Source organism: Arachis hypogaea, chromosome 6 (assembly GCF_003086295.3).
Source record: "Arachis hypogaea cultivar Tifrunner chromosome 6, arahy.Tifrunner.gnm2.J5K5, whole genome shotgun sequence".
NCBI classification, from domain to species: domain Eukaryota; kingdom Viridiplantae; phylum Streptophyta; class Magnoliopsida; order Fabales; family Fabaceae; genus Arachis; species Arachis hypogaea.
This window is the reverse complement of record NC_092041.1, coordinates 1472417-1586809: the sequence shown is the minus strand read 5'-3', so window position 1 is coordinate 1586809 and position 114393 is coordinate 1472417. Positions and strand designations below refer to the sequence as shown.

Sequence of the window (114393 nt, the reverse complement as noted above, 5' to 3'; positions counted from 1 at the left end):
ATCTTCTAAAAATAATTTATGAAAGATGGGTATGCTAGATTGTTTCAAAAAATAAAAACCAATGAGAAGTTTATACTATAGTTCAAAGACATGAAGTTACTTTTCTATAATTTGTTTTATAGAAAAAGAAATATTATTGGTAATTCTAAATTTTAGACTATCACATCAATCAACTTTATGCCTAATAATTCAATACTTTTTGTATTTACTTTAATAGTACTATAAAATACACAAATAATAATTATAATAATGTTAGATAAAATTATAACTTATGTTTTGTCTTTGTAAGGTTTACTTTTAAATTGATTCAAGTTTAAAAATAGCGAATTTGAGTCTTTTTATTTTTGGTAAAAAAAATAATTAAATTCACTCTTTAGTCTCCAAAAAAAGAAATAATTAAATTCACTCTTTAGTATAAAAAAAGAAATATTATTGGTAATTCTAAATTTTAGACTACCACATCAATCAACTTTATGTCTAATAATTCAATATTTTTTGTATTTACTTTAATAGTATTATAAAATACACAAATAATAACTATAATAATGTTACATAAAATTATAATTTATGTTTTGTCTTTGCAAAGTTTACTTTTAAATTGATTCAAGTTTAAAGATAACGAGTTTGAGTCTTTTTATTTTTGATAAAAAAAAAATAATTAAATTCACTCTTTACTCTTTAGTCTCCAATGATTCATATGTTATTATCTTATCGTTTTGTAGCTCACTTTGACATTCATTTTCCCTGGTGGTGTAAAAGAGGGCTTGTCAACACTCAACATCAACAATCAACATGTTACGGCTTTACAACAATTACCTTCCCTTGACGGTGGTAATTTTGTACCCAATGTTTCGTTCGCCAAATAGCTCAATCATCACAAGACGACGAAAAAAGAAAAAAGAAAGAAAAATGTGGGTCTCAACTCTTCCTGTGCTTTTGAGCATCTGAACAGTTCAGATTGAGGAATCGATCTTTCGTTCCACTTTCAGACTTGCTGTGGTCTGTGATCTTTTCATTTATCCAATTTCTCAAACCTCAACTTAAAGGTATTGTTAATTGATTCTCATAACCCTTGATATTATCTCTTCACATAGAATTAGAGCTGTTTGGAACAGTTGTTGTTGTTGTTCTTCTGGAGTATGGAGAAACAGAACAGTTTTCGGGCATCTACAATGGAAAAACAGCAGAGTTTTCGGCGGGTGATGGAGAAACAGAAAAGCTTTCGCGGATTTATGGAAAAACAGAAGAGTTTCCGGATTGTGATGGAGAAGCAGCTGAGCTTCATCGGCAGTGAGAGAAAAAAGAGCAAGGAGTCACCTGGGAAACGTGGTGACTTGCCAATTCATTTAGCAGCCCGGGGAGGGAACTTGAGCAGAGTGAAAGACATAATTGAAAACTCTGCTAATTCTGATGTGAAGGATTTCTTATCTAAGCAGAACTTTGAAGGGGAGACCCCTCTTTATGTTGCCGCAGAAAATGGACATGCTTCCGTTGTTAGTGAGATACTTAAGTTCTTGGATCTACAAACTGCTTCTATTGTCGCCAGAAATGGCTATGATCCTTTTCACGTCGCAGCAAAGCAGGGTCATCTTGGTAAGATCAACATGGCCTTATTTCAATGATTTGTTTGGCAACAAAATTAGGAATGGTAGAAGGACGCTTATGTTAATTGTGGCTTATTGAATTGGCATGTAGCACTAATCGTTAAAAGTGATAATTTTTCACTAGACAAATAAAAATATGGCTTCAGTGGTTTTAACTGCGTTGTGTTGTTTGAACGTAGCATGTCTGTTATTAAATGTCTTTGGCCATAGGTCTGACTTAGAGTAGAAGAATATTGCAGAGGTGCTGAGAGAACTGCTGCACTTCTTTCCCAACTTGGCCATGACTACAGATTTGTCCAATTCAACTGCTTTACACACAGCTGCAACTCAAGGTCATATTGATGTGGTTAACCTCCTCTTGGAGTCAGATTCAAACCTTGCGAAAATAGCCAGGAACAATGGTAAGACTGTCCTTCACTCAGCTGCTAGAATGGGGCATTTGGAAGTTGTGAAAGCCTTATTGAACAAGGATCCAAGCACTGGATTTAGGACTGATAAGAAAGGTCAAACTGCACTACACATGGCTGTGAAGGGGCAAAATCAAGAAATTCTGCTGGAATTGGTAAAACCCGACCAATCAGTTTTAAGTCTAGAAGATAATAAAGGAAATACAGCCTTGCATATTGCCACAAAGAAGGGCCGTATTCAGGTATTCCCTTATTCTTTTCTAATTCACTCTACATCAGCCTTTAAAAACTAATTAGTATTTAGAAAGCAAGTCTTTGTTTCTAAGCCCAAAAATAGTCATGTTATCATACATTTGGTAACACTGTGTTCTTGTTTGCGCCAAGGTACACAGTGTACTAGGATCAAGGTAGCTACCTCACTTAATGGGCAGAGCCATGAATTCAACTTCATATATATATATATATATATATATATATATATATACTTTAATGTGAACAATACGTCGTAGCTACTATAGCATAGGCATACTAGAATCCACCATATATATATGACAATCTGTAAAGGAGAGTGTTGAGATTACCTCCTCCACACACAACCCTCCTTCTAACAAGAAATAAAATAAAATAAAATATTTGCTCGCTTTATCTATAAAGCTTTGACTCTTTTTTTTTTCTTTGTATAAATACATTCGGAAATGCATTTAATTGAAGTTGGGAAGTCAAATTTTGTTGCCTCTGTTATTTATGTTCTTTGTGATACTTCAGTTGTACTATTTTAGTATTTTTGTTATGCTCCATGACAAAACCTGCTTTGCACTAGAGCAATGGAACATCTTTTTGTAAATTATGCTGAGCTTAGTTGCATGGTTTCAAACACCGGGGTTTTCTTCAGTGCTCTAAGCATTAATTATAAAGAAAAGAACTTCCCGTGATTTAATTATAAAAGGAGGGAACTGTAAGGGTATTATAGAAGAACTATTACCAGCTATCCTAACTCATAGTTCATAAATTTGGTGACAAGGTATGCATCCGTTTTGGAAATAGGCTTGGGGCTTGTAGTTGCTTAGTGCTGCTCCTTGTTCTTTCATTTTCTGTTCATTTCACACTGTTCCTTCTTTTCCTAAGCTGATATCACACTGATATTTGCCTGTGGTGTGAAATATTATACCCTGCACTTCTTATTTGCCTATCTTTGTGTGGTTTCTGACTTTCTGTCAAAAAACTAGTATCCCATCAAGTTGTTAAAACTGAAAAAATATTGTCGTGAAACCAATTGTCTCAAAAACTTAAGCTGATAGGAGGAGACGCATAAATGGTTATATTTCTAACAAAAAAACCTCATTTGGCATGGCAAATTCATATTTATGATGCAATTATGAAATGTTGATTTCTCCTTTTGATGCATGCCTTACAATAGAGTCAAGTTGAGTTCTGCATTCTGCTTGAATTGCTGGTAATTGTAAATTAAGCATTTTTCTAGGTTAGCATGAAGAATAACTCAACATATACTTCACACCCCACCACCAACCCTCTCAAGGAATGAAAGCATCTGTAATATAATTTTATATCCATTATGTAGAATTGAATGCTGAAACAATTCCATACAGCTGATACTAAAGTAATGAAGGTAATCGATTTTGATATCTATTCTAAAGTGGCTGTTACTTCGTGCAGAATGTTCGCTGCTTGTTATCTATGGAGGGTATCAACATCAATGCTACTAATAAAGCTGGAGAGACTCCTCTAGATATTGCAGAGAAATTTGGAACTCCAGAACTTGCCTCCCTTTTGAGGGATGCTGGGGCTGCCAATTCCACCCACACTGGGAAGCCAAATGCATCAAAGCATCTTAAGCAGACTGTCAGTGACATAAAGCATGATGTTCACTCCCAACTTCAACAGACTCGTCAGACTGGAGTGAGGGTCCAAAAAATTGCAAAGAAGCTGAAAAAACTCCACATTAGTGGCCTGAACAATGCAATAAATTCCGCTACTGTTGTTGCTGTTCTCATTGCTACAGTTGCTTTTGCAGCCATTTTCACAGTTCCGGGTCAATATGACGAGACGAAAACCCCCGGCTTTTCACTTGGACAGGCAAATATTGCAAAAAATGCAGCTTTCTTAACCTTTTTTGTGTTTGATAGCCTGGCTTTATTCATCTCTCTGGCAGTTGTGGTGGTTCAAACTTCGGTAGTCGTGATTGAGCAGAAGGCGAAGAAGCAGCTTGTTTTTGTCATAAACAAGCTCATGTGGTTGGCTTGCCTTTTCATTTCCATTGCCTTCATTTCTCTCACATATGTAGTGGTGGGATCACACTCCAGATGGCTTGCTATATACGCAACAGTTATTGGAAGCTTGATAATGCTCTCTACCATTGGCTCCATGTGTTATTGTGTCATTTTGCACAGGATGGAGGAGACAAAATTAAGGGCCGAGAGTCGTTCATACTCCATGTCTCATGCATCAGATCAAGAGATTTTGAACAGTGAATACAAGAGGATGTACGCACTTTAGGATAGTTCATAAATTAATGGAATGACCTTAATCCTGCTGCATTCTTGCAAGTGATCATTGCTTGGCAGTTGCTACTATGCTCTAGCTATGGTCTTTGATAGTCCACAGAAACTGAAACATAAAGGAGGCCAATTTTGTATTTGGAGTTTACTGCATATCGGTTTCCAATTCCATAAGTACTGTGCAGATGTGAAGATTTCAAAGTCATGTGTCCCTCTTATACATAATAAAGTTAATGCATGTAAGATATTTTTATCTTTTGGTGTCTATTCATGTAAGATATGGAATGGCTTTGTAATGGTAATGGATCGATTCTAAAGGGAGTTCAATGACGGATCAATTCAGAAGAGGGAGAATGTGTGTGTTTATATTAAATTAAATCTTTTAATAAAATAGTACTAATTTTTCTAATACTATTCAATATTTTTATTTTGGATTACCTTGTTTCAATATTTTGGTTTACTATAATTTGTGGATATAGATTCTTTTTCTTACGAGTAAACTATTAAAATGGGATTCGAAAGTTTATATTGTTGACAAAAATAATCCTAAAAAATGTTATCAATAAATAAGCCTAAAAAAAAATTTAAAATGCGACAAAACGAATTAGATATTAAATAGATATTCTAAAAAATTTTTAAAAATCAAATTTTGACATAATTTTTGCAAGCATTACTATAAAAATAAGATCTTTTTATTCTAAAACTTTGGTCGTTTTATGTCAGGTGATTTTTTTTTAAATATTTTATTGTGAATGATCATATTATTTTGAAAAATAAAAAAAAATATAGAAATTAAATTTTGTTCCCAATTTTTTTGGTTCATTTTCTAAATATTTATTCAAATGTTGCTGCAAAAATTCGGTTCAAATAGATAAATTGTTTGCTAAATAAAAAAGTTTTTTTATCACTTATAAAAATATAATATTTATTATTTTTTTGTTGTATTTTATAATCATTCAAAAATTATTTTATCGATAATATCTTTCATAATTTTTTTTTGTCGACGTCTGAATCTTTTAAGTACTTAATAGATAATTAACCTTTTCTTTTAGGAAAAAATTGTTTTTCATTATTTTGGTCTTTTTAGGTACATATATGTAAAGCATTATAATTTGTAGATTCTAACCGTTAAAATATTTTTTTGTTGGTAGCAAACCAACTTGAGTCACACCAAGAGAATAACCTTGTTCAGAGTAAATTATCAAATCTGTACTCGAAAGATTTTGGTGATGATAAAAGAATATAAAAGACGAAAGTCTTTAAAATATAGATAAAATATATATTTTTTTTAAAATTTATTAAAAATTTTAAAGGTATTTTTAAGTTTTATTTTGTTTCAATTGTATATCTAAAATTTTTTATTTACATCAAATATATATTTGACAATTAAATTTTTAAAAAGTTTAGGATCAATACAATAATAATGTATGATAATTATGTCTAATTTACTTGTATTGAAGTTTGTTTTTATGAAAGAGGAGTGCTAGGGGTCAGCAAGTTTTGTAATTTGTAACTATCAATTAACCATCATTAGTGTTTTTAATGGTGTAAGATTACATCCAATGGTATAGAATTACTCACTTTTCTTTTGATGGTTAAGTGTTGGCCCCTAAACTTTCTCCTTATGAAATTATTGTTGAATTAATCCTAAGTTTTTTGAAAAATTAGTCCTCAGTAGTTTATTTGATGCAAATTGAAAATTTTTGGATAAAATTAAAATAAAACTTATGGGTATTTTAAAAATTTTTAATAAATTTTAAAGACAAAAAATATACTTTACTCTTAAAAAATTACTGAGTTTGACAAACGTAAACAAACGATAATGAATTACGTTTTCATTAACAAAAACCTCTTATCAATCCCATCCATCTCTCCTTCCAACAACCCACATTCAAATTCAATTTCCCCTATTCCAACCTCACGACCGAAAGCCCTCCCACCCCCAACTATAAATACCTCCCTCTTTATCCATTTCCACCATACCTCCTACTATTCTTCCCCTCTTACTTACATTCCACCATACACACTTTCTTTTCTCTTTTCCTTTCTTTCCACCCAAAGGCCCAAGCCTATACCCCCTCCCCTCTATCTCTTTCTTCTATCTTCTTTTCTTTTTCTTATCTTCTATTCTTCTTTTGTTTGGGGACGAGCAAAATTTTTAAGTTTGGTGTTGGACGCTCCACTTTTTGCTTTGTTATTCTTACCTCCATGGCACCCGAAACCGGAGAATCTTCAAGGAAAAGAAAGGAGAAAGCCCCCACTTCTGATCCATGGGACTTCACAAGATTCCTCTCCAAGACCCATCAAGATCATTTTTATGATGTGGTGAGAAAGAAGAAGGTGATTTCCGAGGTCTCCTTCAAGCTGAAGGATGATGAGTATCCGAAAATCCTATATCAGATTCTAAGATGGGGTTGGAAAGTTCTGGCCAACCTCGTGACAGAGGTTGGAGTGTTGATGGTGTGAGAGTTCTACGTCAACACTTGCGTGACGAGCAAGCATGATAGAAGCGTGAACCCATAGCCGAAGAATTGGCGCACCATAGTCAGAAGACACATCATGGATTTTAACCCGGAGAATGTGAGGGTGGCGCTACAATTGCCAGAGTCATGAGAGGACCCTCATTCATACACTCGCAGGGTCAACACTGACCAGCGATTGGATCAATTCCTTATTGACATCTGCGTACCTAGAGCTCAGTGGAGGAGGGATGCTCAAGGTCATCCTTATCAGCTGGGTAGACTTGACCTTAGGCCAGTAGTTAGAGGATGGTTGGAGTTCATCCAACGTTCTATCATCCCTACAAGTAACCACTCTGAGATTATAGTCGAGCGAGCAGTGATGATTCACTGTATTATATTCAACAATGAGGTAGAGGTACATGAGGTGATCCCTCATGAGTTTTATAGAGTAGTTGACAAGTCCTCCACCACTACGAGGCTGGCATTCCCTCATCTCATTTATCGGCTATGTGCAGCAACTGGAACTCACATTGAAGGAGACACCTCAATCGATGAGGAGAGACCGATCACAAAGAAGGGTATAGAGCACGCTAGGGAGCCTGTACAGGGACCGCAGCAGGAACCAGTTTCACCGCCTCCACAAGAAATTCCGAAGATGCCTCAGGGGATGTACTTCCCTCCCCGTGATTACTGGGATCATTTGACCACATCTTTAGGGGAGCTAATGTCATCCGTTGATCAGCTGAGGCTGGAGTATCAGGATCAGTCTGCTCTCCTCCATCATCTGATGGAGGAACAAAAGAGGCAGGAGCGTGACATTGAGGAGCTTAAACGCTCCAGAGAATTCTTCGGAGGGAGCAGCAGCCACCATTACTAAGGTGGTTAAGTTTTATTCTCCCTTTCTTTTATCTTATGACTGTTTTGAGTATTTTATTCTATTTTCTATTTTCTTGTCTGAGTTTGCATGATCACTCTTAGGATTTCTTTACTTTCTAGTTTAGTAGTTTACTTTTGAAAATTCTTCAAGATGTCTTATGTATTACGCATCAAGTTTAAAAAAAAAAGAAAAATCTATTGAAAATAAAGTAGTAAAATGCATAAGATCTTGAGTTATATTATGAGTTATTCTAGTTGCTTTGATGTGGTGGCCTTACCTCTATTTCTAAATGTATGAATTAAATGCGCATATTTGATATTGGAGTTGAGTATATTGGTTCTTGAGGAACAGAAACCTAGAGAAATATTATTGACTCTCTGAAATAAGAAAAGATCGATTCTTGAAGCAAAACCAGCAGCAAAAAGAATTGAAAAGAAAGGAAAAATCAAAAGAAAAAGGTCCAAAGTTTTGAGTATCAATGGTCATGAGGGTCAAAATTGATCTAAAGCTTAAAAGAGTAGTTTTTCCTAACCATATGCTTGTGGTGTGATGGTGTCAAGTAACCCTTGGGACTAAGCACTTAAAGTCGTGACCCATTGCTATTGCAAAGTTTGCCTAAGGCTCTGAGCACCATTGTCTGGGAGAAAAAGCAAGAAAAAATTCGAACCCAAAAGGTTCCCCAGTTAAGTGCTTGTGGTGCTCTTGTTTCAAGTTAAGCTTGAAGACAAAACACTTAGAGTCAAGGTGCAAAGCACTAAAGAAAAGAAGAGAATCTATAATACCATCCGAGTTCTAGTTCTGAAGGATACTGATATTTCTGAGCTCCAAAGGAGAGTGAGATGCCAAAGCTGTTCAGGAATAGAGTGTCATTAGCCCTATTCAGTACTTAGCCCTAAGCTTAAATGACAACTCAAGTCTTGTATATTTTCTCTTCTTGATATTGCATTGCTTTTGGTTGCTTAAAGACAAACAACAATTTAAGTTTGGTGTTGTGATGCGTAAGCATCTTATACCCTTTTTTCTAGTTATTTTTATCTTATTTTTAGTTAGATTTTATTCATTTTCACTTGATTTTAGTACAAAAATCACCTTTGGATGTTATTTTAAGTTTTTTTTTGTGTTTTTGTGATTTTAGGTGAAATTTGAAGCAGTTTGGAGAAGCTTGAAGCAAGAAAGAAAAATGTTGACAGCACCTCCCGGCGCTGAACGCCCACCCGGCGTTTCACACCAGCTGGGGGCACAAACCAGAGACATGTGCTTCCTCCTTGGGCGTTTAACACCCAAACAACGCTAGCTAGCAGCCCGTTTCACACCTCTTTGGGCCTCTAAGTTGATTTAGCACTTCTTATTTTTATTCTATTTTTTTATAATTTTTATTTATAAAATAATATCCTTTAGGCCTAGCATTTATTATTAGGTTAGTATTTAAAAGAAAAAATCACTTAGGTGTAGGATCTTCTTCCTTTCACACTTTTTCAGAAACTTGTTTTCTCTGTAAGTTATAAGTAACTAAACCCTCTGGTTAAGGTTAGGAGCTCTGTTTATTTTTATGGATTAAGATTATTATTCTTCTATTTCAATATATGTTTGATTCAATTCTAAGGAGTTGTTTTCATTCTTAATCTTATGAATTGGGTGGAATGGGAGTATGACCCTTTTTTACATGTGTTCTTGTGATTCTTGGAAAAGTTATCTCACTTGAACTACAGTTCAAAAATACTCCTCCTAGACGGATAATCACACAACCTGATGGGGATAAGCAACATATATTCAGCCGAAATTGGGGTGATTAGGGCCTTTGTGGTATAAATTAGTGACCACGGGAGTGGCGTTTGATGAGGATTAGAGGAGATTAAATCGTTAAGGGATTAGGGTTTAATCACTTATGGTTTGCCATAGAATGAATCATTCATTGTTAAAATAGTTAGTAAGAAGTTTTAATCCGGAAAGATAAATATCTCCGAGACCTTAACTTATTTCTCATCATTGTTTTTCACTAAACCTTTACTTGCTTTTCTTTACTTGCTTGTTTATTAATTTTATGCGTTTACAACAACAATAATAACAACTCTCTTTTACTATTTGCCTGACTAAGTCCAACAGGATAACCATTGCTTGCTCAGTCCAACAATCCTCATAAGATCAACCCTCACTTACCTGAGGTATTACTTGGATGACCCGGTGCACTTGCCGGTTCAGTGGTGGATATTCCAAAAATCTGCACCAATACCCTATGTTGACAATAAATTTTTGCAAGTGCGGGGCTTTAAATTCCCTTAAAAAATTGCTACCGATGTGCCTTATACAAAACATCCACCATGCTCTTGGAGGTTGCCAATCACCTCTAGAATGATTTACTGCTCAGATTGACTCATGTCGGTCTGAGATCATACCTACACCGTCTCTTCTAACAACATGTCTTCGTAGATTCCTAAGAAAAAAGTGTCATGCATCAGCTGTCTCCTCCTCCACCAGAGAAAAAGCAATAGGCACATTGTTCTGGTTCCCATCTTGTGCAACAGCAACCAGAAGTGTACTTTTGTATTTTTCGTAAAGGTGTGTGCCATCAACCTGAATTAGAGGATTACAATGCTTGAACGCCCTAATGCATGGATTGAAACTCCAAAATACGTGGTGAAGTATTCTGACACCGTCCGCCTTCTCACTCCCGTTGTATAGGGGTCGTGTTTCTATTTGGACAATTGAGCCAGGCATCTTCTGAACCATGACCAAGAGCAACCATGGCAAAGCTTGGTAAGAATCTTCCCAACCACCGAAAACTTTGGCTATGGACTTCTGCTTTGCCAACCAAGCCTTTCGATAACTGATGGTATAATTAAACCTTGACTGGACTTTCGCAATTATAGATTTGACATTGATGGATGGGTCGGTCTCAACCAATAGCCGTATAGCCTCAGCAACTGTGTCCAAGTCAAACTTGGAATGATCCTGTGAAATCGTTCCCATGGTGTACGTGTGCCTACCGTTGTATCTACGTATCTCCCAACAACATTTTTTCTGTATCAAGCTGGCTCGGATAAGCCAGTCGCACCCACGCCCATACGTCTTGCATTTCGCATAGAACGTCTATGGCTCAAACTCGTAAACATTATAATCGACTCCTTTAGAGATAGTGTACCTTCTTATTGTTGCGACGACAGACTTTCTAGAGCTATATTCTATTCCGATCCTAAACTCCCCGTCTTCAAGATCAGCAATACCTACACAAAACAGAAATTGTTACTAATTGATCCATCCAAAATATAAATGAAGACAAACGTATTATTCACTCACCACATACCTATATTTGCATATTTGGGAAATTTCGGTGCATGCATGGCGTTAAGGTCCAAGTTACGCATAAAAGGCGGAACGTCCATCGGTTGACTAACTGCGGGAGGAACCACTACATTCTTCGTTGCTGGCTCAACTCCCACGCCACCATCCTCATCTTCGTCGCAGGCTTCATAAGTGGCTTCGTAGTCCTCTTCGTTGTCATCGTTCATTCCTTCGTACACTGCAGCTCTATCATCCTCTATATCTGAATCATTTTGAATCACATCTGCCTTTACATTCTCAAACTTAACACACAACTCAATCTGTGGTTGTCGCACCTGAGTCTGCTGATAAATTTGGAATATATTCTGCATACTCGCTTCGTCAATGATCGGCATAATGTCAAACTGTATTCGATCATCAAAAACTATAACGGAATTCTGGTACAAAATACTACTCACTCTCCTCAACATACCGTTCTCCATGCTTTGACTGAGACTGTTCTAAAGTTCCATGAGCGTCATAGTACATGAAACCACAAACAAAAATGGATTCTGACACACAAACCTTACTCCCTCATGAGTATTTCATATAATCTCACCGTTGCGATACACTACCAAATTTGTGGTATCCTCCATGACACCTAAAATACACTCAAACAACTCTTCTCTCTGCAATGAAATGGTACCAAATTTGGCCTTATATAAGCAGAGCACTCATTATGTACACCATGTGTTGCATCGCCATCAAATCACAGAGTGACACATCAGCAACACACCCCCCATATATTGAAACTGTCCTCCAATCACACTTCAACATATCATCAACACGTCCCCACGTGCTGAAAGTGTCCTCGAATCAGACGTTGCTATGTTAGCAACCCACCCCCCACATATTGAAAATGTCTCGAATCATACATTGACACGTCAGTAACACATCTCCACGTATTACCAGCTCGTTTTTCACGTGTTGCATCAGTACGCTTCCACGTGTTGATACGGCACATCTGATACCTCCATCAACATGCAAATACACTAAAAACATTCATTTTCATTCAAAACACTAATGTACTCTTTATATTAAAAAAGTGAGCCTTAGTTTTATTGTTTTATAATTAATTTTAAATAGAAATAATAGTTTATCCAAAATGATAGAGAGGGGAAGACACAAGACAGGAGCAAGTCCATAGTCCATAGTAGTCTAAAGGTCTGTATTCCCTACACCTCCCATCAATCTCTTTCTTTGTGGTACGACAAGGCGATGGTGCCTGCTGCCACTGTCACTGCGGCCTTTATCCATAGATTCCCTGCTGTTTTGTCAAACAAACAAGGAAAAGAAAAGATTCTTTTATTCTCTTACAGTCCAGCTATGCCTATGAGACACAGCCACAGTCCACAGTCCACAGTCCCCTTTGGACCATCTCCATTCTGCACCAACCTCCACTTTCTCTTTTCAGTGAAAGCAGCGAAGCCAGACAAAATGCATCCCACAGTGGTTCCCTGGAGCTGACACCTCCTACCCTACGGTTACCATGACCCTTCCACACGCGCCGCTTCTTTGCGCGTGTTCTCTAATTCTTCCCTTAAAATCCACACCCACTCTCCACTCTTCTGCTTTCTAATATCTTCCCTTGCGTTTCGCGGTTCTGCCCCGCTCGCTGCTGCTTCCAGCCACCTCTCTTTTTGGACCTCCAAACCCTTACTGGTAAACAATTAACCCCTTCCTTCCTTCCTTCCTTCCTTTATTTTCTTCTCCTCTGTTTGATTGTGCTTGTGCCTGTGGCATTCTGTTCATGGAGTTTAATTGCGTTCTTATTGCTTGAGATTATCCTGAAAAATAGTTCATTAACTCTTCGTCTTGAATGATGTTGGGGCTGGAGTTTTTCTGTATTTGGTTTTTGGTTTCCTCTGCTCCTGTACTTTGTTCCTGGCATTCTGCTTGGGGAATTTCTGAGCAACTTATAGTCAGGGTTATGATATTTGGTAAATATGCTTCTTAAGTTTTTTTTTTTCCTTATTTTCCTGATGATGGATAGTTTATGTGCTAAGTTTATTCCTGGTTGATTTAAGTGGTTCTTACGTTGTGTGCCTGATTATTGTCATGTTCTTTTGTTTCATTGTGATTTCTCTTGGGATATTGTGGAGTATTGTGCAGATTTCTCATTGTTGTGTTGGTTTTAAACTTCAACTCCTTTATGTTTTGGGTCAATTTTCCGGGTTAGATTCTTTGGATTAATCATGTGTTACCATTGTGATTTTTAATTGGGTTATGGCCAAAATTGATGAAATTGTAATTTCTGATGGTCATTTCCTGCTCCTTGATTGTGCCTGTCATATTGTTTCTGGACTTTCCTTGCCTCTAAATGTTAGTAGAGCTGTTTAAATATATGCTGGAACATCAATGTCATCCTAATTTGTTGCTGCATATACTGATGGGTTGCTGTGTTGCTGGAACTTGTTGTTGTTTCTTACCCCGTGCTCCTTAATGTTGGTATTGGATCACATTTTTCAGATTGAGTTGCTGCGTGGGTGACTAATGCCCTTTCTGATGGTTCTTGTCTTCTCATGGATTACAATGGCTTGGAAGTTTATGAATTTGCTTCCATTTTTGGTTGAACATTTGGATGTTTGATTCATTAACATGAATTGAGTTTCTAGTTGCGAAAAATGAAGGGTTTGTGCATGATTGTTACTTGAGCTGGGTTCATTGGAGGCAATTTGAAATTTGCTGGTTCTCATGCTTCTCTTATTTTTGTCAGTATTGTGATCTTTTACTGAGGGATATTGAGTTGTTCTCTCAGAATATTAATGACCGTTGCCACATCGGTGGCTGTTTTCTTGTGATTAGTCTTGCGTTTTTCAAATAGTTGAGAATCTCTAAGGCTATGTTTGGTGCTGTATTCTAGTGCAGGACTCTATTTGATTTTGCTCGCTGTCACATCACAGGTAGCAATAGAGTATCTGAATGTATATCGTTTATTTGGAGGAGTACATCCATTTAATTAATAAGTTGAATATAATGCGTGAGATTAAAAAGAAAAGGAAATAGTAGAAAATTTAAGATTATATTTTGGATATGTATGTATATGTTTGTGGTTTTCATAATAGTTGTTGGAAAACATTTTTCAGCTCAGAACATGGAGATGGAGGCAATCACAGCTTCATTAGAGAGGTCTCTTCAAAATTGTTCCTTAAACAACCATAGCCATGAGAGCAGAAGGGAAGAAGGGTCAGTCACAGATGCAGAGGCAGATGCCGAAGCTGGCATAGGAATCTCATCCAGCTCAGATGATGTCCTGAACAACCGCATCTCCAACTCTGACACTACTCTAGAACTCAACTCCCATATCTCACTCCCTTACCACTGGGAACAATGCCTAGATTTGAAGGTTATTGAATTCTCTCCTCTTTCTTCTCTAGGTTCTTCATTATATAAAACAATAGTGCAACCGCACAGATGAAGCCCCTAGAAAGTTAAGATTTCTGCTCTTTTGTTTTCTGATTGCTTGTCATGTCCTTTTACTTTGCCTACTCTTTGGGGGAAGGTCCGGCTTTCCTTAGTTAATCAGCTGTCCTGAACATTTGTTCGATATCTGAATTGTGAAGATTTTGAGTCTTTCTAGCTAGGCCCGGCGGTTGGGTGCTTATTTCCTTTTAGAAGATGATTTTTTATAGAAGTTATCTGCATATAATTTGGTGGGAATGAATGAACAATGTATTGATTGTGTACTTATATACATGTACAGACGGGGGAAATTTATTACATAAACTGGCAGAACGGAATGAAAGCAAAGGAGGATCCAAGGAGGGTAGCAGAATACAGTAGCAGTATGAGTAGGGATTACAAGTCAGAAGAAGAGAGTTGGTACGATAGCGAAGAGTCTTCATCGGAGTCATGCCCCTCTTCATCCAAAGACCAGTGTTACCAAGAGCTGGGACAAGTAGAAAAGCAGAATAATAGTAGCAGCAGCAGTAGCAGTAGTAGTAGTAGTTATAGTAATAATAAGGGTAATGTCTTGGTTGTGGCTGGGTGCAAGAGCTGTCTCATGTATTTCATGGTGCCCAAACAGGTTGAAGACTGCCCAAAATGTGGTGGTCAACTCCTCCACTTTGATCGATCCGAAAGTGGCTCTCCATGATTCCCATTTCTCAATTCTACCATCCACCCCCTCCCCGGCTTCCTTTTTTATATTTTTATTTTTTGCTCTTGCCCTTTCAATTTCTCTTGTTTCATTTAGCTTGCCTGAGTGTAAACTACTAGTTTTGTTCATTATTAGGATGAAATTTTCCAGCTTTCATCGTGCTTGCATCAGAATAGGTTTCCATTTATTCGTAATTCAATTTTTTTAAAAGAAAATAAATAATTCAATTACTCATCTCTTTTGATAGTAAATATACTCTTGTTCCTGTTGTTTATAAGTGTAAATCAACTTAGTCGTCCCGATAATAATCCAATTAACAGTTAACAAAGTGCTGATGCGTACTGTATATTGCAATATTTAAACTGGTTTGACCCAACGGTACCACCACCAATTCCAACAGAGTCCCAGAGTCAAACAGAAGCACCCACACCACCTCTCTCTCTCCAATTTCAAGATAGGTATTAAAATTCCATCAGTGCCTCCTTCAACCGGGGCACCACTTAACCACCCCCATCTCATTTTCCTTTTCCATCGTTTTCCCTTTGTCTTCTTCACGGTCTCTAAACCAGAGACCACCAGACATCAAGCATTGATTTGTTCGCTACACACTAGATCTGTTTCCTTAGCTCCACTACGGGACAACAGCATGAAGATAGATGTTGGCGAGGCTGGTGCAGCCAACAACGATGCAATATTCCAAAGGGCTTCGACGGTGTGAATGTGTGCTGTGTTGGAGTTGGTAATGGTTGTGGGATTTCAACGGTGTCATGCTAGTGTTGGACTGTTTTTGATTGTGTTAGGTGCAGTGTTTTTTACCTAAACAAATTAATAGTCAAATTATATTATTTTATCATAAAGTAATATACTCTTACTCTACTTGGAAGTTCAAACTTACCGTATCAAGCTGTTAACAAGTAGCTAGAAGCTACTCACAGGTTGAATTCACTACATGTGGCAATAACGGGTTTCCAATTTCGGAATAACCAATTGAACTGAACTCCAAATTCATATTTTTAATACTGCTTTGACAATATACTAGGGTGCCGGGTTCCTTTGGCCTTACATCTCACTAGAAAAATAGGATGTATTTTTCTATATTGGTCAGATGGGAAAACATAAGGATCGATAATGGCCTTAAATGAAACGACAAGAGGTTTGACCGTTTGACGAGTTCTTATATATCATCATTCACCATGTCTAGTTGTTCACACGTTATAGGCAACGGCAGACTGACAACTTTGTTCTATCCTTTGATTTCACTTTTCTACTTTTCCCTCATTAAATATCTGCTTCAGACTTGCCGCAGAAAAAAACTCGCTATAAGTACAGTAGCACAATATTATGCTCAAGGTATATTAACAGCTATGGGCTTCCCCCGACCCATGGAAAATCCTCTTGTACCATCTGGCATCCGGGGCCCTGGAGGTTGCTTGGCGACAACTTGTTCAGTAAGAATTGAATTATTGGAATTGGAAGTTTGTGTTCCCAATTGATTATTCACACGACTATGAACTCGGCCACGACCCTTCCCCCTGCCCCGGCTACGCCCTTTCCTCTGCCCACTCTCTTTTTCATAGGCATGTTCTTCCTGCCAAATGAACAAATATATATAAAGGCAAGGCATAGAAACCGTAAATCCAATTAACAAACCCAAAACCAATTAACTGGTTATGCATGTAATTATTCGCCATTAAGCAACAAAGACTTGGTATATCACATAATCAGCAATCAAAATATCCAAGCACTTACCACATGTCCATGAGTATGAGTATCAGCAACGGGAGCATCTTCTACTGGTTTTTCATTTGCCTGCTGCTCGGGAAGAGAAGTATAATCCTCCTCGCAGTTAGCTTCAGTATCAAATCCCTTCTTTCCCCGTCCTTGAGAAGGTTTTGGCTGAACATGAAATATTAAAAGAGATATTATGTCTAAAGTCTAAACTATATTGAATATTGATCTATCATCCAACAGTTTGAAGACTCCTCAGCCTTGAGTCGCCTTATCAGGCCAAACTAGAGAGGGATTTTTATTTTTAATTTTATTAAAATAACAGGATACGGCTGTTGTAGATAAGAAAATAAGAATTATGATTGTCAATGCCCTATATTCAAAGAAAATTAATTGTATACCATGCATCTAACCATTTGACGAACCCGGAGGCCACTCCGCCAGTTTCGCTCATCATTCAGCTCCGCAACCTGCCAATAGTACTCACTCTTGTCATAATGCCAAAAATGCCATCGCAGTTTGCTAACTCAGAAATAAAATGGTACTTACTGCTCTCTCAGCCAGCTCAACAGATTCATATTCAACAAATGCATGCAACTGGAACAGAAAGCTCTGTTAGATTCAATAAATTACATACACTTCATTAATACTCTCCATGAAAAAGAGAGGTAAAGGTTCTCATTACTTGTCTGCTCAACTCCAATAAATTGCAATCCAAAATCAAATGTCAATGCCCAGGAATGATTGCATCAAACAAAGGTAGGCATGTCTATACTTGGAAACCATAGTATCATACTAAGGACTATGGAGAACCATTAAATGGTCATTTTACCAGTCAATTAAAGTATATATTGGAGAACTTTTGCCAAAACATAATGGAAACAAGAACAGAGCATGGTATCAACAGATGAACCAGCAGTAGATGAATTTATGCATGCATATATGTATGTAGACCTTGTTAGCTAAATGTACGCCATCAACTTTTCCCAATCTTGAAGCTGAAGAAGCACCACTATTGGAAGTTTGAGGAGGACATGTCCGGATGGTCTTCACACTGCAGAATCAAATGCAAAATGACAGAAATTTAAAATTTAGTAGCAAATACCTAACTTAAAAAGATTATGGGAAAAAGAATACTGTGACAAACATTGTGCTGCTTAAGTTACAAGTTGCAATAATACCTCCCAACAGCAGAAAACACCTTCATAAGATTCTGATGGCAATGATCCTCAGGTAGGTTTTCAGCTACAACAATACGAGACTACAACAAAAAATAATCCTAGATGTTAGAGAAAGTGAGAGGAAAGAAGTCTAATTAAGAGCCACCAATAGTAACCAAAGAAACGTCATTAATTAAAATATTATGAAAAGAATAAATAGCATGCATATTACAAGGGAAAGAATGAATAGCATGTATAATATTAGTATCATATTTAATCCATTCAACAAATTGTTTGCTCATCAATAACTTGTCCAGCATAATCTATAGCCAGTCACAGAGCTGTAGTAAAATTAACTTGTAGCTCTTCTATATCAGACTCAGTTAGGGGATGCTGGCGTTTGACTTTCTTTCCATCTTCACTTACTACCTGGACAAGATACCAAAAATACGAAAAATAAAATTACGAAAAGATACACAGAGAAGAACATGAGTTTGATAATATTAATTCATGAAGTATGAGAGCAAAGAAGCTTACAAGTTTTGTCGAGTTCCTCAAAGCAGTCGCAAGTTGAGAGTGACTGGTTATGAGGGCCTTGATCTTCTTGAAAGATGCAACAACAGATATAGGAACTGCATAGTTTTAGAAAAGCATTAATACAAAAATCGCAGCTCATGAAAACTTAAACCATTTAGCAACCATCTTATTACAGAACAAAAAACAATTCACTAAATATGATAATCTTTAAGTAGAAACTGCATCATCCCATTCCTCTCTTTAAAGTTAGAAAGAAGTTCTGGCAGTAGTAGAATAAAATGCTTTGGTTCATGGTGATTCTGCCACAAAGAAAAAAGAAAGAAAGAAGGAAACAGAATATACATCTTACCAAAACCTTCAGAATCTTTGTTGATGAACCTCATTAAATGATCAGTAGTAGCTAAGTTTAAATCACTGAAATAATACTCCACCTACAAATTATGGCATATTTAGATAAACCAATATAATAGTCAAGTTCCAGCATTCAGTCAAGAAACCAAGGATTATACTAAAAAGACATTTTTTGGGGGAGGTAAATGTTGGTAACAAAATAAGAAAGATGATAGTAAAAAAGGGAAGCTACTGATACACAATGTCTTCCTGCACCTCACATAGTGCACCATCCCCCAACCATTCCTCAACATCGGCAGTTTAAAGTATTCTATGACGGAGAAAGATATATGTAACAAAAAATAAAAATTTCCCTTGATTGTTATCCATTCTAAATTTCCTTTATATATAACAAAAAATAAAAATTTCCCTTGATTGTTATCCATTCTAAATTTCCTTTTCTGCCAAATATGAAAAGGCATTAATGTTCTAGAATTCCACCGAAATCCATTATAGAAAAGTACTAATTCTACCTGAAATTCATGATCCAAAAGCACTCTTGACAGCTAATTGAGTTATTCAATTTCCCAAAAATTTCAGAAAATTTCAACAACAAAAAGCTTCCCTCTGTCTATGTTATAGAAAGTAAACTATTTCAGATAATAGATATATAACTTGATAGTAGTGCCAAGTGCTAACTTAGGACTCCTGAAGACTTTTTTATGAGTAAAACATATCAAAATTTCAGCTTCTTGCAGATTTTAAATGCCACTCTATAGCTGATATTTAATCAGGAAAAAACAGGGGTAATGAAGTTCTATTGTAGGCAATTGAATACATCAACGCACACCCACTATCATAAGCAGTAAATTGTTCCAACATCAGGTATCAGCTAATCTACAACAATGACAGCAATGAACCAAAGGGGAAAAAAAAAAGAAATGGAAGATTAATCTGCTATTTCAGCTTCATACTGTAAAAAGATATTGAGGCAGCGTAAAGCTGCAGTTTCTTCATAAACTTATCAGAGACCAAATTTTATCACGATCCATTTTATCTCCACCCCCGCCCTCCAATAAAAAAATAAAGCATCCGACCCTCATCATTATCAAATTTCAGACTGAATTAACACATCCAATTGTGCCCGAGAGCCAGTTTACAGGTAAAATTACCAAACCTCCCCCTTCCAAAAATGCTTCCTCGGGTCAGGTGTGGTGATCAATTTGTCCCAATATGAGTTACTGTTCTACGGCACTCAGACGAGGGAATGACTGCAGAGTGGATTTTGGATGGTAAAGGAGGGGAATAGGGGATTATTTATCATGCACCATTTATTGGTTTTAAACTGTGGTACACAACTGCACTTGCAACCACAATAAAGCAGTTTCAAAGAACTCAAGTTGCAACAACCACATATGAAAACAATTGCAGTTGAAACACCCAAAATTTATCCTACGAAACTTTAAATCCAAGAAACTTCCAAATCATTCTTTATTAATTTTTATAGACACAGTATATAAACCTCTTAAGTTTAGGAACAAAAAACTAACCCTTCCCTCCAAACTACTAAACTCCCAATCCAAATATAATACCTAACATCCAAAACCTAAATGTATAGATGAAACGGGTAATATCAATACGATAACAGAAGCAAGGAATATTCCGCCTACTTGCATAATTCAAAGAACTTGAGAAAGAGCATCCATTCAATTTGGACACTAAAGTAGACCTGATTCAAAATCTTCTGACTAGCTTCCTCAGATAGCTTGCTTTTGGAAGAAGGAGTGTGATCTGACTCGCCGTGAGACTGCTGAACTTGCGGCACACCGGAATCGGAGCCAACATGATACTGATTCGGGTGATGGTGAGAACGGTAGTGAGCCTGAACATGATGATGATGCTGATGAGCAAGATGATGATGGTGGTGATTCTGGACGGCTGGTACGTGACCTTGAATCTGTACGTGGAAGGGTGAAGTCGGGGGCGGTGGATAAACATGCACCATACCAGAAGGCGGAGGAGGAGGAGGCGGCGGCGGCACCACTAGCCGAGTAGTAGGTCGCGTGGGCACGAATTCAGGAGCCTGTGCGTTGAGCCGGCTAGAGGAAAGGTTTCTGGAGAGAGATGGATCTGCGTGCGAGGAAGAAGGGCACATGTCTGGGGCTTCTGTCAGTGATTCTTGAGCCATGTCACAACGATCTAGAAGCTGCTTCAGCTTAGACCACACTGGCAGTTACCTTTTTTAGAAGAGGGTGGACTATGAGTCTATGACAGGAAAAATATCAGTGAGATGGGAGATTCGTCAAGCATAACCCCAAGAACAATTCTCAAATTATGACTCTTGTTCAAATAGTTTCGGGGTGGTACTGTTACACTGGTCAGAGCCCCAGCGAGATCATAGGTTTTTTTCTGGGGTCGTGATAGGATCATAGATGGATGACTTTATGAACTATGATTGACGAAGATGGACGCGGGCCCAACGGATGACTATCCAATTTTTCTGAGAATGCTATAAGTGCAGCGTGATCTTTATTGCATAAAAAAATAGTTTAAGAAAAACAATAGATTCAAACAACGCAAGACTCTTGTCCAAAAAAAAAAAAAAAAACAGCACCAGACTACTAAACAATACAAATATTGGAACATAAAATATATAATTTTAATAGAATATTAAAAATAGTTGATTTATTAATCAACTTGGGATGGTTGAACTGTCTGCTCACTTGTTTACTTAAATAAGTATCATAAATTTTAATTTCTTCTTATTTATGCCGCAATTCATTAGTCAACGATAAATTCTTAAATTGATCTTTGGTTTTCCAAGCTCAGTAATATTGTGGTAAACAAAAAAATATTTCGAGAATTTGCTATTTATCCTCTAAACATACACGAGAAAATTGGCATTTTTCATATCTTTATTTTGAAAAATATCAAACTTCTCTTTAAATTAAATTAAAAGAATAAAGTATATTTTTCGCTCCTGAAATTTGTTAAGAAAATTTTAAAAGTAATTCTAAATTTTATTTTGTTTTAATTTTGTGCTAAAAAATTTTAATTTGTATCAAATGTACCCACGTTAGCTCATTTTTCAAGAAGTTTAGGACCATTTTAGCAACAACTTTACAAGGACAACATTTAACGTAAACAAGTCAGACGCAGTTTTGTCATTGACTCTTAGTTATCAATCATTATTACTGCGTTAGTCCTAAGTTTTTTGAAAATTTAAGATGCAAATAAAAAATATATGCAATAAAATTAAAACAAAATAAATTTAAGAATATTTTAAACCTTTTAGCAAATTTTAGTAATAAAAAGTATACTTTACCTTAAATTAAATTTATATATGGTGAATCTGCTGCGGTTAATCTGAAGCTTCTAGGTTATATGCTCATGGTCAATCGATCACGCTTCTAGAGGTGTCACATCAGTTGATGTGAGTGGATTTTTAATGCTAAATGCAAGCGTAATTACAATCACACTTTCAGCCCCACGCTATTGGTTTCCTTCGCGCCCGCTAAAGTTATATAGCTTTTGAAAACCGTTCATTTTCTGCATTGATCTTCCCTTTCTACTTTCGTCTTCTTTCTTTCTCTCTTCTTTCCTTTTTCATTCTCCCTATTCTGCGGCTCACAAGAAGTGGTTGTGCTCATTTATTGCCTGTTTTTGTCGATATTTCTAGTACATTTTGTTCATTTTCATTATCCCTTTCCTCCTAATTTTCTCTTGCTACGTTTTTGCTTTTGTATTTTTCTCTTAGTTTAATAAGTAACTCTGAGAATTTTGAATTTTCATAATAGGATTATCTGGTAAAAATAAGGGGTACCACTGTTGTATCTGTGGTGTAGTCTTATTTTAAGTAGGAATAGCTAATTGAATGGCTTAATCTTCTTCGTTGAAGTATAATATTAGGCTTATGATAGTGGTGGTTCCCCATTTGTAGGTATTGCATGAAGGATTCCTAATCTCCAACCTCGGGGGCTTGTTTTTCTTGACCTAGGAGTTCCCAATACTCACTATTAGTGTACTTCTGACGTGACGGAAACCCCTCTACAGCCCAATGAGGGTGATTTGCAAGAGCTTCGAGAAATCAGGGATATATGTGGAGGTGGTACTGCGGAGGAACAATATGACCTTTCCTTCCTGGACGCACAGGAGTGTGCTTGCTATATAAATCTCTCGGCCCTGCACATTCCAGATTGGATGTAGGTGTACAAATTCATGTTAACTATACTGGTGATTAGGTTCTTGTTTTCACCCTTTGTCATTGCCCTCCTTAACTGTTGCTCCGTGACTCTCTCCTAACTTCATCCTAATAGTTAGGCTACTATTAGTTGCTTCGAGTTGGAGGTTTTCCTATTCTTTTTCCTTTTGACCATACCGAATTGGGAGGAAAAGCGTTAGAAAGGGTACATGTCCTTTTGTGCGGTTTAAAATCGTAAAATTTTTGGGCTCTTTGAGGATTTATTTCACAAATTCAAGGAGCAATACTTTAAGGTTAGGATGGCTAAGGGATAACATCCATTTCGGTTAACTCAGGAGGGTTAGAGGAGGTTTCCGACTTACAGTAACTATGATGTTGGGGTTGACTATTTGATAAAGGTCATGTATCAAGGTTTGTACCAAGTAGGTCAGAATGTCACCGATGTGTTGTGTGATATGGGGAACTAGTGCCCTTAATCCTTGGCTAGACATGGGTGACCGTGAAGCTAAATGTTAGTACATCGGTAGGTTTCTACTATTTCTTTCATGCTCTTTTCCTATGACGTCTTTATATTTTTCAAGCTTATGATTCTAACTTGCTCATTTTTCTTTTGTAGTTGCTATGGCTGGTGGACAGGTGACTTTGGCCAACTTTCATAAGGTGGAGCAAGAAGAAAAGGAGGAGAATGCTACTGAGAAAAGTAACTTCTGACGCTATCCTTCAGCATGACATATCTCATGGCACGGGAAAAGATGATGACCTGCATGTCATCCTGGACGCTGATCCCGAGAAGAAAAAACGGAAGAAAAGTGGGGGCAGCAGTAAGGGTAAAGATGGCGTCTCTCCGATGGTGATGTAGAAAAGTTTTGATTCCCTGGGTTTCATAATTGAATACTTGCTTCCTAAAACTGGGAACTTTTTCCTGGATTGTGATCTTTCCGCTCAAGCAAAGTAGGTTTATTGTTCCTTGCTTCATTCTGCAGCAATTGTTCGAAAGGCAAAGCCTATTCCTACTTAATCTCGTGTGCTATATGGGAAACTGTGTCAATCTCAAACTTATCTTGTGAATTTGAAGGAACGGAAAGAGGCTGCCGAGACTGCAAAGGTCGATGCTAAAAAGAAGGTTAAGGATGCAAAAAATGAAATCCAACGGCTTACCGACAGAGCTTCATTTGTAGATTTCAATAGCTAAATGTCGTGCCAAGGAAGCAAAGAAGAAAGCTAAAGAAGCAGAGGAGGTAGCTGCTGGTTTAAAGAAGAGGAACATGGAGATTGTGAAGAATGCTAAGGAAGTACTTTTTGACAAATTAAGATATCTTAAAATCACATGTGTTGCTTCTTGCCCCTGATATTGATGTCTCACTTCTCGACGCTTGTAAGATTATCAAGGATGGGCGAATTGTTGATATTCCAATCCAGAGAAAAGCTTAGTTTATTTTTCTCTCTTTTATCTACTTTGTATATTTGTCTAGAATGTTTGTTTGCTACCTAAGGGGCCGATGAAACTATTTTGTATTTTTGGTTAAGTTATTACACTTTTATCATTTTTGTTGGCCAAGTTGTATACTTTATCATTTTCCACTTTATTGTGTTGGATATCCGTTACTATGGGCAAAATGGCTTTGAGATTAATCACTTCCCGTGGAACCGATTTGAATGATAAATAGAAACGAAATAATAAAATGCTTGGGCACCATTAAAACCTTCCTTCACCGTTAATGGGTTCCTTAGGTGAGGAAAGAGTACCCATTTATTAATGAATTTGCAAACCAATCCAATTTACAAGGTAAAATAAAACTAAGAACAAATGCTAAAGGAAAACGAAATATATCTAAATCAAATAAATGTTAAATGAATAGCGACATTCACTTGACCTTAATAATAAAATCACTTAAGATTAGCAACGTTCAAGAATCTCGAGATCTCGATATTGTCGAGTTTTTTGAGTTTGTATGCTCCCTCTCCATAGGACTCGCGAACTTGGTATCATCCTTCCTAGTTTGGTGATAACTTGCCTTCCCTTGGCCTAACAGCTCCGATGTTGTTGTGGCGTAATACCAAATCACCGTTGTTAAAGGTCCTTCTTCTTACTACCCGATTGTACCTTAGAGAAATTCGTTGCTTGAGAGCTGCCTCCTTTAAGCGAGTCATAGCTTTTACCTCGTCTATTAAGTTTTTCTTAGCTTTTACATTGAAATTTTTAAAAGAGCCTAGGATTGGGTTCCCCGATCTCAACTAGTAAGATGGCCTCAATACTATAAGTGAGATGGAAAGGCGTTTCACCTATCGAGGACTTTGGTGTAGTTTGGTAGGACCATAAGACGAAATTGAGCTCATCTGCCCATGTCCCTTTCTTTTAGTCCATTCGCTTTTTGATCCATTTGAGAATAAGCTTGTTTATTTCTTCTACCTTACCGTTCACTTGCGAGTGTTCTACTGAGGAGTAGTGCTACCAAATTCTTAATCCCTCGAGAAGACTTCGGATTTTTTTTAGTAGTGAATTGAGTATTGTTGTTAGAGATGACATCGAGGATTTTGAATCGATTGATTATCTAACTCCAGACGAACTTCCTGCAGTGAGTTTCTGTGATGCTAGCTAGGGCCTCTGCTTCCACCCACTTCGTATAATAATTGATGGCTATGATTATGTACTTGATTTGTCTCGGGGCCGTCGGGGAAGGCCCCTTGAGGTTGACTTCCCACATTGATAATGGTCGGATGTCATTATTGAGGTTAACTCTTGGGCGGGCACTTGGTGAAAATCATAGTTTTCTTGACATTTGACGCGTTTTGACAAATTGCATGGAGTCTTTGATCATTGTGGACTAATAGAAACTTGCGTTCACCAACCTTTGTGTCAACGACTTGCTGTGTGGTGTCCGCAGCACTCCTCATGCAATTCCCTCATAATATACTCCATTTGATCTAGCCAGAGACATGTTAATAGTGGCTGTAAAATGCCTCTTTGGTATAGCCTTCCTTGTAGTATGGTATGTTTCACGACCTCACTTTTTATGGTTTTTGCCTTAGTCGGGTCATTCGGGAGTATACCCTCTTTGATAAACCACTTGATTGGAGCTATCCAATCCTCCCCTTCTTCTTGGTTGATGAGTAAGGTCAGAGATGACTCTTTAACTATTTCAAGGATCAGAGAGTGATTTTCGACATTTGGCTTTGTAGTGATAAACTTTGATAACAAGTTTGCCCTTGTGTTCTTCTCTCTAAGTATATGTTGGATAGTGACTTCGTTGAACGAAGCACAAAGCTCTTTTACACGGCAGTATTATCCTTGGCTGTTATCGTGCATAGAATAGTACAGTCCTATATAATTTATCTCAGAAAATATTTGGATATGAACCACTTCAAAATAATAGTATGAAATACCAGAGAAAATTTAAACAATTTAGAAAAACACTTGAACATGAACTACTTCAAATGATAACATAGGCATCACTAGTCCTAAGCTAAAGCAAAACAGAAACAACAATAACGAAAAAACACCACCTAAAGTTTAAAAAAACTAAAGGAATACTAATAATTAATGGCATTTCTAACTCTAACTGATATGATCCTCATCATTTTCAAATTGAAAATTCAATTATACAAAAAAATCAACCACACCAACCTCAACCCTAATTAAAATTCTCAAAACCCCAAAATTGACTTGTACTTTTTAAACATTTAATACATCATCAACATTTTTAATGCAAACTTAAGTAACAAACTCTTAACAATACAGAAACAATCACTTTTATTCTTCATGATATCAAAACAATAAACAGAAATCATAATAATAAATACAAAATCATCAAAACAAAATTCAAAATTAGAATTATAAACAAAATTTCAAACACAACATTATCAAAATAGAATTAAAAAATCCCTAAAAATCAAAATAGAATTAAAAAAATCTAAATCTAAACTAATAGATGAACTAAATCTGAAAAAAAATAGGGAAAAGGAGGAGGACAACATACTTGGAGGGAGGAAGGAAGCAGCTCCGACGAAGTGGTGGCAACGGTGACCAACCAGCAAGATTGTATTATTAGGATATTTTAAAAATAAATTAAAAAATAATTGAAAGAAGGAGGAGGACAACATAACTGGAGGGAGGAAGGAGGCAGCTCCGGCGATACAAGGAGCAGCGGCGACAAAGGTGCAACAGTGGCGGCGGCAACAGTGGCAGAAAGGACAAAAATGGCCGTGATAGAGTGACCAACGCAACGTAAAGAGTCTACGCAGTCTTTGAACATTGGTGGTGGTGGTCAACGTTAGTGGAGGGACTACCGAAGGTGGTTTATGGGAGAGGAAGAGAGGGAGAGAGAGAGAAGATAAGGTTAGAGAGAGAAAGAGAGAGAGTAGTTCAAAAATGAGGGGAAGTGGGTTTGCGGTTTAAATTTAGGACAAGAGTATCGTCGGATTTATCGGCGGATTGCTTTGCGAATGACCAAAATGCAGCATTGCACTAATTCGGATTATCAACGGATTTATCTGCCAGCAAATTCAACGGTAATGATCGCACCATTTTTTCTTTTTTTTTTCTCTCCAATCATTACTAGCGAATTTACCGTCAGAAAACCGAATCCAATGGTACTTTTTTTATCCAACAAATTTATTGCCAAATCTGCCAGTAAATCTGCTGTTAATATCCTACGCTAAATCTAACAGTAAATTCAACAGTATTGAGCATTCTTTTTGTAGTGTGAGTTTCAATTGTGTCGTGGCTGATGACGGCATCTCAGTATGCACCACACTTTGTATTTGTCCACCATTTGCCTCATAGTTCTCCAAGGGGACGTGTTCCCTGTTGGCTTCTGGTAAATTCTATGAATACGAGTGATCAGAGGCCATTGGATTTTCATTTGGTTTCTCGGTACACAAATGGCTGCCAAGCAATGTTAACAAAAAGAGGGGGTGGAAATCTGTAAAGATACTCTAACTCTCAAGTTAGTGGGTATCTTAAATGCAAGGTTAGTAGGATAGATTCTATACTTGAAAGAGTTGAATGCTTCTATTAGGAGTAAATAGCCAAAATCGTCCCTAAAAGATACCTCGGTCTCTATTTTGGTCCTCGAAAGATAAAGATAATCAAAATCGTCCCTGAAAGATACACGATTGATCACGTTAATCCTTCCGTCAGTTGGATGATGACGTGTCACGTTAAGTGCCACGTGGCATATGATGACGTGGATGGCTAATGCCACGTGTTAAAAGATAATTGGTTGACATGTCAGATCAGTGACACCTGGCATGCCACGTGTCAGGTAAGTGACACATAGCATGCCACATGGCATTTGATATGTAAAAAAGTTATTTATAATCAAAATAGTCTTTGAAAGATACCCCGTAAGTCATTTTCATCCCTGAAATTTTAAAAATTAATCAAATTAGTCCTTATATAAGTTTTTTTTTATTTTTTCTTGATAATATTAAATTTAAAATATTTTTTGATACTACTAATTTTAATAGAAATGTAATTGACAATTAAAAAATTAGTAATTGTATCTTTTCTTCTTAAAAAGATTTTCAATAAAATTACTCTCTCCTTTAATTCTTCTCAAAATCTCTGTTATTCTTTTCTATTCTAAAACTTTTTTTACATTATTATTACATTTTGCTGGAATATATATATACTCAAAAGTCAAAATATTAAAAGTCAAAATTCAAGAAGATCCACAAATTTTGCTTCAATTTCAAACTTTACAAAATATTGAAAATTTGTTGCTTAATTATTATTATTATTATTATTATTATTATTATTATTATTATTATTATTATTATTATTATTATATATATATATATATATATATATGCTAAACGAATTGTTTCTTAAGCTATTACATGCAATGATCATAATAAATTTTTGTGTGTTTCATATGTTTGAGATAGATTATATAATTTTTTTTAATATCACTACCATTATATCCTATATGTAATAATACCGTAATGGAAAAAAAAATATGTAGTAAAAAAAAATAGTGGTATAACTTTGTTTAGGTTAACATACATAAATTTTGATTTTAAGCATATAACTTTGTTTAGGTTAACAAATACATTCATTTCAATTTTGAGTGTATATATATATATATATTCCAGCAAAATGTAATAATAATGTAAAAAAAAGATTTTAGAATAGAAAAGAATAAGAGAGATTTTGAGAAGAATTAAAGAAGAGAGATAATTTTATTGAAAAATTTTTTAAGAAGAAAAGATACAATTACTAATTTTTTTATTGTCAATTACATTTCTATTAAAATTAGTAGTATAAAAAAATATTTTAAATTTAATATTATTAAGAAAAAAACTTATATAAAGACTAATTTAATTAATTTTTAAAATTTCAAGGATGAAAATGACTTACGTCTGAATTTTGAAGGACTATTTTAATTATAAATAACTTTTCTACTTGTCAAGTGTCACGTGGCATGCCACGTGTCACTGACCTGACACGTGTCATGCCAGATATCACTGATTTGACACGTCAACCAATCATATTGTGACACGTGGCATTAGCCCTCCACGTCATCATATGCCACGTGGCACTTAACGTGACATGTCATCATCTAACTGACGGAAGGACTAATGTGACGAATCGTGTATCTTTCAGGGACGATTTCGATTAACTTTATCTTTTGAAGGGATGATTTTAATTAACCTTATCTTTCGAGGACCAAAATGAAGATCGGAGTATTTTTTAGGGACGATTTTGGATATTTACTCCTTCTATTAGATCCTAAATATTTGAGGGTAGTTATGGATTGGAGGATCTTTTCGAATTATGAATTCGAAAAGCTGTTAAGGCGATATCAAGCTACACGGAGCTAGTCCAAAAATATTTGGGCCTTAAAAGAGCCCAAAGAGTGGAAATTAGGTTTTTTGAACCATAGATTAAATCTAAAAGAATTTAGGCCTCTTAGATAATAGATTGTGTCCAAAATAAATTTTAATTTTTATCTCAAATAATATGTAATTTTAACATCCCTATGAACTTGGTAAATATTGTAAAGTTTTAATTATATATATTCTTTTTAATAGATTCCAGCATTGAAGAACAATTTGTCACCCATACCACGGTTTTATCTCAATAATCTTAAGTATGTCTATAAACTTAGTAAATAATCTAAAATATTTTGGTTACATAGTTTTTGAAAATACAATAACAACAACAAAGTCTTGTTCTACTAAGTGGGATCGGCTACATGACGACGCCATTGTGAAGATAAGTTGGGTAAAAATATGGAAGATGTTTGTCTTCCTAATTCTCATGATGAGTGTAGGATAACAAAATCCATAGTTACAAATTTTCTCACACTGTTCTTTTAAGTAACACGTATATTGTTTGTTTGTTTGTTTTTATTTTTTTTTCGTTTTACTTCACACAAGAACTCCATAAATAGTAAAACAATCATCTTTATGAAGATTGTATAAAAAGTATGCTACTGGATAACTAAACTTTTGCATTGGTTCAAGCAATCCATTACAACGCGAAACTACTAATAAAAACTTAAAAGGATACCTTACCTTCATATTACCAAAATATACGGCTTCCAAACAATTTCAGAAAGCCACGACGTTCTCCTAGAACTAATACAAAGAACAAGTGTTTTCCACAAGACTCAGAACTGGTATATATCAGCATTTTTCAAATAAGCGATTCTTTTCAATTTCCAGAGCATTCAAGAGTACTTTAGAATTCCAAGATCAACAGTGTGGATAACATACAGGTTTGTCTTGCCCACAAATGACAAATAACTCATTCCTTTTCAGTAATGACCACAAAGACATCCTTCAATGACCACTTTCGTCTTTCAGTTTTCGCTGGGGGGTTAATAACAGCCCTTTCTGCATTCACTGAACGGTACCCTATCACTATCTCTCTTCTCTGCCGAGCCCGTAACATTATTTCATAAAAACTTAATTCCTCACCTTCACGGAGGTAGAGATCTGCTTGCCTTATGTGCATCTCATTTCCCTGACAAAGATCCAGAAAAGAAATTATTAAACTATCAAAGACTGAAGTAATTTTAAAAAAAAATTATATTATCGCATAATTAATTCAAAAAACTTGGTCTTTTTGCTCCTATAATATCAAATAACTAGTTTATCAGTTCTTGCTATAAGAACAGTACCTCCTCTGCAAAGAGCTCTTCCAATACATCATTTATTTGCCGATCTTCTGCAACCATGGCTAAAGCCATGCTGACAAGTTCATTTGATAAAACGTAATCACTAATCTTTGACATAGATAACAAATTTTTTGTCCTAGGATCCAAAATTTCGCTTATTATAACTGATTTATCCGAAGCCTGCTTCATTTCCCCAATCCATGAGCCTTTTGAGAAGCTTCCTCCATGAGCTTGACTGGCCATAGCTTCATAAGGAAGACGTCTAGCCTGAACTCAAAACATACATACTTTTTAGATACAAAACATTAAAGAAAAGATAACTAAATATTCTAGTATTACTTTTTAGCCTAAGACACTAGAGAATAGAAAAAACTTAACATTACCATCTACCATGAAATTTTACCTTGTAGATGAATCCTAAAGCCTCTGAATTTAGTAAGAAGAAAATTATGATTCTTTCAACCAATTGGACTTAGAATACAAACCAAAGAACTTCAGCAATAATGATTGTAACACTTAACAAAGGAAGCCACACATGATGATCCAATTATAAATGTACTGAACTAAAAGCAATTTAATGGGACAATGTGGACTACATGCTGCATCATGGGGACAAAACCATATAGAACAAATACTGGAATTCTGCCAAAATATCCGATCATGTAATCCTACATATTAATATGTTTAGATGTTATTATTGCTTTAGCTTAACAGCTCTGTGCATTATGTCTACAGTTAAAGGACAAGAATGCTTGTTGAGTAGCAAAAAGCTCCATACTCTATACTCACTTGTATGTCGCGAATTAAAAGTAGCGTGGCAAGAGATCTGGAGTCAGCTTGAATTGCTGAATCTTCTACAGATTCATCAGCCAAAATTAATATCTGCAAATGCCAGAAACTAAAATAAGTTGCCAACATAATCATATAGACACAATTTAAAAACTAACACCATATATGATAGCATAACTTTAACCCTACTTGCACTAGCTACATGCTACTACCATAATTATCTCTACTGGATAACATGTAGTAATAATGCCTAAAAAGGAATTTCATAAATGTCACATACAGAATCAAATGATTCCAATGGAAGACTTTCTAAGTGACGACGTATAACAGCATTCCCCTCACGATTAACCAGAGATATATTTTCCAATCGATTTATGTCAAGGCTGCCCTCAGTTAGTTTCTTTTCCCTCTCTTTTTCAGGAACATCATTGAACATCCAGAGCTCTGAACCATGTGCTAGAGATGCATCCAAAACCTAGAAGGAACAGAGAGAATTTGGACAACCAAAATAAGAAAGTATAATAGCTCATAAAAAATAATACGTAGAGATGAATAGATTATTAACATAAGACTACTTTAACATAATAAGAACATTAATAAAAACAAATAAAAACATGGTATGATAGATGACAAACATGTCACATCCTTTAATGTTGGAATCATGTAAATCAATGTCAGTTTTAAGGGCATTCAAGTATGCAGTTTCGCAAGAAACCTATTCGGCAAGATGATTGACCCATTTTAACACTAAATTCTCTGTCAGCAATCAATATGTAACAGTAATCTCACAAAAATAGTTCAATTCGTCACAACCAAGTGATGAGTTTGAAAAGGTTCCTAAACCAAAAATAGAATCACCATGATCATGTCCTCCATATCACGCCTCCAACCGCAAAAAAGTATTCTTTCAGGAGACTTTGGATAAACAAAGTCCTTCGGTAAGCTTCCCTTCCAAACCTGATATCAACAAGGAATGGAGTCAAGGAACCATATCATTTGGTGTTCTCATCCATCTGCAAAATATAATATTATTGAATTCTTGGGCTAGGACTATTCTTTGAGCAGTCTGTGAAATGTTCATTATTAGACCTTAACAAACAAAACAAAAAAATGAATTCCATTTTTTATATTATCAGTTCTGTCATGCTTAAGAGTTCACAAAGCACCATAGGCAAGGACGCTGGGGCATAAGTATCATCATCCTCTGCAATAACCAGAACTTCGTCCCCTTCTTGTAAAACATAGGAGTCATCTGGATTCAAAATAATTTTACCACCATATGTTGCAGCTTTGATCCCACAAGGAATTGCAGCAGGAAAGCTGATTAATACATCTTCAAATTGCATTCCATCCAACTGTGGCCATCTTTTGATGTAGAACTCACAATTTTCAAATCCAAGTATATCTTCCCATATCTGACAATGAAAGCCCACAAGTTTGCATTTCACTTACTAGCATGTTAAACTTTATTATAGAGGAGATATCATAAAAGGGATAGAGTCATAATATCATCACAAACTGATCTGTAATGGAAACTAAGAGAACATACCATACGGAAGCCATAAAAACAACATCATCCTATAAAAAAAATCTCAATATAGCGAAGAAGCCTAAAATAATATAAATGATACATGACACGTTGTAATTTGTAAATGTAAACTATCAACCACAATGTAGTTTGTTGAGGTTTTTTTTTTTTTTTCTGTTTAAGCAAATTAGTATCTACCAATTAGTGGGTGATAATTGCAGTACGATATATTGTAGATCACTTATACAATTTTAAACATCATATAACACACATTCAATTTTCTCATAATAGTTTTTCCAATCAGGTCTATAAACTAATCATAGGCTTGCAAACAATTCTTTTTTTCTATTAAAAAGATTTTAACAAAAAAACTAAGCAAAAGACAAACTAGATTAACCTTATGCATCATATAACTAAAATTTTATCATGAAAAGTAGTAGACTATGACCTGTGCAAGACCAGGCTGCCGGGCACATTGAATCATCAAGCGGCCAATGACATCATGAGCTACAACAGTTTCAACAAGATCACCCCCAACAAGTTTAACAAGGACCTCATTGTCCAGGTCACTCAATTCGACCACTATGTGCCCTCTTAATCGTTCTTTGACTCCAGTTAAGCTTAAGACTGTTCTCAAAGCACGTGCATCACTCTGCACCAGATTAAAAGCAAGTTAATAGTTGTCCCTTCTTATTAATACCTGTAGTAGATTTCACTCAATCTGACCTGATCAGCATTCCCATCTTCAGCAAGGACAATTATTGCACGCGCCTTTGAAACAGAAACCTGTAGATCACATAGTGTGAGATCAAGCGGGAAAAGAGACCTAAAAGAAACAATGAACACATTTAATTATCTAAAACATGTAAAACTAAGCCAAATAGCCACCTTAAAGAAAGGTATTCCCTTTCCTTAATAATTCCTTGGCCAGACCTCAACAGAAATGGGTGAGACATGGATCAACATGGATACTTGAGGTTGGTTGACACTCTTAATATGTTGGTAAATGTTAGAATTCATATATCAAACTAGACCAACAGAAAATAACAATTCCAATTGGAAATATAAAGAAGAACCATATACCTTTTTAAGATCAGCCAGAATCAGTGGGCTCCCAGTTCTGCATATGACGGATGTTCCTTTGAAATCAAACTCCATTTTTGCAATGTCAAGCTCCATTTCTTCTTTGTCTCGCTCAGCCATCACTACAACAGTTCCTCCACCCAGGCTCTCATTGGCTATGGCAAGTTGATTTAGTAATGAACCCTGCACACCCAATCATATTATTGTGGTTCAGATGCATGAGAAATTAAAATATCCAAAGGGAGATGCACAAAATCTTGATAAAAGTAAATAAATAAATAAACAGCTGACTTATATATGTTTGAATAGTTTTGTTTTTAACGAATAATTCATTACTACAATGAAATCCGGTAGAAAGTAATTCTAGAATCTTACCAATTTATCACTCCAGCCAAGAATCAAAGTATGATTTTGCTCAACTACCTCACTTTTTCCTTTCCTCAGTGAGTCGAACTTCTCAGAAATGGCATCAGAGACAAGTCCAAGCATCATTGCAAATATAAGCATCCCACCAAAACTAATTGAAACCGCAACTAACCTCGGACCAGAACCTTGGGAGCTAGCATGATTGCCAGAATCAGCAACATAGGTCCAAGATAGCCAAAGACAGTGGGCGAGATCCTCAGTAGTTACCCCAAAAAGGGCCAATCCTCCTAGTAAAATTAGCAGTAATGTTGCAACTAACAGCACAAGTGGCTTAGCATAAGGATGAACTGATAAAAATACATCAACCCGGTATGCTATTTGCTTGTTTAGTGAAACTTGTTCTGATATATTCTCAGAAAATCTTGATTTTGATACGTAGTCTATATACTTGAAAATAAAAATGGGGATGAATAGAAGTGTAAAAGAGAAAAAGAGAGATAGATTTCTTCTCAAGTTTTCACTTGAAAAATGATCGTCCAGTAATGTGGAACTCGTAATGTTCATGGAGTCCAACTCATGGAATGCACGTAACCTGAGGTTGAGGTTGAGAATCTCACCCTACGAAAGAATTAAAGTAAATGAAGATGATTAAGGACAAAAGTTTGATTAAGCAGAAAAGAATGAGCATATATGTAGCATTATAGAGAACAAGAATTGCCTGCAGCTTTTTGACTTGGCTCTGAAGATGCATATTTCTGAGTAGCAGCAACAATAAAGCAGCAATTGTCAACGTCTGCTCCCACACCACGCGATTGTTGAAGTTATAACAAACGAAACACATAGATGAATGGATAAAGAGAAGGTTGAGCAGCTACTTACAGCGAGTGCCAAGTGGCAACGAAATTGAGAAAGGAAAGAGAGGTTGTTTTTGGAAGCATTTTTGGCATCGGATATCTGTGGTAGCTCCTGAGTGGGAGCGGGAGTGGGGGCGGGAGTCGGATTCCGAGCGAATTTGACTCTCCGGCGATGACGGATGCCTGAGGCTGACGCTGCCGGGGGCCGATTAGAGATCGGATGAGAGGAGGAAGGCTTTGGGTTTGAGTAGAATCGACGGCCGTATTGCGAAGAAGAAGAGCGAAAGAACGACGGTGACGGGAAGAACCAATCTCTGCCGGACGTGGCGGCAGTTGAGGTCTCCGAATCAAGGGACATATTCGAAATTACAACCTGTCCATTAGTCCATCGTTGACATTATGTTGGTGATACACTGCTGCTTTGGCTGCTGCCTAGTGCCAACTGCCAAGCCTCCCATTACAAACAAGTCAATAGCTAATAAAACAAGTAGTAACTGAGGTGAAGTTGATCTTTAAATGAAAATTTAGTTAAACAATCAAAGTATCTACCAACTCTTAAATATTAACTTTAGGTCGATAGAAGCTGAGTTTTCACTATAAAACAAACAGGTACTTATGCAAGTACGTAAGCTCTCCACCAAAATTAACTAATACGTATTAAAAACAAATTAATTAGTATATGTATTTAGAAAAAATAATTTAATTATTCTATTAGTTTTTATAATTTTATCTCATTTTTAATTAGGTTTTTATATTTTTTTAATGATATTTTTATATTGTTTTAATTTTGTAATTAAATCTTTTATAATGTAAAAAATATTAGAGTTAACTGAATATTTTTTTAGCAAATTAAAAATATTTATAATTAAAAATGTAATTAAATATTTGACTGCATGTATTTTGATAAAAATATTATGTTAATTTTAATATTTTTAATATGAAAATGACATAATTACAAAATTAAAAATAGTATAAAAATCTAATTAAAAAAAAAGTACAGAGACCTAATTAAAAGTTTAGTAAAATTATAAGAACTGAATAATTAAATTTAAAAAATATATAGCAGTTCAATTTGGTGTGTATATAATATTTTAGTTTAAATTAATACCAATTAATTTTTTGTTTTTTATTGAAACTGTTGGTTTTCTAAAATTCATTTTAATATAATATGTCAGCCGGCCTTTTGTTAATTATTAACGGAAATAAACAAGTTAGACGTGAGTATAAACAAGTATTTTTTATTTTATTTTAACTTTTTTTTTTTACAACAACTAAAATTAAAAATCACTATAAAATATTACGAAGATTAAAAAAAACTCATGTGACCTTTCTGAATATTAAGTTTGTGTAAAGTAATTTAACTTATTTTATAGATAGCCCTTTTTATAATTGCAGAGGAGAAGAACTTGATAGGTATACTCTTGACATGTCTTAACTATTGAACCACAACGACACAACCTATCAAGTACGGAATATTTAGTTGAGTTACCGTATATGTATGATAGATATATTTTGAATATAATATTTATTTGATATCTATTAGACATATGTAATTTTTTATATTCAATTATATTTTAATAAAAAAATAGTTTTTTAATATATTTGGATGCATTTTAAAATATACTTAAAATATATTTAAAATACACTTTTTTAGTTTTACTAGTTGGATCACCAATTCAAATTTCAAAACATTACTATTTATTCAAGTTGTATCATAATGTCATCTTACCAATTTTATTGTTTGGATGTGTGACTTTTTTTTAATATATATACTACATTAGATTGGAATAGATATAGATTAGATTATTAACTTTAACTTGTTTAATTTTGTAGATATTATTACTATGTCTGATCACTTTTATGACATTATTGTGGAATTATTATTCAAATTGGTTCTTAAAATTATATTTATATTTTTATCTAATTTTTAAAATTTCAATTATTTTATTTGGTGTGCTGGTGAAATTGTTAGCGGCGTGCTAACGGCTGTTACGCAGGATTTACCTTAATTTTTTTTATATGAAGACTCTTAAATCCTAAACCTAATCTCATTTAACTGTTTTAAAGGCTTTTTAAAAAAAATTAAAATAAAAACTTTCAATTATCATATTAGATAATAATTAGAGAATTCAGTGTGATAATAATCCGTCTATTTCATATTGGTTTTATTATAACAAAAACAGAATTTGAGATTAACGTGAATCACAAATATTAAATTAGAAAACTAAATTGAGATGCAAATGTAACTTTAAAAACTAATCTAAATATTAACTTCATTATCGTACATATGATTTTTACGAATTTATGATATTATTTTCTGGTGGAAATAAAATCACCAAAAAAATTCCCTTTTTTCTCTTCTTTCTTTCTATCATATAGATTATTAAACTACTCTTTCAATTTAATCTATAACAACAATAAGAAAAAATCTCACACCAACTCGTAAATTCAACCTAACGAAATATATAAATTCGATTATAATTTCAATTTATATATTTAATTTTATTTTTATAATTTTTTCAATCAAAAAATATATAACACAACATTCTTTATCTTTATATATTTTTTAAGTATTCTTTTAATTTTATTATAAATCATATCCTTCTTGTTGTAATATAAATCTAAATTATTTATAATAAATTTATAAATCTAATACTATATTTATACACATGATATACATGACACACTCACTTGCATACCATATATAATCTAAATTTATGAATTCATTTTAGAATAAGGTTAAGTAATCAAATTTTTTTTAAATTATTTTATTTATTTTAAATTTTAATGATTAAATCATAAATATTTAATTTTAAATTTTAATTTATAAATCTAAATCCTAAAATTAGTTTTCTAGATTTTTGTTATATAAACCTTAATCTCTTTTAGCATTTGATTGGCTCTTTCATTTAATTCCAGCACTGGACTAGAAGAGAAGAGGAGTGATTTATTCCATACATAGATAGATAGAGACAGTGTGCTACTTAATTATTATATTTGAGTGTGGGCAGGGTCAGGGCTAAAGAGAGTTAGCTCCCCTCGCTTCTTCAAGTTGATAGCTTCTTCTGCGGTCAAGCGAAAGGAGTTCATGAGCACAGGGAGAGGCATTGCCCGGATCAGTGACAGCTTTCCGGCAAGAGGACTTATCATTGGGTTGTCACTCGTCTTTACCGCTATCCAACCAAACCCTTCATCGCTGCCTTCTGCAGCCTTCTTCGCCACCACAAACTGCTGCGGCACGATCAGTATCTGCCCCTCCCTCACCTCTCCCTCGTACACCTTTCTTCCATTTTCTCCCACCACCTCGATCCATCCCCTACCCTCTGTTCCGTAAATCACAGCGTGACAGTTCAAATTGTAGTGTGGCGCCATCACAGCATTCTGCATGCACATGCATCTCATCAATAATTCGTTGTTACTGTCAGAAAACTTATCTATTTTCAATAAGGTAAAAACTCAGGTGTGGAGTCGATTCCAGGTGAAGTTAATATCTAAGAACCGTTAAATGATTTAACTGACCGTTAAATGATTTAACTGATTTAACTAAATTTTCATTTAACGACTTTTAAGTATCAACTTTACGTGAATTTGACTGCACCTAACTTTCCATCTTTCAATAATGTATATACCTTGTAGAGAACACCTCGATCAACGCCAAGTTGGACATATTGAAGGACGGGAAGGTTAGGGGTGTTGAGAGCAGTCAAGAATCCAGCGCGTGGGTTGTATTTATCAGCATCTGTGGACTCAGCCAGCTGATGAACAAGTCTCAGAGTACACAGTGTTTCGTCCAGGCCGTTACCATTACCACTCTCTTCCACGGCGGGGCTTAAAGTCTCCAGCTCGTCTTCCACAATGATGATCGAACCTCTTGGATCGTCCACTCCTTGCACTTTTCCTGCTATCCCCATATCAATACCCAGCGACTCCGCCACTGTCTTCAATTCCAATCCACTGAACATGTTGCCTTCCTCTCCCTTCTCTTCTTGCGGTTTCCCACCTAGAAAAAACTTCTGCAATAATTTTATCTATACATAAGTATAATATACACACATTCGACAATAATATAATAATTATAATAATAAGATGAAATGGTAATAATGATTAACGAATTAGCTTATTACTCTGACTTTCAGGTCGAGCTGGTTATCTTCATTGGCAGAGTCTATGACTGAAAATATAACCATATCAGTTTCACCAGTGTTATAAATCCATTGCGCAGAACCAGTTGGAACTACGATAACATCTCCCTCCCTCGTGGCATGGATTTTCTGATGCTGGTCTCCGTGACGTGTTTGCTCTCGGAAAGTTTCAGGGCATCCTGGAACCACCGTTTCCAAAATTCCTGTTCCTGCATGCATGCAATGATGGAAACTAAGATAGATCAGATGATTAATTAATTAGAAAGAACAAATTGTAATGGCTTAACATGCATATACGTGCCTTGAAGTACATATTGAAGTCTTGGAGCGTTGATGTAGTGAGGCAACAAGAGCCCTTTGGGTTTGATTGAGTAGCGAAGGGCTGAAACTCCAACACACTGAAACTGGTCATTCTTGGAGTCCCAGTACTCAGTAAAACCACCCTCAGACTCAACCCGTTTGCTGGGTTCGAGTGCGACTAGTTTGTCAAAGCTGCACTTGGTTGGGTAACGGTGGGCTAAAGACAGAGCCAACAAGCTCTGGAAAAGAACAAGAAAGGCAAGTCTTAGAGAATTGGCCATAATTGGAATTTGGAATTTGGAATGAAGAGGTTTGAAGCATCGGGGACCAGCTTATAGGTGCTGTATTTATGGAGGTATAATTCTACAATATTATTAGGAATTTGGTGACCAAGCTGAGGAGGTGTTAGTTTGAATTTGTGCTGTATGTGTATGGTGTGGCTGCATGACTGCTTTGCCCTTTATTGCCAGGCACGTATGTCTCCATCATCAAATGGCAACATTTCTCTTTTTCATTTGTTTTTTTTATTTAATTTTGATACACATTAAATATAAAATTTTACATACGAAGAAGAGTGTCAGATACAAGTAACTTTTATGATTTGTAGCCATCAAATAGTCATCAATGATTATTTTAATGGAAAAGTATAGGGAACCAATGGTCTAAGCGTACAATGTGTACAATGGAAGTTTAGGAAGTATTAGAGATATGACCATTAGTGTTACATTGTCCTGTTAGGTTACACTTTTGGGATGAGTGTGTTCATAACATAGTATTAGAATTCTAGATCCGAAAGGTCAAGGGTTCGATTCTTGGTGAATTCCAAAATTAACTTAAGTTTTTAGGATGAGTGATTTTATGACATGAGATGTTTATTATCAGTGGTATTCGGATGGTTATTCTAGATAGTGTGGGTGATGTTCATTTTATTCATGGACCAAAGGTTTAGCCCATTGTACACATTGTACACTTAGGCCATTGGCTCCCTAGGGAGCTACCCTATTTTAATAGTGTGATATTGGTGTGAGATTTCATCCAATAGCTCACATTTCTTTACTGATTACATGCTCGCCAGAATTTAATAAAGTTGTTACCCCTAGACTTTTCCTACTACATTAACAAAATAATTATTTACTTTAATCACATAAATATAATTAAATAAATATATAAAATATTTTAGATTATCAATATATCTAAATTAAACCTTAAAAAAATAGTTAAAAAAACAATATATCTATAACATTCATAAATGGTTAATATATATCTCAACTATCTTCAACAATTTTTTAATCATATAAAGATTTAATTTAATAATGTATAAATTAATTCAAACTAATATTAACAACAGAAAAGTATCAAATAAACTAATGATGAAAATAATTATCTAATAATAATTACAATATGAATTTGTATTAAAAAACAAATATTTTAAAGTGAGAAATAAAGTAAAATAAAAACAGTATAGTTTCTTTTTTATATCAAAAAATAAATCAGAGTAAGAGTCAATTTAGATTATTTTTTAAAAAAATATGTATTTAAAATAATATTTTGTATTTGGATACAATTTTTAATAAAATTTTTAAATATTAACACAAAATATTTATATTTTTCAAATAAAATATTATTAACTTTTAGAAAAATATAAATAATTAATTTTTAACAAAAGTAATGACATATATTTAAATATGTTTAACATTTAATAAAAATATTTTATTTGTGAATTTTTTTTCACTTGAACCGAAGCCAAAACAATCACACTAATAGACTTTTACGTTTATATTATCCTAACAAACTAATAATTTTTTTGAATAATATAAATTATTATTAATTAAATAAAATATATTATATATTTAAATTATCTACTTAAATTTTAATATTAAAATAATTATTCATACATATAATAAAATAAATATTCAATACATCTATTATTTATATTGTTTAATATTTCTATTATCTGCCTATATTTTCCTATACACTATATTCCCTATTTCTTTTTTGTTTGCATGCAATTAATTTCTCTGCTTTGAAATTTGTTACATACTTACATTTGATAGTAGATGACTAGATGATGCTTTGTAATTTTCTTGTTGGCCCGACGTTTCCAAATGTTTGTGTTTAGAATATTCTAGTGTTTTAGCGTGAACAAGTTGCTTAAACTATAACAAGTGTTCCTGACAATAATAACAAGTGTCCAAAGAAACAGTTGAGCTATTAATAAAGTGTTTAATTGGAGAAAATTTTAAATCGCAAATTATTACAAAGTAAAGTTTTTAGGTGAATGCTATCCTACCCTCTCTAAAGTAATATGTAAGTTACTCTCTCTGATGTGTCACATTTTAATTAGGTGTTTATTTTAACCTGAGTTACTTTCTCCACTCTTTCGTCGTCGTTGCTCCTCCAAAGTATCGCCATCTCATTGGTGTTTCGTTTTTTTCTTCCCAAATCATTCTTCTAGAAAAGGTACTCCAACTCTCTCTAATTGCGTTTACTCCTCCCCACTCCTTGGTCGTTCTCATTACGCCTCCCAAGCATCACGGTTTCGTTGTGTATCTTATTTTATCTTCCCAAATCATTCTTCCAAAAAAGGTACTCCAACTCTCTCTAATTGCGTTTACTCCTTCCTATTGTACTCCTTCATTGTGGTCGTTATGCCTCCCAAGCATCACCATATCAAATTATTCTTTCAGAAAAGGTATTCCAACTCTCTCTCTAATTGCATTTACTCCTTCCCACTTCTTTGTCGTCGTCGTTGTGTCTCCTAAATATCACTGTTTTATTGGGTGTTTTATTTTCTTTTTCTGTCAGGTCCTCACCGTCTTCCAAGATATTACTCAATTAAAATATAATATATCAAAGAGGGTAATTTACATGTTACTTTAGAGAGGATAGGATAGCATTCACCAAGTTTTTAATATGAATTTTGCTATCTTTTGTTTTACACTTTTACGACACATGTTAAAATTATAATTTACAAAAAAATTATTAAAAATATAAACAATTGAATTGATTGATTTTAGTGTTTTTATTTTTATATTCAATGAAAATAAAAATATGATTAATTAAATATTTTTAAAATATTTTTTAATAAAAACATTTTCAAAAAATAGAATAAAATGAAAAATACTATTTCTATATTTCTATTATGTTCACTTTTAATTTTTCAATTAAACGTTTTCAATCTAAAATAAGGTAATTTTGGTTTTAAAATAAACGCTCGAATCTCTCCTCTTTTCTTTATATATTTTTTATTTTAGACTTTATTTTTGTAATTTTTTTCGTATATATATAGACGAAGTAATAAAAAAAGAGAAGCTTTAATTAGAATTAAATGTATATTTATTTTTTTTATTTTATACAGTACTGACTACCTACTCTTTCAATTAACATGTACTACTCCTTTATTTTGGATAAGAAGATTGCCTTTTGTTTTTAATTTTTTTAACTTTAATATTTGTTTATTCATTGTTTTATTAATAAATTATTTTTTAAAAAATATATTTGCATCAATAAATTTTAGTATTAATTAATTAATTTGTTTGGTGAAAAACTAATTTTATTTGCAATTTTTGTTTCAATTGATGTTTTTTATTATTATATAGTGCCACGAAAAATATAAAATTAACCCTAATTTTTCTAAAATAGCATAAAATAGTAATTTATTTCATATTGATTCTGTATAAAAATTAATTATTAATTTAATAAAAATCAAATAATTAAAATTGTATATTTAATAAAAATATAATTTTTTATTTTAAAAAGATTGGAAATACACTTTAAAAATAACTAACTAAACATATTTTTATTATTTTATATTGATATTTAGAAATGAATCTTCTTGTTATAAACTAATCGTATTTTTTAAAATGTGAAAAATTAAAATTAAAAATTATTTTTTAAAAATAAAAACAAAAAATATTTTTTCCAATCAATCAACTTTTCATCAATGCACTTGTTTTGCGTTTATTGAAAGAAAATTTTAAAATTTTGTGCTATTGATAATTTTATTATGTATTTAAAGCACATGTTAATTAAACATTTTTAATATATCTGTAATGTTTTATTATAATAAAATATTTAACAAATTACGCTAATAATAATTGATTAATAGTGAAAATTTATGTGTAATAAAATTGATGGTTAAAAATAGTTAAATAATTTAAATAATTTGATTAAATTTTTATTAAACGGCTCTTAATTATTAATTTTTGGTAAAATTTGCTGCATCTGAGTTTTCAGTGTGATTAATACTTTAGTGAACGACTTTTTAATGAAATTCAATTTGTTTGTCGTTGTAAATTGTCCATAAAAATAATTGGTTGTGAGCCTTTTTCCCCTTTTCTTAATAATCCTTGTTAATTAAACATCTATTTAATATAATTAAATAGATATTTTATGCCGTAGAAAGCTAAATTAAAATAAAAATCTTCAAAATAATGATTTAATATATTTCAAGTGATTTTTTAGAGTTTGAGTGGAAAAAAAAATCACAATCAGTAGTGTAATATGATACCAATAATTTAATACAAGTTTATTTGAATTATTGCCTTACTAAATAAAAAATTATATATACCGCTAAATATATACAAAATATGGAGGGTAGAATGAGATGGTGAGAAATAACATGCATGATAACTAATAATTTGTTGAATTAATTAATGTTATGATTTATGATTTAAGTGGAAACACTATTAGGTACTCCTCTACATGTAACTCCAGGTTGGGAGGTAGGTGCAAGCAACTCATAAGGCAAGACACCAGCCCCGCAGCGATTCCTAAGTGTTGGATCACAGTTCCTTCTATCAATCTCCTTTTCTATGCCTCTGATCTCTGCCGAGAACGCGTAGAATGCCTCCACGATCTCCGCATCGCCCGACCATATGGAGGGCTGCTGCCGCTCTCCCAGGTACTCCTCGTCAGGGGAGTGAGTGGAGAGTGTGTCCACCACAGCCATATACTTTGTGGCCTGCAGCAGGCTCGGTAGAGAGTTTAGGAAGTACTTTTGCGGGTTCGCTATGAAATTCTTATATTCAGCCTCGCCCTCTTCCGGGATTAGTTTTCGCATCAACGGTGGACGATTTGGCACATAACCACCGTAAGGGTATTGCCCGAAGTTAAGAGCTGCATGCTGTGCGGATGCTGTCCAGATGAGGGTGGTGAGGATGGAGACGAGATCCTCGTTGTTGTTCAGTGGGGGCCACCAGCTTTCATGGCTGAGATCAGCATGGCCCACGTTGATTGACTCTGAGTACCAAGCTTGTAGCTCTTTGTCATTGCAAACAAGCTGGCCATCGTGGCCATGGTAGTAATGGTTCACGTAAGTACGGACCCAGTTTTCTATAGCAGACCAGATGAGAAGCCCGTCCGTTGCGTAAGGGTAGTCTTGTATTAATAGCTTTAAGCCATTTGGTTGGGTTGGGTCTGGTATTGCTATTCCTCTGCGGATGAGATCGGCGGGGAGGCCCTCCGTGTCAAAGCGCCACAAGTTCTTGTAAGCAGCACAACTGATCTCCATGCAGTAGCGTCCAGGAGTGAAGCAAGACTCGATGACTCCATCGGCATGGATAAGGGCCTGCCTAGCTATGCCATTGATCTCTAATGTGTATCTCATGTGTGGATCCAATAACTTGAAAATAGGATGCATTTCACTCAATTGCCTATGAGCAGCCAATATAAAAGGCTCCATGCACGCATGTGTGCGTAACCTATAAATACATACATAACATTATTAGCAATTTTTTTTTTCAAAATTGCTGCTAGGTGCATAAAAAAAATTAGTCCCTGAATCGGTTATTATTTATTTATAATGAATATGTGTATAATTTAATTATTTTTAATTTATATTTTATATTTAATACATATTTTACATTAGTTGATGGTTGATTTTAATATATTAAAAAATATCAGAGTAAAAAAATATTAAGACCATCAGAATTTATTATTTTTAGCTATTACTTAATTATTAATTTAATTTATTTAGCTTAATTCTTTTAGTTTATTAATCTAACAACATACTTTATTTTATACTTTTAAATATTGATGATTAAGTATTAGTAAAAAATAATAAATTTTAATTCATATATAAAATAATTTGTCATTCAATTTTACTGATAATGGAATTTAAAGAAGAATTTAGTGGGGCTATATGGCTCTAGCTAGTTAATTACCAATGGTTGACAAGTTGATGCGCGCCAGAATCATTGGCGCAAACATGAGCCTTGGCAAGCTGCCACATCCAATTGCTAGTTGCATCTACAGGTGGGGTAACAACTCGTTTTGATCCAGGCAGGCTAAGTTCTATAGCTATAGGCTTCAGAGTCCCAAGGGGTGTCAGGAAAAATAGGGTACGCGTAGCGTAACATTTTCTACCTTCAAAGCTGTTGATCCCTTCCAGAAAAGGAAAGTAGATATCATGGTAATCTAGCATAAACAATTTATTTTCCTCTATTGCCTGCAAAATTCAAAGAAATAAATGGAAAAATATAGGTGAACAATGAACATATTAAACAATGTAAACAATAGATATATCGAATGTTCATTTTACTAGTGTACAGATGGTTATTTTAATATTAAAATTTAGAAGGTTAATTTGAAAGTGTAGTGTGTTTTTATTTGATTGATAATTGTTTATATTGTTCAATAAAATTATTGTCCCCTAACATTTCCCAATAGATTTAGATCAATCGTGTGTGTGTGTATGGAAGAGCATGTAATCCCAAGGCAGGTACCTGATGCACTGTCATGCCATTAAGTTGGCCTAAAATGTGTTCTTCTTTAAGGGCAGACTCTTGGATATCGTATATTCTTGAGTCAAGCTTGCTTACGGGTGGGAAAACTTGAAGCCTCTCAATGTTAACAGGGTTGACTCCTGCTAATGCTTGGCGGGCAAATTCGTCGTCTCGTAGCCAGGCATACTTGTCCACTGCACGTTAAAGTATATATTGTTAACCATTGATTAATTATGAGAAAAAAATATATAACATGATTAATAAAATTTATTTTTGACATCAATACTAAATACTTAAATTCACATTTTTTCATCATTAAATTATCAGAACGATTGTCCATAGATGGACAATTCTTCTTTGTAATGTAGAATTAAATTAAATATCATAATTCAAATATAGATATATATGAGTATATGAAAGAGATAATAACAATAATAAGAGAAATCTTACGGATCCAAGTCTTTTATAAAGTGAAACTCAATTGCAGTCAACTTTACGTAAAGTTGATATTTGAGAGTGATTAAATAATTTGACTAATTTAATTAAATTTTTATCTAACGATTCTTAATTATTAATTTCACATGAAGTTGACTGCATCTAAGTTTTTCACCCTTTTATAAAACTCTTTTATAAACTAAGTCTAATTAAGTTAAATAATAACACTTGAAATAATATTAGACATAACTGATTTTTATTAGGTTAGATCAACTTGGATGTGTATCATAATAATAATAATAATAATAATAATAATAATAATAATAATAATATATCATTTGTACATGTATATGTTTTGACTACTTTATATATCTAATAACTTATCATAAGGATTATTATTACATTAACTTTGTTTATAGTTAAATATAAATAAAATTATAATAAAATAATGTATATTTATGTATATTTTAAAATTTTATATTAATAATAAGATAAGATTATATCATTGTTAATTTTAATTTATAAAAAGTATGTCAAATAATTTTAGGATAGATAATTTGAAAAATTAAAATGAAGTATTGAGGTAGCCAATTAAGATTCAAATGGAAAGAGAAATTAAAAGATAAAGAAAGGGATATTATGTATACTTACGGGAAATAATCTTGGGGGTGTCAAACTTAAGAAGTCCCTGGCTGGATTCTTGTATCTTGGTGACCAATTCTGGGAGTGGGATTTTGTTTAAGACAGAAGATTGGTCGTCTTTCAAGCGGGACTTAATGAGCAAGCCTTCACTGAAAAGGCAATCAACATCTGAGAAATCGTTGAAATCGTGGTTATTAACAGAAAGGCTAGCCTTAAGGCGAGGGATCAAGTTATGAAGCACTGCTTTGAGCCTCTTGATAAAGAATGTGTTCTGCTTAGACTCCTCGAATTGTTCGTCTCTTGGTACGTACATAGGATGTGGTTTCTCCACACGACTCTCTGCACGCATATCTGCACCATACAATCAATATAATCAATCCAACCAAAAAAGATTCACAACATATATACAAATATGAGTTATGCTAAGTGTACACTAAAATCAATTCTTAAAATTAATTATTAGTGTAAAATACATATTGGAATATAAATACATTTTGAAAATAAATTAAACTACACATATATTTATACATAAATACATTAGTAGCTGATTTTAATAGCTGATCTTAGTGTACAAATATATACATCTTAAATTTTATACAGCTGAAAGTCATCATAATTTTTTTATATTACTTTTTTAAAAACTTAATTTAATTCAAATTAAGTTATCCATATATCATTTAGAAAAAGTCTAGGAGACCAACATTTTTATTAAATTATGGGCAGTATTTAATCAGCAAAAGAAAAATGAATAATTCTTTACCATTAGATGAAATCTCACACCATTAACAATACTATTAATAATTAATTGATAACTATAAATCATAAAATCTACTGACCTTCTAGCACTCTTCATTAATTTATTCAACATCTATGCTAATTTAACACTACTGTATCTGTCATTTTTGGATATTTTCATACATTAAATTTTAGAATTTTACTAATTTATGCCTTAAACACATAGTTTAGACATATTATAAAAAAATTTATAAAAATTAATTTTTTTTACATTTTTAATACATTAAATACATTAAAAAATTATTACTATATTTTTAAAATGTGTTATTAGGACATACAAAAATTAGTTAAATCCTAAATTTTAATTGAACAATTTATATATGTGAAAAAAATTTTAGTAACTAACTTTTTATGATCAATATATAATTAATTTTAATATTTTCTTGTTTTCAAAAAATTTCTTCTTCTCTCTTTCTCTTCCCTTTTTGATTGTTTACTTAAAAAGAATCATGTTTAAAATTTTTGTTAGTTTGTTATCGATTGAAAATTTTGATTCACTCGTTGGACCAATTTCTAATATTCTATGACGCAAAAATCTTAAACAATAAATAATAAATTGAATGATTCTGTTATTACCGGTATCAGTTGGGGAGCGGCCAGTACGACAGCGTCTCGGGTATGGATGTTCTTGGGATCCACCGAGTGTTGGTCTGGAGAGGTCAGCTCCTCTATCTGGATTTCCTAAATCATTGTAGGTGTCAAAATCATATATTCTGTCGGATAATTTTCTAACTCCTGTGCCATCTCCTCTAAGGTTTTTTAGCTCCTTCTCCCTCATTACTCTAAGCCCAGTAGGTGTATCTCTTGGTAAGTATGGCTGTGAAATTAAAATCAATAACAGATTATATATATAATTTTCAAAAAAAAAAAAAGCAAAGGAAAAAAAATGAGAATTTTCCTTTCTTTGATAAAATGCATTAGCAGTACATGATAATTGATTCAACAAATATTGAATATACAAAAATTTAGGGCATTCGAAACATAAAAATAATTAAATATGATTAGGTGAGCTAAACTTTTTTTTTCTAATTTTTAAATAAAATGTTTAAATTCTTTTCTTAAATTTTTTAAAAGTAATATATATTTAAATCTTTTAGTTATTAAAAATTAAGCAGATAAATAAAAAATAAATTATTAAAATTCTCAATTATTTTTTAAAATAATTCACGTTCAAATATTTTCTCTTTGATATTAGAATAAACTATTTTTATCTACAAAAGTTCATAACATAATTTTATACTCACAAAAGATAATTTTAATATGACAAAAATATTAAAATATTGATTTTATCTATAATAGATTTTTTTAATTTTTAAAATTTGATAGATAAAAATAATAATTTATTTATTTATTGGAAGTATAAAACTAACTTTGTTCATGAATTAATATAATTTTTTAGTGTTTAAGCTTTTCAAATAAAAGTAATCATTTATCCTTGGCGTTAGATATGAAAAGCCTCAAAGTCAAACATCCATGAACAGTGATACAATACTCACAAAAGTTACTATAGTGCTTTTGAAGTCAACATCGCCGTGGCTCATTTTTATTATTTTTAACTTTCTTTAGTTTTATACATAATTAATTTCATTTAGTTATTATATCTATATATATAGAAGTCAAACTCGTTATCGAATGTTGATAGTTTTCCTTAACTAATGAATGATTTAATTTATATATACTTAATAGTCAATATCTATTTAATTGATATAATTTAATACTCATTATTCATTGCTGGTTACCAAGGAACGAAATACCATTTCTCAAGGTAGATAGATATAAATAAGTTCGCTTGTTTAGAATGGCAGGTTTGAATATTAAATAAAATTGGCGGCCAACAAGTTCAACTAGTTGGTATATATTGAAGAGTTTGATTTTGACATGAACATTTGAAGCTCGATCAAGAAAAAGGATAATAAAAGTTGAGCTTTTTTGGTCAAATTTATATATTTTAAGGTTTTAAAATATTTTTAATTTGTAATATTTTAGATAATATTGTATATATTAATTTTGGTGAAAACCTCATTTAAAGTCAACTTTACGTAAAATTGATATCTAAAAGTTGTTAAATGAAAATTTAGTCAAACTAATTAAATTATCTAACTACTCTCAAGTATCAACTTCACGTGAAGTCGACTACATCTGAATTTTTATCATTAATTTTTAAAATGATAATGTAACTTTAAAAAATAAATATATTAATTTTATATAGGAATCGTTTTATTTATTCACATAATAGTTGTTAGAGTATGAAAAAAAAAAGTAATTGATTAGCAAAGTAGAGAAAAGTCGTACCTTGTTAGAGAAGAAAACCCTCTTTCCAGGATGATCCTTTGTGGTGGGCCTTACCCATGAATTGCAAGGGAAATGAAGTGGGCCAGTGGCGAACCCCTCGATGGTTATAGTTTCCAAGAAGAACTCTCTCTGGTGTTTGTTGCACACCGTAATCGCACCCGGATCCCCAAAATTGGAGTCAACAATGAATTCAGCCGTGTAAGTAACTCTCTCCGCTTTAACATTCGATTTCTTCGACCAGTCCTTCACCACTGCTTCCTTGCTCTTCTTTGGACCTTTCGTTCCTAAACAACACAGCACAGAAATTAATTAATTGTTCTCCTAATTAAAGTACTCTGAGAGGCAGAGAAAACGAACTATTAATTAATTAATTAATCAAATAATTACTTGGATCAATGTCAGTGCTGATGAGCTCCAGGAAAATACATCTTCCTAACATGCTATCAGCGATGGCGTCAACATGCTTGACAACTGTCTCTTGAAAATCCTCTTTGATTTTGTTTCTCACCGTCACTACAGCTCTAACCTTGAACTGCACTGGTTTCTCTTTTTTTGCGTGCAAGGGGGCGGTGGCGGAGGTGGAGGCGGAAAGCGTGTTAACCAAATCCTCGCTGACAACTGTTGCAGGAAACTTTGCAGCCTTCGTCAACCTCACAGATCTCGTGTTTTCCTTTCTCATTTCTATGAACTGAAACATTGGTTTTGATTTTGAATTTGTTGAGGAGGAGACAACCCATCGTGAGGGCCGCTCTATCAATGAAGAACCCATAAATTCGTTTACAAGTGCCATCTTCTTCTGCGGAGGTAAGTGGAGGTGGAGTTGAGGAAAGCAATTTGTTTTGTTGGATAATATATATAGAGAGAAGCATCACCCATAATGTCATTGTCAGCTCCCATGCCACGCGGTGTCTTTCAGAAAAATAATACTTACGAATGGTTGCTTTATGAATCATCCTGTGCTTTTACCTTTGAATTCCTCTTCTTCTTCTTATTATTATTTTATTTTGATTGCAGATTTCAAAATAATTGGGCTCCCCGGTCAAACCGTGGTTTAAGCTAGTTAACGCCGTCTGTGGGCGGGAAACAAAGGGGAAAACGATTAGTCAATATATATGTGGTGACTTGCTTAGACATGATTAATGAATATATATTTGAATTTAAAAAGTAGTTTAAATTTAGTCATTTAAATCAATCCAATATTTATAATTGTATTCTCATCTTCTCAAATACAAATTCTATTCTTAATTATAGAATATATTCCCTATTTGAAGTGCCATATCACCTTATTTTTTTGGTTTGTAATTTCCCAATTAATAAACTCTTTTCTTTTGGTATTAAAGTCAATCTTACATTGTATTATTTTTATGATTGACTCTATAATATAATATAATAATATGATGATGATATGATTGTTTTTATCTTTATAATAATAATAATAATAATAATAATTGGATTTATTAGTTAAGGCGTGCTCTTCCATGTTAAGATTATTATTTTTAAATATTTATTTTAATAAATATCTAACAATATATTAAAAATAGACACCAAAATCTTAAAAATATTAATTCTATATTTTTATAAAAAAATGTAATATATATTTTTAGAACAAATATTAATTGAATGCATAATAATACAAGGTGTGGTTATTAATAAGCAAACGAAAAAAATTTCATTCAAAAGTCAATCTTATAATATAATAATAAACCATGCTGACTTGAAAGCTAATTGACGTTGAAAGAAGAAAGAGGCAAGAACCAGCAATGCCAAAGGGTGAGCAGATAACGAAAAACCAAACGCTGACCAAGGCAATAGGACCATTTCAACACAAAGCTTTCTTGCACACTAGAGGTTTTAAAACCTGGAAGGATGGTTTAAATAAAATTTGGCATGTTCCTACATGCCTACCCTTAGACTGCTTGGAAACTTTTAACTTTGAAAAAGAATTTTATTCGATTCACATTATAAGAAAAATATTGAATACTGACAAATTTATTGTCGAACATTAGTATTAGATTTATCATCAGATTTATCAATAAATTTGGCAATTGTTGGAAAAAAAAATGCCGTCGAATTTTACTTTTCGATGATAATTTCGCCAATAATAGTTACAGGCAGATAAATCCACTAATGAAATGTTACATTTTAGAGTATTGTTGGGCCTTAAATTCGAACTGCGAATCTCTCTCTCTCTCTCTCTCTCTCTCTCTCTCTCTCTCTCTCTCTCTCTCTCCGTAGCGCCGGCCACCACCAGCATCTCTGCCATCGTTGCTCCTTCTATCCCCAGCAACTCTCTCTCTCTCTCTCTCCCCGTAGCTCCGGTGACCACCAGCATTCTGCCATCGTTGCTCCTTCTATCCCCAGCAACAGTTGTTGAGGTTTTGGCCATCACTGGCAACCACCTTTAGTCACCCATCTTTCTTTTTCTTTCTCCCTTCTCTAGTAACATGATCATTTTTTAATTAATTTTTCTTTTTGTTTTAGTTAAATTTAGTATTAGTTTATGTTTTAGTTGTTAATTAGTATTATAATTTAGGTTTTTGAGTTAATTAACGTTTTAGGTATTATAATTTATGTTGAAGTTTATTTAAAAGATGGAGTGAGAGTTGATTAAAAATTAAAAAAAAATAATAGATCTACTAATAAAATTTATTAGTAACAATATTTGAAGTTTTTTTATGGGTGAATTAGGATTTGAATCTTTTTTTTTTGCTTTAAACATGATTATTTTTTAATTAATTTTTTTATTTTAGTTAAATTTAGGATTAATTTAGATTTTAGTTGTTAATTAGTATTATGATTCAATTTTTTGAGTTGATTAACATTTTACGTATTATGATTTATGTTTTTGAAATTTATTTAAATGATTGAGTGAAAGTTGAGTAAAAATTAAAAAGGGATTAATAGATCTACTAATAAAATTTATTAATAACAATGTTTGAAGTTTTTTGGTGGATGGATTAGAATTTGAATACTTGTTTGTTGCTTTAAACATGATTATTTTTTAACTAATTTTTCTTTTCTTTTAGTTAAATTTATGATTAATTTAGGTTTTAGTTATTAATTAGTATTATGATTTAGGTTTTTGAGTTGATTAATGTTTTAGGTATTATAATTTATGTTTTGGAAGTTTATTTAAATGATTGAGTGAAAGTTGATTAAAGATTAAAAAAAAATTAATAGATCTACTAATAAAATTTATTAGTATCAATACTTAGCTTGAAGTTTCTTGATGGGTGGATTCGGATTTGAATCCTTGTTTGTTGCTTTAAATATGATCATTTTCAAATTAATTTTTTTTGTTTTAGTTAAATTTAAGATTAATTTAGATTTTAGTTGTTAATTAATATTATGATTTAGATTTTTGAGTTAATTAACGTTTTAGGTATTATGATTTGCATTTTTGAAGTTTATTTAAATGATCGAATAAAAGTTGATTAAAGATTAAAAAAAAATAATAGATCTACTAATAAAATTTATTAACAATGCTTGAAGTTTTTTGGTGGATGAATTAGGATTTGAATCTTGTTTGTTATTTTAAACATGATATTTTCTAATTATTTTGTTTATTTTAGTTAAATTTATGATTAATTTAGATTTTAGTTATTAATTAGTATTATGATTTAGGTTTTTGAGTTGATTAGCGTTTTAGGTATTATGATTTATGTTTTTGAAGTTTATTTAAATGATTGAGTAAAAGTTGATTAAAAATTAAAAAGGGATTAATAGATCTACTAATAAAATTTATTAGTAACAATGTTGAAATTTTTTGGTGGATGGATTAGGATTTGAATCCTTGTTTGTTGCTTTAATGATTGAAAAAATTAATAACTTAAAGGCAATTAAAGATAACAAATCAAGAAAATTTACTTTGAGTAAATTGTTTGTTACTTGAAAAGTTGAGTAGGACTAAGAGATATTTAGTTTGGATAAACCCTTTGAGAGGTAGAGATATCCGAATTTTAGGGGAAGTTTTCTTGAAATTTTTATAAGATTTTGAATGAAATTAAAAATTAAGAATGATGGAAATTGTTGTTGCAAATTTGAATTTTATAAGAATATAATTTGATTAATTGTAAGTAAAGAATTATGTTTTCTGAAATTTTAGCGAAATTTAATGGTTGCAAATTTGAATTCAATCCGTATGCTCTTTACAGACATGACGACAGATAGAGATGTCACGAATTAGACTCGTGGTCGTGGTAGAGGGAAGGTATCTACTGGTACTCTTGAGACTTCTCGGTCATCATCTTTTATTTCGACTACCATTGGGACGTCACAGGCAATGGGTGCACAGGATCAGCAATTTATCATGGTTCCTAACCCCAACTACGTGCCTCTTTCTGTGCACCACCCTCACAATTAGGAAGTAGTTCGGCCGCTTCACTAGAGTGGACTCATCCACCACCTCTGTCTGCTCAGCAGCCCATTGTTTCAACGACGATAATGCCTCCAGCGACAGACATCGCAGTACCAGAATCTTCTCATGGATCCCAGCTAGATGGTCCTCCACTAGCTCCCATCGTACATATGACAATTTGGCCTGATAGTTTGACAGCGTAAGTACTATTTTAAGTCTTTTATATACATACTATTTTAGTTAGTTAGTTAGTTTAATTTAGTTACACTCAATTTTTTACTTTTGATGAATTTAAGTTGTTAAGATAAGTTAGATATAGGTTAGTAAATTTAGGTTGTTAACATATTTAGTTTTATATGCATATTACTTGTTTGTGAATTGTTTAGGGTTTATTATTAACGGATAAAGTTTGTGGTACATTCTATTCGTAAATGAAACTTTGCCTAAATTTTAAAAAAATATAAATCTAATTAAAATTTGTAGATTACTTCTCATGTGCATAACTTTCAATTCTGAATGAATTTTGAGTTGTGATCAGTTATAAATGAAAGCTAAAGATGTCTAGTATGTTCCATCCAAATTTCAAGATGATCCCAGTTTTTAAGAGTGAATTATGCAACTTAAAAGGAGTGGTACTCACTGTTCCGTCAAAACGGAATCATGCATAATAGAACCAACTTCTAATGTACATAACTACTTCATCATCAATTATATCACCTTGAAACTAGTTGCAATGGAAACCTAGAGGAGTCTAGTTGAACCATGTCAATTTTGAGAGTCATTAAATTTAAATTGGATTTTATATAGAATTTTGAAGTAAGCTATAATACTGTCCATTTCTAGTTTTTGGAGATGCAGGGCAGTTCTTTTGTAAAAATTATGTAAAATCCAAATTAGATCGAAATGGTTGGGACTAAAACCAAAATAAATCCTAGTGTCTCTAAAATATTTGCATCAAGAAAATGGGCTAGCACGCATTCATTATGTGACGTATAACAACCTTGTAAGGAATCAAGGTGTTGTGCTGCTGGGGCTTTAGTGAACCCATGATTTTTCCTTAGTTTTTGGAGCTGTAGTAGTTGGAAGATTATGATACTTAGCTTGTTAGAAATCTTAGTTCGAGACGCGATCGCATGGATATAAAATTTGTACGATTCCAAGATGGTTTGATATTTTTAAGATGGGAAAGAAATTTGGAGGTTAAGGTTTTGGTAAGAGATAAGCATAAAAATAATTAAGTGTAACAACTAAGGACAAAATGCTCATTCTAATAAAAATCTAGAGTTAAGTTCTGTTTATCTGAGTCATGTTAAGAAGAGTTTGCAACATTTATAGTCATATATGTAATGGCTACAGAATAGAGAGAGAGAGAAATGTCTCTATTCACACGAGCGAAGAACCTTTTCCATTTTTCTTTATTAATAACTGTTAGTGCCAAAAACAGAAAAGCTAACTTATCAAATAAGAAAAACAAACCAATGTAGTCAATTAACATATAGTATTCAAACCAATTTATAATTCAAAAGGTCAACGGGATAGTATTCCAATTCGGCTTCTAATCAAAACCGTAGTTAAAAAAAAAAAGTAATTTGTAGAAAAACATGGCCAAGATGATAGTGGGGAAATGAGTAATCCAAGTGGAACAGAGTCTTTCTTAAGGCAACATGATTTCATTGATTGAGAATCAAAGAAAAAACTTATTTCAACAAATTATGTGCTTATTTGATAGTTATCTTGTGCTTATTATCTCTTGGCAGAAATTTATTATCTCTTGTACAATTATATTTTCATTCTAGAATGATATGCATCACATGAAGAAAAGGTCCGAATCATTATTAACAAATCACGTGCTTATGAATTATTATTGTTCTGTTTATCTGAGTTACGTGCTTATGAATAATAATTTTAAATCACTTCCTAATTATCCCTATGAATTATTAATGACAAATGAGTCTCGGCAATTATTCATTCTAATAATTTAAAGTCTTATACCATAATTTATATGCTTTGTTTAGTCTTTTACAGTGGTGTGCTGTGTTATTGTTTGTTTCAACTTTGTGAAAAAGACTAATATGGTGTTTATTGTCATCATATATTACTTGAATTGTTTTTGTTTGTTTGTATTTTTATTTTGTTTAATTCTACTAAGTATTTTTAATTTTGTATAATTGTTATCACTTTTGATTTTCAGGTTTAAATCTTGATTTGCAAACTTTTAATGATGATAAAGATGTGGAAAGTAATTTCTTTATTATGTTATTAAATTTGTAATGATCTAACACAAACTTGTTTTTTTAAATTCAAGTTATTTGAGCTAATGACATTGTATTTTATGTTTGTATTTTAATTTATCTATGAATTTTAAGTTTTTGTCTTAACTTATATATAAATATGTAAAAATTAAAATGATATTAAATTTTTATAGGGGCGCGTAGGGGTGGAGCGGGTTAGGGTACTGCAGTTTACTACCCACGGATAGTGATGGGATGGATAATACCTAAGTAAAAGGACGGCGGGGCGGGGTCGGGTAGGGCAAAAACCCGCCCCTACCCGCCCCACTACCATCTCTACCTATTACTGTTATAATCTTCTAAAAACACTTTGAGTAATACTGCTAGCATTACATTGTTTGTCCATTTTTCATTTTCATAGTAGTAATTCTGGATCGAGGTATGTAGTGTTAAGCATATTTCTCTGTAACCAAGTATTTAGAGTTACATTCTTTGTATTATTTACTAGAATGATGATCTTATTGTATCCTGATCCACTAGTGATATTGTTAACTATGGGTCGTTAAGGAATCAAGCAAATACATACATAAAGTACTGAATAACACAATAAAAAATAAAAAAAATATGTATTATATGTTTATAAATGGGTGAACCTTATCATTATGATAAGTATAGCATTTCATCAAACAATTGAAAGGCATGTGAAAAATAATAAAATGCATAGACATAAACAAGGGAACGAAAGAATAAAACAAGCCATAATATAATTGGCAAAGGATCCAAAATCCTAAAGCTCCACCAACATTGTATATCCCAGTCATGTGTCTCATCAACCTGGAGCAAAGTTTATTTTGCATCAGACTTCATCAGCTCATTATCAAAAATTTTCAAGAAACGTCACATTTTATTACTTTAGCTAACACAATTTATTAGCACCATATTAAAAGAATGAATGATTAGTCAGTTACTAGTTTATTGGATCAAAGGTTCAATCATAGTAGTCACACAAAAAAAAGTTCAATCGTAGTTCAGAATAACTGAATTATAATAAAATAATATATAAAATATAAATAAACAGATAAAATATAATTATATTCTAATATAAACCTTAAAATTTTATTCAAATTAAAAACTCTACACCAACCAAAGTGTTATATAATCTCATTCAAATCTGCATAAGTCAAATAACAAAAAAAATATCCAAACAAAATTAATAAGTAAGCAACAATTAGTATGCAAATAAATAACAGTTAAAACAATAAGTAGACAGCAAGAACAATAACAGCTAGGCAAATAAATTCAATAACTACATAGCAAAAAAGTTAATAACACCTAAAAAAAATTAGCAAAAGAATTATTAGCAAGATCTGAACAATTATTAGCAAAAAATTTAATAAATCAATAAGAACAATGACAACAACATCAACAATAACTAACAAATCAACAAAAATCATAACACAATAATTACGAGAACTGAACAATTATTAGCAAAAAATTTAAGTAATCAAGAATAATAACAGCAAATAAATTTAATAACTACAAGAACTAAATATTTATGCAACAACAACATAACAATTAACAAGAAGAATCAGCAACAAGAAGAACAACTAACGGAGGTTGAAGAAGAACAATCAATGACAAGATGCTGAAGAACTGAATTGAGTGACAGAGTCGCACACTATACCTGAACACCAAAAGGAATGGAGCTGGAGGCGAGCAGGTCTGAAAGCGATGGTGACGAGAGGTAGAAGACAACGACAAGGCAACAGCAGAGCTCATAGAGTGACAAACAGAAAACTCGTTGCTTCAAGCTCTGGGAGAGGAAGGGAACGCACCGTCGGAGAGGGCAAAAGAGGTTTAGGATTTTTTATTTAAAAAATGAAAACATGATAGAATAGAGAGAGGGATAAGTGGAACCTACCTGGACAACGGAGGAGAGACATAACTCTGGCGACAGAGGGAGCGCGGCAACAGCAGTTCTTCCAACAATGGCAGAGACAGAGAGAGCAACTTCGTTTGAGCCTATGAAACACAATACAAGCGACTTGACGCAGACTTTGGAGGAGAATAGAGGTGGGCAGCGCTGACGGCGGGTGGCCGAAGGGGCTGCCGGAGGTAGTGCAGGGGAGAGAGAAGAGATAGGAGAATCGGGGAGAGAGAAGAGTGTTATTGAAAGTGAGGGAAGAGGGTTGCGCAATTTGAATTTAGATTAGGTTTACCGTCAGATTTACCGGTGGATAAATCCGATGATAATGCATTGTGTATGACTAAAACACAACGTTCTATTAATTGAGCTTTACCGGTCCGCTGGTAATTTCGATGGTAATCCTTGCGCCAATTTTTTTTCTCTCTAAATATTATCGGCGGATTTACCGCCAAAAAATTTAATTCAACGGTAACTTTTTTACCGATGAATTTATTGTCATATCCGTCGATAAATTCGCTGGTAAACCCACCGCTAACGTTCGACACTAATTCTAACAGTATTTAGCATTTTTCTTGTAGTGAAGGATAGAAAGCTAGCAACGACAGGATGATAAACACACAACCAAATTGGAGCGTGCTTGGAAAGCTCAAAATTCACCCAAGTGTCTTGAATTTTGTGTGGAGATTGATGAGGAATTCCCTCCCAACAAAACTGAATTTGTAAAGAAGAGGTGGGAATTGACTAGCCCTTTGTCCAAGATGTTTTCGAGGAGAAGAATCAGATATGCACTTGTTTAGGGACTGGTTTCATTCAAAGATTTTGGGTTTTGACTCCCTTTACCTTAAGGCCAGAGACTGAAAATGGGTTAAGTCTCCAAACATAGGGGGAAAATATGCTGAAAATTCTAGATAGAAAACAAAGAGAATTATTTTGTACTTGTTTGTATGCTATTTGGAAATCCAGGATGCTCTGGTTTTTGAAGGTAAAAGGATTGATGTGTTGGAAATGATAGAGCTAGCTGAGAAAAGCTTCAAGGAATTCTGCGTAGCAAACATAACCGGGATCACTGTTGGTCTGAGCATTTCAACTTAAGTTTGGGAGTGCCAAAAGTCATGATCACCACCTCTTCTAAACCAAATTAAGGTGAATACAAATACTGTGTTGGTAGTGAATCAGGTGGCTGGTGCGGGTGCAGTAGAGAAGGACTCAGATGGGAATATTCTGGCTGCAGCGACCTGGAGTGGAATCTCACAAAGCTGAAGCTCAAGCTTGTGTTTTGGGTTTGAAATTAGCTAAAGATTGTTGTTTTTTGGATATTGTTCTTGAAAGTGATAATGCTGAGGTGATACTAGCTCTCAAGAATAGGAAGGTGGGAGATTACTATTTTGGTTCTTTATAGCTGACTGTCTGAGTTTGACACATAGCTTTAGAACAATTTTTTTTTTTTCATGTAAAGAGGGAAGGGTAATAGAGTTGCACATGGCTTAGCTAACCTTGCTTTTATCATTCCTGATTTGTTGTGGCTAAAAGAAGCTCCTGATCATATTTGTAACTTAGCATCATTGGATTGTCTTACTCCTATGTTGCCTTAATCAGTAAAGATTTATTCTTTCCAAAAAAAAAATTAAATATGAGTGCAAATAATTACTATTTATTTTTTAAGGTACATGATAAATAAATTTTAAGTCTTAGTTAAACAAATTAAAATTTAGATAAAGAAGACTAAATGATATATATATATATATAGAGAGAGAGAGAGAACAAAATTAAAACATAGGCTAAGATACTACAAAAAAAAGGCTTTGCCGCTAGTAGTTACAGATGTACTAGATATACATGATTTATATGGCTATTGACATGTTTCAGTGAATCATCAAAGTCCTTTGCCCCGAGAAATTCTTAGGCACTTGCTCTGTTATATTCATTATTTGATACTTGATTGTTTTATTTCTATATATTAAGACACTAAAAAAAATGACCTTAAATGTATGATGTATCAAATGGTGAATGTGAGAGAGCAAGAGAAGGAGCAAAAGATTCCTGCTAATGTGCACTGAAATATGGAGTTATATTTCGTATGTCATTCCAATCTTGAGAAGTCTCTTGCGAGGAATTGCCATCAACTTGTCTCCTTGGCGGAAGTTCTTTCTCAAGAAGCTGTAAGCATAGTTGACAACTATTTTATTGAGAAAAGATGAATTTGGTTGAGCCACCACCTCTGCTTCGCCTAACATATACACCACACCCTTTTCCATTGCCTTGTCTATGAACTTGACCTCATCTTCAGCACCCTGGATGGGCGGATCAGAGAAAGTGGACGACTTGTTAGGTGCCACATGAACGATGGGATCCGAGGAGGCACGAGACACAATGCCTTGGTTATTATTGTTTGGAATTATTCTGCTGGAAGAATTAGCAGACCTTACTTTAGTTCCTTCGTGCAATACTTGTGCTTCTGCTTCCTTGAGTGCCATCTGATCACTACTTTCTGCTACATCAGCCCCCTCAGTAAGCATAAAACTTTCTTGTTGAATGAAGGCCTTAAGATTTTGTATTAATTGGGATTCAAACTCCATAGGATCTTCAAGTCCATCCTTGTAACCGTGCCTCACCACACACCGGAACATTCGGTACTCTCTAGGCTCGACATGGCGAAATAAGAACCTCTCCTCCAAAGCAACTCGGCTGACAGGGATGGCCTTGATGGAAACGAAGACAAGGATTGAATGGATGGATGACACACTGGCAATGAGATGAGGGAATATCGGAGGAATCCCTTGAACAAGCTCAGAGTAGAGAAGCCCCATTCCCGGAACTCGGCTTATGTCTGGGTTGACGGCCAATTCTCTTATGTACTCACTGGAAACCTTGTTTCTGAGTTCAAACATGTATCTCTCTTTGTGCACGTAATGCCAGATTCCCATTAATGTTGTTATGAACAAAGCAGAAGCAATTGGAAGAAAACCTCCACCCGTGAATTTGGTTATCTGAGATGAGAAATACAAAGCTTCTGTGCAACCGAATACCAAGAAGAAGATAGCAACTTGCCATATGCTCTTCTTCCATATAACCAACATTATCAACGAAACCAAAGTTGTTGTGATCATCATATCCCCGATAACGGCAATCCCTGTATCGTCCACGTAAATAATATTTAGAATTTCTTTGTAATGTAAAGTAATATATGTAGATATTCCAAAATGTTATGTGCAAAATTATAAGCAAAATCTAGTATATAGCTAACATGGTTAGGAAGATATTATAAGCAAAATTAATTACCGTATGCGTGACTAATCTTTTCTGTAGTCTTGAAGGCAGCACAAACAATAATGCATGCAATCATGAACATATAGTTGATCTCTGGAATATACACTTGACCCTGGTGCTTAATGGAAGTATGCACGACCTTAACTCGTGGGAAACAACCTAGACTTAGAGCCTGCGATATAATGGAAAATGCTCCTGAAATCATTGCTTGGCTTGCTATGATTGCAGCACCAACAGCTACCACAAATGTTGGCCAATATATGGAGTCTGCATGTTCATCATAAACCACAATAATGTCATAAGTCAATTGCTTGATAGGATTTTACTAACTAATGATAATAAATTCCGTAAATTTTCTCTGATCGTTCAACTTACGTGGTAGACTTGCGTAGAAAGTATTCTGTACTTTTCCAGGGAACTTCCGTAGAAATGCTGCTTGTCCAATATATGCAGCCAATATTGCAGGACATGTAATGAAAGAGAAGCTCATCTGCGCCATTAATGATAATGATAATGTATGTTAGTGAAAATTAAATGACACTTTGCCATAATTTTTTTAGAAATGTTAGACGGCCATCATTATCTAAAAATATAGGTTAAAATATATTATTAAATTACTAATTAAATTAAAAGTTTAAAAAATTATCTTGTCAAATAAATTTCTTTTTCTGTTATTTTTAATCAAAATTTTAATATGTATTAGATAAATAAATTTTTAATAATTTTTATTATAAGAACTTTAGATTCAATAAATGTTATTATAAGTAAAATTTGTTAGGAAAGCAAACTATCCAATTTGAAATTCCTTAAAACGAATTTGAGGGTATATTCTAAAATTAATAATAAAAAATTGGATATATTCACAAAGACAAGTTTAAATTTATTTATTTACTTACTTGGATTGCTCGTACATTAAAATGACCCAAGTCTGCAAACATAGCTTCAGATCCTATAATTATACGAATTTTAATTAGAATTAAAGAATAATACAACTTAACTAACAATATTAATAAACAAGGCATATAGATGCAAGTCATGCAACTCACCTGTTATACATAAAAATACTCCACCAAGTGATAACCATCCTTTTTTACCGTTGCGTTTGAAGTAATCGACTATATATTTTGGATTAAAAGCCCGTAACACTCCAATGTCATATTTGAACAAATTGTAGAGACCGATCCCACCAATGAATGCAAACCACACAAAGATAATTGGTGCGAACGTGAAACCCACTTTATCCGTACCGAATCGTTGCATCGAAAACAGGCCAATTAAGATTACTATAGTGATCCCCACTACAGCTTCTGATTTAGAGGAAAAAAAAAGATATTAATTATTTTTATGTAAAATTAATAATTAAATTTTTTTTGTTAAATAATAATTTAATTAAGTTTATAAAATTATTTTATAATTCTCATTTTATTTGTAATTTTAAACATGACTAAGGTGTAAGTACCTTGACCCAGTGATGTACTGATTCCACTTACGGCAGAAAGGACTGCATGTAAAATAATGAACAATATGTTATATACATATCAAGGATCCATTCAATTCGAAGTTAGGAGAGGTTAAAAGCTAGAGAGAATTAAAAACCTGAAATTGAAGGAGTAAGAATCCCGTCTCCTATGACCATGGAAGTTCCTGTTATGGTTGCAAGCAAAAGAAGAATACGAGCAGTGTGACTGTTCTCAAGCATCTGCTTCAGTCTTTGGGCTCGTTTTAACTTGTTAGAGGGTGTGTCCAGTTTATAGTTAGAAAGTTCTCTGTCTTCTGGTTGTTGATTTGGAACCAAACTAACCTTTAAGTGTCTGCATATCAGCGAATACAATGCAAATGCTCCACCTACACACAACATTTTTCTCCTTCAAATATACATACACATCTCACTTGAAATAATTAAATGCAAACAAAACAACAAACACTATGCGTGTATGTATTGATCTTTTTTTTTTTCAAATTTATAATGATAGTCGTGAGTTGAAATCATGTAACTAACAAAATTATTTTTTTAGAGAGAATAAAAAATTAAAAATGATAATCAGGATTTAGGAGAGACCAAATATTTTGTTTGGTTTAGATGTTCTGTTTTTTTTTTCTAAAAATAAAAAATAATATAAAAAACAAGTTTGGTTATTTATTTTTATTTTTATTTTTATTTTCAGATTTAAAAAACAAACCCAAAATTTTAGAAAATTTTGAAACGACAAAATGACGATTTCTATGTTTTCACTTTGGAGCTATGGCACTTTTGTAGTTTTAAAGAACTAAATTCTTCTCTAACAAAATCCCACATGGCTTTGTCACAATCCAATGGTGGCTGAAGACTTCTTTGTTGTCAACAAGTCAACAACATCAACATCCATGTTGTTCACGTTCATAACTATTGAGTTATGAGAATTATTATTCTTCTTAGGATTGGTCATGTAATCATTAGATATTTTCCTTCTCTATTTAGCGCTAAATTAGACCTATAAAGTAAGGATATTTTTTTATTTATTGTGATTTTTTTATCTCAATAAAAAAAGAGAAGTCTAAGAGGCCAGTAATTTTATTGATTTTTAATCAGCATGTAACCAGCAGAAAAAGGTGAACCATTAGATAAAATCACATATCAATCTTATACTATTAAATCATCATTGATGACTACCAATCACAAAAATTATTGACTCCCTAACATTACTCTAAAAAAAATAGACATATTTAAACAATTAAAATATTATTACGTATTAATATGTTTAATTTTATTTTTAATATATATTTTTAAAATAAATTTAAAATAATATATATTATTAATTATTAATTATTAAAATAAAAACATATTTTAAATATTTTATATAATTAAAAAATTAATTTATATTTTAATATTAATAATATATTAAAATATTATTATAATTTATCTAAAACATACTTTATATTTTTTATATAGATAATATTTTTATATTTTATAAAAATTTTAAATTTATGTATCCATATATTTTATATCTTATTATGTCTAGTATCTATTAGAACTATTCAATTTTTCAATTTTTCGATCAATGGCGGTGTTCAACAGGATAAAGATGACAAAAAGGTGGAAAGATTATCAGATTTGAGTAACTCCTAACAAGTGACTGACACGGGAGAGCTGTTTAGTGTCATGATTGATTTATGGCGAGCGGTGGCTTTGTTGTGACATGTACGTGCGGTGGTGTGAAAAGTGAAAAGGGTAGGTGGGGTGTGAAAAGTGAAAAGGGTAGGTGGGGTGTGAAAAGTGAAAAGGGTAGGTGGGGTGTGAAAAGCAAGTGGAAAAGTATAGTAAAAGTGGAAAACAAACAAAACAAAAGTTTTCAAACAATGGAAAACTGAAAATGGAAATAAATTTTGAAGATATCAAGTAGAAAACGAAAATTGGAAATGTTTCTTAAAATAAATATGCACATTTTTTTATGGTTTTGCCGTTTTGCTAATAATACAAATATAATTAATTTAGTGTCTAAAAATATTTGTTTAATTTGTTAAAAAAATTTAAAATTAATATTTAATTTTAAAAATATAAAAATAAATAATTATTAAATATTAAAAAATTAAATTAGATAAAAATTAAATACCAAATCATAAATACTATAAAATTCACCTAATATAAAAAGGAAATGATTTTGTAAAGAATCTGAACTTTGCTTATAAGTATTTAATGCTATTGAAATTTTTAAAATTGTTTTTTTCTATAAAATTATTTAATTTTATATTCTTAACAAATACTTGAACAAAATCTATATATTAAAAATATCAAAGAATCTTAAATAAATATTTTTAATTGACGCTTATTAGTAATATTAAAGAATATATTACGTGTATAGCAAAAAAAAAAAAAACTGAGAAAATGAAATAATTTTCTGTCTTTAATTCACACATAAAGACAAATACAAAAGAGAAACTTTTCTGCTTTAATTCCACATAAATGAGCGTTTGAACTTTGACCAATTTATAGATTTGGTACATGAACTTATGAAAGTTACTCATCAATTTCAAACAAAAATTTCAATTTCACATTCAACAGAAAAACAAACGAAAGCTAACAAAGCGAATGATTCTCGTACCTTTATCTATAATCTAACAAAATACAAATTACCATTATCATTAATAGATAATAACAAAGTAACAATAAAGCACATAAACTAACTAATGCATTTGATAAAAACAAGAATAGATCGCTCTTGGCCGTCCGTTTTTGAAGTAATTAAAATAAAATATTAAGAATTAATGATGAAAAAATTTTGACACCAAAACTAACAATAATAATCAATTAAGATATTTCTCTCCTACATAATCAAAATAAATAATAAATAAATAAAATAAAAAGAGAGCATAGGAGTGAAAAAGATCAGAAGAGGTTACCGTTGCCGTTGTCATTAGCCCATAACACAATGAAGACGTATTTAAGCATAGGAATGAGCACAATGGTGTAGATGATGAGGGATAACACACCAAGAATATCATCATTGTTTTTTATTCCATCAGTAAAAGTACTCTCAAACACATACAGAGGAGATGTTCCAATATCGCCGTAAACAATTCCTATACTTTGAAATGCCAAACTCAACGTTGTTTTCCAACTCAACTGTCATCATTAAAAAGTTAACTATAATATTAAAAACTTAATATTTTTTAATTTTATTTTATATTTTAATTAAAATTAACAATTTTTTTATAATTAATTTTATAAAAATATATCCGTTATAAAATTATTAAATAATTAAATATATTTAATTAAACGTGTTTAACTGAATTATTTGATAATTTTAATGTTTTTTCTACGGTAAAATAAAATATCTTTCGTCCACAATTTTCTTTTCTTTTTATAAAAACAAAATTATTCCATCAAAATAAAAAGAGTCGACTTTACGTGAGATGATTTGACTGATTTAACTCATCTAAGATATCAATCTCACGTGAAGTCGATTTCACTTAATTTTCACCTAATAGAAATCTATTAACATTTAAGAGAATCAATAATATCAGTTTTTTGCAGAAGTATTTTTTTTCACCTAACATTCCCTTTCAGGGGTAGTGAGTAGTACTTAGTATACCTTAGAGCCATGGCTGTCGCTGAGAGAAACTCTTCCAGCTTCTAAGTTGAGAGAATCTACGCGGCGGAGCTTAGCCCAAGAAACCTTTCGGTCTTTGAGCTTATTATTGGTTTCCACGGCGGTGGCCACCGTCTCCGTCTCTTCCTCTATGCCCATCCGATCTGCTTCCACTGACATATTTATCGCACTACGCGTGCGTGGTTGCACAGTTTCCCTCGCTTGCGTTATTTATTTATTTTGTTGTAAATAAATAGAGGGATTGCTGGGTTTTGCAGGAGATGTTCAACTCGCATTTCGCATCCTCCGTTTTTATAGGCAAAAAAGTCAGATCTTGCTGGCTCACTTACATTTCCACAGATTTTTTAATCATCAATAATTGAACAACTTTATAATAAACAAACACCCCCGCCTCCCAGAACACAAAGTCTAACGTTGACTTTAACTTGCCATATGTATTATGAAGTCACTGGTTTAGTTTACTGCATTTTCCAATAATGCGAGATCAATTTGAGACTGAATCATTTATTACATGCTGCGTCACTCATGGATTATAGTAGTACGTCTTTGAAGTTAAAGAGTTACCATGTATAGACAAATTCCGCGTGGCATTAATTATATATTATTGAGTTAACTGCACTTGCAATGCAAGTTGATTTTACAAGTTTGAAAATATATGTAAAATTCGTATATCTAAAAGTAGCGCAACAATTTTATCCATATTAAATGTGCTATATTTATATTAATGATTATATTTTATTAAATAAAATTAAAAAATTATTATTAAAAAAATATTAATAAATTTTAATAAATATAGAATATTATAATATATAAATAATTATTTTTTAATAATAATATTTTAATGATAATATAATTTTTTATTTTTAAATAAATAAATATAAAATATATTAACACAAAAATATAAATATTTTTTATTAATTAAATTTTTTTTTTTTGCAGAGAGAAACTGAGTGAGTAATATAAAGAGGGCCATCTCCATAAAATTTATTTTTTGTTAACAAAAATTAAAATTGGCAGGGAGGGTCATTGGCTCACTGCCCCCTTCAACAATAAGAGCCTCCATCCCTGGTGGCCTTTTGTCACTGTACGTAGTGGTGTTTGCGGTGTGGTTTGGATTAGTTTTGAATCAAAAATTCATCCAATCTAAATATTAATTTTATTTGTAATACGGTTTGGATTGAATGATCTTTTTATAAAAAAATTCGATTCGATCCGATCTAATTTCAAACGGTTTGGATTAAATTGGATTTACAATTTTGTAAATTAAAAAAATTAAATACATATAACAAGTTTTAACATTAAATTTTAAATAATTAACAAGGACATAACAAATTTTAAAGATAATAATTTAATTATTTGTTAAATAATATAAAATAAATTTAATTATTTTATATTTTTATATTAAAATTTAAAATATTATTTTAATATAATTTTTTAATATTATAAAATTTTATTTATAATAATTAATTAATATATAAATATAATTTATTAATAATTTAAAATAAGCCTATAAAAAAAATTTAGATATTTTTATATATTATTAATAATTATAGATATATAGTAGCTATAACCCACTAATTTATTTAGGAGAATGTTACGGTAAAAATGTAAATGATACATATTTATAAATATTTTAATTTATAATTCTTTAAAGTCTCACATGGAGATTAGCGTATTTCTATTAATAAATTACTAAATATTTTTTTTAGACCGTGACTTTATAACTATCATTAGTCTTTCTTAAACTATGATCTATTTTTAAAATTAACATTTTTATTTATTTTATATTTAAATTAGTATTAATTATTTTTTATTTTTTTATAAAAAAAGATTGATTTTCATTTCGCCCTAAAAAGCTGAAAAGATAAATGGAAGTAACTTAAGAAAAATATCAAAACAAAATAATAATATTATTCTTATACCAAATACTTTTGATATTTATATTAAAATAACTAATTATGTTTTAGCAAAATAAAAAATTCATGTAATGATTATCACAAAATATTAATATCAAAATAATGTATATTATAAAAAATACACACACGTTAAAATTTAGAATATTTTATATAAATAAAATAAATATTTATTTATTAATATATATAATTTTTGAAGACATCGATTATGCATAATAAATGTACAAATTTTAGACCATGTGCGTTTGAAATAAGTAAAATTTGAAATTGATCAATTTTAATTTCACTTGTAATATATAATTAGGACTATAGAGATACGAAAATATCAACTGACTGAACGAGATGTAACATATTATTAAGATACTGAATTTTTAGAATTGGTGTTATATTTTCTGAGTTTATTTTAGAAAAAAAATTTTATTGTTTAGATTGTTTAGTTATATTACAATAATTTTAAGTTAAATAGCTAAGAATAAAAATAAAATAATTTTAGGACATTTTAGCTAGGTTAGTTAGTACTTCGAGGTGTTACCTAAAAACAAAATTAATTTGGACCTAGACGTGAGGTCCAAATGCTTTGGGGTAAGAGTTTCGATTTGTTTACCAAAAAGGCAGTTTATTCGACGTCCTCGCTTAGATGGTAGTGGAGAATATTGGTGAAAAAATTTAATGCCTAAGTCAACAAAAGTTTATGTAGCTTAAAACCTACATAAATTTTTGTTAACTTAGGCACCAAAATCTCTTGGAGGCATTCTCCACTACCGTGCAAGCGAGGACGTCGGATAAACCGCCTTTTCGGTGAATAAGTCGAAACTCTCACCCCCAAAGCATTTGGACTTCACTGTTTTTATTCTGATCTATTTAACTTAAAATTATTGTAATATAACTAAACCATCTAAACAATAAAAAATATTTTTTTTCTAAAATAAAATAAAAAATATAACACCGATCCCAAAAATTAAGTGCCTCAATGATGTGTTACATCTCGTTTAGTCAGTTGATATCTCCGTATCTCCGTATCTCCATGGTCCTAATTATACATTATAGGTGAAATCGAAATCTGGTCAATTTTAAAATCTTACTTATTTCAGATGCACATCATCTAAAATTTGTGTATTTATTACGCATAATCGATGTATTCTGTAATACCCTATCATGCAGAGTCTTATACTAAAGTCATAAGAAAGAGGTGGCGAGGTATTACGAGTTACAACCTCTAAAAAGTAAAATTATATATAATAATAGTGAAAAAGATTTTAATTAAGGGCCTTTGAAAAATGGATAAAGCGAAATCGCAAAAAAACAAAAGCGCAGTGCTCGAGAAACTAGATTACTTGCGTGTGAAGAAATCTAAAGTTAACAAACATAAGATAACAGAAACTAGGAATAGATAGCCAAAACGTACAAAATATCAAGCTCTTAATTCAGCCTGCGAAGCTAAGACTAGCCGGAGAATATTTATATACATAATATACTACTTTTAGCCCAAAGAACATGTTTAAAAGCCCTAATTCTCCATAAACTTCTAAGAGATACAAAAGCAAAGTAGTAATATATACATGAGGAGAGTCTAATACATATATTAAAATATCAAAAGTAGGGTCCCAAAATGATCCACTTCGCCGCAGAACTCTAGATGCCTAGCAAGGTGCCGCCTGTCTTGCATCTAAAAATCACAAATATCCGTTTGGAATGAGAATCGGGGGTTCTCAGCATGGTAAAGGTGCCATGTACATAAGATATAAGGCTCTAGGAATGCTAGAGGCAGTCCTAGAACACCGACACTCAAATTATAAAGCTTAAAGAAACTAAGACAGAAAACATAAATCAGGGTGGTTCTCTAAGGCTTTCTAAACTTAACCATTTCCTTAGATCTAATTAAAAATTAACTAGAACCCTAAATATCTCTGTCTTTCCTTCATTCCTCCATCTTCGATGAAATTACGCAGACAAACAAGTAGACAATGGCAAATACAAGTACGATGCAAGTAATACAAATAGCAAGTATAACACTTAGCATATTATAATCACTTAGACAATCCCAATTAATGCACAATTAAAATCATACAAGTGCATATGATGTATGTCTATCCTACTGGTCGTGAGCTCACGCGTCGGTTACTTTGCCAGAATCTGACACATCTGGTAGCTAACCTCAAACATCAGTCTTTAGGTTGTGCATCTCTAGAAGGATCATAAATGAATGTGAGTGCCTTTCCACATCGAACGAGTGTGCCTTTCCACCTTACAACTAGAGAAGAATGTGGGAAAAACAATATGAAGGAGAGTGTCTTTCCACCTTTTCCACTTTCACATCACGACAAGAGAAGGAATCCTCTTTCCTCAACTTGCCATCCGAATAGATTTTCAAGTTAACACATAAGCGGGATCACACCCAAACCTTGCCATCTCGACCCATTCGACCACACACACATTTTGACCATTCTGTTCAGACACAGTCATCCCCAATCTCATCATTAACATCTCAATTCAGTTACTCTAGACCTTCCTTCACCTCCAAGTAACCTTTCTTTTCATAGCTTAATCTCATCACTACACTTAAAACCAAACTTTAGAGGCTAAAAGAATGGAAATAGAGGTAGATTTGAGCTCTAAAACACATAAGTTCCTTTTTGCTAAAACAGGGGCTACGCGTAGGCGTGGGAGTGTATTACTGAAAGGACACGCATACGAGTGGGCGTACAATTTTGTATGCTCTCTTACATAAGCATCCTGCTCGCGTACGCGAGATACCCAACCCAAATAGGTTGGTTGCGTCACGTACAATGGTCGTGTACGCAAGTTATGCAGAACAACAAAAATGCTGAATGCTGCAGAATTTTCAATTTTGCACTCCAAACTTCCGACGCGCATAACTTTTTCGTTTTAAAATGTTTTTCATCCGTTCTTTGAACGGCGTAAACTTCAGGGATCCAATTTTCATTTGAAAAAAGTTTGAAATAATTTGGGAATTTAGAAGCTGAGTTATAGCTTGCCGAAATTTGGCAAAAAATCAGATTTTTCACAAAATCCTCAAACCTCAATTTCATTAAAAACCAATCTCAAACCAAGCCTCTATACGAGCATTCAGCTCACCAACATACGAAAACACACCAACACAGCACCAAATTCCTCGTTACACAATTCCAACCTAAATTCCTCATTTTACATAAACAATATTTCACCCACTTACTCGATATATAAATATATAGAATCATATCATCCTTTCATTCTTCTCTAACTCATCAATCAACATACTATTACCAACACAAACAACAATCATTCAACACATATTCAATTCACATCATAATCTTCATTAAGGGTGCTAAGCATTGAACGTTTTCTTACATTCTAACCAATCCTATGGTCATATAACCTAAGTTTTTGCAAGACATTACATATTAAATACGTGAAACCTAAATCATACCTTGGCCGATTTTCACGTATTACCCGAGACACCATCAAAGACACCAAACATAGCCCCAAGGTTCCAAGATCTTCAAAACAATGATACCCAACCTCCACCAAGTCTCAAATGTCCATAAATCAAGCACCAATTTATATATATACACCTAATTTTACGTCGCCACATATATTATCCAAAATTTAATACCAAACACACAAAGTTAAATAATTAACTAGATTCTAGGATTCTCACCTTCGCAATGGGAAATTGGGACAAGACTCGACAAGTCCACCAAGTTAATTTGATTCTAAACACCGAAATTACACAAAATCTAAATACCAAAGCCCAAGAATTTCGAAACTGAAAATGGAAAAATTGAGGAAGAAAACGTGACTTCTTTACCTTAGAATATTATGAACTTTGTAGAGCTCGTCACTGTGAACGCGTGGCCGCAAATAGTGCGGCGATCAGAGCTTCGGATCAAAGTTATTTGAGTTTGAATATGGAAGTGAGGGTTTGGATTTGGAAAGGTGTTCTCCCCTTCTGCGTTCTTGGATGCAGAAGAGAGAGAAGTGAGTTGGAACTCATTTAAGTAAGTGAGTTGGTTGGACCCACGGATCTGGTTCGGATTCGGTTCAACTAGTTCAGTCCGTTTGACTTAATTTTAGACTGAATTTTTTGAAATTACTGTCAAAATTATTGTTTTAATTCTCTCTATCATATTAAACTACAAAATTTTATTTTCTAACTTTTTAATTAATAATTAATTTATTCGGTAATTATTTACCAATCTCTCAAATTTTACATATTCAATAATTATATATTGATAAATAAATATTTATTTTGTTTATATAAAATATTTTAAATTTTAACGTGTATGCATTTTTTATAATATACATTATTTTGATGTTAATATTTTGTAATAATTATTACCTGAACTCTTTTTATTTTGCTAAAACATAATTAGTTAATAATAATCTTATTTTAACATAAATATCAAAAGTATTTTCTATAAGAATAATATTATTATTTTGTTTTTATATTTTTCTTAAGTAACTTCCATTTATTTTTTCAGCCTTTTTAGGGCGAAATGCAAAATCAAAATTTTTAATAAAAGATAAAAATTAATTAATACTAATTTAAATATAAAATAAATAAAAATATTAATTTAAAAAATGACCATGGTTCAAGACTAATGAGAGTTATAAAATCATATTCTAATAAAAAAAAATAACTTACTAATAGAGACACACATTAATTTCGACAAGCGGTGCTTTAAAGAACCACAAATGAAAATATTTATAAATATGTATCATTTACATCTTTATCGTAACACTTTTCATTTAATAATAATAATAAAATATTATAGCATACTAAAAAAAATACTAAAAATATTTAAAAAAAATATTATATAAAAAAATACTAAAATAATATAAAAAATTAAATATATTTAAAAATAATATTATAATTTAATAGTATATATTTTTAATAATTATTTATTTAAAAATAAATTTAATTAATATTATTTAAATAATATTTATTTTATTAAAATTAATTTTAATATAAAATTATCAAATATAAATGGTGTTAACATAAATTAATTTTTATCTAAAATTAATTTTATAAAATTATTTTTATTCAAATCTCAATTTAAAAATCCAATCCAACCACACATTAAAAGGTGGAAATTGAGTTTTTGTCAATACGCAACGAAACAATGGGCTTCGTGGTTGGGCTAGGTCACTGAAAGGCCATGTGATAATGTGAATGCACTTTGTAATTTGTATCATGAGGCACTTTGCAGTTTGTGCTATAGGCTCCAGTGTTTATATGGATGCCATTATTTTAATAATTTTTTTTAATAAGAAAAAGATTTTTTTATTATTTAATGTGTTTAATAAATTTTTAATAATAAAATAAAATACTAAAAAAATAAAAAAATATTTTTTAAAAAAATTATAATTTATATTTTTTAAAATTTTTTTTTTAAAAAATATTTTTTATATAATAAATCAACAAAAAATATTTTTATATTATTATATTTAAACATAATTAATAAATAATTTTTTTTTATAAAATATTCAAATATAAAATTATTTTTATTTTTTTATAACATTAAAAAAATAAATAAATAAATCTTTTTTTAAAAGTTTACCTAAATAAATCCTTAATCTCAAATTTCTAGTTAATTTGATTGATTTACGGATAGTTCCGTAGTGAGCCTTGGAAGTTGGAAGTGGGAATGACCATCAATTGCTATTTGCTAGTCCCTATGCAGCGTGGTTAAGAGGAAAGAGAGAAGATAAGCGAAGCGAAGAGAAGAGACGAGTACAGCTGTACAGATAAGAGAGAATAAAAGCAGAGCAGTTATCAGTTGAGACTTGAAGAATGAAGAATGAAAAGTCCGCAATGTACCGCAGAGGCCGTGGTTGGTCTACCAGTACGCCATTGCCATTCAATCCTTCCCAGCCGGCAAGGGTAATGCAAATTCTGTTCGTTTCTAATTTCTATTGGAATCCAATTGGAAGCAGATTAATTATGTTCTGTTGGTAATTGATTAGGTTGCTGCATGTGGCGCCAGCGAGCAGCAGGGAAGAAAAACATGCTCTTCAGTGGATGATGATAAGAATATGAAGATGCCTCAGCCTCACTCACATGATCCTTTCGATATTTGCCCCCGCCCCTCTCCTGCAGCAACTGTTGTTTTGAAACCACCACTGCTGGTAACCAACCGAGAAAGACGTAAACAAGGAGGAGGTCCTTCTCCTCCTCAAGTGGTAAGGCCCGGCATGATCCTTTTGAAGTCCTATATTTCACTGTCCGATCAGGTGAGTATAGTCAAGATATGCAGGGAGTTAGGGATGGGCTCTGGAGGGTTCTACCAGCCTGGCTATGGAGATGTGGATGGGGAAGGGACTAAGCTCCATTTAAAAATGATGTGCCTCGGCAGACACTGGGACCCACTCTCCAGTCAGTACACAGACTACCGCCCTTCCGATGGAGATAAACCTCCCCAAATTCCCCCCGACTTCCATCGCTTGGTTCGTGACGCAATCGCCCAAGCCCAAGCCCAAGCCCAAGCCCAGACACTTCCTCCCATCACACCCGACATTTGCATTGTGAATTTTTACTCCCAAAGCGGCCGCCTCGGTCTTCACCAGGTAGGTACCTTTATCTATGACTCTTGCTAGCTTAATAAATAATATTATTATTTAGCAATTTAGTGTTGGAATATATTGGCTTGTGGCAGGACAAGGATGAAAGCCAAGAGAGTCTCCGACAAGGCCTGCCAGTGGTATCCTTCTCAATTGGAGACTCTGCAGACTTTCTGTATGGCGACAGCAGGGACGTGGACAAGGCACAAAAGCTTGAGCTCCAATCAGGGGATGTTTTAATTTTTGGTGGCAAGTCTAGAAATGTATTTCATGGCGTCTCTGCTATTCATCAAAATACTGCCCCCAACCCCTTGCTTCAACAAACTAATCTACGCTCTGGTCGATTGAATCTTACTTTTAGACAGTTTTAGCATTACATACATGTGCCTGTCCCTACGAGTTACCAAACAAGAAGTACTTGCTATATGTCAATGTATATCCAATGGGTGGAAATGCGGTTCTAACGCGGTGTTACATGCTAAACTAATATAAACTAACTACTCTTCTAGTTTCTCAGTGCATCCAAAGGTGGTCTATTTATTTTCCGTTTTAATTCTGTATTTCCCGCAGTTGAGAGATTGAAACCGATTCAAGGAAAGGATTATGTGCACAGAAGATATTCTAAGTATATTCTCTTTTCAGTTCCAACTACACACTGTAAGACAATGAAAAGTATGTAAAGGCAGCTGCGATATTTTATCACTTTTTAGTTTTATTTGAAGTAACCTTCTCTCTTTAAAGCAAAGGTGGCTTGGTAGACCTTACTTTTCAAAAAGAGAGTATTTGACTCACCTTAATGTTGGCTGTCAAACTTCACTAGCACAAGAACAAAACGAGTTCCTTAAGGCTGCGTTGTTTACAGAGACAGGTTGTTGTGTCCAGACACTGAATTCTTTGTCCATCAGTGTCTTATCCTGTTCTTTGTGTCTTGTCTTGTTCTATTCTCGAAAACAAACGCAACCTAAAAGACTTTTTTTTGTACTCTCATTAATAGGCAATTCAGTCACTTATTAGTTTAGCAACATATATCACATTATAATTTAACATATAATAAATAGCACTACACTGCACTATTGTAAAACATTTTCATGCACAGCAATCATGCTCGGTTCTCCAAAGCCAGTGCAGCAGAGTCAACATGTACAAGCAAACAAGAATATACTTTCTGTTTTAACCTGTCAACAGTCTCCACCAATGCATCGCTCTCTGAGCTTAAACTGCTTCTAAGTTTGTCCAGCCATTCGTTTGCATGCTTAAGATGGGATAATGTGAGAGCTATATGGTTGGCCAACTCCATCTGCTTCCCTGTGATATACTTGCTGTCCTTGCCCTTCGCCTGGGGATCGGTGCCCATAGAGAACCCGGCATCCAATGTCTTTTCCAAGTACTTCAGAAACCATGATCTTGTTTCATTCAACAACACCTCTCTCAGATCATTTATCTCTTTCATACTATCCCCTTTGGCCCATTCTTGTTTCTCACTCGTTGTTAATTCGATTAAGGGTTTTGAAGACTTTGATGTGCTTTTACCAAATGCTAAATCGGTCTTTTTTCCAGGTTTGTCGTCCTTTTCTGCAGGTGGTGGAATTTTATAGAGCTGAAGTGATTTATCTTTCGACTTAGTTGTGCCGTTCGGCTGGTCCACGAGCTGCTGGAGAGCAAAGAACTTGTTCATTATGATGTGGGGGTTCTCTGCTGCTGCAGAGGAGCAGATATTGGCAAAAGTACTGAAAAGGAAAGAATGAGGTAAGAACTAAAATTTAGAAAACTGCAAATGGAGCTGTTGAGCTCACTTTGTTTCCAAAGCAACTGATGAGAATGTGTTGATTCCATGAATGATAAACCATGAATGCAACTAATGTGTGGGGGAATATTGGATACAAATTTCACATACCTTAGACACTTTATTAACGTTGCTGCTGCAGATGCTTCTTTTTGAGCTTCCACTACAACCTGAGAGGCTAGGTGTTTCCTTCTAAGAATTCCCTTAACAAATGAAGATAAAGTGGAAAAGCGGGGAAGTTAGGTTTGTATATGATTGCTAAGAAAAGTACCATGTTAATCTTATCAACACAGGTTTTCAGATAGCATTGCTTTATAAAGAGGATAAAGATCTTTAATTTAGGGACATGGGGTGACATATCAATAATACTCAAAATTTAGTAAAGTTGTAAGTGGTTATAGAGAATAAGATATACTGAAAGTGAGGGAAAGTAATGCACCTTTCCAGGCCTAAACAGTTTGGCTGGCAAAGAGGACCATGGAATAGCCTCAATGTTATTAATTTTATCTTTATTGCTGGGAAAAAGATTCGTGTTCATATTTTCCTGTTTCATAAAATTGCATCTGGTAGAAGTGCGCTTGGAAGGTGCTGTAGCAATGTCCTGGGTGTTTGATTGAGCAACATCATGCCTTGGTGAAAGTTCTTCAAGTTGAGTTGGAGTCCTTGAGAGTAACTGCAATGCTAAAACCAATGATTCTCACTATATTGTCTTCTTTAGCAAAGAATACCAACATTAAACTGATTTTTTGTGTTATTGCAACAGAATGTAATCTGCAAAAGCAATCATTTACTTCATGAATTTTACCAAAGTATGGCAGTGCAACATTATTTCTTTCGATGAATATCTTTCTTTGGGGTGTGCTGCATTACTTTATTAAATTATTGATAAAGAAATTTCTTGCTTAACCGTTCCATAGCTACATGGAAGAGGTTGAGTTCTGCACCCCACATGATTGAGCCTTCAAAAATAGAAATCCTGTGCAAATCATACCTGACCTTTAGTCTCTTGTTGCTTTCCTTTTGCGGATCCAACCTTCTTACCATCTGTACTAGTCTCTAAATAATTTCCTTTGCTTTCGACATTATTATTGTTATTGTTATCTGGGACATTCACCTTTGAGTTTGGATTTAGTACCCCCTGCATGTACCTGGATGCAACACCAGCTTTTTCCTCTTTAATTATTATCTTGTGCCTTGAACTTGGATTCTCTTTGGCATCTAAGTCCAGGGATTTGGGGCCATTAACTCCAATGTTATCAGGAAGCGCTGGACGCTCTGACACTTCTAACATCTGCATCAAATCCTTGGGTTTGCCTTCGAAACTGTGCCGGCCTGGAACTGGTCTAACCCCTACAAGAATGGGGACCGGAGTACCGGCTTCAATTCTATCCACATAAAAGAATTGTCCAAGCTGCAACTGATTGTTCAAGATAAGCTCATTGTCCTCCTTTGAGAGAGAAACGTAGGTAGAATGAGAAGAGTCAGATACTTTTATGAAGAAACCTTGGTTTGGCCACAATTCCGAGCCTGATAAGGCAGGGACAATGCTGATCACCTGCAGAAGGAAGGAGCGGTGTTCACTGCCAACTTTTACGTTGGAATTCATACTTTGGAGAAGTTTAAGAAGTACTCCCGGTATGAGGGATGCCATTCTTCTTCCCCTTTCTTCTAATTCTTGGCCTGACTAATTTGATGAAAGTAGAAAAATCTGATTGATTCATTATAGTTTGTGTTAAAAAATATGAGAACTAAGCAACAATATGAATTGCTTGGAACTAAAATAAGAAAAGCATTGTATTACCTGGGAGCGTGAGTGAGAGTAGGAGGAGAATAAAAGTAAAAGGGAGAATGCAACCTAAGAGGAAAATGGGTGCAGAGTGCAGAGATAACAAGCTAGTTGGTTGGCTTCCAAAACAGAATGGAATGTCCTGTCTCTCAAGTCTCAAGTGCCTTACCTTAACCAACAATGTCCAAAGCTTTGCATGTCAGTCACGTAACCATCAAATTCTCTTGGCTTCAAAGGGAAGGGACTTATTATTATTATCATCATTATCATCAAAACTCAAACATTCTGTGAGACTCAATGACAAATCAGCAACTTTATTATAAATGAAAGAAAGAAAGAATACTATTTTGGTGGCCGGTGGGGATCAATACGGTCATGTTTCGTTTTTAAGTTAGAGGAAATGTAACCATTAAGTTTAGGTAAGGATATTCTCATGTCAATTTCTTGCGAATAATCATTTGAAGCCGTCATCACCATTCTCCACAGTTGATGGAAGATCGAAATTCAAAATTCGTCGTTTCCTCCTTGCAGATATTTCTTTTCCTAGCTGCATCTTGTAGTTGGAAATTCTTTTCTAAAAATATTTGTTTATTTTATTTTTTTTATCAAAAGCTACATCTATCTTTATTTATTTGAAAATACCCAGAAAATTAATTATCTATTGTAATCTACAAAAGAGTGCAGTTTGTGCAAAATTATACACTCCACACCATGCTTAAAAAGGAGAGAATAGCTTGTGTGCTCATAAAATATACATGTACATTGTATTTAATAAAATAGTGCCACTTTTCATATTTATATTTATTATATAATAAAGCACAAAAGCTAGCCGATACAAAAGAAAAAGATAATAATAATAATAATAACACACTCAAACTAGCATCTTTTTGTTAAATCGAAAAAGCAAAATATATTTTCTGTTCTTAATATTGTTGAAATTCATTAAAATTATCTTTGATATTTAATTCGATTAACTTTTAATTTCAACGTTTGAAATAATTCTAGTTTTATTTTTATTATTAATTTTGTAGCCAACAATTTGTAAAGTTAATTTTTTTAATAAAAAATATTAAGGGCTATCAAAATTTATTATTTTTTGTTATCACTTAATCATAAACTTAATTCTTTTAATATAGTTCTTTTGTCTATTAATTTAATATATTTTATCTTATATTTTTAAGTATTAATAGTTAATTAATGGCAAAAAACAATAAAAAGTCTGATAGCTCTTTTAACATTCATCTTTTCTTCTGCCCCAATTCCAATCTAAATCTATTCCCAACCCAACTCCACCCTAATAGTTGCCACCATCCTTCACTATCGCCATCATCCCCAAGCCCAACCGTCACCACCCCTTCACCCATCACCACCCTCCCCTGCAGCTCTCACCATCCCCTATCCTTTAAATCATCATTATTAATTACGATGATGACAATCAAGATTAGGGTGATGTTAGAGGGTTGGAGTAAAGAGTTGGAGGTGATGTCCGGGTTAGCATGAAGGGTTAGAAGGTGATATTGATATTGAATTAAGGGTTGGAGAGTGAGGACGAAGGTTGAAATTAAAGTTAAGATTAAGAAGTGAAGATAGAAACAAGTGATACGATTAAGGACAAAAATAAAAAGAAGAAAAAATAGACAAAGTACAAACAGATTTTCATTAGTGGATAGGTATATATTCCAATTTTTTAATGAGTTATTTGTATACACTAATATAAATTTTGTTGTTATTTCTAATTTTTTGTTGTTTGAGTACTTTTTTTGACGGTAGTAGAGACCAAGTGGCATGTTATTGTATAATGTGACCGTTTTGGATGACACAGTAAAAAATAAAATTATTAAATTTGTTAAAATAAAATTATTCTCATTGTCATTCCTCTATTTTCAGTCTCATCCTTACCTTTTTGCCGTCGCTGCCACCAGCACAACATCATTCTCGAACAAACACCCAACATCATGGTATCAATACCACATTTCACGGCTACTGTCTTAAAATTCAACCCCAACTCTTCCACTGTCATTCCAACCATATCACCCTCCCAAATCCTCAACCTCTCATTGTCAGGAATGAAAATGGAAAAGTGACAGTGAGAATAATTTTATTTTCTATTGTGTCATCCAAAACGGCCACATACATAATAACGTGCCATCTGGTCTTCACCACCACTGGAAAAATTACTCAGGCAATGAAAGGTTAGAAATGTCAACATTGTTTCATATTGGTGTGTACAAATCATAGTTATCAAAATCGAACCAATGATCAAACCGGTTAGGTTATTAATTCATTGGTTCAACCGATAAATTACTGATTCAACTGATAAAATCGATCTCATGTAAATAAAAAATATAAAATAGTCAAAAACCTAAAATTAAAATTTAAAAATATATATTTTTACTAACATTTTAAAAATAATTAAATCTTGAATTATATAAATAACTAATACAAAGATAAACATAAAATTAGTCTGTACTACTCTAATAATATTTTAATTAGACACAGTAAGAATAACAATTTATAAATTATATCTAAAATTATAATTAAATAATTGTATAAATTTATTTTTTTCAGAATAAATAATTTTTATTTTATTTTTATATTCATTATTATTTTTTATTTTGAAATAAATTAATTTGTATTTTAATTAAAAAATAATTAATTTAAAAAGTATTAAGTATTTCCGTGTATATATATATTAGTTAGGATATTATATAAAATAAAATATATAATATAAAAAACATGAATGATACTAAAAACAAATAAATTAGTCCATGGTTGTCAACTTAGTCTTCATGTGAAAAGAACCAAGTTTAACTCCTCTATATGAAAATCTGTGTGTACTTTTGTTTATTTTTTCTTAAAAGAAAAACAACTTGACTCTCATTTAATAGTAAAAATATTAACAATAAAGAAAAAAATATTTTTAAGTTTAAACATTGAGGATAAAGTTAAATACTAAAGATAATTTTAAAAAAATTTAAAACGTTAAAAGACCAAAAACATACTTAAAAAAAAATATATCCTCTCAATGTAAAAGTTATACCTAATAATTAAAAATAAATTTCACATATGAATTAAATGCATTAGCAAATTAATTAGAATGCAAATATCTTACTCACGGAGAGGGACGGGTATTTACGTATCCATAGCCGTCCTGAACACCCCACACATTGTCCCATTTCCCGTCCCATTACTCACGGGTATCTTAAGTTTTGCCCCATACCCAAACCCGCGGGTATATACCTGTCCTGTACCCGTCCCGCCGAAACCTAATTGATTTATAGTTTTTCTCCTTAGAAAAATCTATAATATGAAGATAAACTTAACGGAACTAAACATGATTAAATACTTTGAAACATAATTAAGTTAAAAAATAATCCTAAATTGTTCACAACAATACATATTATATAAAAATAATCAAGTCTTACACTAATAATACATACATATATACGGGGCAGGACTGGGTGGGTAATAGGATGGGGCGGTCATTACCCATACCCGTTCTATACCCAAACAAAAATAACCAGATCTTACTCAAACTCACTCCATACCCAATCAACCGTTGAAAATACCTACCCCGTTCGGGGCGGGGCGGACAGGTTGGCTCGGGCCGGTCCAAATTGACATCCCTACAAATTAGTCACACTCAAAAGGGTAGGTCAAAAGATAATCAGATTTAAGCATCTGCAAATAAATATAAATGTACGAGAGTTATGAAAATTATCCCCCATCACAATACTAATAGACAGTTCAACTTCAATACATAGAATAGAAGATCGGCCAATTCGATGGTGGCGGTTTACTAGTCCATCAAGATCGAGAACATGAATAACCAAGATTACACAGCTAGGAGAACACGAACAATATATTGCATGAAAAATAAACTCGTATTTTTGGTAATGGTAGAAGGAAAATACAATAACTCTTGCAGAGGCAAATAGCGAACATCATTTTTGGAAATTACTCCGAAATCATATCACTCTTTGTAATTCTGACTAAACGATTCATTCTAACATGTGTCAAACTCTGATATACATCACACGACTAATATAAGAAGAAAAAAAAAGGTAAAAGAATGCCTCTGTACTGCCAAAACCATAATGACAGTGCACCAATAGGCGACAACCTCATTGAATACACAGTATGCAGCACGTTTTAACACAACTATAGCCACAACTAACTGAATCACAGGGGAAAACCTCATGGATCCAAGAAAATATACATAACCTTGTCATATATCTTTCAAATTGATCATGGTATCATCCCTACCTCTCTTTTTTAACATATTTAAGACTGTCCCTTACACCATCCTATTGAAAATGGATCCATATTACTCTCGGAAAGCAAAATCAGTGACATTTATCTGGGCTTCGAGTCACTACCCTTGCTTCGGAAAGATGAAAGAGAAAAAAATGATCTGGGAGCTGCACAAATTGAAATTTGTGTAACTATAGAGTCATATGAAAGCTAATGAAATCTGGCAATTAGCAAATTACATTAATCAAAGGAAATCAGAAACATGTAAACTCTTGGACTTCGATAATGATAGCATAGTATTTAAAATCACAATACAATGATCTATGCAAGTTGCGAAAATGGCAAAAGAGAGAAGGCACTACATCCAGAATGAAGTACAAAATGTCCAGAAATGAATTAAGAGGTTTCAGGATTTATCAGCTCCCAGAAAAAGAAAGAGGTACTCGGGATTAATTAAACTACTTACATCCTTAGCCAGACACTTATATAAGCCTCAATGCTAAAAGTTGATGATAAAAATAAAAGAAGAATAAGGTTAGACATCACCTTTTAACGAACTTCCTGATATATGGTCATCCCTCAATTTAAAATGAGCAGGAGGTGTCGGGATCGAGCTTTGCAAGGATTGGACTGCAATCATTCCAAATCGACTTAATCCATTTATGATCGTTTGCAAAATTTCAACTCAATAGAAGCGAAAATTCAAATATATATAGATGAAACAGGGCACCCTAGGAATTTCAGAAAATAATGAAAAGGTTACCTTGTTCACTGTACAGCTCGCTCTCATTGAAACTGTCATCAGATGGATGACCATGAGAGAATCCCATTCTTGATTTCCTTAAGTCCTCTGATGACCGATTGACTAGATCTCGAACATCCTCTGTTTCGTCATCTCCTTCAGAAGTAGTAGCAGAAATCCAATCAACCAAACTCTCTGACCCACGATTTTTCCTCCCGAATTTCAGTAACCGTTTAAAACCTTTTGTGACATCCTTTCGTGATTGATTTTGAGATGAATTTGCAACAAGAACTGGCTTTTGGGCACTTCCCCATTTCTTTCTCATCCGTGCAGCATCACTTTCACCCTGGGTATGGGAATGAGAATTCCAAGATGCAGGACTTCCAATTGGAGAATCCATAGATGCATCAACGTCAGAAGACTCGTGTGGGTAAGTAAATGGATGCCGGGTGCGTGAATTCCATGATACAGGGCTTTCTACTGGTGAGTCATGCAGAGATCCCACACCATTGGAAGATGATGGCATAGCACTAGGCATTTCAGCTACTGAAACAGGGTCTACTTGAGAAAGAGATCTTGCAGAGTCACCAATTTCAGATTCAGAATTTCCAGATTTCTCAGATTCCTGGCTTAATCTCACCTTTCCATTATTGGTATAAGCATGATCTTCAATAGCTACAGTTCCAATCTCATCCGGTTCTTCTGTTGCCATATCCAGAGAACCCTCCCCTTCAAATGCCAGTTCATCGAATAATTCATCTTTATGAGTATCATATGTCACTGAAGCTTTCATCCTTATAGCACTGCCCTGAGGGCCAGGGCCTAGGCCATAACCCTTTTTAAGGAATGACTTTGGCGATTGATCAAATGGGCCCAGATCAGACCTCTCCATATCAAATTTCAATGGAGCCAAAACAACTCCATCTGAATTCAAATGGGATAAATCACTAAACTCTTCAGAATTAGCACAACTTTTTCGTAAGGATTGAGACCGCTTTGACTTGTCTTCCTTGGAACCTTGCGTCTCATCCTGAGCGCTTTTGCTACGGGCATAGTTTCTCAACTGAGAGCGGCTTGTTGATTTACTCACTCCAGAAGGTTTTGTATTTTCTTTTCTTAAGTCGGAAAAGTTTGGGACAGACTGAGCTATAGGACTCTCTCTTCGCCTGCCAGAAGAGTTGGAAATCCTGGTAGACGACCGTGAGAATGAGGATACTGCTGCTGTGCGAGGCGTAGCTGAAGACATATGTCTGTTAGGCAAAATTTTCCTGCTTTGCCTTGAAGCTCCATCTCCAAGGTTTGATTCACCAGATATGCTATCTTGTCCATAGATCTTCTCTTCTGAGAATTCATATTGATCTTCATCCTCTTCATTCTGAAGGGAATCTATTGGATGCTACCAAAAATAAAAAATAAAAATACATAGAAAAAATAGGAGTATAAATCAGATCCAAAAGGCATCTTGATGTTTTATACTGAGAGGGGAAACATAAGCACTATAGAATATTAAGGATCAGAATTCATCATCAAAGTTCACACAAAAAAGTGTAAAGGATACCTGCTCTCTCTTAATATTTGACTTGAAATATCTACGTTTCTCAGCACGAGAAGCACCAGATGCTGAATGAAGTCTGTCTATAGACCCTGAAAACTTGTCCCTCATCTCTGCTCTACTGCGTTCAAGACTGTCCTGCATGGCCTTCATCTTGGCTTCCTTCTCGGCTCTCTTTAAACTCCATTCTTCCCTAAGTTTATCCTCTCTCTTCTTCATGTACTTCTCATAAAATTTTCCTCTAGAATCATCACCAAAATTTTGATTATTCACCTTATTCACAAGGGAAGTAGCATCAGAGCTTGGTACATTGCTCGTACTGGCAGTTGGTTCGAGCACAGAATTTCTGGAAGGCATATTAGGACTCAACTCTGCTGCTTTAGGTCTCCTATGCTCTGAGTTAACAGCCTGTTCTACATGTGCATCTACAGGCTCAGTTCTCCACACAGATCCAGATTGATCCCCTGGAAGACGAAGTTTATGCTCTGCAAAAAGCTTTTCAAGCTCATCTGCCTTCATTTTCAGCTCATCATGGAGGCCCTGATTTCCCTTAGACTGCCTTACTCTCTGAACTTGCTCTGAAGGTGGAGTTGAGTTTATCTGGGAACTATCTTGATTCTCCAAAACTTGCTTAACAGGAAGGTTCAGCTTACTGCTTTCATGAGGAACACGAGTTTCATCTCTTTTAAATCGAGTCCTGCTGGCTTGATCAGCACTACCAGACTGAGGCCTTTGGTACTTCATCTTTGAGAATTCAGAATCCTCAACCTTAGATTGGTGCTTGGAAGAGAAAGAAGAGTCCCTCTTTACAAGCTCCTCAGGTTCTGCATTGAAAGATCTCAATTGGGGCTGAGTAGATTGATCGGCCTCAACCTCCCTAAATTTGCTTTCAAATTGTGCAGAACGGGATCGAGAATGACTATGAGAAGCCCTGATAAATGACTGGGCAACAGGATGATTTTTCCTGCCAGCATCATCCCCCCATGCAGTGGATGATTTGATGTCAGGTGTTACATCGTCTGAAGTGGCAGTGGCAGTGACAGAGAGCATATGAGAAGCAACCTGGTTTGATCCCCTGAAATGCGTATCTTTAGGGGCAGCAGGAGTCCTGTCGTGATAAAAAGAAGAAACTTTGGAAGTGTCGTGAGAAGACTGCTCATCAGCAGCAGCAGTAACATCATCATCATCATTTATGACAGGAGAAGGGAGAGAAGTTGAAGCTGATCTGTCCTTGGAATCATCGTCTTTCACCACAGAAGGAAAAGGAATTTGGGTATCAGGACGCGTGCGTGGGGCAGCACTGAATGAGACCTCGGGATTGTTGTTTCTATGACTGTGGCTAACGTCTTCAGCATTCAACTTGGGAGCCAAAACACAGGAGGAGGAGGAGGGGCTTTCGGTGTCAATGCTCATGTCACTCGCGCCACTCCATCTACGCAATACCGACTTCTCCGCTGCTGACACGTCGGATGACAGCCTCCGCAACTCTACGGGTTTCCCCACGACGGGCTTGGTGCCGCTCCCGCCAGAAGAGGCAGAAAATGACGAAATCTCCTTCTGCTTACTCTCGAAAAGATTGATGCGGTCCTGCACGCTCAGACGCCGACCTGGCTGCGGCTGACCCCCCACTTGATGCCCCTCTTTCTTCTTCTTCTCGTCTTCCTCCTCCACTACCTCAGGCTCGACTCGTTGTTGTTGTTCTTGATCTTTTTCATTTACCCCGCCCCCGATGCTGCTACGTCTTGATCCGATACTGGGAACGATCTTCCTTTGTTGCCACGTGGCCTGGGCATTATTGGGCCCGAGGAAGGGCCCAGCCTGGTCTTCTGTGGGATCCTCAATAGACATATCTGATCCAACTGATGACCGGACATCCCTCTCACTATTCCCTTTCGACGCCCTCAAATCAGCTCTACTTTCGCACATTGACATGTACTTGCTGCATGCTTCACTGCGCCCAAAAATCATCCATATTCTTTATTTTTTACTTAATTAAGGAAAACTAGTATTTATCAGTATTTTTTTTTTGTTACACTACTATTTATAAGTAATGAGTTTTAATAAAATACGACCAACTAATGAAGCTTCTTCAGAAAAATTATTTCAGACAGTTGGAAAGAATACACTTAGAGCATTCATTAAGGTGCTATTTGTTTTGAGGTATGGGATGGAAATTGAAAGACTGGGATTCAATATTATATTTGTACTAAAATTTCAATCTCTATCTTTAAAATGTTAGTATTTCAATACTTCTAAAAATTAGAGACTATGGTAAATTGCAATTTCAATCTCTATCTCTAAATTGCAATTTTTTAGTACAGAGATTGAAATTTTAATAATATTTTATATCTAAAATATCTCTATTTTAATTAATTATTCTAACTTTATCCTTTATGTAAATTAAATTAAAATTTTATTTTTATTTCAATCTTTGTTTCTCACTTTATACCAAACACAATATTGAGACTTATTTTAGTCTCTGTCTCTCAATCTATGTCTTTCAATCTCAGTTTCTGTCTCTCTTCTAAATGCTACCTAAGGTTATATATATCCAAGTGTATGCTATAGTGACTATCATTTTATGTTGTTGAACAACTTAGGCAACTATTTAAAGTGTTTTAAAACTGTGACCTAGCTACTATAATGACTAGGATTTAACTAACTTGTGCTCTAAAGACACATTTTAAAAATATAATAATAATTAATCCTTTTGATGTATTCAGTGCATTTGAAATGTAAAAAAATTAATTTTTACAATAACTTTTATAAAATATTTTTTTTTATGGTATGGTTAACCTATGTCCTTAGAAAACAGGTTAGCAAAACCCTAATTACTATAATGATGAACACACTTAGAGCATTCATATATATATATATATATATATATATATATATATATATATATATATATATTAGGTTTAGGTAATTCAAATAACAATCATCCCACTAGGATTAAAGCATATCTATAGGCTCTTTGGGCGTTTATAGATAGATGTATTTAATTTGTATAACACCTACCAAAGTAGCCCAAGGAAAGGAAGGAAAATAACTGCCAAAAGAACAGGACCTTTAACTGCTATACCTTTCACAAAATATCATTCTGTTTGAGCATTTTGTGACCAGCTTCTCAGCTTACCATTAAATTCAATTAATTAATTTATAACGATTAATCATTACAATAACCTAATGGTAAGACGCATAAAATATTGCTTTCCTAAACAAGCATAAAATAATGAAGTTACAGGTGCACATAGAAATTTAGAAAGTCTATTACTTGGATGCAATCTATGAGTCTATCAGAGTTGCAAACCGAAAATTGTGCAAAGAACTATCATAGAGTGCATTATTTCAACCGCTGAAGTTATACCCAATAGGCCAATAGTCAGGCAAGGGAAAGGGACTCGGAAATCAGGAGAATTATGAGAAAATCCAATGTGAGTTGGTATCGAAAGCAGAACAAACACCACCAAAACATGTGGAAGGCAATAATAATAATAATAATATTATTATTAATAATAATAATAATAATAATAATAATAATAATAAGGGTAAAATATACTTTTTGTCTATGAAGTTTGACAAAAGTTTAAAAAATACCCTTAAGTTTTATTTTGTTTCAATTTTGTCCCAAAAGTTTTTGATTTGCATCAAATATACCCCTGACGGCTAATTTTCAAAAAAATTAAGACCAATTCAACAACAATTTCATAAGAACAATCCTCAACACAAGCAAATCAAGCATAATTTTCATGTATTATTGTTAGATTGGTCTTAAATTTTTTGAAAATTTAGCCATCGAAGGTATATTTGATGCAAATCAAAAACTTCTGGGATAAAATTGAAACAAAATAAAACTTAAGGGTATTTTTGAAATTTTTGCCAAACTTCAGGGACAAAAAATATACTTTACTCTAATAATAATAAATAAAATCGTTCAAATAAGGTAACCTTGATGTATATAGCTAAGAAAACATAAATTTTAAGAAGTAAACAAATGTGACCATTATGTCTTACCAATTAAGCCAAAAGATTTCTCAACTGATAAGAAGTCCTGAACTTAGAAGAGTTTTAAGGTGCGAGATGGCTTTTTCATTTTAATTTTACACAATTTATCATTTTGGCAGGAAAGGGCCTATTGCTTCATCCAAACCAAAAAGACAACAAAAGAGGACACGATGGAGCTCTGGTTAACTCATTAAGACCATTATAGCTTGTGTTAAAGAAGATAAACACAGTGAAGCCATTCCTCTCAAATGAACATCCAAAGGCCATCTTAAAACAAATTTCGATTTACAATCAATTTCCATTTTAATCAGCCTTAGTTATACCAAAGTTCATGCTGAGTTATTTACATAGACGCCTGAACCATGTAACAAGCAGTCACAGAAAGAAATGCAGAAAGGATATATATTTTAAAGGAGCTTTCAGAGTTCTTACTTTAAGCGATGAGCACCAAATTGATCTGCAAAATGTTTTAGATCAGAAACAGTATCAGGATTAAAACCAGCAGCTGATGCACGAGCAAAAGCTGTGGTCAAGTCCTGCCTTACTGCAGCCAGCCGTACATCAATAGCTCTTAGCAGTTCCTTCCTGTATAAGAAATAAAACTATAAATATCAGTGATTCGGTAAGAATTTGAAAAGAAAGGAAACAAAAAGAAACCAAGAACAACTATTTAGAATTATTAATCCTTTCGTTATGTATTTCACATATAGGTTTATCATCATAAAACTTATCAAACTCTACCCAGTCATTCTACAACTAAGCTCCAGCATTTCACTCAAGTAAATTGTTAACACTAGAAGCTCAAAGCTTAGAGTATTCAGCCTGAAATTTAAAATGCACAAAACTCATAATTCCCACTTGCTGGCACAACTTATACTTGAATGGGAATCGAACCCACCCAATGGCTTAAAAAGAAACATAACTGACCAACTGTACATAATGTGAAATCAAGTTTTCACTTCTGTTAGTATTTTTCAAAAACGTTTTTCCTGAATATTTTCAAGAGTGTTACCAAATATATTTTCAAGTTTCTTTTTTAATGAAAATTGAGAAACCAATCAGCCCCTTAGATATTTTAACTTCAGATCTTATTTTCTCTACGGTTGATATAAGGAACCCAACCTCAATAAAAGTATAACTAAATAACTAATAGTAGAAATAATGAATACAGATAAAAATGACAGAGGGAGGAAAGGATACTTGGTTGCATCTGCTGCTGCAGGTGATCCTGTTCCAACCCCACCTGGAAGCAAACCAAGAGAAAACAGTGAGCATAATACTGACAATCATTGAAGGAAAACAATTAGGCTTATAAGTCACGAAACCACAACTAGAGATTAAAAAAAAAGAGAGCTTCATAACTTCCTCCACAAGATAAGACCATGAATCCCACTCAATATTCACTTGCATCTTGCATAAACATAATCTACATGGCACAATGCACTGATATATATGGTTTATCATGCGTTGTGAGAGAAAGCAAGGTAAGAATTCCAAACTTAACCTTTTCTTCCACTAATATAAGCACTCAATTTTTTTAAAAAAAATTGTTAGTTTTATCATTCCTTTATCCATTAGAAGATAAGGTGATCTACCACCTAGGCAGGAGTTTCATCTGTTGCTTCCTCAACAGCGTGACAATACTCAAACACGAAACCCTTTAGACATACTTTTAAGAACTCATATAAAGAATGCTACTAGTTCAATTATGGATGAAGATATGTGATCAAGAACTGAACATAATTTTTCCTTCTTTCCACATTCATCAGTGTTTCAAAATTATTCTACTTCCTTTACTATCAGATATAGAACTTCTATAAAATGACAAACATCATAGCATTTCATGGAATTAGGTAATAAATAAATATGAAATTACTTACGCAAGATCATTTCCAAAAGCTCCCAAAGAATGTAAAACAATCAACAAACACATAATATAGCCGGAAGACTTCATTTATGATAAGTCATAATAGTAACCTCATAATGAACCATGTAAAATACATTATTTGGTCTTGGTCATACTTTTACAGCAAAACATACTCACAGGTAAAGAGAAAAGGGAAAAGAAAGGATAATGACAACGACTGATGAACTTTAATAATGATCAAGCACCCAACAGGCCAACATCAAAAGTTGTACAATTTAATGCCAACTCATAGAATTTAATATACAAGGGGTACGTCAAAGTGGTTGGTGGCGAAAATGGTGTATAAACCCTAGGAAAAGATAGATGAGGGTCTGTGTTTGTTAACTAGCTCTCTCAGGTTTGAATGCTGAAGGCTGCAAATAGAGAAAATCTGCTTTGGAGAGTAGCCCCGAGAAACAGGCCTATGTAAATCCTGACTCCAAATTAGCCGGCCTACCGGAAGAAAGCCCACATAAAAGGAGGTCCAAAGACCACAGGGCCGTAGACCAAAAAAATAAAAAAAAAAAAAAAAAAATTAAGGAAAGATCTGCCTGCAAAGTCCAAGGGTTTGGGGACTAAAGTCATCACTTTAGTAACAACATTATCTAACTATACCCCACAACCTGAGAGCCCAGCTGCATTTCCTACAAAGAAAAAATGTTTTGCGTCCTTTTGAACAACACAAGAGGAGATACTATTTTTTCTCTAACTACATGTAAGCAGTCAGATTGAAAGTTAGGAATGGTAATTGCTGGCTCTCCACATGAAAAATAGAGATAAGAGATGTCTCTGACATTGCCTAAACTATGCGGAAGTAATGGTACAATCTGAGTGATTTATTCTTATATGAAACCAAAGATGAAGAAATTCAACTTATTGACAGTGTAAATGAAGCTAGCTGATCAGCAGAAGTGAACACGTCGCATGTAGTTTATTGTAGTCCACAAACACTTCCACATACTTAGTTCATCATCAGTTTACATAAATGCATTTAAGGTATGATTTGAATTATTCACACACCACGACTATGTTACCTTTCCTTCATTGATAGACAACATTTAATAAATAGTAATTTTTAGGTTAAATCATATGTTTTCTGCATTGTCTATTGACTCAGTTCAAGGTATATAGTGTGTGTTCGGCACCTTATTTAAACAATGTTTGATAATGAATGTACTGCTACTTCTAGTCTTAGACTAAAACCTGCTACTTCTCTGGATAATGATCCCATTCTACAGTCATACACATATCAAACCTCTAAAGGCCAACTCACATCAGCACATCAGACTAGTTGTTTGATGCATAAGACGAACAACTAATTATTATATTTTCATGAGAGAGGTTCAAACCAACAGAACAAATTCATTCAACTACAGCGGCAATACATACAAGTTTTATACTAGACAGAAGTTAGTAACCTTCGTAAGTAAAGGAAACATACCTTGAGAAACTGTTCGCTGATCTCCAGCTCCCTGAAATTTTCCAAATATCAACAAAAAAACATAAGTGATGATATTGTTCTTTTGTTTGCACAATCTTCTCACTGATTGAAAATATGTTGTTACCTGAGAGTATATGCGCCTTGCTCCTTCCAATTGTGACATCTCTGCATCAAAGGTATTGACCATCTCTAAAACCTCTGGTTTGCTGACATATTGCACAAACCTATAAGCACCGGGGGCAATAAAATAAGTACAAAGTGCTTACGGATCACTGCATACAAATGCACAAAATGCAAAAAAATAAATATAAATTTTCCACCATATCAGTGCTTTCACCTTTCAAGGGTTCCTTTTGTAAACCATGTCTCAACATTTTTATTTCTCTCAGTTTCTAGTTTAATTGACTGGACTGCCAGTGCAATCTGCTCTTCTGCAACCTTTAAATGAGTCACAAATGGCTGTATTGATCCTGATACTAGTTTCTCGCTGTTTCCATCACTTGAAACAAACAACTCACATCTGCACATTAAACACAGAGAGCAATTACCAAGTTGAATCAGAGGAAAACCACAAACCCTGTAATTAGACAGCACACAGGTAGTTTATACAGACCTTGATCGATCTGGAGACAACTGGAATACAGCACAATCAAGAGGCGTGTCAGAATTCATTTTTGTTTTGATAAAGGGAACTCTATATCAATTCTTGGACCCCGTCTCTTAATCAGAAGCATTCTGCATCATCATTCACGTTTGAGACCAATCAAAATCAGTAAAAGAAAAAATCTACTCAAAGAAGGTCAAGTTCAGAATGTAGATTCTGAAAAAGTGTCAGGGGGAACAATGATCCATTTGCACTAGCGTGTTATATTCGAATTGAGACCAGTTTGCAAATCTACATTTTGAATCGAGCTGAAGTTGAATTTTAATATTAAAAAGGAAAAACCTGACCTGATGCTGAAAAGGTAAATCGCACTAGTTTCAATCCAATTCAATTATAATTAAATAGATCCCAGTTGCAAAACAAAATGGAACAAAGATAGAAATTTCAATTCACAAAGAGGAAATTAGAAGATAAACAGATCTGCTTGAACAAAGACGGAACCTAAATGTTGTTGGACAAATACTGGGAAAGCCTAAATCCCAGAGAAAAAAGCTAAACCGAGAAAGGTGCAGGGAAAACATGCAGAGAACTTCACGGATATGATGAAACCCTAATAATAATAATAATTAATTAATAAACACGAGAGCAGAAATGTGGGACGGTGGTGGGAGTGAATGCAAACCCAGATTATGATATGATAGGTTGGAGATCTTGGACTGCGGAACCCGATCCTCCAATTTGGAGTTCAAAAGGTCACCTGCATTTGCCTCCACTCTCTTCTAATCTCACTCTAGTCTCTACAATGAATGAATGAACGAACTAACGAATGAAAGAATCAATGAGCGAGAGCTCTCTTCTCTTTTCTTTTCTTTCCAATTTGAAGTTTTACGAAAACCCTACTAGCTAGTAGCTACTATGACAAGATGGTTTTTGCTTTACTCATCCTTCAACTCTCTTTCTACTACTTTCTCTCTCTACTCTCCCAATACACTCTCACGCACACGTACACATCACACATACAGTAGAGAGAGAAAGAATGGGTCTTGTTTGAGTTGAAAGTTAAGAGAGAGAGAGAGAGAGGTGTCGCATGTGGTAAGTTGTTCGGCCTTTGAGCTGAGAGTTGAGACAAAAACAAAAATTACTGCTAACTGTTTAGGCGATGACATTTGCAATTATCAGATTTGCTGATTATATTTATGGATTTTTTTTATTAATCAATCAATCAATAATTGTGAAACTGTGACAGGAAATTCAAAAGACGGGTATGGTGCGGTTTGCGGAAGGCGAAGCACATTTACGAAAACGGGCTCCATTGCCTTTACTTCAACTTTTACTGCCCTGCCCCTAGAGGTGGCAACTAAATCTAACGTTGAAATCAATGGTTTCTAGCTAGGATGATGATTATGATAGGGTGGGGGTGAGGTGAGTAGGTTAAATCTAAATCACAATTCACAAAATTAAAGGAGGATTGACGTTAAAAGAAAAAAAAAAGAAACAACAGCTTCAGCCGTTAATGAGGTTCCATTCCCCATATTTGTGGCGACCAAATCTATAAAATAGATTTAGATTAGTTTCATCTCACGACGTAGGCACGTAGCAATTATACCCTTCCTTCTATGTGTGCTCCAAATCCAAAATACTTCTATCTTTAATGTTAGTACTACTACATCCTCTTGCATTCATCTTCGTCTAAACCAAAGTGCGAGATATACAAGAGTGTAAAATTCATAATAGTCAAGGGAGAGTTTATGTTTTTGAATCCCGAATACAATTTTAGCATCTTTGAAGGGTACAGTCACCATAGTCCCATAGATGAAAGGTTCTCAAGTAGTCAAGTCTCAAGTGAGATAAGCACTGCTCCACTGGGATGGAAAACATTATGGCTGTGTTTTATACTTTTATTACAGGTTAGGACGTTAAGACAAAAATATAGATAAATAAAGGATAATGTTAGATAGATAAAAAAAGATAGTCAGAACTTACAATAATTAATGAATGCTAAATAAGATAAATTATGACTGATTTTTTTTTGTTACCAAATGTTTCCGTAAATAAAATTATATTTGATATATAAAATATAGATATGGATATTATGTTCAAAAATATTAAATTATTTTAGATTTTTTTATAGAATAATTTATTTTTTTATTATTTCAATTAATTTTTTGTAATTATATCTTTCATCATTATATTTTTTTTGTATGAAAAAAATAATAAATTAAATTTTTATAATTTATATTTTATATTTAATTTATCACTAAACGAAATAAAAAATATTAATTTTTGTATTTTTATTTTTTATATCTTATTTTCACTGTTTGTTTTCGTAACCAAACAGCATATGGAATAAATACACAAGACACAGAAAAAAAAAAGTTAAGATTTTATTTCACACTCATTCTCTTGTATGTTTAGCATTCGGAAACACCCAACAAACCTACTACTTCCAACCTCAACTCTACTAACAGTACACCACGAACCACCACCAGCGCTCCAGCAGTACTATTGGAAGTCACAGAAGAGTGAGTGAGAAAGTGAGTGCACACCACTATCACTATGACTTCTATAACGGTCCGTGAAGGAAGAAAGATCAACAAGGGAAGCTGCATGTCTGCCACTATTCATCAACCTCTCAAACTTTACGGTGTAAATCTATGATCTACTTATGGAGCAAGAAGATTTAGGACAGGTGATGCGAATTGTACAAATTATAAACTACCGCCAAATGTACTAAATCGTATCAAGTAATACTATAAAAGTGGGTTATCGTTTCCATGAAAATTAACGAATTAAGTAATAAATAGTCAATTAATTATTCTAGTCAAATAATCAAAATTAAGTGTTTCAAAAGCAATTGCATAAAAACAGTAAAAATTAACTTGGGTAAAAAAATAATATGATAAAAGTAATTAAGGTGTAAAAGATGTTTACTCTTTACGAAAACAATCATTGTGTCTATTTAGATGAGGTATGTAAAGATCAATCACGACGAGTCATAAATAATCAAATTCCAATTTCTTGGTAATTCAATTTTTTTTTAACCTAATTAACCGTTAATTTCTTAGTCAATTACTTAAAAAAAAAAGAAGTGAAGTACAATTCTTATTCAATTTCAAGTAAGATTCAAAAATAGTCCTTAAGTTGAATTATATATAACGTATTCAAGTTAGTCCTAATCATTAAAAATCACAAAATGTCGCACACTCTTTAAAACTATTCCTAGTGAAATAAAAAAGTAGTGTGAAAGAGTTTTCAAACTAATTCAAATATTATTTTTTTTCCAAAACAATATTTAGAATCTAAAATGGAGTTAAAATATTTTTCAACAATTTTAAAGTTTTAGGGATGGAGAATGAAAACTCAATCATGAAATAAATCAAAGCATAACCCTCATATAAAATAAACACTTAGATTAATAATTCATAAAAAGATAAACAAAGCTCCTAACCTTAATCAAAGAGATTAGTGACTCATGCTTCAATAAAAACCTAAAACTTAGAATAAAAAAAATGGCAAAAAGTCTGATCCCTCGAAGATCCTTTTTCTAGGTCCTTATATACTCAATTTAAAACAAAACCTAATCAGTAAATTCAAACTAATTTAAAACAAAATCAAATCAAATTAAATCCAATCTTCTGCATTAAATTTTCAGCTTTCAACAGTGTCTTTTGGTTCAAGACTTCAGTAGTTAAATTCTTTATCATTCATAATGGGCTTGGAGAGTTTTTAAAATGGCTTGTGAAGGCTGGGCCAAAGGGCGTGTGAAATGCCAACTCATTGGCGCATGAAACGCCACACTTGTTCATCAGTTGTTGGTATGTGGCTCCGACATTTTTTAGACCAAAAGGTATTACTAGTTAGCTTTAGGAGTTATGAAAGATGTCTTTTTTCAGTCCGACTTATACATCGGTATTTGATTGTATCCCGAGTAGGCATCCATAAAGGACAAGTACCGATAACCTGAGGTTGAGTCGACTAGAGCATCGATACTTGGGAGATGATATGGATCCTTGGGGCAAGCTTTGTTGAGATTCCTGTAATCTACACACATCTTCCACTTTCCATTCTGCTTCTTTACTAGAACCACATTAGCCAGCCACAATGAATATTTTACCTCTCTTATGAATCTTGCTTCCAATAGGGCTTGCACTTGTTCTTCCACGACATGTGTCCTTGCAGGCCCGGGTTTCTGACGCCTTTGCTGAATAGGCCTGGAACCCGGGTATACAACGAGCTTATAGGACATCAAGTCGGGATCTATACCAGGCATATCAGAGGCCTTCCAAGCGAAGAGGTCGGAATTTCTTCGTAAGAGATCTATGAGCTATGCTTTGAGACCTCCTTCTAGATTTGTCCCTATATTCGTTGTCTTTTCAGGATGATTTCCAATTTGCACTTATTCTTCCTTTCCTCCAGGTTGGGCGCGTAGTTCTTCTTGAGTTCGAACACCTTCGAGTTCGATAGTGTTGACTTTTTTTTCCCCGAGCTGCCTTTTAAATTAAGGCTTTCATTGTAATCGTGCCAACATTTAATCTCCCTTTATGGTGGAAATTCTTTCTGTGGTGCAAAATTTCATACACAAATGAGGTGTAGAAACAACCGTTGCAAGTCGGTTTAAGGTGGTTCGACCTATCAGGAAATTGTATGTTAATGTGATGTCGACCACAATATAGTCGATGCTTAATGTCCTTGACTTCGTGCCCTTTACAAAAGTAGTGTATAGAGAGATAAACCCAAGAGGTCAGATTGGCGTGTCTCTCAACCCGAAAAGATTATCTGGGTACACCTTTAGATCCTTCTCTTCCAGTCCGAGCTTGTCAAAGGCGGGTTTAAACAATATATCTGTCGAACTGCCTTGATCCACTAGGGTTCTATGGAGGTTTGCATTGGCGAGAATCATTGTTATCACTACTGGATCGTCATGGCCAGGTGTTACCCTCTAAGCATCTTCTTTAGTGAATGAGATGATTGGCAAGTCGGGAGTTCTGTTATCTTTTTTGACTTGATACACCTCTTTAACGTGCCTCTTTCGTGATAATTTCGAGATTCCTCCTCCAACAAATCCTCTATTTATCATGTGTATGTGTCGTTCTAGAGTTTGAGGTAGACGCTCTTGCCAACCTCCTTCTTCATCTCTCTTTCTTTTTCTTTGGTCATCCAACCTATCAGCTAAGAATCTGTCTAGCTGATCTTCCTTGGCCAACTTTTCTAGGACATTCTTTAAGTCATAACACTCATTGGTAGAGTATCCATAAAGCTTGTGGTACTCGCAGTATTTTGTCCGACTTCTTGCCTTTTCGTGTTTGATTGGGCGAGGAGGTGGAAGCTTCTCGGTGTGACATATCTCCTTATATACGTCTACAAGAGAAACTCAAAGTGGAGTATAACTATGATACCATCAAAGTTTTTTCGAGTTGTACTCTTCTTTTTTCTTGGATTTTTTCTCTTTTTTTTCGAGGTGGATAGGGCAGGCTGGGTCTCGGGAGGGGATCTCTTAGTTATGAATTCTCCTCCATGTTGATATATTTCTCTACCCGTTCTTGTACTTCGTATAAGGAAGCCAGATGTCGCTTGGATATGGACTGAGAGAACGACCCTTCTTTAAGGCCATTAACTAGTCCCATTATAACTTATTCAGGAGGTAAGTTTTGTATTTCCAAACATGCTTTGTTGAATCTTTCTATGTAATTCCGAAATGTCTCTCTGATTTCTTGCTTAACTCCTAGCAAGCTCGAGGCATGCTTCACCTTATCCTTCTGAATTGAGAATCTAGTAATAAACTTTCTCGCCAGGTTGTCAAAACAAGTTACCGACCTGGGAGGTAAGTTATCAAACCACTTTATCGTGACTTTGGTCAAGGTCGTCGGGAAGACTTTGCAACTAGTAGTATCAGAGGCGTTGGCTTGGTACATTCGACTTTTGAAATTGGTAAGATGATGCCTCGGGTCGGTCGTTCCGTCATAGAGATCCATGTCAGGGGTTTTGAAATTTCTTGGTACTCTGACCCGCATGATCTCTTTAACAAATGGATTTTCACCCCCGGTAGGCTTTCTTCCCTGTCCACGCGATTGCTCCGTCTTCGGAGGTCAGCTTCCAATCTTAAGAGCTTTTTTTCTAGCTCTTTTCATCGTCGTACCTCCCTTTGCAGTTTCTGTTCTGCTTTTCGTTGTCATTCAGCTTCTAGTTCAAGTTGCTATAGTCCTCCACGGTGTCCGTGGACTAAACCTAGTATTTCCGTTGAACGGAGAGGTTCTTTGTATTCTGGCGAATGGACCTCTGACTAGATCCACCTTGGTTGGGAGTTTTCCGAAGTCCGTGCGTTATTTCCTGAGGAGGAGGTATTGCAAGTGTGAGATCATCGCGGTAAAGCTCTGGTTCTGATTTAGATGCCATGTGATCGTCTTCGCATTGATCGTCCGCCATTATCAAGGGTTGAATTCTAGGTTCCCGGCAATGGTGCCAATATTCTGAGGATTATCTGAAACGTTGATTTTGGCCTGAATGTGAGGTCCAAACTCCTTCTGAGGCAGCGTCCGACTTACTCTGGTGCCGAGGTGCCGTTGTCCGATTTTTCGTTAGGAGGTGGGGGTGGTACTTGCAAGAGACTCCGATGCTTAAGTTAGCAAGGGCTTTAGGCAACTTTTTAGTAGATTATAACGTAAATATACCTGAGGGGTGTCAGTGTATTTATAATAGAATCGATAACCACCTTTTGGATTAGTTCCACATTTGTTGGTGGATGATCGTTCCCTTTATCTTGGAAGTTTGTTGGAATCTGTCTCTTAGCGGAGATAGAGATAGTAGGATTCATGAGGTAGTTACTTATTCAGATAAATAAGATTGAACCACCTTTTTTCTTGTGTCGACCTTTTAAAGAAGTCGGGTAAATGGTGGAAGCCATCTTTTTTGGATGGGTATTTTCATCCTCATTGGGCAGAACTTTATGTTTTGGGTCAAGGTATGAACAAGTATTTATTTGGGATTTTTTAAAATAAATATTTTAATTATTTTATTTATCAAAATATATAATTTGTCGTATATTTACCAATTTGTATCACATGACTTATTTTGTTTGCAATGTAAATAAGATAATTATGAATGTATGTAAACGATATATTTAGAATTTAAAAAAATACACATGTATTATTATAAAAAAAATACAATTAAAATAATCCAAATTTTTAATACTTAAAAGGTACATAAAAATTTATTTGAATTTATTTTTAAATATGTAATAGATATAAGAAATAAGTATATTTAAATTTTTAATACTTAGAAGAGTACATAAAAATTGTATTTAAATTTATTCAACTTTCAATCCTTTTAATTTGGCTTCCATTAGGGGTGGAAACAGGCCAGGGCCAGGCCAGGCTTTACTCTTAACAGGCCAGGCCTGTAATAGAATATATTGGCCTTAGCCTGGCCTGTAGCCTGGTATAGGCTTTTTAATGAGTACTGAGCCTGGCCTGTTGTTAAATCTGGCCTGGCCTGAAGCCTGTCAATAGGCCTATTTTTTTTAATAATAATTAAATTTAAGATATAATTTAATTTTTAAAATTATAAAATATAAAATAATAAATTTATGAATAATATTGATACAAAATACACATATATAATTAAAGAGACAAATGACTGAGTGGATAAAGGTATTATTATAACATAGAAGACCCAAGTTCAAATCCTTCTAATAGCATTTTTACTAGTATAATAAAATTCTCTATATATATTTGCAGGCTCAGGCCGGCCTGACAGGCCCAACAGGCTATTTCAAAAGCCTAGGTCTGGCCTTTTAAAGAATATAGGCTCTTTTAATAGCCTGAGCCTGGGCCTATTTCTTATCAGGCCAGGCTAGGTCAGGCCAAACATAGGCCAGGCTGTAGGCCTCTGGCAGGCCGCCTGGCCTATTTCCACCCCTAGCTTCCATAGCTTGTTTAAATATATTGTTTATCTAATAGATTTTTCTTCTCATTCCTATAAATTAAATTTGAAACAAATTCTCGTACTCCTCCTCTTCTAGTAAACTTGGGAACGTGTTGTTTCAATTTTTTTTTAGAAAAGAGTGGGTGGTTTTCATATCTAATTAAATAAAAATAAATTTTAAGAAAAAAAATGGTAAAATTTAAAAATTTCAATGGATTACGAGAAAGGAAGATTGGTTGAAAGTTAAAATTTTTTATTTTGTGTTTGGCAAATAAAAAAGATCATGTGCTTGTGCTTGCAGTTTTTAAAAGATTGGGGTACTTTTGAAAGCACCTAGGATAGAATTTTTTAAAGTTGGCTTGTGCTTTTTAAAATTTAAAAGTCTAGTATAATCTCATATGTTAACTAATTTTCAAATTTAATGTTTGTATTTATGTCTATTATAGTATTTTTAAATTTTAAAAGCTATTTTACCAAATACAATTGATATTATTTATATTTATTAAAAATTATTTTGATTTGATTTACCAAACATAAATGAGCTTTACCAAACTAAGCCGTAGTCTCCTATATTTGAATTTTTTTAAATTTAATGATACAACATTTGTTAATATTTCATTCGATTCAAATAGTAACAAAATGTATTAATTTTTTTAATTAATCTAAATTAAATTATTAATATTTTATTATTTTAAAAATTATATTTTTATATCTATAAAAATTATATTTTTATACTTATAAATATATATCTCATTTACAGTATAAATAAATTAATTATGAGTGTATCTCATTTACCATATAAACAAGATATGTGGTTAAAAATGTAAATAAGATATACTCATAATTAATTCCTTTACATGGTAAACGAGATAAGTAATACAATATAAAAACGTAAATTGTGTCCAAATTACCTATATTGATAAATAAAATACTTAAAATATTTATTTAAAAAAATCCGGCTATTTGAGAGTGAATTCAATTTAATGGTAAGTACTGTAACTATAAATATAAATGTGGGAATAATGACACTCCTAAATCCTAACATTACTGGTGTCCAGAGTATGCACTTTGACCGCCATTAATTCTTTGAGGTGAATGTATTAAAAGTATACACAAGTAACACAACCAAATAAGCGATAATTCTGATGAAAACAAAAAACAAAATAAATAGAATCAATAAAATAAAATATCTTCTTTTTCAAAATAAAATGCAGGCAGTTACATCGGATAAATAACTAAGTTTGATTCAACTCACGTCATTTGACAACCAGAACCTTAGTGTTGAAATTAGCCTCCTTAACAAAAATGACTATATACATGGTTAGTTATTTACTTACTAGCTCTAATGTATCAGTGCGCTTGGGGTGTTGAAAAATGACTTGCCAACAACCTATTGTGATGTATATACCATCAGTCAATTACCTTCCAAAATCCAAATTATGTACGCCAAGGAAAATCATTTGCTGAGCTGCTGCCATCAGCTGCTATATGCTTTGGAATATGCCACCCACATTCAATCAATCATTTTATTTCATTTCTGTACAGGAACCCCATCCATATTCATATAGACTGAGGTGTTGAGACATAAAATGTGTGTCAACAATCTTTAGACCAAAAGCATCCCCCATTCTCATGGTTTACCCAACGCCCAAAGCTTTTTGTAAATTTGGTGTCTTTGTTTAGCTGTACTTCAATCTGTCCCCTTCGCCGAATCTGAAAGGCGGTCAAAACAAATCGTCATTTCTAACTGGTTGCTTACCAGAAGCCATAACTAATCAACAAGCGAGGTGTACAAGATTATTATGCAATCCAGGGAGGACAATGTTTTTCGATGTTTACTTTTCTTCCACTTTATAAGCCTCCAATTCCTCCGTCTTACCTAGGGCCGTCAAAATGGGCTAAGCCCATCGGGCCAGCCCGTTTACCCGTTTAAATGGGTGGGCTTTGCCTCTAAAATTAAACCCGTTTAAATTTCGGGCTAAATGGGCTGAGCCCAATTAACCAAAAAAATGACGGGTTAAACGGGCTAGCCCGCGGGCTAAATGGGTGGCCCGTTTAATTTTTTTTACATTTTTTTAAAAAAAATAGCACTTTTAGCTAATATTTCTCTCGACCCGACCCGAAAATCCGACCAATCAGCTAAAAAATATTTTTTTTTAATTGGTTTTTGACCTAAAAGTAGTATTTTTTGTCAAAAATATTTTTCAAAAAATAAAATAAAATGATAAACGGACTGGCCCGTTTAACCCATCGGGCTGACCATAAATGGTCCGGACTAGAAAATTCTAGCCCGCGAATAAAGCGGGTTTAAATGGGCCGGGCCTAAATGGGCTGGGCTAGCCCATTTGGCATACCTCTGGGAAACTAAAGTATGTGATTCTGGCACTAGCATAACATATACTGACCTTTGTGCAGGATTCAGATTGTCTTGTACATCCAGTTTTCTCGGCCCTTAGTTCATTCGAAATATTTTTTGATGATATGAAGGTTGACCTGTATATTCATAAACAAAAATGGGGGAAAAAATGAACTAGTGTAAGTATATAATCCACCATATTGATATCAATTAATGCCTATAGCATTATTGCTGTCAACAAATCCCCAACACAATAATTTTGACTACCCCATCATCCTTCAATCTATCAAATCGGACACGAACTTATAAACCATTTAACAACATATTCTCCAAAATTTCACTCGAGGATTCAATCCGGCACAAAACACAAGACTAACACCACAACCACCACCACAACCTACAAATTAGATAATAATTCCCATGACAGATTAAACGCTCTTACTTATTTTAGAAATTAAGGAGCAATAGTGTAGTTTTTCAGGCATCCTACAAGTTGAACAACTTGCTAAGTTCTAGATAAAGGAGGAATAACTGGATTCTCCTGGGCCAACTTATATGTTATAAACATTGTGAAATGTTGTGGGCTTATAATTTGTATTTAGTAGGCTCAAACTTCAATTATGTGTTAGTGTCTACTCATTTTTTTCCCTACAGGGAAGAAGAAACAACTCTCAAAGACATGGAAATACCTTTCTAGTGTTTCTTCTTCGCAAGAATTTGCAGAAGAAGAAGGCCAGTCAACATCAAGGACATCAGAGCAGTCATATGCATTCCCATGTTCATCATAACAAATGTGATCTTCAACTGGGTCTTCAAACTCACCACTATATATTTGCCTGTATGATATTAAGAAACCATGACTAGAAAAATTTGGAAGGTTTGCATGATAAAAAAAAAAAATTTCAGGTCAAAGTAAAGATCACATCAAATAAACTTGGCAACAATTACCATGTCTGACAACACCTATTCTCAACTTTCAACTTCAATGACAAGTTAAATTAACATGAAAATAAAGAAAAGAAATGAGATGCTGAATCTTAATAAATTCAGAATACACATCCATTATACACAACTTGTAGACAACTTCTTGTTATTTTGTGTTTACTTCACTCCATGGCATATAGTTCATAGGAAGAAGATCTAAGCTTTAACTAGCATACTTAACTTTTTCCTCTGAAACAATCAAAGGATATAGTGCTAGTTTGAATTGGTTTTTTTGAGTGAAAAAAATACTTTTCTTAAAAATAAAATACTTTTATTAAATTTAAAACCTATTTAGATACGTCTTTTAAAAAAGCATTTTTATTTTAAAAAAATTATTTACTTTTTCTAAAAGCTAATAATACCTTGCTTTTAAAAAAAACTAAACCAAAAGACATTTTTAATATTTGAAAACCCTTTTTAAAAAGTCTATCCAAATATAAAATAATTTTTGTCTGTTAAAAAAGATCTTTTTTAAAAAGATGAAAAAACTAAGTATTTTTTTCAAAAGCCAATCCAAACTGACCCTGTAATCTATTCAAAGAATTATCAAAGCTTAACAGTTGTACATACTTTAAGAAAATTCAAAACCACGTACTGTCTGGTTTAATGATACTGTGACATCTTTGGATGGTCTTTCAAAGAAGTTACACTACATTTTAGATAGAAGATTCTCCTTTTAGAAAAATATGAAACTTATATTTAGCCAACAAAGTGGACATAAGTATATCCAAGTACAAAATTTTAGTTTGTCTGCTTGCTGCACTATGCACAAGATTAATTAAGCATACCTGCAATGACAAACATCACTTCCACAAATACGGATATCTGGAGAAACCTCTAAAAGACTATGCTGATCACTTTTTCCAGAGTGCTGACAATTTATATGTTCCATGCTCCTAATTGTAGTATCATTTTCGCAGAGAATACTGCCGTCTGATAGCGATCTTCTAATAGTCGACCTAACAAAATAAATGAATAGCATTGTTAATGTTTCAAAGGTGGAAGTCAGTCATGGAGAATATCAGTTAATAAGATTCAAGAAGCATATATCTTGCACACCCTTATTTTTCATCCACATGAATTTTAAGACTAATACTGCATAAATGGTCCATTAACCACATCATAAGTCAGAGCAAACACATTGTTTGAAGTAAAATGACCAAATTGAGCTCTTTTCTTTGTTTATTTCTTTTTTTCTTTTGGTTACAGATTAAACTGAGCATTTAATGTGGTCATTCTGTATTGTTAGCAGCAACTTCACAGAGGAATGTAGCTAGAGTACACTTTGATAAAGAGTGATAGGGAAGAAAAAAGAAGAGATGCATTCACTACTCATATTAACACTACCATGAACTACACAAGATTATCTTAGTATGCATTTGAAGTATCACTACAAAGGAATTCTGAATTCCTTGCATCACAAAATCAGCAAGTTTGATGCATAACTTCATATGCTTCTATTTCAATTCGAGAATAAGTTGACAATGAAAGCTGATTTAAATAGGAAAGTATAAATGAAATTACGCAGAAAATATCAAAATTGGCTAACAAAAGTTTGGTTGGTATATATATTAGTCAATATCTTGACTAGCATTTTGAAATACATCATCATACCTAACGTTGCTATCAACTGAAGAAGGGCCGTGTTTCCCAACAGTGCAATACTGATCTGAATCTAGCTCCCAGAGTGCTGGTTTTCCCTGTTGTGGCTGAAAATGGCCCAAGAACCTAACCAAATATAAAATCAAGCAACACAGTTTAATCTTCCACTACAATGCAACTAGGATAAGTATATAACTATATATCACTTCTTATGGAGACAATTATCTGAATGTAATCGCTCCTACTGGAATTAATTCTCTGGCCACTTAGCAAAATTCATTTTGCTTTAAAATTTCTATTGAGGAAATCTAAGTAATATTAATTAATTTATTTCAATCATATTCCCGATCAAATAGACGAGTGTAAGTGGGTAGAAATAATTTAGGAAGAAAGAGAATTTAGTAAGGATAATTTTCTAAATCTAAGTTTCCCTAACAATAAGGTTATTTAAATTATTGCTTAGAATTTCCAAACGGGTTAATGACAACAAATGACCCTGTTTCTTACAAGTTAATTGATTTTTGTTTATTGCCATCCAAGTACGTGTTGCTATAATAACGCTGAAAGGATCGAATATACTCCCGTGATTGAGTTGCAGCCTTCCATTGTCCTTTTTTCTCAGAAAATATCTGTATGGAAGAATCAAATACAGGATTATCAGACACATGAAGAACTAAATTCAGACCAAACCTTTGCAAGAAAAGGACACGCAAACAGACAGAAGGGTAAAATAGTTTATCTTCTCAAAACTACATTTGGACATTTCATCCCTTAAGAACATGGTGAAATACATGTAGTTATAAGTATCCAGGTCTCTATGAATCAATGTGTTTGCACAATAACTAAACAACTGCTTCTAGTCCCAAGTTTACAATATTCAAGCAACTAACCTTAATAAAATAGATCTTCTAATCACACAATACAATTGCATCGAAAGGTCAAGCTCTTCCCTATGCAATAAATATTTAAGAACCTAGTCAATCATAAACTAAGTGAACTGTAGGCTGGGTGGGTTTAATAACTAACTGTCAACCAGGCAGAGAACAGGGAATATTTCAAGTTGCTAGTAGTTGTCCCGTGAAGTACAATAACATTTTATTGTTTCTTGCTATTCCTTGGTTATATCACAGTATTAAGTCCAGAGTTCTAGGTTGTATTTTTTATTTTGTACTCCTATTATCCTTCATGAATATCAGGGGGTCTTAATCATTGTATAGGGATAATCAAGTTGCTTCATTGTGCATAATGACATTTCAATGCATTTGGTGCAACTATGGGGGTGCAGGACATAGTGAAATAGAAATAGAGGTACTAAACACTACTGTTACAACACTACAAGCCTACAAGGCTTTGAAACTTGAGTGTTCAAGGTTGGCAACCTTTCTGGCAAGAACAATCTCCCATTCCCCCCATACATGAATGTGAGAGGGAAGACAGGCATCGTGTGTGAGGTGTTGGGTGCCAGATGATATTTTGATGCATGCTGCAATACCAATTATTGAAGCCTGAAGAGTAGAAAAATGACCTTATTGTGTGCTCCAGAGCCTCCATATTGGAGAGCTAGTGTGTCACCCATGGCCTCATATAATGCCATGATCTCCATTGCTATAGGATCATCAAGATCAATGTTAGAGGATTCAAAAAATCCTAAGGTTTCTAGTTGACGTCCAAGTGCAGCTAGACCATAAGCATATTGAGCAACATTAGTCCGATCTAAGCAGTCTATACAATTGGTCCTCAGGACCCCTGACTGAAACATCAGGGGTTCTATAATGTAATCTACGCTCTCATCAGCATGCAAACAGTCTTTTGCTACTCGATCCTCATCAACATTAGCCTTGTTTGAATTAGCTTGTTTGGCAGTAGAGTGCTCGTCAACACAATTCCTGCATCATGTCTCAAAAGCTTATCAGTACAATTATCAGCAAGCGTTTTGCGGGAAAAACAGTTGCTATCATTATTTGTTGGATATTTATTTATGAAAAAACTCATCCAGTTAGGTATACCATGTAACTGATCCAAATGTGTGGATGATACATCAACAAGATTTGGGTAAATAAGTCAGTTATTGTAAACTACTAATGAGAAAACCCATCAAAGATGGGTTTTCAAAAACATTTTGATTGTAATCAGCCTAAAGGTAATGACAACACACCTCAGTGATTATTATCAACAACATCCACTATACAATCCAATGGCAGAAAAAGGCTGAAAGATGCTGTTTTAGTACTTACACGGAGTTGGAATATTCTATTGATCCGCCAAGCCTTCGGGTTACATGACAATAGAAGATGCCAGTTAATTTCAATGCATCGGCAGCAACTCTTCTAAGCTTTGTCAATACATCAGTAGCTTTGCTGCTGAAGGTAATTTTCATGAATAATGTCAAAATAAGCCCAAGAAAAACCTGTTCGGATTGGACCAAATATGGAATAGCAAATTACCATCTTGAGTGTTGATGAAGATCCCAATCAAAGAACCTCAGGTGTATTTCCCCACAATTTTTATTGATAAACCTAACAGCATTTGCAAACTCAACTCCAAGAATAGTTTCACGAGGCTTCTTTTCTCGTGTCTTAAATACAAGATGAAAGAAGACAGAGTCAGACCACATTATCGAGGACCACAAGCGATGATGCAATCAAGCATGCCCGGACGATTCCATACATATGTAAAAAAATTTCTACCTTAATTAAGTTCAATATAACAATGGGGTTTCCATATCTCTTAACGAGATTTTCAAAATGAAGTTGTGTGGCTTCAAATTTCTGGTCCTTCTTTGATACTGGGAAGATAGAACAACAGTCAGTGTAAACAACAGAAAAGTGAATAACGAATAAAGGAAACTGTTGGATATCATACATATAATGTCAGGTTTCATATTCAATGGAGATGCTTCCTGAGACCAAAATAGAGGGATTGAACCCCGAATCTGCACTGCAGAACTTATTTGCATAGGGTCTCCATCATGAGCATCTGCAAAGACTATTTGCTCTGTCTCAACATCATTAGCTACTCTACCCTTTTCATTCACTCCACGTTTCAAATATCTGCACAAGATACAGTTTAGATAAACTAAGGAAGATATTCTCTAGATTTGGGAAACAACAATGACAACAAATTATGAGCAGACATAAAATAGAAAAAAACTGTATAAATCAAAGTGCACTGAGAAACCAGTACAAATTCGTAACAATATGAAGCAGCAGCTCAAAGGAAATGCTGTTATCTAGATGACCAAAAGTACAAAGGCCAAATAGTGTCCGACTTTTATCGTATCATTAACTGAGATAAAGGCAAAACAAAGTGCAAACCTGGTCCCAGCAAAATGGCGTGAGCGTCTAGCAATGATAGTCAAGATGATCTTCCTGTCAGATATAGAAAATTCGACCTAGATACCATGCCATGACAAAAAGAAATTCAGACAACACACAAGATCAGCGTGCATACAATTTTTTGAGGTGCCATCATAGTAATGATATACACAAGTACCATATAATGAATTAAGATTTAAACAACAAAACGTGTTGGAAATACTTCCCATACCAAAGAGTTGATCTAGACGAATGGATTTCCCAAAATCGCGACAACTGAAAACTATAATTTAAAAGTTTAATTGCATCGCTATTAACCACTGTCTAAAATGCTGACAAGATTAATTGCATAACTATAATGAGAGACAGACATAGTTAAGTATGACTGATGAAGTATAATGTAACAAATCTCAGCAACAGAAAAATTTTAAGGACCATAACCATATTACTATTAGCTCTGTTAGTTGCCTTCCTTTTAAAAATCATACTATTATCCACTAAAGGAAGCTTCAACCCTACCTGTTTAAAAAAGCCATGTACTAGGGCAACTGTCCACGAAGTATTCTGCAGAGTATTCCTGATTCCACGAGTTAAATATTCGTTCCAAACAAACAATGTCTCATATGGTAACAGTCCTGGTGGGTTATTAGCAGATAAGTTCTTTTGAAGACTATGCATGATATGGTATGAGTAGCTGAAAAAGAAGTCCCTTGTAAGATCCACACTGCATAGAAGCTTCTTGTATCTAAGTCAACAAGAGAAGAAAATGAAAAGGGTAATTAAATGGAGGAATACAAGGAATTAAAATGCTCATCAAAACAATTTATGGATTATGAAAAAGATGAAGTTGAGCAAAAGTGAAAACAGTATTTTTTCTTTTATTGGCAGGGTGTGGGGGGGTGGTTGGATAGGGAAGGGGGGTGTTCGGTGTACTGGTTCATAATAATTGCTTTGACTTAATAACAATGAACATAGCTCCAATACCAATGCAAGGATTAATGATAAAACAAAGACAACATGGGTACCACACGAACGTTTGGAAGCAAACATTGTGTTGGAAGAGACACAATCAACGTATATGTAAAGGCAAAGAATACAACTTAGAATTTAAATAATTAAATCACAATGTATTTTTTAGGGGACAATACAAACACCTGTAAGTACAATACACCCAGTATAATTCTCAATGCCACTCTATATATTCATTTATATAAACTCCAAATATATTACAGTTACATGGAGAATTGACTAGAGACCTGTTTTCATCATTAGAATATGCCATTTTGGATAGCATGATGATATGAGGAACTGTAATCATTTGACTTTTTGTGATAGCATATATATTATGCCCACAAATTGTCCCAATCTTCTTTCTTTTTGTTATGAGCAGCATGTAGTATGGCCCAAGAAATTTTATAAATCCTAAAATAAAAGAAAATTCCATGGATTATTGATTTATTTTTATCAGTAATTGGAAGAACAACACTAGTAAAAATAAATGGTTTCTCTCACATATTACATGGATATACCTATGATTCCATAGCAAGTTGTGACAAATTTAAGTCCTCCGGTTGGCTTGTTTCCTTCATGTATCCGCCTAAGAATATCACTACTCTCAGTTTCTGAAAATACTGTTGAATCTTCACTGATAGTAAGTTCAGATGGCTCCAGTCTATCTATCTTTAAGACTTTCCAATATGTTCTGCTTTTGTCTCTTCCAATCATATAAAATTTCTGTATTTAGAAGAAACAAATATAATAATGCTGTATCAATGTTCATTCTGGTAGGTCAAAGAAAATGAAAAGAATAATATTCAACAAAGAAAAGTACTAACATCCAATTAACAAAACTACAGGAAATAACTATATGACAAAAGATCTGCTTAATGTAAAGTTGCAAAATCTAAAGGCACACCCATCACAGTGATATGCATGCAATTGAGTAGAGAAATTAAAAAGCAAACTTTTCCTAAAAATTGAGAATCTGCAGGAAAAGTAGATAATCAGAAATAATAGGGAAATCCATAGTAAATCCCTATGAGGAAATTTGCCAATGAAAAGGTGAAATGTATGGTATTAGCTTTGCAAAACTAGTTGACACAGTTAGCACCATCACATGCCAGTGAAGATTAATTGGCAATATTTGCGGTTCTAGGGAAAGAAAGCATGATGATTATCACACAATGCAAAGAAGAAAAGGAACGAAAACATGATACAGGAGAAGAAAGTAAAGGTAAGGATGATGAATGCATACCGAATAGGTTTCGTAGAGCCTGAATTTCTGCATATACCGTACTTCACCGCCATCACTCAGCTTCTGCTGATGTTGACGATGGTTCTCCATCACCTTCCACCCTGGAGAATCCAGCCCCTCCAATATAATGTTTTATTACCAACAATTCAAATTGAATTATTGAAGTTGAACAAGCTTGTTTGTGTCACGTGAATCAACAGAGGCTCTTCTAGTTCCAGTACACATAAAAAAGAGAGAAAAAAATACATGAATGAAAAGGAGAGACAAGAAAGAAGAATCAGTAGCAGGTGTTTTCGAATAATGAATGAATGCTTAATCCAGCTGAGTGAGCCAATGACAATAACAATAACACAGAACTCAGGTTAGCCTTTGGCGGCCACCGGAAAAAGTAATCGGCAAAGGAACTTTCTGAAGTCATTAAATTAAAGACTTTTTTTTTTGGATGGATACTTGGATAGATTAAATTAAAGACATTGACCTTAAAGGTTATTGAAACTTACAGAGGATCATATCTGCTGTGAATGAGTCATAATAATAATAGCAATATAAGAGAGATTTCTTTTTATAAAAAATAAGGAGACTCAAACCTGCTGCTTTTTAATGAATATGGAGAGATTATATCATTTAAGCTATAACTCATTGACATATAAGAGATATTTTGTTGTGTGTGTATATATATATATATATATAATATTGAGAATTAGTTTTTTAATTAATATTAATTTTTTAAAAAAATGTTTTATTTATTTTAAATTTTAAATCATAATTTATAGTTCTAAATTTTAAATTTTAAATCTTAAAATTTAAATTTTTTAAAAAACATGAAAATTTTTAGAATTAAAAAAATTAACTAACTAAAAGTTAATTTCTAAATTTTTTATTTATATTATATAATTAACAAAAAAATGAAAAATTGTTGATCATAAATTTTAAATTCAAAAGTGTTATATAAAATATAAAATATTTATTATCTTAACTAATTTTATATTTATTATTATTATGTATCTTTCAACAAATATAATTTATAAATAATAAGATATTTTTACATAAAATATCTAAATATCAATTTTTTAAAAATTAAAAAAAACTTAAAATAAGATATATTTTTAAAAAACTCATTCAAACAAAATCTTATTCTCTTTATAGTTTATAATCACATTGAGTGTGCACAAATTTTTTATTTTGACCGCACTAATATATTTGGATTACTATTTTCTGGTGATGGGTATTT

The 114393-nt window shown here is 33.4% G+C and overlaps 12 protein-coding genes and 1 long non-coding RNA gene across 25 annotated transcripts; 4 read left to right on the top strand and 9 right to left on the bottom strand.

The window, feature by feature from the left end:
- The first annotated feature begins 721 nt into the window (after nucleotides 1-721).
- On the top strand, nucleotides 722-4936 carry LOC112695234 (uncharacterized). Its single transcript, XM_025747494.3, has 3 exons — nucleotides 722-1593; nucleotides 1844-2253; nucleotides 3686-4936. Exons 1-3 carry the CDS (start codon nucleotides 1140-1142, stop codon nucleotides 4523-4525), a joined length of 1704 nt encoding a protein of 567 aa, XP_025603279.1. The 5' UTR covers nucleotides 722-1139; the 3' UTR covers nucleotides 4526-4936.
- Nucleotides 4937-10311: 5375 nt separating this feature from the next.
- LOC112698012 (uncharacterized) lies at nucleotides 10312-10833 on the bottom strand. The gene has a single exon (XM_025751439.1). It carries the CDS (start codon nucleotides 10831-10833, stop codon nucleotides 10312-10314), a length of 522 nt encoding a protein of 173 aa, XP_025607224.1.
- Nucleotides 10834-12247: 1414 nt separating this feature from the next.
- On the top strand, nucleotides 12248-15437 carry LOC112695233 (protein CURLY FLAG LEAF 1). 4 transcript variants are annotated; one of them, XM_072196513.1, is made up of 4 exons: nucleotides 12292-12846; nucleotides 13654-14087; nucleotides 14271-14530; nucleotides 14888-15437. In XM_072196513.1, exons 3-4 carry the CDS (start codon nucleotides 14279-14281, stop codon nucleotides 15278-15280), a joined length of 645 nt encoding a protein of 214 aa, XP_072052614.1. In that variant the 5' UTR covers nucleotides 12292-12846; nucleotides 13654-14087; nucleotides 14271-14278; the 3' UTR covers nucleotides 15281-15437. The 4 variants fall into 4 exon arrangements, with proteins under 4 accessions (XP_025603274.1, XP_072052614.1, XP_025603278.1 ...); XM_025747493.3 differs by having other exon boundaries at nucleotides 12371-12846; nucleotides 14053-14087; XM_025747490.3 differs by having other exon boundaries at nucleotides 12495-12846; nucleotides 14048-14087.
- Nucleotides 15438-16437: 1000 nt separating this feature from the next.
- Nucleotides 16438-21670, bottom strand: LOC112695231 (la-related protein 6B). Of its 2 annotated transcripts, none has more exons than XM_025747485.3 (10): nucleotides 20768-21670; nucleotides 19058-19139; nucleotides 18709-18803; nucleotides 18529-18600; nucleotides 18193-18272; nucleotides 17966-18065; nucleotides 17561-17623; nucleotides 17413-17481; nucleotides 17033-17179; nucleotides 16438-16871 (listed from the first exon to the last, which is right to left on the bottom strand). In XM_025747485.3, exons 1-10 carry the CDS (start codon nucleotides 21224-21226, stop codon nucleotides 16629-16631), a joined length of 1410 nt encoding a protein of 469 aa, XP_025603270.1. In that variant the 5' UTR covers nucleotides 21227-21670; the 3' UTR covers nucleotides 16438-16628. The 2 variants fall into 2 exon arrangements, with proteins under 2 accessions (XP_025603270.1, XP_025603271.1); XM_025747486.3 differs by having other exon boundaries at nucleotides 17561-17608.
- Nucleotides 21671-30676: 9006 nt separating this feature from the next.
- LOC112695230 (ion channel CASTOR) lies at nucleotides 30677-36515 on the bottom strand. Its single transcript, XM_025747484.3, has 12 exons — nucleotides 36011-36515; nucleotides 35850-35924; nucleotides 35141-35749; nucleotides 34766-34948; nucleotides 34409-34468; nucleotides 34131-34334; nucleotides 33321-33569; nucleotides 33013-33111; nucleotides 32435-32629; nucleotides 32155-32247; nucleotides 31369-31632; nucleotides 30677-31211 (listed from the first exon to the last, which is right to left on the bottom strand). Exons 1-12 carry the CDS (start codon nucleotides 36341-36343, stop codon nucleotides 30993-30995), a joined length of 2583 nt encoding a protein of 860 aa, XP_025603269.1. The 5' UTR covers nucleotides 36344-36515; the 3' UTR covers nucleotides 30677-30992.
- Nucleotides 36516-38912: 2397 nt separating this feature from the next.
- LOC112695229 (11S globulin subunit beta) lies at nucleotides 38913-40777 on the bottom strand. Its single transcript, XM_025747483.3, has 4 exons — nucleotides 40429-40777; nucleotides 40110-40336; nucleotides 39615-39998; nucleotides 38913-39366 (listed from the first exon to the last, which is right to left on the bottom strand). The coding sequence occupies exons 1-4, from the start codon at nucleotides 40706-40708 to the stop codon at nucleotides 38977-38979; spliced, it is 1281 nt and encodes a 426-aa protein (XP_025603268.1). The 5' UTR covers nucleotides 40709-40777; the 3' UTR covers nucleotides 38913-38976.
- A 4122-nt stretch (nucleotides 40778-44899) lies between these two features.
- On the bottom strand, nucleotides 44900-52352 carry LOC112695228 (linoleate 13S-lipoxygenase 3-1, chloroplastic). Its single transcript, XM_025747482.3, has 7 exons — nucleotides 51704-52352; nucleotides 51317-51600; nucleotides 49601-49841; nucleotides 48239-48580; nucleotides 47153-47346; nucleotides 46592-46875; nucleotides 44900-46129 (listed from the first exon to the last, which is right to left on the bottom strand). Exons 1-7 carry the CDS (start codon nucleotides 52104-52106, stop codon nucleotides 45100-45102), a joined length of 2778 nt encoding a protein of 925 aa, XP_025603267.1. The 5' UTR covers nucleotides 52107-52352; the 3' UTR covers nucleotides 44900-45099.
- On the top strand, nucleotides 51983-52655 carry LOC140173395 (uncharacterized). The gene is made up of 2 exons (XR_011862057.1): nucleotides 51983-52120; nucleotides 52331-52655. It is a non-coding gene; the product is annotated as an uncharacterized lncRNA (long non-coding RNA).
- An 8883-nt stretch (nucleotides 52656-61538) lies between these two features.
- On the bottom strand, nucleotides 61539-68691 carry LOC112695226 (potassium transporter 5). Its single transcript, XM_025747481.3, has 9 exons — nucleotides 68168-68691; nucleotides 67476-67698; nucleotides 64695-64943; nucleotides 64558-64599; nucleotides 64145-64405; nucleotides 63995-64047; nucleotides 63474-63588; nucleotides 63111-63365; nucleotides 61539-62961 (listed from the first exon to the last, which is right to left on the bottom strand). The coding sequence occupies exons 1-9, from the start codon at nucleotides 68342-68344 to the stop codon at nucleotides 61898-61900; spliced, it is 2439 nt and encodes an 812-aa protein (XP_025603266.1). The 5' UTR covers nucleotides 68345-68691; the 3' UTR covers nucleotides 61539-61897.
- Nucleotides 68692-75691: 7000 nt separating this feature from the next.
- On the top strand, nucleotides 75692-77361 carry LOC112695224 (DNA N(6)-methyladenine demethylase ALKBH1D). Its single transcript, XM_029298784.2, has 3 exons — nucleotides 75692-75982; nucleotides 76066-76665; nucleotides 76755-77361. Exons 1-3 carry the CDS (start codon nucleotides 75893-75895, stop codon nucleotides 77028-77030), a joined length of 966 nt encoding a protein of 321 aa, XP_029154617.1. The 5' UTR covers nucleotides 75692-75892; the 3' UTR covers nucleotides 77031-77361.
- Nucleotides 77354-80450, bottom strand: LOC112698011 (uncharacterized). 4 transcript variants are annotated; one of them, XM_072196501.1, is made up of 6 exons: nucleotides 80244-80450; nucleotides 79998-80150; nucleotides 79434-79889; nucleotides 78882-79115; nucleotides 78554-78645; nucleotides 77354-78386 (listed from the first exon to the last, which is right to left on the bottom strand). In XM_072196501.1, the coding sequence occupies exons 2-6, from the start codon at nucleotides 80091-80093 to the stop codon at nucleotides 77759-77761; spliced, it is 1506 nt and encodes a 501-aa protein (XP_072052602.1). In that variant the 5' UTR covers nucleotides 80094-80150; nucleotides 80244-80450; the 3' UTR covers nucleotides 77354-77758. The 4 variants fall into 4 exon arrangements, with proteins under 4 accessions (XP_072052602.1, XP_025607223.1, XP_072052603.1 ...); XM_025751438.3 differs by having other exon boundaries at nucleotides 79434-80150; XM_072196502.1 differs by having other exon boundaries at nucleotides 79998-80372.
- A 3725-nt stretch (nucleotides 80451-84175) lies between these two features.
- LOC112695223 (uncharacterized) lies at nucleotides 84176-96237 on the bottom strand. The gene is made up of 11 exons (XM_025747478.3): nucleotides 95415-96237; nucleotides 94742-94863; nucleotides 94466-94648; nucleotides 94253-94352; nucleotides 94129-94159; nucleotides 91982-92024; nucleotides 91214-91366; nucleotides 86783-88727; nucleotides 85246-86620; nucleotides 85029-85112; nucleotides 84176-84649 (listed from the first exon to the last, which is right to left on the bottom strand). Exons 2-11 carry the CDS (start codon nucleotides 94798-94800, stop codon nucleotides 84585-84587), a joined length of 4038 nt encoding a protein of 1345 aa, XP_025603263.1. The 5' UTR covers nucleotides 94801-94863; nucleotides 95415-96237; the 3' UTR covers nucleotides 84176-84584.
- A 7583-nt stretch (nucleotides 96238-103820) lies between these two features.
- Nucleotides 103821-113753, bottom strand: LOC112695222 (phosphoinositide phosphatase SAC2). Of its 6 annotated transcripts, XM_072196508.1 has the most exons (17): nucleotides 113663-113753; nucleotides 113163-113367; nucleotides 112438-112642; nucleotides 112165-112330; nucleotides 111428-111653; nucleotides 110909-110985; nucleotides 110457-110644; nucleotides 110282-110379; nucleotides 110039-110169; nucleotides 109829-109954; nucleotides 109120-109480; nucleotides 108102-108223; nucleotides 107607-107720; nucleotides 106781-106951; nucleotides 105698-105844; nucleotides 105058-105145; nucleotides 103821-104365 (listed from the first exon to the last, which is right to left on the bottom strand). In XM_072196508.1, exons 2-17 carry the CDS (start codon nucleotides 113250-113252, stop codon nucleotides 104249-104251), a joined length of 2427 nt encoding a protein of 808 aa, XP_072052609.1. In that variant the 5' UTR covers nucleotides 113253-113367; nucleotides 113663-113753; the 3' UTR covers nucleotides 103821-104248. The 6 variants fall into 6 exon arrangements, with proteins under 6 accessions (XP_072052609.1, XP_072052612.1, XP_025603261.1 ...); XM_072196511.1 differs by lacking the exon at nucleotides 112165-112330 and having other exon boundaries at nucleotides 113663-113729; XM_025747476.3 differs by lacking the exon at nucleotides 113663-113753 and having other exon boundaries at nucleotides 113163-113643.
- Nucleotides 113754-114393: the final 640 nt, after the last annotated feature.

Coding starts and splice junctions, on each gene's coding strand:
- LOC112695229 (XM_025747483.3), bottom strand. CDS start 40,708: ATGGCCAATTCTCTAAGACTTGCCTTTCTTGTTCTTTTCCAGAGCTTG. Junction 40,337..40,428: donor ACTTCAATATGTACTTCAAG/GCACGTATATGC, acceptor GCATGCATGCAG/GAACAGGAATTTTGGAAACG. Junction 39,999..40,109: donor AGCTCGACCTGAAAGTCAGA/GTAATAAGCTAA, acceptor AAATTATTGCAG/AAGTTTTTTCTAGGTGGGAA.
- LOC112695234 (XM_025747494.3), top strand. CDS start 1,140: ATGGAGAAACAGAACAGTTTTCGGGCATCTACAATGGAAAAACAGCAG. Junction 1,594..1,843: donor AGCAAAGCAGGGTCATCTTG/GTAAGATCAACA, acceptor AGAATATTGCAG/AGGTGCTGAGAGAACTGCTG. Junction 2,254..3,685: donor CAAAGAAGGGCCGTATTCAG/GTATTCCCTTAT, acceptor TACTTCGTGCAG/AATGTTCGCTGCTTGTTATC.
- LOC112695230 (XM_025747484.3), bottom strand. CDS start 36,343: ATGTCCCTTGATTCGGAGACCTCAACTGCCGCCACGTCCGGCAGAGAT. Junction 35,750..35,849: donor GCCAAGTCAAAAAGCTGCAG/GCAATTCTTGTT, acceptor ATTCTTTCGTAG/GGTGAGATTCTCAACCTCAA. Junction 32,248..32,434: donor CATTGGAATCATTTGATTCT/GTATGTGACATT, acceptor TGGCATTTGCAG/ATATTAATTTTGGCTGATGA.
- LOC112695228 (XM_025747482.3), bottom strand. CDS start 52,106: ATGGCACTTGTAAACGAATTTATGGGTTCTTCATTGATAGAGCGGCCC. Junction 48,581..49,600: donor CCGCTCCCCAACTGATACCG/GTAATAACAGAA, acceptor TGTATGGTGCAG/ATATGCGTGCAGAGAGTCGT. Junction 47,347..48,238: donor CACCCCCAAGATTATTTCCC/GTAAGTATACAT, acceptor TTTAACGTGCAG/TGGACAAGTATGCCTGGCTA.
- LOC112695231 (XM_025747485.3), bottom strand. CDS start 21,226: ATGGCTCAAGAATCACTGACAGAAGCCCCAGACATGTGCCCTTCTTCC. Junction 19,140..20,767: donor GTCAGAAGATTTTGAATCAG/GTCTACTTTAGT, acceptor CATAATTTGTAG/GTGGAGTATTATTTCAGTGA. Junction 16,872..17,032: donor CTCATACTCATGGACATGTG/GTAAGTGCTTGG, acceptor TTCATTTGGCAG/GAAGAACATGCCTATGAAAA.
- LOC112695223 (XM_025747478.3), bottom strand. CDS start 94,800: ATGAATTCTGACACGCCTCTTGATTGTGCTGTATTCCAGTTGTCTCCA. Junction 94,353..94,465: donor ACAAAAGGAACCCTTGAAAG/GTGAAAGCACTG, acceptor CGGTGCTTATAG/GTTTGTGCAATATGTCAGCA. Junction 86,621..86,782: donor CAAATATTAAGAGAGAGCAG/GTATCCTTTACA, acceptor TATTTTTGGTAG/CATCCAATAGATTCCCTTCA.
- LOC112695224 (XM_029298784.2), top strand. CDS start 75,893: ATGAAGAATGAAAAGTCCGCAATGTACCGCAGAGGCCGTGGTTGGTCT. Junction 75,983..76,065: donor ATCCTTCCCAGCCGGCAAGG/GTAATGCAAATT, acceptor GTAATTGATTAG/GTTGCTGCATGTGGCGCCAG. Junction 76,666..76,754: donor GCCGCCTCGGTCTTCACCAG/GTAGGTACCTTT, acceptor GGCTTGTGGCAG/GACAAGGATGAAAGCCAAGA.
- LOC112695222 (XM_072196508.1), bottom strand. CDS start 113,252: ATGGAGAACCATCGTCAACATCAGCAGAAGCTGAGTGATGGCGGTGAA. Junction 111,654..112,164: donor TATTCTAATGATGAAAACAG/GTCTCTAGTCAA, acceptor TTGTTGACTTAG/ATACAAGAAGCTTCTATGCA. Junction 105,146..105,697: donor GAAGAAGAAACACTAGAAAG/GTATTTCCATGT, acceptor ATGAATATACAG/GTCAACCTTCATATCATCAA.
- LOC112698012 (XM_025751439.1), bottom strand. CDS start 10,833: ATGGGAACGATTTCACAGGATCATTCCAAGTTTGACTTGGACACAGTT.
- LOC112695233 (XM_025747489.3), top strand. CDS start 14,279: ATGGAGATGGAGGCAATCACAGCTTCATTAGAGAGGTCTCTTCAAAAT. Junction 14,531..14,887: donor AACAATGCCTAGATTTGAAG/GTTATTGAATTC, acceptor ATACATGTACAG/ACGGGGGAAATTTATTACAT.
- LOC112695226 (XM_025747481.3), bottom strand. CDS start 68,344: ATGTCAGTGGAAGCAGATCGGATGGGCATAGAGGAAGAGACGGAGACG. Junction 64,944..67,475: donor GGCTAATGACAACGGCAACG/GTAACCTCTTCT, acceptor TGTTGTGTGTAG/GTGGAGCATTTGCATTGTAT. Junction 64,600..64,694: donor TCTTACTCCTTCAATTTCAG/GTTTTTAATTCT, acceptor TTTTACATGCAG/TCCTTTCTGCCGTAAGTGGA.
- LOC112698011 (XM_025751438.3), bottom strand. CDS start 80,093: ATGGCATCCCTCATACCGGGAGTACTTCTTAAACTTCTCCAAAGTATG. Junction 79,116..79,433: donor AACAAGAGACTAAAGGTCAG/GTATGATTTGCA, acceptor TTAGCATTGCAG/TTACTCTCAAGGACTCCAAC. Junction 78,646..78,881: donor AACTGTTTAGGCCTGGAAAG/GTGCATTACTTT, acceptor TCATTTGTTAAG/GGAATTCTTAGAAGGAAACA.